This window comes from Adiantum capillus-veneris, chromosome 25 (assembly GCF_014529385.1).
Source record: "Adiantum capillus-veneris isolate H3 chromosome 25, ASM1452938v2, whole genome shotgun sequence".
Classification (NCBI taxonomy): Eukaryota; Viridiplantae; Streptophyta; class Polypodiopsida; order Polypodiales; family Pteridaceae; genus Adiantum; species Adiantum capillus-veneris.
The window spans coordinates 85541085-85662980 of NC_140955.1; the positions used below are offsets into that span (position 1 = coordinate 85541085).

The 121896-nt window shown below is 43.6% G+C and overlaps 1 protein-coding gene across 1 annotated transcript; it reads left to right on the forward strand.

Moving 5' to 3' along the window:
* Positions 1 to 51042: 51042 nt before the first annotated feature.
* Positions 51043 to 119923, forward strand: LOC147425204 (Transducin/WD40 repeat-like superfamily protein). Its single transcript, XM_086500531.1, has 10 exons — positions 51043 to 51334; positions 72597 to 72702; positions 72809 to 72869; positions 115882 to 116177; positions 116438 to 116577; positions 116670 to 116744; positions 118184 to 118274; positions 118918 to 119121; positions 119292 to 119336; positions 119416 to 119923. The coding sequence occupies exons 1-10, from the start codon at positions 51140 to 51142 to the stop codon at positions 119487 to 119489; spliced, it is 1287 nt and encodes a 428-aa protein (XP_086356657.1). The 5' UTR covers positions 51043 to 51139; the 3' UTR covers positions 119490 to 119923.
* The last annotated feature ends 1973 nt before the right edge of the window (positions 119924 to 121896 follow it).

Sequence of the window (121896 nt, forward strand, 5' to 3'; positions counted from 1 at the left end):
TCCATTTGTGATAGAGTAGGCTGTTGAGCCTTACTCGTATCCAAAAATCTCATGGGGCCAGTTGAGAGTATATTTACCCCTCGGTTTTGCCTTTCTGATTGAATAATGCCATGGATAACATTACAGATCATTTTCTGTTGATCTTCGATGCTCGTGGCACTAGAGGTGGATTGTACAATCTCTATCCATCCTACATGGTAGGCGTGGCCAGAGTGTAGATCCGTCAACACCTCAGTGTGGAGGTCGTATGTCCAATGATCATTAATGAACAATCCTTCTAGAGTCGACGTGTTAACGGTTTCTTGTGAGGTAGAAGCAATGTGGCTCCCCGTGGTTTTACTTGTCACCTACGGTACTCTAGAGGGAACTTCTGAAGGAGGCAGCTCAACAGGGCCTTCTTGGTAAGAAGTTGGTAGGATATCCACATGGACACTCTTTGGGGGTGTGGGGTCCACGTGCGATGTGAAAGGAGATTCCACTTCCCCACCCCCTTCGTGTGCTTCATTTGCATCAGGTTCCGAGCGAGTAGCTCTACCTAATGTTTCCATGAAACGGCTAAACATACTAGTACTAGGCTGTGGAGCTTCGGGAGGTGCATGGCCTTCTCTCTCAGTGTTTTGGGTAGGGTATGCTTCCATGATTTCTGAGTCGGAGGAGGAATCACTAGCGGCTATTTTAGGGTCTTGGGTGGTGCTACCTTGTGTCCCCGCTGAGGGTCTAGAGCTTATCGTGGATGGGTAATGGGTGTCCGTATGAACAGAGGCACCCTCAATATGCTCGTGTTCTAGCACCCGCCCAGAGCGTAAGTGCATGTGCTTTTGATACCCTAAGGTGTCAAAAAGCTGCTCTAGGAGGCCTTATGACTAGTTTTTAGCGTGTTTTTTGTTTGTTTTTTTGCCAGATTTTTTAGAGCGTGTCGTGGAATGGGCCGTGTGATAGCTCGAAACGAGCGTATCGGTCAGAGGGTCGTGCCGTGCTTTACAGCCCTCCGTTTGGTCACTCTATGCCCTCGGAATCCCTAAAACTGTCAATTTCCAGTAGGGAACTAGGCCCAAACTAGAAAGTCTAAGGGTGCAAGTGGGAAGAGAAAGGAGGAGAGTGGAGGACTTGTCCCACATGCTCTCATTCTCTCTTGAGGGAGTAGGGTATATATATAAGAGTGAGTCTAGTATATATCATAAGACTGAGGACTGAGGCCTGGGCTTGGGCCTGGGAAAACGATCCCGACCTATCTTTTATGCAAACCAACCCGTCTGTTTTAAGAGTCACGTTTTTTATTTTTGAAAAATTTAGCCGCCCGCTCGCTCGCGTTTTTTATTTCCGATTTATTTTTTATTTTTTATTTTTTTCAGAAGAAAAAAAAAATTGGGATAAAAATTAAAATTATTTTAAAATTTTTTTTTTTTTTGGGTGCAGAAAATACAGAAATTGAAAACGCAGATATGCAGAAATTTCAGAAAACGCAGATATGTAGAAATTTCAGAAAACGCAGAAATTGAAAAAAAAAACGCAAGAAATGCAGAAATTGCAGAAATTGAAAAAACGCAGACAATAGCAGAAATTGAAACTTGACAGCAAATGCAGAAAACGCAAAAAACAGAAATCTCCACACACTCCTTCCCTGCCTTTCCCATGATAGAAATTGCACCACAAGGAAGCGTAAAGTGCTAACCGAGCTTAGTGTAGGGCATATCCCTGGCAACGGCGCCAAAAAATGTGCGCTCCTTGCCGCACTGTCGAAGCAAGGGACTTGCCAATACACCGTGTGCGAGCCACAAACGGCTCCAAGCACACAACAAGCCTAAACTAGCAAGCTCAAGAAAACAAAGGGTGTGTCACTCACCGCTCTACGCTCGCCTTTGTGGTGGATTCCTCGCCGCGATGAAGAAGAAGCTGCAGTCGTGCCGCGCTCAACCGCTTCGCCGCCGTCGTGCCTTCGTAATGCTCGATTGCACACACACTCTCCCTCTCTCTCTCTCTCTCTCTCTCTCTCACACACACACACACAAGGAGGTGAAGAAGAAGAAGATGGAGATGGAGATGGAGCAAGAGCACTCTTCAATTGCACAAATGAGAGAATGAGTAAAAATTAGGTTTAGTTGGCTTTTATAGGAGCTCACCCCATTCACACTTGGGCGCCCATGCTTAGCCAACTAATCCCTTGAATGTTCCAGTTAAAGTGCGCCTCTCATCGACGATCACTCTACCTTTCCCTATTGGACCGACAAGCCCGGTACCTGACTCTAAATAATACAACGTTTATAGATCATAGGGTGTCCGTGTGCCGTGAGGGTTAACAAATATTAAGAAATTATATAAGGAAAAAAATCATCAAAAAACCTTGTAAAAATAAAAAGACTTCATTTTTCTACAATATATATTTTATTTTATTTTATTTTTAATTATTATTATCTTTGCGTTTATTTGTTTGTTTTTATTTGTGTTTTTTTACCAAAATAAAAAACTAAAAAAAAAACTATATTTCTCTCTCCCGATTCTTTTCCTTGTTTCACACACACATCACACACCTCGTATACACCCGCTCACGCGTATTTACACATGAATATGCACATGTAGACTAGATATGCCCAAAGAGTTCAATTTTGCCAGATTACGCCCAACGTGACCAAATTTGATACAAACGCCTAGGCTGCCAGACTGCATGACGAGTCAGACAAATTACTTGCATAGCACACTCGACATTGTCAGATCACCTTCTTGATGGTTTTGGTACATCATATAGACACATGACAGAGGATAGTTTAGAGACTATTACGTTAGCCGTTCCTGAGGATTATACAAACACCCATGAGCTGCCACAAACTGTATCTTTGCACCTGTTTGGACATTGGACCTTTGTATGCTAATGAGGATCAAAGAATGTACATGAGAGAGATAACCAGACCTAGAGAGTATCCTTCCTATGACATAGTCAATGCTATCCCACCAGGTTTCTTACAATGTACTTATAGAAGCATTCATGATGAGGCTACCTATACGTTGTTGTATGAACTAGGGATGTTGAGGCTATGACCATACCATCTACACAGCCAACGCGACTTCAATCACCTCCAGGATGCACATCATCTAGACCATCTAGGAGACAAACCTTCATTGACATCATAGTAGAGACGAGGGTTGATGAGTGGTTGATATGGAGCGCACGAGCCAAAGCTTAGAGAAGTAGTTATTTAAGACCAACAAAAATGTCAATCCAAGAGACTGTAACCTAGCTAGGGCTGGGAGACAAGAGTGTCATGAGATGCATATAATAAGAGGATTCAAGGGATTACTATAACATCATAGAAAGAATCCATGGAATGTGCTTCCACTAATCAAGGTCGCAAATATACTTATCAACATTCATTGTAGACATTAAGTTAACCTCTACCTTAATCCCCCTGTCACTACTCTCAATCCTACACACACAAGCAATGCGATTAACATGCCTACTTCACATTGTTGTTGGCACGCTAGTCCAACCACTCAATGCTAATTGCATGCACATACACTAATGCACACACTTTGTGGAAAGAGAGAGAGTAGGATAGAATAGCCCTCACACATCATGGCCAATGATAAGGCTAGGAAAGATTATTTTAAGAGATATTAGAGATCTAGAGTAAAACTAATATAATTTCACTTGCACATAATCAAAACAATGTAAATTAATAAGAAAGAAAGAGAATTTTATTGAGAGAATCAAAAGTTACAAGGGCATACTCCAAGTCTCTTTAAAATACATTCAAATTAAGCCATTAGCCTATAATGTAGTACAAATTGGAACTCAAGACCCTATACAGTAAACATAGAAAATGTCGTGCACATCGTGAACACATCCCTTGCTTAGTGTATAATTGGTGTAGGTGTTAGTCACTGCTAACAAAAACCAAAAGTTAAAATCTACCGAGATGACTTTTAAAAACCACACAAACTAGAATTAAATATATAACTTTGATGAGTACGCCACTAGGTCAAGCAAAGATAAGTTGCTTGAGCAACAACCTGTCGACTATTGGCTTTCCAAAATTGTGAAAGTATAGTGGGATGAACTGATTGATACAAATTGATAGGTGCTTCTCAACATTGTCAAAAGTAGATGCGAGAGCAGTTTTTCTAGTGCAAATTTTGATAGATCCCAATAGTGTGGCAACTTGAGGCTGAGGCTTGCCATGTTGCTAGCACAAGATGCCAAATTGATATTTTAGAAAACTTGTATGTGAAGGTTTCAAAATTGCTGACATATTTGCAAGTGTTGTGTTTTGCACTTTGGTATTTCATCTCTATTTCATTGAGTTTGCTATTCTCCAAAGGGTAGCATGCCTAGTCAATTTGGATGTACATCAAAGGTTATGACTCATGTTTCAAAAACAAATGTAGTAAAAGCTGACATGGGGCTCATCATGCCGTGATTGGAGCCGTATGAGGCTCTAACACTACCTTGGGGAGGGTTGAATTCCACAGGCTTGAGTTTATTGCTCGACCATTCAAGATACAAGGGGTGCTAGCCAAGAAGGCATTGCCACAAAGGAATTTTTGTGGTTGTTGCCAAACTTTCTTATTACAAAAAAATGAAAAACAAAGTGTGTTATTGACCGTTGAAAGCACTCATAGAGTCAAGTCCTTAATTGAAAGGTCTTAATGTTACCTATGATTACACACAAAACGCAATGAGTAAAAGCAATCAATGACGATCCTTTTCCAAAAAGTGTGCACAAGTGAATGAATAAGGTTATTAATGCTTCATTCGCACAATTAAGGGCCCTGTGAAATGGGTCTCAATTTGACTAGGTGTAGGCTTAATTGAAAGCCTTTGGAAAGAATTTCTTTCACACGTACACAAAACCTTGCAATGATAAAATGGGGAGATGTAATTAGATTAGAAATTAGTGCAAAATTGGAAATTCAAACACACAAAATCAATAGAGCTCCCACATGACCACGATCAAGTGCTCTTGTGAAAAGCAACACACACACACACACACACTTGTAACTGTTGTAGTGGCTTACTCCAGATCAATGTCCCCAACTATTCATATATATAACACACACACACACACACACTTTGTCACTTCAATCTGGCTAGAATTACCTCATCTAAGCTTATGCTGTTGATGTACATGTCAGTTGCCTTAGCCTCAATTGCTTCATCCTGGACTCACACACACTTTTCTGACTCACCCTGTTTAACTATGATTCACTTATAGGTTAATACTTAAATCTATACATGGCTTAACCCAAGGCTTGCCTATACCATGTTGTTAATATTACTATCTTGTGGGTGATTGCCTTGCAGTAGTTCCCCAGATGGAATGAACTTATGTTGTTGCTAACTTGATATCCATGAATATCCATTAAGACCCATGAATATCCTATTTTCTTGTGGGTAATATCAATTAATCTGAACCTGATACTTTCCTCAATAGGAAAATATAGCTTTTCATGGGTATAATGAGAGTATTAGTTTTTTATCCTCATTTTGAGAATTTGTACCTTTCCTCTCTTCTCTCTGCCCTGATATAATGGAACTGATATCTAGTGTCGGGTTGCTACTTGTTCTAATCATGTGCCTTGATGGTTGGAACTCGCCTTATTTAGAATTTTGGCTGGTTGACTAGATAAATTCCTTTTCTTGGGCTCATTTGTCTGGTTACCATGGGTCCTCTAATTTCTACACTTCCCTTGAAGTGGAAATCCTGATGTTTGCTATGGATTAATGAGCTGATGAAAATTATGTGTGGTGGAGTGCCTTTTTCTCTCCTCTATACCATGATATGATCAGAGATTCTTTGGTTTGGGTGTCATGTGGGATGGAGTGCCTGGTTCTCCTCTCTATACCATGATCTCATATCTTTTAACTGACTGTGCTAATTATGTGGGAATCTCCCCCATGGGGTATGAATTGGTTGCTTGGAAAATAAGTATTTGCTCTAAATCCTCCCCCAATGCCGGGTTTGTCCTTACTACCACTTGAGTCATGTTTGCCCTATTCACTCTTTATTGGGTTACCAAGATGTTTCCCCCCTCTCTCTGATCTTTCGATGCACTCGACTCGGACCTAGCATGTGATTTTTCCTCTCGCCATCTCATGGTGTAAATGGAAGCCCTATATGCTTCTCAGATGTATGTACCTGCCCCTCGGATAGGCCGACTAGCTGCCTCTCGGGTAACTACAAATCATGTGACTCCCTCACTTATCTACTCTCCTCTCCTCTTTCTCCCTTTCTCCCTATGCCAACCTAGTGCTTGCTACCTTTTGAAGTTTGTACAACTCTGCTCTTTTAAGGCCTCCAAGGTGGCTGGATTCATGGATATGGACCATTTTCCAAGGAGTGCCCTATCTCCCAACTGGATTCCATCAAGATGAAGCTCCCATTTAAATAGGTGAGGGTTTTACAATCGCTCACTTAGCCTTGATTTACGATTGCTATAGAGAGAGAGCGTCGAATCTGTGTATGTGTCTTGACTACTTCAATATGGAGCTTACTAAGCTAAATACTGTCTCTCAGGTGTGTACCAAACCGTCTTTTGAGGAGGCTTGATTTGTTGTCTTTTAATTGATTTTGCACTTGCATGCTTAGCCCTGAGCTTAATTAAACCCTTTTGTGCTGCATGGCTTTCTCTTTATAATAGATGTACATTGTAATGTTTGGCATATTTAGAATGCAACAAGGATGGATAAGGGTTGTTTACGTGGCTTAAAATTAGACCCCAAACATATATAAGACTTTCCCATTAATGATATTACCTAACCTTTCTAGTTAAAAATTTGGTTTTTTGATAATTATGCTACTCAATGCATTATTTATATGGCCTTGAAACCACTAGAAGTTTGATTTCTGTGATATTTGCATATTTTGCCATTGCAGGGATTTGCCTAATAATGTTTACCTACATAAGTTGTAACTCTCTAAGGAACTCTACGTGTTATTGGATGATGCATCTACTTAAAGTTTTATTGAATATCTCGCAGTAATCTCGTACATCATTGACTATTTGGTATAAAAGTGATGATATCTCATTGGGAATCTGTAACATGCATTAAGACTTCGGAATAAACTGAACTAGGGTTTTAATTTTTTTGTTGGCTGCCATGGTGGGCCCCTTGGTACGGTTTGTTTGTGGTTTTATGCTTTTGTATCTTTTACAAAAAACTATGCAGCACCTTCCATATTGGAGTGTACTGGCTTGAATTTAGATCTTAGACTTCCTTGAGAAGCTTGATAATTATGACCTAGTGATTATAGTTGCACTATCAAACCTAGTTGATACAATGACTTGGTGTGTGGCTGCCTGGCCTGAACTGATGCATATTGTTACTGAATGCCTACTGGCTACTAGCATACAATTTTACTGGCTTTAATGGGAAATTTCTGCCTCAGATATGGGTGTTGCTTTGCCTAAACTGCTGCCTAAACTTGTGTGTAGTGGTTGGCATACCATTTGGTTGATAGGGCTGAATTTTCTATACTTATCTAAAAAAATGAGACTTTCTTAAGACTATTAAAATACCTTGGTGTTGCATGAGGAGCCTAGCATTAATTTGAATCCCAATGATGGCCGGCTTTCTCTCTCTCTCTCTCTCTCTCTCTCTCTCTCTCTCTCTCTCTCTCTCTCTCTCTCTCTCTCTCTCTCTCTCTCTCTCTCTCTCTGTTGTTATCATTCGAACCGTTGTTGTCCGCATCCTAGCCGCTCAAAGCTAGGTGGTGCCCCCTGTTCACTCCCTGTGATGAGTTCTGCATGCACGGGCCTAGCATAGAGGCTACTGAGGTTCGTTTTGTGATTGTGCTTGTCATTTGATGCCCCCACGGAGAAGGGCTTCTCGAAATACTTCAGTTTACAATGCTGAAAATAATGCAGGTCGTCAACCATGGACGAGTGGTTGAGAATTCTCCCATTAAAGAACGGAGGAGGAAGAAATTGAAGAAGCACCAAAAGCCTTCATCAAAGTGCTGCTATCGGAATACATCGTCTTCAACATCCAAGAAGTAAGTTCTCCATCTTGCATCTCTCATTCTAATCGTGAATCAAGAGGCACCCGAGGGAGGGCAGCGGGCTGCTCTCATTGCCATCACCCACCACACTCTATCAATGAGTGCCATCAACGAAAGTAAAGGAGAAGCAAAATCCTCTACATTGACGTCCACCACCATTAAATCATCCATATTAAGGAAGGAAAGAGGTTAGTAAAGCCTCTCTTTCCTAAGGAATCTAAAAATAGAAGTGTAGCCTCTGCTCCTAAGTGGCTCAAAGGGGCTTCTCGTGCCAAGGGAAAAGGAGGGCTAGGCCAATCCTAAATCACATGACCCCCAACGAAGAAGAAACACATGGCCATGTGAGTGCTTTGAGTTCGGCTCTGGAAAGTAGAATCGTGCCTACGCTGCCAGAAAGAAGTCCATCCAAATTAAAGCGGCGAAAGATCTCCTATCGATTCGCGGCACAAATGCGAGTGCTGCCAATTCACTTCGACACCCCCCCGAAGGTGATAAGGAGGTTCCCATGCCCTAGAGAGCAGTGGTTTTGGAAGGCGGGTAGAGGGCCTTCCTCCTCTCCCCGTACAACTCATCCTGAAGAAACTCTCCACCACAGGTGATGTTAGGAAATATGACGTAGCCAAATAGATAATTGAGTAGATTACTTAATGGAGAGAGACAAATTTACATATGCGAGATTATAGAGTAGAGAGAGAGAGAGAGAGAGAGAGAGAGAGTACACACGATATACGTGGTTCACCCAATGTGGGCTACGTTCACGGGAAAGCAGCCACTCAATGGCTTTAGTACTTCAAAACAAGAAGTAGTTTACAAAGGGATTATACCCTTTTGGAGCTCCCACCTTGCTTCACTCTCACCACCTCACACCCACCTTGTTGCATCTACTTCACACTTTGAAATGTGTTGAGGCGGTCCGGGGCGGGCAACAAGAGAGGCGACCTCTAAACACCCCTCAAGGCTCCCGTGCTGCTCAATTGGGGCTGGGGCAAGCACAAGCACAACACAACAACAAACCCACAGCCAAACCCAAACAAGATAGGGGCACCACCTAGTTATGGTATGCGAACTAGGACGCAAGAGAGATTTTGTCACAACCAAGAAGATACACCACAAAAAACACACACAAGCGACCTCACACCAAGACACACAGAATGGACTAGAGAGAGCTAGAGCAAAGGGAAGAGAGAGAGAAATGGATATTGCATGATACCTTATTTGTGACTTGCAAATGGAGATGGTTCGTTATGTTGCTATCATAGAGCTTGTACAAAAACTCACTCAATGCTTAGTGAATGCTAAACATTGTCAACACACACACACTGTCTTAGGGTGTGGGAGACCTCTCACCACAATACCCTCTTACAATGGACACAAAATTGGCGATGAAAACACACTAAAACACTTTCTAAAGCAAGATCAAACGATAGAACTCAAAATACACAAGTCACGTTGAATTCACTAAACCGTATCGCACAAGTGGAAGGACGAAGATTTGAACGTTGAAGCACGCCTTTGATGCACCAAACCTCAATTTATTGATGATGGAGGAACATATACAATAGTGGTTTTGAGATTTTGAACTCACGCTCTCTCACTTGCAATGTGTAGCTTGAAAGCTTCTCTCACACCAAGAGGGAAGCTCACAAAGTGGTTGCTACACCTAAGTCTCTCCTCACGCATAGAGTGTTGGAGTGCTATGTGAGATATTGGAGGTTGTTTTACAAGAAGGAGAGGGGCCTATTTATAGGTTGGAGACCCATCATTAAGATTATTTGGAAATCCTAATTTACAAGCTAACAAGTCAGGATTATGATTTTTCTGAATATCAAAACATTGCGGGCCTTCTTTGTCTGCTTGAGTCATGGATGTGGGCTCAAAAAGAGCATTATTGATGGTAGATAAGGTGAAAGTAGAGTTTTAAGGAAGGGGAGAGAGAGAGAGAGAGAGAGAGAGAGTTATTATGCACATGTCTTGAGGTGAGGTGTCTTTTATGGTTAGGTCAATGACTATTTTGTGTTAATATGTTAGTGGTTAGTGTTAGTAATCTCTAGAAAGTTAATGATGAATTTACAATGGGTAGAATGAGGTGGATGGTTGAAGTAAGATGGTTGAATGAAGTGAGGAAATCCTTGTGATGGTGAAGCTTGAAGAAGTTTTTGACTTACTTGTGTAGGTTCTCAAAATGACTATCGATCTTCTTCTTCGTCTTCTCTTCTTTATGCCACCGCCGCCAAGGTTGATTATCGGGATGAAAATGGTAATTCCATTGATGAGATCTCTTGATTTGAAGAGGTTAAGCATGGTACACATGCTGAATTTATGTATATATATAAGGGGTAAGATGGAATTGTACTTTGGAGATAATAGAGAGAGGCATAGAGATGGTGTATGTACATGGAGAGCTCATATGAGAGTTATGGGAGTAAGTGGGGAGGTTAATGGTGAAGAAGGTGAGAGAAACCATTGAAGGTGCAGGTTTGAGTGAGGGATTGAGAGGAATGTGTGTTTGTGTGTGTGTGTGTGTGTGTAGAAGTGTGGAAAGAGGTGAGAGAAGACTATGGGCTACTTGTGAGAAAAGTGGACAGACTGGGATCCACTCAAAAAATCATAGCTCACCGGTGGTTGCTCCAAAAATCACCAAAATTTTTGAGGTGATTATTCAGCTTTTGTTCCACATTTTCTCTTTTGACCACCGCTCCAAATTTGGAGTGGAGATGGGTGCCAAAATTCTCACCAAAAAGCATGTTTTTTATGCCTGCTAAAGTCTTTTAGTGGCCCCCTCCTTTGTTGAATTTGTACAATGCATCCAAGAGTGAGCCCCTCCTTTGTCATATCATAATACAAAGCATCCAAGTTACCCTTGACACATGCATGGAGAAGGAATATTGGTGAATAAAGCAATATATACATGGTGGGACTAGTGTATGGACTATTCATGGATTTTAGCTCAATGAGCACATGGTGTTAGAATAATGAGTAAAAATAATAATAAAAATATGGAGGAATTATGGATATGGAAAGATATTGGAATCATATGATATGATTCAAATGGTATGAACTCCGTTGCTTCCCTATTATATGTGGTTCGATATGCCCACAAGGCACCATCCAAGAAGTCATCCCATAATTTTGTCTTGTTTTGCACCATCTTTCTAATGATTCCTGCAATGACACCATTAGCCTTCTCCACCAAACCATTTGACTGTGGGTAGTATGGTGTGCTATGACGATGTAGAATGTGAAGCTCTTCACAAACATCTGTGAGTAAACCCTTCTTGAACCCCGGACCATTATCCGAAACAATCTCTAGAGGTGTGCCAAATCTACAACAAATATTAGTGTAGACAAACCTGCTCACTGTTTTCCCATTTACCCTTGCCACACTTTGAGCCTCTACCTACCTAGTCATGTAGTCCACAGCCACTAGAATGTAGAGTTTACCATTTTCTGTCCTAGGCAGAGGACCCATAGCATCAATGCCCCATTTTTCTAAGGGTCCATTTGCAAGCACTATTTGCCTCGGGCCATGCACTGAGGCGGTCTGGGGCGGGCAACAAGAAGAGTGGCCTCCAAGCACTCTTCTAGGCTCCCATGCTGCTCAATTGGGTTGGGGTTGGAAAAAACAACAAACACACACACAAACCCGCAACCTAACCCTACACAAATTTGGGGCACCACCTAGTTTTGGATGCGAACTAGGACGCGTAGAGAGAGAGAGAGAGAGAGATAGTGCTCGGGCTGCTTTGAAACGTATCGGCAATGATCAAGCAAACACAACTATATATTTAAGAAAGAGAGAGAAAGGGGGAGGGGGTGCTTGTTGCATTAATACCTCCTTACAAATCTGTCATGACAAATCAAAGTGAGATTAGTATTTGTTCAACATAGCTTGCGTAAATTTCACCACAACACATCACAAGAAAAGCCACCCCAATCACTGTCTTAAGGCCAGGGGAGTCCTCTCCACCCTGTCGCCCTCTTACAGTATGTGGGATTTATGGCTAGATTGATGACAACACCAGAGACAAGCTATCAAGAACTTAACAAAAAACACAAAGACACTTACGCATCATTGTTTTCCATTACTTCACGTTGGAAGGGAGACAAAGTATCCAAGCTTAGTCCAAATCCACTCTCCTTGATTCAGCAAATGTTGGGCTTACACTAGTAAGAGAAATGATAGATTTCGTACTCTCAATTGAATGATCACTCTCTCTCTTACAATGGCATAGAGTTCCCTTGCTAATCCCCTATTACAACACATGCACATGCATAAGACAATGAGCTTCCACTCAAGAGCTCCTTCTAGAGAGGTTGAGCTTGGCTTCTCAAGCTATAGCATAGTGCTCTTGCTTATGGCTCCCCCTTTTGTGCTAGCTACACCCTCCTTTTATAGCAATTTTGAAGGCTAGGGTTACTCCTCTAACCATGGTTGGGTTAGATTTTCAGCAATTTATCTAATTTCTTTTTCTTGGAATTATCAAGAAGTTGGTGGGGAAAGAGAGAGGAGAGAAATGGAGGTGATAGGACTTTTCATAGTGGGTTTGTGTTAGTAGAGTTAGTATTAATTTACAAATGGAATTGGATATTTACAATGGGAGTATCCATGTAGGATACAAATAAGGAAGAAAAACTCTTAGGAGGTAAGAAAAGGTGGATTTCTTACAAGGTTGATGCTCCAAGTGTCTTGAGTAGGGCCAATTTTGACGCTTATTGACGGTCCACTAGCTTTGACGGTACATTTTTTCTCCACTCTTGACCTTCCTTGAGAGACAAGGTAATTGAAGCTGAGTAATCAACCACCATGATGCTGTCTTTTAAGAGAAGAGGCTGAATTTTGTGGTTTTTTTTATAGATATGGGTAAATTGGAGGAGGAAAAATGAGACTAGGTGGTCAATTTTGGAATGGAATTGTGTGTGGGAGGTATGAGTTCACCATGGTTTCTCTTATTCTTCAAGGTTGAGGAGAAGGTGAGTAGGGTGCAGAGAGGAGTGGTGAGAGAGGTGGGGATGATGAGTGGAGAAGTGTGTGTGAAAGAGGAAAATGATGAAGTGGAAGAGAGAGTGTGGCTGCATAGCATGGGAAAACTGGGGTCCACTAATAAAATCATAGCTCACAGCTCATAGCTCAAAAAAATATGAAAAAATTTGAGGCAAAATTTCAGCCCACGAGCTACAACTTTTGTTTGTATCACCTTTTCAAATTCGGAGAGTAAGTGAACTTTAAAAATTCAGCAAAACTGACCGTTTTTTTCCACTGCACAAGGTCCTTGTGGGGTCCTTCTTTGGATGATTCTTTTGAATACCTCCAAGAGTGAGCCCTCCATAGTGCATGTATACATGCCACCTACCCTTGACCTTATTTGGTAGGTCTATAATTGAAGATATTGTTGAGATTATGATATAAGTGAATAGTACAACTAAGAAAATCAAATATTGAGGGGTCTAAAAAATATGTACATGTCAAATATAAATAATATAAGTGAAAAAAATATAAAGGGGTCAAAAGAAATCTCTCATTATGAGGCTACCATAAAAAGATAAATATTTTTGGTGTTCTAATTTTTTAGAAAAAAAAAACAAAATAGATGTAGGAAGGGAAAAATCACAATAGTGAAAAAATATACACATAAATAAAACTAGTTTTTTTGGATTTTTGTTGGGGTGGAGTTACACCAAATATAAGAGAAGCTTACATGAAAATATTTCTATATGGAATAAAGAATATGAAAAATGGTAAGAAAAATTGTGGTAATGGTGAGGCAATGTACAGAGCATAAATAACACACACCTAGGTAGAAATATTTAAATAAATACCAAAATAATTATGAAAAAATCTTTTATTTAGGCCCTATATACAAAAAAATATTTACATACGCATGGGCCATAATATACTTATATTTTTTTTTATTTTTTATTTTTTTGCTCAACTAGCCCAATGACTAGCTAATTGAGGGTTTTTTAAGAAGATATGGGAAAAGTCCCGTGACTCACGCACGCCTATGTACAGTGAAATGGTAGGGATAGACACAGTGTTTGGGTGATTTTGGTAGGGTGAGGTAACTCACTATGGCAATTACAAAGAGCCGAAAAACGGCTATCATTAGCCCTCCCCCTAGATGATGGTATATTCATGTACCATCATAGAGCATCTTTTTCGAAGAGAGTGCTTCAGAGTCCTTGACGAGGTCTTTATTGTTTGGCCCCTCAGAATTTTGGCTAGAGTTACACTCATGCCTCTTGTAACAATACTTACATGAGACAGTGGCCTTTTGACAGATGTTTGGTAGATCCTTTGGTAGAAGGCGACTCAAATAGGGCTTCAAGCGATACCCGTTTACTTTCCTGGAGTGCGCTTTACCATTCAAGTCCATAAGCTGATAGTAACTTGAATTGAAAGCCTTCTTGACTATGTATGGCCCTTGCCATCTAGTTTCAAACTTGGCATCAAAACGATTATCGAGTCGATTGTCATACCTTAGCACCAGATCTCCTTCATTGATGCCTTTGTCCTTTAGTTTCTTGTCAAGCTTCTCCTTCGCCTGAGTAGCTTTCCTCTTGTAGCACTCGTATGCTGCTTCTCTTTTCCACCCAAGCTCAGCTAAGGTAAGAAGTCGATCCATCCATGCTTCTTGATCATCTTGTGCTGCTTTGTCATGAAGTCGCATTGTTGGAATGTTGAGCTCAATTGGTTGTAAAGCCTCTTGACCATAGACCAAGTGAAATGGTGTAAACTCCGTGGCTTTCCTATATGTGGTTCGATACGCCCACAAGGCACCATCCAAGAAGTCATCCCACAACTTTGTCTTGTTTATCACCATCTTTCTAATGATGCCTGCAATGACACCATTAGCTTTTTCTACCAAACCATTTGATTGGGGATAGTAGGGTGTACTGTGACGATGTAGAATGTGAAGTTCTTCACAGACTTCTGTGAGCAATCCCTTTCTAAACCCTGGACCATTATCAGAAACAATCTCCAAAGGTGTGCCAAATCTACAACAAATGTGAGTGTAGACGAATTTGCTCACTGTCCTCTCATTTACCTTTGCCACACTTTGTGCTTCCACCCACCTAGTCATATAGTCTACAGCCACTAGAATGTAGAGTTTACCATTTTTTGTCCTAGGCAGAGGACCCATAGCATCAATGCCCCACTTTTCAAAGGGTCCATTTGCAAGCACGATTTGCCTTGGACCATAAATCAATCTTCTATTCCCATTTACCTGACAATTGTGACAACTTTTACACCAATGTTGGACATCCACATGCAGACTTGGCCAAATATACCCCGCAAGCAAAATCTTCTTCACAGTTAATTCTTGGGAAAAATGACCACCACATGCCTCTTCATGCAACCCTTTTAGAATGGCTGGAATTTCCGCGATAGTTGGTACTCTTCTGCACACTTTATCTTTCCCTCTTTGATAGAGGGAGCCTTCTAGGAAGAGATATGCGCTTGCCTTCTTCATGAGTCTCCTCTTCTGAGCCTTCGTGAAGTCTTGTGGAAACTCACCCTCCAAAATGTAGCTAATAATGGGAGTCGATGACTCCAATCCCTGGTATCTCGGTTGCTTGACAGTTGCTGCCACCATGATGACCTGCACTTCTTTCTCAACACATGTAACTACTTGCTGTGCAAGTATATCGGCATCTTCATTCTGTTTCCTAGGAATATGATATAGTTGCACTTCTTCAAATTGATTAAACAATCTACGAATGGCATGAACTTTTGTCCGTAAGCTTTCATTCTTGCATGCCCAAATGCCTAAAATCTGTTTAACAATGAGAAGTGCATCTCCCTTTACCATGAGGCGTTGTATCCCTTGGCCAATGCACATCTTCAAACCATGAAGTAGTGTGTCGTATTCTGCTTCATTGTTGCTAGTTGAACCTGGTAGATTGACCTTCTCTTTCATGACCACCTCTCCACTTGGGTTGAGCAACACTAGCCCTCCCCCTGCTTTCCCTGTGGCTCATCGAAAAGCTCCATCAAAGAACAAGGAAAAAGCACTGGGAATACTTTTTGGTGGTGGCAATGGTAGGTTCTTTACTTGAGGCACCTTAATTTCCTTCTCATGTACCCTATAAGTGAGAATCCCTGCCAATTGTGCACGCACACTATCTTCTACCTTGAAAGAGTATTGAAACTCTTGCAACTCCATAATCCACTTTGAGATCCTAGTACTAAGATTCATTTGAGATGACACCCAAGGGAACAAATTCTCTGCGGTGAGGATTACAAAAGGTTTTGGGAGCAAGTAGGATCTAAACTTTCTCACCGCAAACATGAGAGAAAGCATCATGAGTTCTGCTTCTGTGTAGTCTCTCTCAAAAGCATTCATGACCCTACTAGCAAAGTAGATGGGTCGCATCCTTGTACTGTGGGGATCTTGTTGTAGCAACACGGCACCAATTGTTTCCCTTCCAACACTAGAGCTAACAAAGAATGTGTACTCCCAACAAGGAGGCATGAGTGTTGGTAGCTCTGACAAAATGACTTTAATGTTACAAAAATACTCTTCAAGCTCATCAGACCATGCAAATTCTACTTGTTGTGTCAACTTTTGCAAAGGATGAAGCAACTCCGAGGCTAAGTGAATGAAGCGTGACATATACTTCACCTTCTAAATGAAAGAGATGACCTCCTTAAGACTCTTCGGTGATGGGAGCTCAATAAGAGCCTTTGCCTTTGAAGGATCCACCTCAATGCCTTTATAGGAAACCTTGTGACCGAGCAATATCACTTCATCCTCACCTATGTGGCACTTGTCGGGGTTGAGTTGACCTCCCATGTCGTAGAGCTTCTTTAAACCTTCTTCTACCCTTTGTAGATGCAATGATTTTGAGCTATAAATGCAGAAATCATCAATGAACACCCTAATTGACTTTCCAAAGAATGCTTGAAACACCATGTTCATGAAACGTTGGAATGTTGCAGGAGCATTTGTCAGTCCAAATGGCATGACTCTAAAAGCATAACAACCCCAAGGAGTGATAAAGGTTGTTTTCAATTGATCTTCCAATGCAATACCTATTTGAAAGTAGCCTTAGTATCCATCACACACATTGTACTTCTCATGACCAGCTACCTCATTTAGTATCTCATCCTGAAATGGGAGGGGAAAGTGATCTCTTTTTGTTGCCTCATTGAGTGGACGGTAATCCACACACACCCTCCACTTTCCGTTTTTCTTAGGAGTGACAACAACGGGAGAGACCCACTCTGAATTCTCCACTGGATAAATGAAACCTGCTGCTAGAAGCTTTCTTACCTCCTTGAGTAAAGCCTGCTCCTTGATGACTCCTAGCCTTCGTAGCTTCTGAGCCTTAGGTGTGGCCTCTGGCTTCAACTCAATTTTGTGTTGAACAGCATCTACTCCACGCACATCGGTGTAGTCTTTAGCAAAAATCCTAGGAAATTTCCTTAGCACACATTTGAACTCCTCTCTTTCATCCTTTGTAAGTGTTGTTGATAGCATACCTTCCAGCATCCCTTCATCTTGAACACCTTCGTTCTCTTGAGGACCTACCTCCTCCAAGCCTTGACAAGAGGTCTCTTGGTTGCTTGGCTTAAACCTTACCCCCATGACTTCGATGGAAGACTCCTCTTCAGTAATGCTGCCGCTACTTTCTTCTTCTGAAGTGCTATCGGTCCAACCTTCTTCCGTCTCACTTTGAGATGATTCTTCATGGAGCTCCTCTTGGCGTTGCTCCTTCATGTCAAAGACAACCTTCTTATGATTGTCATTCCTGCAAATTAATTTCCCACTCTCCCAATCCTGCAAAGCTCGCATTTTCATTAGCCATGGTCTTCCTAGGATAAATGGATAACCACTTCCCTTGGTCGACATAACATAAAAATCCACCCTTTCTTAATGCCAAAGGCCTCTACAAAGACATTTTTACAAATGCCTACACACCTAGCCTTGCTATTGTTTGCCATCTTGACTTTGATTTCAGGTGTCTCATGGATGTGCATGCCTAGTCTTTGCATGAGTCCCTCTGTCATGATGCAAATTTGTGCACCCCCATCCACTAGACCTTTCCTAACCAATCTTCCTTTGATGTAACAGTCTAGCACCGGTGTAATGTCCTCATTCATTTCAGCTTGTGCAATTTTTACAACAGGCACACTCTCTTTTACCTTTCTCCTAGTGCTAACTGCCCTTGTTAAATCCCTCCTAACTTGTGGACATAATGCAAGAAATTGAGGCCATGAGATATCAGGACCCTTACCTCTCATGTCTTCCAACAGGTTGTATGGAGCCATACCATGTCCAAGAGGGAAGTCTTGGAGGTTGATACGACGTCGAGTCCTCTTGGTTTCCTTGGTCTCCTTTGCCTTCTTGCCTTGTCCATGGTCACTCTGTGATGTGACTCCTTCTTTCTCTTTACCTTTCCCTCGGCCACGCTTAATGCCATTGGCTTCCATGTCAACCTCATTTGAATTTGTCACCTCTACCACATGCACATTTGGATCTGGCAAAGGTGGAACTCCTTCTACCCCTTGTGGAGGTGGTCTTGGTCCATTTGGCCTTTGTAGAAGCCTTGGTTGTTGACCAGCTCCTTCTCCTGCATTCATCACTGGGTAATTCAAGTTAGGTCTCCCTGGCTCTCCACGGGGCCAAGGACAATTATACATCCCATGTCCAGACTCTCCGCAATTCCAACATTGCAAGACTCTCCTAGTTCGTGGCTCTCTCTCTTCTGACTTCTTTGCTTGTCCCTTTGGACCTACAGCTTGTGCAAGGTGAATTGACAGGCTGCTTAAAGATTCATTTAACTTCTCAATCACTTCAGCCGTTACCTCAGGAAGCTCCCTAGATGTTGATGCTTGTGACTTACCTTTGGGTCTAAGACTTCTATTGGAACCTCTCCCCTTAAGCACTTGAGTTTCCTATACTTCTCAGCAGCCCTAGTTTCAGCTGCATCAAAAGTAGCAGGTGCACCCGCCTCAACTTTTACCTTAAGGTCAGGAAAGAGTCCGGCTATGAACCTCTCCTTCTTTAAAAATTCTGCACCATCACCAGGGTTAGCAACATTTCGTATCCATAGAGCCCAAAGACGTAGAAACTCTTGCTTGTACAAGTAGTAGTCATTTAAGTCTTTTTGCTTATGAGAAACAATGTCTTGCCATAGTTTTTGAGTGTTTTGGGGATCAAAGAAGTATCTCTTAAAACGATTCAAAACTTCTGTGTAATTCCCCTTAACTTTCTCAGGCAAAGAGTCAAACCAAGTACTAGCATCTTTCCTAAGGACCACCTCAAACATTTCTACACGTTCTTGATCGGTTACTATCCTCTTGATACGGCAAGACATCTTGAAATTTGCTAAAAATAATTCTGCATCCTCTCCAGGCTCTCCAAAGAAAAGAGGGTATCCAGACATTTGGCGTTGGCTCTCCATTATTATGAAAGATTACAACACACGTTACAATAAGGGATACAATAGAGATTTAGAACCACTCGCCTGCAAATGAAGAAGTAAGAAAATACCACTCTAGGTTTTCTTCTTCAGCTATCCAAGCTTCAATGAGGTCTCGATTTGTTTGATCAAAACAAAAAGGTAGACTATTGATGAGCTCTAAGAAGGGTTGAAATTCTTCAAAGCTAAGGCGATGAACTTCATTTTCTGGATCCAAAAGAGCAACCACGTCCCAAGTGATAAATTGCACTTGCTCTACAATTCCCAACGTGCAAGCGGTTTGTATAAAAACTAGATCTTCATGCTCGTCGAACGCCGTGAGAAAGTAGCAATTGACTAGGAGCTCCTTTCCTTCGAGTTCCACACAGTCGGAGTGAGGCAACCTTCTCACAATTTCATAAAGAACATCCTCATCAAGTCCAATCAAGTTTGCAAGATTTAAAGACTCCACTTGTGCTACAAAATTCCTGGACAAAAACTCCTTAGGATTATGGTTAAATCATTCAAAAGCATAAAGAGATTTACAATGTCTCTATGAACAAAGTGTCATAGAAAGTAGAGAAGGATGAGAATTTATACAAATTTGCAATCTTCTCTATGCTCTCTTTATTAAGACAAGCTCTGAATAGCTCCCTATCTCCTTTGTTGAAAGCGAAAGGAAGACTATTAATAAGACGCAAATGAGGGAAAAATTCACCAAATGTGAGTCTATGAAGCATGAACTCTGGCCGCAAGTTTCCTGAAGAGTCTTCCTCAATGGTGAAATGCACTCGCCAAACGCCAAATTTCACTCTATTTACCAATCTTAGGGCACACACTAGTTGGATGAATGCGCGGTCTTCCTTAGTGCCCAACAACAAGAGGAAAATGGAATCCACGCGTAGGACCTTCCGTCTTAACTTCACCACCCTCTTGTTATGAGGGAGACGCCTTACTACTTGCTCCTGCAACTCAATTGGTAATAGAGCTAGATCTCTAAGGATTGAACTTTCACTGCACACACATTCCCAGTTAGAACAAATGATCGTTTTTTTGTTTCTTGTAACAACTTGGACAAAGAAAAAACAAACATACACACTATTTTGCCGGGCTGCACTTCATTTTAAAATAAAATGAACACATGTACATCAAAAGAAGTGTGGTAGTTGATGAGAGGTAGAATGACAGGGTTTGGTGATGCAAGAATTTCTCCTACTCTTTGGGCACCAAACATGAACACCATTCGTTGTTGAAAATGGATCTTTCTACTAATTGCAACGTTTATTCTAATGTGTGGAGTAAAATGAAAGGGAAAAAACTCTATTCCTGGGCCATTATCCATGGCCTATGCATGTCCTAATGCTTAAAATAACACAAAAATATAGACGTCCAAGCTAATATCGTACCTAATGAGAGGCAAAATAAAAGGATTTACTGAAGTGTTTATCTCTGCTAACCTAAGAGGACCTAAAATTCTACGAATTACACGCTGAAATTGCAACTTAGTACTAACAATTATGTGTACCTTTTGCCTTGCAATGGGAATGAAGGGATCATACAAATCTCGTGATTCATGCAAGCTACTTGATTATGCTAAAGGTTGAGCCTTCACAAAAATACACAAGCCTGTCCTCCGTGGGGGCACCAATTTGAGGCGGTCCGGGGCGGGCAACAAGAAGAGTGGCCTCCAAGCACCTTCAAGGCTCCCATGCTGCTCAATTGGGTTGGGGTTGGAAACAAACAACAAACACACACACAAACCCGCAACCTAACCCTACACAAATTTGGGGCAACCACCTAGTTTTGGATGCGAACTAGGAGCGTAGAGAGAGAGAGAGAGATAGTGCTCGGGCTGCTTTGAAACGTATCGGCAATGATCAAGCAAACACAACTATATATTTAAGAAAGAGAGAGAAAGGGGGAGGGGGTGCTTGTTGCATTAATACCTTCTTACAAATCTGTCATGACAAATCAAAGTGAGATTAGTATTTGTTCAACATAGCTTGCGTAAATTTCACCACAACACATCACAAGAAAAGCCACCCCAATCACTGTCTTAAGGCCATGGGAGTCCTCTCCACCCTGTCGCCCTCTTACAGTATGTGGGATTTATGGCTAGATTGATGACAACACCAGAGACAAGCTATCAAGAACTTAACAAAAAACACCAAGACACTTACGCATCATTGTTTTCCATTACTTCACGTTGGAAGGGAGACAAAGTATCCAAGATTAGTCCAAATCCACCCTCCTTGATTCAGCAAATGTTGGGCTTACACTAGTAAGAGAAATGATAGATTTCGTACTCTCAATTGAATGATCACTCTCTCTCTTACAATGGCATAGAGTTTCCTTGCTAATCCCCTATTACAACACATGCACATGCATAAGACAATGAGCTTCCACTCAAGAGCTCCTTCTAGAGAGGTTGAGCTTGGCTTCTCAAGATATAGCATAGTGCTCTTGCTTATGGCTCCCCCTTTTGTGCTAGCTACACCCTCCTTTTATAGCAATTTTGAAGGCTAGGGTTACTCCTCTAACCATGGTTGGGTTAGATTTTTAGCAATTTATCTAATTTCTTTTGCTTGGAATTATCAAGAAGTTGGTGGGGAAAGAGAGAGGAGAGAAATGGAGGTGATAGGACTTTTCATAGTGGGTTTGTGTTAGTAGAGTTAGTATTAATTTACAAATGGAATTGGATATTTACAATGGGAGTATCCATGTAGGATACAAATAAGGAAGAAAAACTCTTAGGAGGTAAGAAAAGGTGGATTTCTTACAAGGTTGATGCTCCAAGTGTCTTGAGTAGGGCCAATTTTGACGCTTATTGACGGTCCACTAGCTTTGACGGTACATTTTTTCTCCACTCTTGACCTTCCTTGAGAGACAAGGTAATTGAAGCTGAGTAATCAACCACCATGATGCTGTCTTTTAAGAGAAGAGGCTGAATTTTGTGGTTTTTTTGATAGATATGGGTAAATTGGAGGAGGAAAAATGAGACTAGGTGGTCAATTTTGGAATGGAATTGTGTGTGGGAGGTATGAGTTCACCATGGTTTCTCTTATTCTTCAAGGTTGAGGAGAAGGTGAGTAGGGTGCAGAGAGGAGTGGTGATAGAGGTGGGGATGATGAGTGGAGAAGTGTGTGTGAAAGAGGAAAATGATAAAGTGGAAGAGAGAGTGTGGCTGCATAGCATGGGAAAACTGGGGTCCACTAATAAAATCATAGCTCACAGCTCGTAGCTCAAAAAAATATGAAAAAATTTGAGGCAAAATTTCAGCCCACGAGCTACAACTTTTGTTTGTATCACCTTTTCAAATTCAGAGAGCAAGTGAACTTTAAAAATTCAACAAAACTGGCCGTTTTTTTCCACTACACAAGGTCCTTGTGGGGTCCTTCTTTGGATGATTCTTTTGAATACCTCCAAGAGTGAGCCCTCCATAGTGCATGTATGCATGCCACCTACCCTTGACCTTATTTGGTAGGTCTATAATTGAAGATATTGTTGAGATTATGATATAAGTGAATAGTACAACTAAGAAAATCAAATATTGAGGGGTCTAAAAAATATGTACATGTCAAATATAAATAATATCAGTGAAAAAAATATAAAGGGGTCAAAAGAAATATCTCTCATTATGAGGCTACCATAAAAAGATAAATATTTTTGGTGTTCTAATTTTTTAGAAAAAAAAAACAAAATAGATGTAGGAAGGGAAAAATCACAATAGTGAAAAAATATACACATAAATAAAACTAGTTTTTTTGGATTTTTGTTGGGGTGGAGTTACACCAAATATAAGAGAAGCTTACATGAAAATATTTCTATATGGAATAAAGAATATGAAAAATGGTAAGAAAAATTGTGGTAATGGTGAGACAATGTACAGAGCATAAATAACACACACCTAGGTAGAAATATTTAAATAAATACCAAAATAATTATGAAAAAATCTTTTATTTAGGCCTTATATACAAAAAAATATTTACATACGCATGGGCCATAATATACTTATATTTTTTATTTTTTTTTATTTTTTTGGCTCAACTAGCCCAATGACTAGCTAATTGAGGGTTTTTTAAGAAGATATGGGAAAAGTCCCGTGACTCCGCACGCCTATGTACAGTGAAATGGTAGGGATAGCCACAGTGTTTGGGTGATTTGGGTAGGGTGAGGTAACTCACTGTGGCAATTACAAAGAGCCGAAAAACGGCTATCAGCACCAACCTTCTATTTCCATTTATCTGACAATTTTGACAGCTTTTACACCAATGTTGAATATCCACATGCAAACTTGGCAAAACATACCCCGCAAGCAAAATCTTCTTCACAGTTAATTCTTGGGCAAAATGACCACCACATGCCTCTTCATGCAAACCTTTTAGAATGGATGGAATTTCCTCGATAGTTGGAACTTTTCTGCACACTTGATCCTTACCTCTTTGATAGAGCGAGCCTTCTAGGAAGAGATAGAAACTTGCCTTCTTCATTAGTCTCATTTTTTGAGTTTTAGTGAAGTTCTGTGGAAACTCGCCCTCCAAAATGTAGCCAATAATGGGAGCCAATGACTCCAATCCCTGGTATCTCGGTTGCTTGACAGCTGCTGCCACCATGATGACCTGCACTTCTTTCTCAACACATGTAACTGCTTGTTGTGCAAGTAAATCGACATCTTCATTTTGTTTCCTAGGAATATGATATAGTTGCACTTCTTCAAACTCATTAAACATCCTATGAATGGCATGAACTTTTGTCCTTAAGCTTTCATTCTTGCATGCCCAAATGCCCAAGATTTGCTTCACAATGAGAAGTGCATCCCCCTTTACCATAAGACGTTGTATACCTTGGCCAAGGCATATCTTTAAACCATGAAGTAGTGTGTCGTATTCTGCTATATTGTTGCTAGTTGAACCTGGTAGATTGACCTACTCTTTCATGACCACCTCTCCACTAGGGTTGAACAATACTAGCCCTCCCCGTGCATTTCCTGTGACTCGTCGAAAAGCTACATCAAAGAACAAGGTAAAAGCATTAGGAATACTTTTAGGTGGTGGCAATGGTAGGGTTTTTACTTCAGGCACCTTAATGTCCTTCTCATGTACCCTATAAGTGAGAATCCCTGTCAATTTTGCACGCACACTATCTTCTACCTTGAAAGAGTATTGGAACTCTTGCAACTCCATAATCCACTTAGAGATCCTAGTACTAAGATTCATTTGAGATGACACCCAAGGGAACAAATTTTCTGCAGTGATAATTACAAAAGGTTTTGGTAGCAAGTAGGATCTAAACTTTCTCACCGCAAACATGAGAGAAAGCATCATGAATTCTGCCTCCGTGTAGCCTCTCTCTAAAGCATTCATGACCCTACTAGCAAAGTAGATGGGTTGCATCCTGGTACTGTGGGGATCTTGTTGTAATAAAACTGCACCAATCGTTTCCTTTCCAACACTAGAGCTAACAAAGAATGTGTACTCCCAACAAGGAGGCATGAGTGTTGGTAGCTTTGACAAAATGACTTTAATATTACAAAAATACTCTTCAAGATCATCAGACCATGCAAAATCTACTTGTTGTGTCAACTTTTGCAAAGGGTGAAGTAACTCAGAAGCTAAGTGAATAAAGCGTGACATATACTTCACCTTTTGGATGAATGAGATGACCTCTTTGAGATTCTTGGGTGATGGGAGCTCAATAAGAGCCTTTGCCTTTGAAGGAGTCACATCAATGCCTTTATAGGAAACCTTGTGACCAAGCAAGATCACTTCATCCTCACCTATGTGACACTTGTCGGGGTTGAGTTGACCTCCCATGTCGTAGAGCTTCTTTAAACCTTCTTCTACCCTTTGTAGATGCAATGATTTTGAGCTATAAATGCAAAAATCATCAATAAAAACCCTAATGGACTTTCCAAAGAATGCTTGAAACACCATGTTCATGAAGCATTGGAAAGTTGCAAGAGCATTTGTCAGACCAAATGGCATGACTCTAAAAGCATAACAACCCCAAGGAGTGATAAAGGTTGTTTTCAATTAATCTTCCAATGCGATACCTATTTGAAAGTAACCTGAGTAGCCATCACACACAGTGTACTTCTCATGACCAGCTACCTCATTTAGTATTTCATCCTGAAATGGGAGGGGAAAGTGATCTCTTTTTGTTGCCTCATTGAGTGGACGGTAATCCACACACACCCTCCACTTGCCGTTCTTCTTGGGAGTGACAGCAACGGGAGAGACCCACTATGAATTCTCCACTGAATAAATGAAACCTGCTGCTAGAAGCTTTCTTACCTCCTTGAGTAAAGCCTGCTCCTTGATGACTCCTAGCCTTCTTAGCTTCTGAGCCTTAGGTGTGGCCGTTGGCTTCAACTCAATTTTGTGTTGAACAACATCTACTCCATGCACATCGGTGTAGTCTTTAGCAAAAAGCCTAGGAAATTTCCTTAGCACACATTTGAACTCCTCTCTTTCATCCTTTGTAAGTGTTGTAGACAACATACCTTCTAACATTCCTTCATCTTGCACATTTTGGTTCTCTTGGGAACCTACTTCTTCCAAACCTGGGCAAGAGGTCTCTTGGTTGTTTGGCTTAAACCTTACCCCCATGACTTCGATGGAAGACTCCTCTTCAGTAATGTTGCCGCTACTTTCTCCTTCTGAAGTGCTATCGGTCCCGCCTTCCTGCGTCTCACTTTGAGATGATTCTTCATGGAGCTCCTCTTGGCGTTGCTCCTTCATGTCAAAGACAACCTTCTTATGATTGTCATTCCTGCAAATTAGCTTTCCACTCTCCCAATCCTGCAAAGCTCGCATTTTCATTAGCCATGGTCTCCCTAGGATAAATGGGTAACCATTTCCTTTGGTAGACATGACATAGAAATCCACTACCTTCTTAATGCAAAAGGCCTCCACAAAAACATTTTTACAAATGCCTACGCACCTAGCCTTGCTATTGTTTGCCATCTTGACTTTAATTTCAGGTGTCTCATGGATGTGCATGCCTAGTCTTTGCATGAGTCCCTCCGTCATGATGCAAATTTGTGCACCCCCATCCACTAGACCTTTCCTAACCAATCTCCCTTTTATGTAACAATCTAGCACAGGTGTAATGTCCTCATTCATTTCAGCATGTGCAATTTTTACAATAGGAACACTCTCTTTTATCTTTGTCCTAGTGCTAACTGCCTTCGTTAAATCCCTCCTAACTTGTGGACATAATGCAAGAAATTAAGGCCATGAGATATCAGGACCCTTACCTCTCATGTCTTCCAATAGGTTGTATGGAGCCATACCATGTCCAAGAGGGAAGTCTTGGAGGTTGATACGACGTCGAGTCCTCTTAGCTTCCTTGGTCTCCTTTGCCTTCTTTTCTCGTCCATGGTCACTTTGTGATGTAACCCCTTCTTTCTCCTTACCTTTTCCTCGGCCACGCTTAATGCCATTTGCTTCCATGTCAACCTCTCTTGAATTTGTCAGCTCTACCACATGCACATTTGGGTCTGGCAAAGGTGGAACTCCTCCTACCCCTTGTGGAGGCGGTATGACCTAATGCGTAAAACCTACTGACCTATGCATGACCTAATGCTACCCCTTGTCTATGCATGACCTAATGCTTACATCAAAACACAAATATAGACATCCAAACTAAGGTCGTATGTAATGAGAGGCAAAATAAAAGGATTTACTGAAGCGTTTATCTCGGCCAACCTAAGAGGGTCCAAAATTCTACGAATTACTCACTGAAATTGCAACTTAGTACTAAAAATTATGTGTACCTTTTGCCTTGCAATAGGAATGAAAGGATCATACAAATTTTCGTGATTCATGCAAACTACTTGACTATGCTAAAGGTTGATCCTACACAAAAATACACAAGCCCTCCTCAGTGGGGGCACCAAAATTGAGGCGGTCCGGGGCGGGCAACAAGAGAGGCGACCTCTAAACACCCCTCAAGGCTCCCGTGCTGCTCAATTAGGGCTGAGGCAACCACAAGCACAACACAACAACAAACCCACAACCAAACCCAAACAAGATAGGTGCACCACCTAGTTATGGTATGCGAACTAGGACGCAAGAGAGATTTTGTCACAACCAAGAAGATACACCACAAAAAACACACACAAGCAACCTGACACCAAGACACACAAAATGGACTAGAGAGAGCTAGAGCAAAGGGAAGAGAGAGAGGAATGGATCTTGCATGATACCTTATTTGTGACTTGCAAATGGAGATGGTTCGTTATGTTGCTATCTTAGAGCTTGTACAAAAACTCACTCAATGCTTAGTGAATGCTAAACATTGCCAACACACACACACACACACACACTGTCTTAGGGTGTGGGAGACCTCTCACCACAATACCCTCTTACAATGGACACAAAATTGGCGATGAAAACACACTAAAACACTTTCTAACGCAAGATCAAACGATAGAACTCAAAATACACAAATCATCTTGAATTCACTAAACCGTATCACACAAGTGGAAGGACGAAGATTTGAACGTTGAAGCACGCCTTTGATGCACCAAACCTCAATTTATTGATGATGGAGGAACATATACAATAGTGGTTTTGAGATTTTGAACTCACGCTCTCTCACTTGCAATGTGTAGCTTGAAAGCTTCTCTCACACCAAGAGTGTAGCTCACAAAGTGGTTGCTACACCTAAGTCTCTCCTCACGCATAGAGTGTTGGAGTGCTATGTGAGATATTGGAGGTTGTTTTACAAGAAGGAGAGGGGCTTATTTATAGGTTGGAGATCCATCATTAAGATTATTTGGAAATCCTAATTTACAAGCTAACAAGTCAGGATTATGATTTTTCTGAATATCAAAACATTGCGGGCCTTCTTTGTCTGCTTGAGTCATGGATGTGGGCTCAAAAAGAGCATTATTGATGGTAGATAAGGTGAAAGTAGAGTTTTAAGGAAGGGGAGAGAGAGAGAGAGAGAGAGAGAGAGAGAGAGAGAGAGAGAGAGAGTTATTATGCACATGTCTTGAGGTGAGGTGTCTTTTATGGTTAGGTCAATGACTATTTTGTGTTAGTATGTTAATGGTTAATGTTAGTAATCACTAGAAAGTTAATGATGAATTTACAATGGGTAGAATGAGGTGGATGGTTGAAGTAAGATGGTTGAATGAAGTGAGGAAATCCTTGTGATGGTGAAGCTTGAAAAAGTTTTTGACTTACTTGTGTAGGTTCTCAAAATGACTATCGATCTTCTTCTTCGTCTTCTCTTCTTTACGCCACCGCCACCAAGGTTGATTATCGCGATGAAAATGGTAATTCCGTGGAAGAGATCTCTTGATTTGCAGAGGTTAAGCATGGTACACATGCTGAATTTATGTATATATAAGAGGTAAGATGGAATTGTACTTTGGAGATAATAGAGAGAGGCATAGAGATGGTGTATGTACATGGAGAGCTCATATGCGAGCTATGGGAGTAAGTGGGGAGGTTAATGGTGAAGAAGGTGAGAGAAACCATTGAAGGGGCAGGTTTGAGTGAGGGATTGAGAGGAATGTGTGTTTGTGTGTGTGTGTGTGTGTGTGTGTGTGTGTGTGTGTGTGTGTGTGTGTAGAAGTGTGGAAAGAGGTGAGAGAAGACTATGGGCTACTTGTGAGAAAAGTGGGCAGACTGGGGTCCATTCAAAAAATCATATCTCACCGGTGGTTGCTCCAAAAATCACCAAAATTTTTGAGGTGATTATTCAGCTTTTGTTCCACATTTTCTCTTTTGACCACCACTCCAAATTTGGAGTGGAGATGGGTGCCAAAATTCTCACCAAAAAGCATGTTTTTTAGCCTGCTAAAGTCTTTTAGTGGCCCCCTCCTTTGTTGAATTTGTACAATGCATCCAAGAGTGAGCCCCTCCTTTGTCATATCATAATACAAAGCATCCAAGTTACCCTTGACACATGCATGGAGGAGGATTGTTGGTGAATAAAGCAATATATACATGGTGGGACTAGTGTATGGACTATTCATGAATTTTAGCTCAATGAGCACATGGTGTTAGAATAATGAGTAAAAATTATTAAAAAAATATGGAGGAATTATGGATATGGAAAAATATTGGAATCATCTGATATGGTCCCTCTTTGTATTATTTTGGGTGAAAGAGGAAATGGTATGCAAGTAAATGACAATAATATAATAAACATGACTAAGAAAGTAGAAATCAATTTTTTTGTTTTCACGAGGGTGAGGGTAAAAATGTGGGGGTGGTTTGTATAAAAGAAAAATATGAGGTTAGAGTATGTACACATTGGCAAAAAATACACTTATGGTGCAAGAGGATGAAAGAAGGCATACATAAGTTTAATAAAACACACACTTAGGTATAAATATTTAAATAAAATATCAAAATAATTATAAAAATCTCTATATTTAGGCCATATATACAATGCAATATTTACACACAAATGGGCCATAATATATTTTATTTATTTTATTTATTTTTTTGGCTCAACTAGCCCAGTGACTAGCTAGCTGAGGGTTTTAAGAAGATATGGGAAAAGCCCCCTAACTCGCACACACCTATGTACAGTGAAATGGTAGGGATAGCCATAGTGTTTGAGTGAATTTGGTAGTGTGAGGTAGCTCACTATGACAATTTTGAATAGCCGAAAAAAAACTATCAATGTGTAGAAATAGCCTCCTTTTATAGGCCAAAAGGGCTCCCTTCTCTTATGAGAGGCAGCCATGTGTAGCCACCCTTGTGTGAATAAGTCCAAATCGGACCCTCCAATCCGCCCATGTGTGGCTGCCCTTGTGTAGACAAATCCGCTTTTGAATTCGGCTACCGGCCATTGAATTCGACCACCGGCCATTGACTTCCGACCACCTACCACCGGCCAACCAACCGATCGTTGTCCGACCACTTTTTGGCCGCCGTCGGCCATAATATTCCGGCGAAAAGAAATATTCCGGTGAAGGAAAAAATGTGGCCTTGAAAATTTTGGTTTTCGGCGAGTGATTTTCCTTCACGCACAATGGCTTCTCTTCATAATGGGGGCCTTACAAATGTGCGCTTTTACCACAAAAAAATTACAAGGGGTAAATCAGGCTCCATACTTAACAGGTGAAACCCAGTGGGCCGAAGATGAGCTACAATTAAATGGTGTGGAATTCATGCAACGAGCTGATTACAATAACTACTTGCAACTGCTGCTAGCTACATCACCATCACTCCATACGTGCTGAGCAATGAAGGGAAGGTGGAGCCTATGAAGGGCGATGACCTCCTGTGGATGTGCCGACTTGTCAACACCAGCATGGTAAGGGTATAAGTGAGTACGCTACACTCTGTGCATCATGGATAACGAACCAATCGCTTTTTCGTTTAGGTTTCTGCAACACATGCACATACATATATATGTGAATAGGAAAATTTTCTATCTGTAGAAGATTGTGTTCTTGTTTGGTGTTGTGGTGCTAGGAGAGATCCTTAGCTCCCCAAATCCCATCATCCTCCCCGTGTTGGATTACCATCACTCCTTTAATGTTTCATTTTTCATCCTGTTTTGATCTATCCACCCAACCTTGTAAGAAGCCGCTAAGCTACTTGTGTTTAAGTTTTAAAAAAATCTTGTTTTGCAATGGCAAACGTTTCCTTCCCAACCTTCACAGGTAAGGTGGGGAAAGATGCTTCGGATTTCCTAGATAATCTTGAAATAGCATGTCTCGTCTCTGGAAGGGATGACGATGCTTCACGTCTGCGTATTTTTTCCACTGTTAATGAAAATGGAAGCAAGATTATGGTACAATGCCTTGGTGCAAGCCACCAAGGAGAGGCAGGACCTGCTAAGAGTAGCATTTCTATAGCGCTTTGAAGAAGGCACCACATCAGAAAAATTGTGTCAATTGCTGATGGGGTTGAAGCAAGGAAGTATGGTTGAATATGCACCATACAAATCAAAGTTCGTGGATCTATGGGTACGATGGGTTACATCATTGAGGAAGGGCGAAGGGGCACCCAATTTCCTAAAGAAAGACTGGTTTGTGGTTGGTTTATGGCCAATTCTTAAAGAGAAGGTGAAGGAAAGGTTTCCTGCTATGTATGAGGTAGTAGTTGAAGTAGCCTGCCTTAAAGATAAGAAATTGTGTCTACAAGCCATAACTACCAAGGAAGAGGAATCGGGTAGATCCCCGACCACACCTAGCCACACCTGTAGCAGCAGTCCAGAGGAATCAGCTAGGAATCGGCTGAAGATCAACAAGACCTACTCAACCGAATCACCAACCAGTTAGAGAATCTTTCAGTACATTTGGTGCAGCAAGTGCATGCACCTGCCAAAAATCTAGAGTAAGGAAGAGGGTGGCAAAGACAGAATCAGGACTACCATTGTTACAAATGTGGAGAGGACGGCCATGGCATGTACTATTGTCCTCATCCAAGAAGGCAGAACTTCAACAGAGGAGTAAGGTAGAATCAGATTTCTCCACCAAGGGTGAGGCCACCACTACCCAGGCAACCAGAGCTAATTCCACTGGTCCAAATCCTTCGACAGCCCGTACAACCACCACCACCACCACAACCTCTAATTCCACCTCTACCCCCACCACCTGCTGGAAACCAAGCAGTGAGTGTCATCAGTCTTGAAGCTAAGGGAAAGGCAAAGGTAGAAGAGTGTGTCAAAGAGAAGGACAAAGGAAAAGGAAAAATAGAAGAAGTAGATGCCATGGGAGTGAAGCATGCTAGGCACAAAGAGGCTTCTCAAAGGGAGGAAAAGATGAAAGGAAAAGGAGAGTCTAGCAAGCATGCGTCTAAGCCTTGGTGGAAGATCGACATCGTGGATTTTTTGTTGGGCGAGTATGCTAAACCATGTGACCTAGTTCAAGATGTTTTGATGCAGGGTCCGAAAAGAACCTGGCCCCATTTACTCCATCTTGCACCAAGGATGAGGAAACAATGGACGAAGATGGTAAGTACCAGAAATCAAGACCAAGGATAGCTAGGGCTATCTCTAGGAGGAATCTAGATGACATCCTAGCTATCATGGATGCCCACATCAAGGGTCAACGTATCTCAAACATCTACATAGATGGTGGCGCATAGATATGCATCATGAGTGAGAAAATGTTGCACCATCTAGGCCTAGAGGTAAGTAGGCCGGCACCCGACCGAGATAAAATGGCAAATAACGTCAAGTGAAGTGCGTAGGCATTGTGAATGCAGTCAAGGTGAAGGCATTGAACACAGAAGTGGAGGTAGACTTTTTTTCATGCCACAAAGGGGAGGGCTACCCTATCATTCTCGAAAGACCATGGCTCATGGCTATGGAGGCTAAGTAGGACTGGAGTACCGGAATGATCCAGATGAAGGATGCTAAGGGAAAGCCCATATTCTATGACATGAAGAGTGGTAAACAATGCAACATGATCTTGGAGGCATCGGAAGATGAATTTACCAATGAGTCTTCGACCACCTCGGGAGAAGAGACGACAACAATTGAAGAGAGCGACAATAGCATTGAAGTGATGGGAGTCATCCTCAGAGATCCAAAGAGATTGACAAAGTCTGAAGCACCACCAGGGAACCAAGAAGGACCATCAGGTACGCAACCCTTGGTGGATACAAGTAGGTTACATTGGAGGCTCTTTAATGAGCTAGCTAGTGAAGAGAAAGAAGAGTACATCTCTATGCTGGGTAACTTCACCACACTTTTCATTGATGGTTATGACAAGATCACAAGCATTACAGTGGTGCAGCACCCCATAAGACTAAAGGAAGGAAGTAAGCCCCTGTAGTGCAAAAGCTCAGAAGGCTTGGGGTAGTTCAGCAAGAGGCATTTCTCAAAGAGGTAAGGAATTTGCTACAGGTAGGTTTCATTTACCCCGTCAAAGACTCAGAGTGGGTCTCTCCAGTAGTGGCCAAAGAAGAACGGTAAGTGGAGAGTTTGTGTAGACTACAAACCTCTCAATGCAGCAACAAAGAGGGATCATTTTTCCCTCCCATTCCAAGATGAGATTCTCAACGAGGTAGCAGGTCATGAGCGCTACACAGTATGTGATGGCTACTCAAGCTACTTCCAGATCAGCATTGCAGAAGAAGACCAAAAAAAATACAATCTTCATAACGCCATGGGGATGTTTTGCTTACAAAGTGATGCCTTTTGGCCTAACCAATGCTTGGCCACATTCCAATGCTATGTAACTTTTGTCTTCCAACCATACTTTGGTAAGTCAATAGGGGTTTTCATAGATGATTTCTGCATCTACAGCTCTCACTCCCTCCATTTGAGCAAGGTCTATTTTGGCCTGGCTAGGCTGCAAACATTTGGGTGGCCAACTTAACATAGATCAGTGTCACATTGGTGAAAGCAAGGTCACTCTTCTCGGCCATGTAATTTCAGCCAAAGGAATTGAGGCTGACCCAAGCAAGGTTCAAGCTTTAGTATCTTTGTCATCACCCACAACAGCTAAGCAATTGGTCTCTTTCCTTTAGAAGGTAAGGTATTTGAGCAGGTTCATTCACTTGCTCTCTCAAGTTGTTCTCCCTTTACAACAAGTCACCCATAGAGATGTCTTCCTATGGAGTGAAGAAAATGAGCAACAGTTTGGCGAAGTGAAACAGATCCTGGCTTCACTTCCCACCATTGCACCCCCTAGATGGGACAAGCCATTTTATGTTAACCCCAGTGTAGGAAGTGATACACTTGGGGCCGTACTAATGTCGAAGGACGCCCAAACCTCTTTCATGCATCCTATCTACTTCTCTAGTCGTGTCATGACCCCATCAGAAAAAGGATTCACCACGGTAGAGCACATGGTGCTGGCATTAATGTTTGCCAGTACAAAGTTCCGCTCTTATCTATTGCCTAGACCCTTTGTAATTCTAACAATGAAAGAAGTCTTTCCGTATGTGATGCAACACATGGATGTCTCATCTAGAATATAGTGGCTCGTTAGATTACAAGAGTTCGATTACACTATGCAAGTGGAGAACTCTACCAGTCTAGCAGGCATTCTTACTTATCGTCACTATGAGAAGAAGCTAAAGGTCAACACAGAAGGCAAAAGAGTGACACCAATGGTAGAAGTTCCTAAGCTAGAAGGAGCTCGCTCTCTTTTCTTTAATGGAGCTTACAGAAGGACAGTAGACCAGGCTGCTGGCATCGTCATTTTCAATGAGCAAAAGGAAAAGGTCTTCTCTATTGGGCAGTTACTACACTCCCACTCCAAAAATGAAGCAAAGTATGCGGCCCTAATTCTTGGATTAGAACAATGTGTTTTACAAGGGGTTCAGTGCCTAAATGTGTTTGGCGATGCCATCGTCTTAATAAAGCAGATAAATGGCACTTGGGTTTGTAAAAATCAGGTTTTTCTTGGCCAACTACGCCAAGTTAAGGATCTTTTAAGAAAGTTTGAAGCAGTGCAGCTATTTCATATCCCTAGGACAGAAAATCAAGAAGCAGATGCTCTAGCCAAGGAAAGAATACAAGACGTTCCCATAGGAGCAATCAAATTGAAGCTGCCCCTCTTTCAGGGTAGTGATGCTATGCCGGATATCATCAACTTCTTAGATACAGGAGAATTTCTTGAAGGGTATACCAAGGGTCAGAAACAATGGCCTGTCCGACAGGCAACAAGATACCGACTTATAAACAGCACCTTGTACTGTAAGGGCAAAGACCAGATTCTCAGACGAGTACCAATCTCCAATGAAATCCCGAAGGTGATCTCAAGTTGCCATGATGGTGTTTGCGGCGGCCACTTTGCTCTAGATTTTACTAGTAGGAAGATTCTACAGGCAGGATTCTCTTGGCCTAGTCTAAACAGGGATGTGCATCATTGGTGTAAAAACATGCAGAGCTTGTCAAGTATCCAATGATCGAACACTAACCTATGAGCCACAGACTCCTATCATCTCATATGGCCCGTTTGAGAATTCGAGAATAGATGCAATTGGTCCTTTACCAAGGGCCCAGTCGGGTAAACTGTACATTCTAGTTGGTGTAGACTACATGACCCGATGGGTGGAAGCAGCCAGCCACCACATGCAATACAGCCCAAGAAGTGGTGAAGTTCATATTTGAGCACATATGTTGCCGCTTTGGCACACCTCTGGAGATAATATCTGATAGAGGGCCAGGTTATAGAGGCGATTTGGTGGGATAACTGATGAAAAAGCTAGGCATCACACGCTAACACTAAACTCCGTACTATCCACATTGCAATGGTCTAGTGGAAAAGGTAAACTGCATGATCTGTAAGATTATCACAAAGCAAGTGAATAACCACACAAGTGATTGGGATAAGCATCTCGTGGCCACTGTTTGGGCCTACCGCACGACATTCCAAACATCACTAGGTTTCACCCCTTTCCATCTGGTATACGAAAAAGAGGCCATTCTACCCATCGAGGTGCAGATAGCCAGCTTGTGAGTCATGTCTAGCCAGTTACAATGCCCAATTGTCCATCTTCGCAACCACATCTTGGATCTAGAAAGGCTTCAACTAGACAAGGAAGATGCGATCAACTACTATATGACGCAAGCAGAACGATGCCTACTCACATTCAATCAAGGGCTTAAGGAAAAGGATATGAAGAAAGGCATGTTAATATTGAGATACGACAACAGATTCGACACTAGGAAAGATAAGAAGTTTCAGCCCAGATTGGGAGGGTCATTCATCATCAAAAGGCGATACGCCAATGGTAGCTACAAACTAATGGAGACAGATGGTCAAATTCACAAGACCAGAGTCAATGGATGGAGGCTCAAAAGGTACTTCTTAAGGTTTGATCCAGAGTTTATGATAGATATTCCAGAGGAGGGAGAACCCTCCAACTCCGCCACGAGAAAATCAGAAGCACAGCTAGAGGCATTCTCCCTCCAACTCCACCACTAGAAAATCAGAAGCAGAGCTAGAGGCATGAATGCCTCTAGCCAGAAGGGGAGGGCTAATGATGGTCGGCTTTTGAAAATCTTGGCCGTGGGAACTAACCCTAAGAGGGGAGCTTAATATGAATTTTTTTAAAATGTTTTTTTCATGTTGTAGGCCCCCCCCCCCCCCCCCCCCCCCCCCCTTGTCCTTGCACTCACAGAGGGGCCGCCACCCTTGGCACCACCCTCTCCCTCTCCTTGAAGCTTGGCACCACCCTCTCTCTCTCTCTCTCTCTCTCTCTCTCTCTCTCTCTCTCTCTCTCTCTCACCCACCCATTATCATAAACACCAACTCTCTCTCTATCTATGTGTGTGTGTGTGTGTGTGTGTGTGTGCGCGCACGCGCGCGTGTGTGTGTGTGTGGGCAGCAAGCAAGGCGAAATTCAGCCCTCTCTCTCTCTCTCTCTTTCCATACACTCACACTCACGATCTCTAGCTCTCTCTCCATCTGTGTGTGTGTGTGTGTGTGTCAAAGAAGGCGAAATTCAGCCCTCTCTCTCTCTTTCCATACACACACACACACACACACACCTCTCTCACCATCTCTAGCTCTCTCTCCATTTCTCTCTCTCGTTCATCTCTCATCTCTCTCTCTCTCTCTCTCTCTCTCTCTCTCTCTCTCTCTCTCTCTCTCTCTCTCTCTCTCTCTCTCTCTCTCTCCATACACACACATACACACTCACATACATACCCTACACGCATAAGCACACACACACAATCACATACACACCAACAACACGCACACACGGCACACACAAGAAGGAAAAGAAGCAACGAAAATGGACATCGACGCATCGACAAACGACACCAAAAATCCGCAATGGCGATAACAATTCAAAGAAAGACGCCGAAGGCATGCCTGAGACAGCATCGAAATTAATGAGCACGCTACACCAATGCGCCAGTAAAGCATGCAATTCGTCGGCATCTCATCCACGGCGCATTTCCTCAGTAAACATCCGTAGGGTAATTCATTTTCCGTTTTCCAAAACCAACCTTTGTAAAAAAACCATTTGTATATTCCACCTCTCTCTAGGTGATGGTCACCAAGGCCCCCCTAGGAGAATATTATTTTCTTATTTCTCCCAAAACAAAGCACCAGTCAACCATCCGGGACCCGGCTGCCTGCTTTGTCTCTCCGACTTAGGGCCCTAAACCTAATTAGTTTGTACTAAACAAGCAAACTGCACCTATAAAAGAGCACTGAGAGGTCACTATTGGGGGAGTCAGCACTTGAAGGAGAAGCATGCACATGCACTGACTCCAAGGGTCACTATGAACAAGAGTAGGTGTTACCATATACATGTGGTAGTGATGTGTGTGAACACACTACGACCGTCGGGGCATTTTTTCCCTCTTTAGGAGGTTTTTTCCCTCGAGCATTGTATATACGCCCATCACTCTAGGGCTATCTATCTTTCCATTTCACACTAACACACTCTCTATTGTGTGCCTTGAGCTTCCTTCATCTTCTCCAAGCTGTGTGCGTTTCTTTGCAACCCTAATTCCAACAATTGGTATCAGAGCAGGTTACGTCCTCCCGGGCTTAGTCGCAAGCTCCTCCAGCACATGCCTGCTCACTTTCTCCGATTATAGTGAGGTTTGGCGAGCATTCGCAGGTCGACAAATATTTTGGATAAGCTCGTAGAGCTTTGTCTGCTCAGATTTTTAATTCGGGCTCATTTCGGCCTCCGTTTCCACTACAGGCAGTACTGCACATACTATTTCGTCATTTTGTGCAAAACATTTGTCAGTGCCGTTTTCTGCATAACAGGTGCTTACAGTCTTCTACGGTTTGTGCTATATAGCACGTGTTGTTCCCTCTTTGTTTCTCCTCTTTTTGGACAGTTTTCACATTAGGTGCAGCATTTACGATGGCTGACAACAACACAGATGTGTTCAAGATGTTTGCTACTGAGGACAGGTTGGATGGGGACAATTACCATATGTGGGCTTACATGATGCAACATGTTCTTGTGTCAAAGGGCGTCTAGAATATTGTGCAGGGCATTGATGTACGTCCTGGTTCTGAGGATGCAGGCGATGTTGAGGATGTTGCAGGTCTTGCTGCAAGGATTGCTGCTATTAGAGTTGTTTTGCCTACGGCAGAACAATCTTGTTGGGATGTAAAGGATGCGCAGGCTCATGCATTGATTGCGTTATCTGTGAAGCACACCATTGTTCCTCACATTCGTTCATCAAAATCTGCAAAACAGGCTTGGGATATATTGGCTGTCTTTATGCAAGTCGTAATGAGGCTAAAATTGCTTTGCTGCGTAAAGAGCTGGAGTCGAAGATTATGCATGAGGAAGATGATATGGACACTTTCCTTGCTGGTGTCAAGGATATCAATGAGCAACTTATTTCTGCAGGTGAAGTCATTTCAGACAGTTCCCTTGTGCAGACTGTTCTTGATGCCTTACCAGATTCCTACCAGACTTTTGCTAGTACTTGGAGATTGATGACCCAAGGAAATCCTGAAGTTTTCAAGTTTGATGCATTATGAACATTTCTGTTGCAAGAGTCACTTTCCAGAAAAAACAGGACTAGACAGCGTGCAGTTGAACAGGCTTTTATTGCTTCTCAAAGAAAGGGTTGTAATAGCAATGTAGCCACTTCTTATGGTTCTGCTGCGAGTGGCAACACTTCGGTTTCCAATGCTTTTGCTGGCAGCAATTCGTCTAGCAATTCCGGTGATAAGGGCAAAAAGAAGATGCGTTGCCATTATTGTAAAGCTAATGATCACTTGATCAAGCAGTGTCCTAAGTTGAAGGCAAAAGAGGCTAAACGAAACAGGGTGGTTCCACTGCAAATGCTGGTTCCACTACAAATGCAGCCATTGTTGAGTCTTCTGTGAAAGGAGACTGTGTTGTTGATGTTGATGCAGAATGGGCTTTTAGTGTAGAGTGCACTTACAATCCTGTTGTCCATGATGTATGCTTGTCATTTGTTGCAGATTCATGTGTGTATTTTGACAGTGGTGCTACAAAGCACATTACCTCACATCACCTCTCTTGAGTCTGTCCCTCATGGGAATTCAGTCACTTGTGCCAACAATGCCTCTTATTCGGTTCAGGGAGTTGGAAAGATTGTGCTTACTGCTGCAAATGGCAGTTCTTTCACACTTGTTGATGCACTTTATGTACCTGGGATCAAGAGGAATCTTTTGTCTATATCTGCACTTGCTAGACTTAGACTTGTAGTCAAATTTGTGGATGATAGATGTATAGTTCATGATCTCAGTTTTGGTGATGAAATTGTTGCATATGGGCTTTTGTGCTGTGGGTTGTATAAGCTCACTTTGTATGACAAGTGTGGACAAAATTTTGCAAATGATGTTGCAGATTCAAGGGCTATTTCAAATGCAAAACTTTGGCATGCACGCTTTGGTCATTTGAATTTTGCCAGTTTGTTGCGTTTGCAAAAATTTGATATGGTTGCTTCTTTGCCGCCTCTTGAAGCACCTGTCAAACATGTTTGTGAAGGCTGTATTTTGGGTAAGATGCAGCGTTCTAAGTTTCCAAAGGATGGTTCAGTTCGGGCCACATGCAGGTTGCAGCTTGTGCATAGTGATGTTTGTGGGCCCATGCAAACTCCGTCCTTGGGCAATTACCTTTACTTCGTGACTTTCATTGATGATTACTCCAGGCATGCATGGGTATTTCCGCTTAAAGCGAAGTCCGAAGTTTTTATGTGCTTCAAACAATTTCTGGCTATGGCTGAAAATGTCTCGAAATGTACTATGGGCACTCTCCATTCCGATCGAGGGGGGGAGTATATGTCTCATGAATTCAATGCATTTCTGGCTAGTCGTGGGATAAAACACCAATCTAGAGTGCCTTATACACCTCAACAAAATGGTATTGCTGAGAGAAAAAACGGGTCAGTTACGGAAATGGCACGATGTATGGTCAAAATTCAAGCTTTGCCGCATTCTTTTTGGCTTGAGGCCATCATGTGTGCCACTTATGTACTAAACATGTGTCCTACAAAAGATTTGCAGTCTATTACTCCATATGAAGCATGGCATGATAGAAAGCCTTCTATTGAGCACATGCGTGTTTTTGGCTGTTTGGCATATGCTTTGGTGCCACAAACACAACGCAGAAAATTGGATGATAAGGCTGTCAAATGTATTTTTGTTGGTTATAGTGCTGAAAGCAAAGGTTACAGGTTATATCATCCGCAAACAAAACGTATTCTGGTTTCACGAGATGTAGTGTTTGTGGAAGATTCTGTTCAGCCCTTGCTCTCATGTACTAGAGACAGTAATGTAAGCTCACATGACATATATGACACTTTGTTGCCTCTTTTCGGTGGTGGAAATACGAATGTAAGTTCCAATGAGGCAAATGTACAGCCTATGGGGGTTTCTGAAAATGTTACAGATCAGCCTATTACTGATGCAGATGTACATGATGTACTTGATGAGGAAAGGGCTGAAAATGAGTAGGCTAGAGGTATGCCAAAATGGCTGGTGTACACTTTGCGTTACAGTAAATTGGATGCACCTTTGTCTAGTCGTACTCGTTCAGGCTCTTGCCATGCACCTTATGCATTAGATTGTTATGCTTTGGCTGTGTCTAGCTTACATGATTTTGAGGAGCCTTTGTCTTTTGATGAAGCACAGAATTCAAAAAATTGGATGGCTGCCATGCAATCAGAATATGATGCACTTATAGAAAATGACACATGGACTTTATGTGATTTGCCTCCTGGCAAAAGGGTCATTGGTACGAAGTGGGTTTACAAGTTGAAACGGAAGCCGGATGGTGAGATCGATTGCCATAAGGCTCGACTTGTTGCAAAGGGTTATGCACAGCAAAAAGGCATAGATTATGAAGAGACTTTTGCTCTCACTTGTCGAATGACTACTGTGCATTTTCTATGTGCATTGGCAGCTCATTTTGGTTGGGATGTACATCAATCAGACATTGATACAGCTTTCTTGAATGGTGACATATTTGAGGTAGTTTATGTAACGCAGCCTCACGGTTTTGTCATAAAAGGACAAGAGGACAAAGTGTGCGGATGTAAGAAGGCTTTTTATGGGTTGAAGCAATCTCCTTGTGCTTGGTATAGCTGACACTCATTTGGTCAAACGAGGCTTTTGTAACAGTCCAACAGAAAGCACATTGTATGTAAAGCGTGAGGGTGATGTACTTCTCATTGTGGTTCTTTATGTCGATGATTTGCTGATCACTGGACCAAATGAGAGACATATTGCTGAATTTAAGGCTGATTTGAATGCTACTTTCAAGATGAAAGATTTGGAGCTGTTGCATCATTACTTGGGTATACACTTTAAGCAGTGTGATGGTGGTATTGTCTTGTGTCAGAGAAATTACATAGAGACATTGCTATGTAAGTTTGGACTTGAGGATTGCAAACCTATTGCCACTCCCATGGAAACACGTTTAAAGTTGAGTCTACATGATGCTGGCGATCCTGCTAATGTCACTCTTTATCAAACTGTTGCGGGCTGCCTCATTTATGTATGTGACACGAGGCCGGATATTCAGTTTGCAGTCTCATAGGTCAACGCATTTATGCATAGCCCAGGGTCTAAGCATTGGCAAGCTGTCAAGAGGATTTTCCGCTACCTTAGTGTCGCTTTACATCTTGGCTTGTTTTATCCCAAGGGGGGATCATTGCCGCCAGACTTACATGCTTTTTCGGACTCATATTGGGTCGGTTGTTTTGACACATGAGTGTCCACAAGTGGTTTTGGTTTCATGCTTGGTAGTTCATGTATATCATGGTTGAGCAAGAGCAACCTACTGTGGCCACTTCGAGTTGTGAGGCTGAGTACAGGACAGTCTTCATCACAGATACGATTGAGTGTGTATGGCTCAGACGCCTTATGGCTGATTTGGGTGTTGGACAGGACACTGCCAACACTATCTACACTGACAGTCAGAGCGCATTGGCAGTTGCGAGGAACCCAATTTTTCATGCTCGCACAAAGCACATTGAGGTGCATTACCACTATGTTAGGGGGAGGTTCTCAGCAGGAGAGATCAGCTTGGCTTATGTGCCAACACAGGACAACCTTGCAGATCTTTTCACAAAGGCATTGTCTCGTGAGAAGCTTGAAGCTTTCCACAAAGCTTTGGGCTTACTCCCCTTTGTGGATTGATCATGTCCTCAGGGCATGGCACTTCCCTTTACTCATGTGCCAGCTCTCGTTCACCGCATCACTCCAGGGGGGATTTGTTACCATATACATGTGGTAGTGATGTGTGTGAACACACTAGGACCACTGGGGCATTTTTTCCCTCTTTAGGAGGTTTTTTCCCCTGACCATTGGATATACGCCCATCACTCTAGGGCTATCTATCTTTCCATTGCACACTAAGTAACACACTCTCTATTGTGTGCCTTGAGCTTGAAGTCGCGGAGCGGAGCGTGGGTCGACTCTCACACACACACACACACAGTGAGCTTACACAGTACAGTACGCAGAGAACTGTTAGAAGGGTTATCTCCCAATAATCTTAGTATTCACAAAGTATAAGTTAGTATATACAAAGAGTTAGAGGGACGTGAGTTAGGCGGGCGGCCAGCCATATCCGCATAAGAGGCCACTTGGGCTTTAATCCCAACAACCTCCCACTTAAAGTCCAATGTGGCACTTTAAGTAACTGTAAATCTATGAACATAAATGTACAAAGATTTACATGGCTGCCATCTATCCAATTCCCAATAACTCACGACAATGCACAAAGCCCTCTCCTGGAAGTCCCTTTGTGAGTAGATCAGCAGGATTGTCCTTGGTGTGGATCTTCAGCAGTTGTATCTGCTTGTCTTCAAGTACTTCCCTAATGAAGTGATATTTGACATCAATATGCTTAGTCTTCGAATGGAACACTGGATTCTTTGCCAATTGTATAGCACTTTGACTATCACAATATAACTCTGGCATATCTACTTTGATTCCCAAGTCTGCAACCAATCTACCAAGCCAAATAGCTTCTTTGCATGCCTCATTTGCTGCAACATACTCAGCTTCTGTAGTAGACTGCGTACCACAATCTTGTAATCGAGATCGCCATGATATGGCACCTCCAGCCAATGTAAAGACATAGCCTGATGTAGATCTCCTCTTATCCAAGTCTCCTGCATAATCTGAGTCAGTGTATCCTTTGACACTCAAATCCTGACTACCATAGCATATGCGCATACTCTTTGTATGTTTTAAGTATTTCATGATACCTTTCACTGCCTCCCAATGTTTCTTGCCGGGATTTGACATATATCTGCTAACCACTCCCACTGCAAATGCAATATCCGGACGTGTAGCAATCATTGCATACATCAAACTACCCACTGCAGACGCATATGGAATCTTATCCATTTCAGCCTTTTCTTCCTCAGACACAGGACAATCTTGTTTGCTAAGTTTCACATATGGTGGCAATGGAACACTCAATGCCTTTCCCTTCTCCATATTGAAACGTTGCAAAACCTTGTCAATATACTCTGTTTGAGATAACCAAATCAACTTCTTTGATCTGTCTCTCTCAATGCGCATACCAAGTATATGACTTGCCTCAGCCATGTCTTTCATGTCAAACGATTTTGCCATCTTTGACTTCAAAGCTGAAATTTCTTCCAAGTGTTTGCGAGCAATCAACATGTCATCCACATACAAAATAAGGATCAGCCAACTGCCATCCTTAGCCTTCTTTGTATATAGACAGTGATCGAACTCACTACGTTTGTAGCCTTGAGAAAGCATAAACTGGTGGAACTTATGGTACCATGCCCTCGGTGATTGTTTTAAGCCATAAAGACTCTTTAACAACTGGCATACCAAATGTTCCATGCCTTTCTCAACAAACCCTTCTGGCTACTGCATGTAAATTTCCACATCTAAATCACCATGCAAGAACGCTGTCTTGACATCCATTTGGTGCAACACCAAATCCAATATAGCAACCAATGCAAGAAAGCATCTCAATGTAGTCATCTTGACCACTGGAGAGAAGACTTCATCAAAGTCAATGCCTTGTTCTTGCTTAAAGCCCTTGGCAACAAGCCTTGCTTTGTACTTTGGCTGACTATCATGAGCGGTGATCTTATACCTGTAAACCCATTTACAAGGTAGAGCCTTTTTGCCCTGTGGTAATTTAACCAACTTCCATGTCTGGTTTTTATGCAGAGCTGTCATCTCTGACTGCATGGCCAACTGCCATTTTTTCGAGTCAACCACTTGTAATGCTTCCTTGTAACAAGATGGTTCTCCGCAATCTGTGAGCATGACATAATTTAGAGATTGCACATAACGATCAAGTGGTTTGGAGACACGCTCAGAACGTCTCACCACAACTGATTCTGCCTCTCTAGCCACTATAGGCTGTTCCTGAGCCTGACCATGCTGTCTTGATGTGCTAGCACTAGGTCCATCTTCCCTGAAGACAACTCTTCTGATCTCCTCTGTCTTCTCTGGCTTAGCGTGAAACTTGGCTTCATTGAAATGCACATCATTGCTACGAATAAGCTTTCTGGACTCAGGATCCCAAAGCCGGTAACCCATCTCGCCCGATTCTCCGTAGCCAAGAAATATACACTTCTTGCTCTTTGGTTCTAACTTATTTCTGAACTCCTTAGGAATATGGCTATAAGCTTCACAACCAAAGACTCTGAGATGCTTATACGAAGGTGCCTTGCCTGTCCATAGCATCTTGGCCACTGCACTCTTATCCAGAACCCTACTAGGAGACCTGTTGATCAAATGGACTGCTGTAGCCACTGCTTCCGCCCAAAATCCATCAGGCAACTCAGCATTTGACAACATGCTTCTGACCTTCTCTTGTATGGTCCTATTCATACGTTCTGCAACCCCATTCTGTGAAGGATTATATGGTGCACTAAGTTCCCGCTTAATCCCTTTTGCTTCACAAAAGTCTTGAAAAGCTTTGGAAACGTACTCTCCACCATTGTCAGTTCTCAAGCACTTCAGCTTCTGACCACTCTGATTCTCCACCAGCTGCAAGAATGTCTTAAAGACCTTGAGCACCTCATCCTTGTGCTTCAAGAAGTAAACCCATACTTTGCGAGAATAGTCATCTATGAATGTACAAAAGTACGCTGCTCCCCCTAGTGACAAACTAGGCATTGGTCCGCATAGATCACTGTGTACAAGAGCTAACCGTTCGTCCCTACAATTCCTCTTTGATCTGTGCGGTTCCTGTGTTTGCTTACCATAAACACAATGCTCACAAAACTCGAAATCTTGAAATGAAAAGCCAGGCAAATAACCATAATGAGAAAGTATTTCCATTCCTCTTTTTGACATATGTCCCAACCTACGATGCCACAGTGACACACTTGGCTGCTCAATCACATTAATTACATGGTTTTTAACCTCTGAAACATGTAAAGTGTACAGAGTTCCTGACTTGCTGCCATGTGCTACAGTCATCGAAACTTTGGAGATCTTCCAAGCGCTGTTCCCAAAAACTGTCACATAACCCGCATCATCCAACTTCCCTGTACTAATCAAGCTCTTTCGGATCGCTGGAACATGTCTGACATTCTTGAGCCATAAAGAAGAGCCATTCTGAAACTTCAACTGCACATCTCCCACTCCAAGTATGTCACAAACCTGCTCATTGCCAAGTCTGACATAATCTTTAGTAGCCACATATGATGTAAACCACTCTTTGTGCAGAGAAACATGTAAAGATGCCCCTGAGTCGATAATCCAATCACTCATAGCATGTCCATCCTCTGCAGTCAAGAAAACAGAATCAAGATTGCTTGTAAGGAAGATGTCACCAGCTGCTATACCAGAATCACTGTCTGAACCAGATCCTGTGACATTCACCTCTTCAATCTTCACTGAACTCTTCTTTTCATCTTGCTCAGAACTCTTTGTTTTTCCTTTTTCTTGTTTCCACTTCGTACAGTCTCGCTTCATGTGACCCTTCTTGCCACAATGGTAGCATTCTATGTCATCCTTTGACTTCGAATCACGAGACTTACTTCGGTTTTGTGCCTTCTTACCCTTCTTCTCTTTAAACTGTTGTCTCCCTCGAACGACCAAAGCACTATTGTCTTTGCCTTTGTCAATGTTCTTCCTGTTCACTTCCTCTGTGAGCAAGCTGCCTTCTACATTGGCACTTGTAAGACCTTCTGGCGCGACAGAATTACTTAACGCTGTATGAAAAGTATCCCAATTGTCTGGCAAAGTGATTAAGAGAAACATAGCCTTCACTGAATCTGGAAAGACTATCTCCTGTGCTGTTAACTGGCTGAAAATTGTGTGAAATTCATTCAGATGATTTGACATGGCTGTCCCTTCCTTCATCTTCAAATCCACCAATTTCTTGAGCCAGTAAATCTGAGAAGCAGCACTTTGTTTCTCGTACATACCACATAGCTTTTGCCATACGCCATACGCTGTAGTCTCTTCTGCTACGTTGAAGTAAACATTTTCTGCCAGTGTCAGCATGATTGTGGAACAAGCTAACTCGTCAAGCTCTTCCCACTCATCTTCAGCCATACCTTCTGGTCTCTCCCCTTTGAGCTTCAGTGGCTTCACTTGTTTTTTCTGCACCAAAACCTGCCAAATTTGCTTCTTCCAGAATGGAAAGTTTGTGCCATCCAGCTTCTTTATGTTGTAAAGAGTCTCACTTTGAGAAGATGCCATATGTGCCAAACTGTTTACACCTGAGAAAAATCCGGCAGAGTTTCCCCTGTAAACTGGCCTCTATACACAGTAAACAAGCTGTAATCAACAAGCTGAACACCTCTCCTCAGGAACTGTCAGTATTTTGAAATTTTTTGACAGAGTCTCCCTTGTAAACTGAGCTCTGGGAACCAAAAGATAGCTCAAAAAACAATCATAAATAGCTGACCAGTGACAAATCTAACAAATCTCTGTAATATGCTGTCCTGTAAGCATACACTGTCTCCTCTCTGGGCGATGACAGAACCTGTATCTGTCTCAAGACTGAACCCTGAACAATGCCTCAACGGCCTGACGCATAAGATGCAATCCAGTGTCTACACAAAGTCATACATCCTAAGGGATAAAAGTCACCGAAGAGGATGCGTGTAGAGGGGAACTCCAGCAACCTAATCCACCTCACACTGGGTAACCCAGCCCCCAGTGCTTGGCTTAAAAAAACCTCACACACGACCCTCTCAGATGGCTCAGCAAACTGCCCAGAACTAGCATACATCCTATAATAGACCAATCACTGTCCTATGACCGCTGCGGCGGTCTGTCTGCTAGCGTGACTCACAACTAGCAGACCCACAATCACAGTACATCAATCTGCAATACATGCCAGTGGTGTCAAGCCGTCGTATGGCCACACCTCCCCTGGAACCTGGCAAGCACAAGAAGTAACAATGCAGACTGCAATATATATATCTGATGATATATATGTGTACCTGGTCTATAGATGATGCTCTGAAGACTAATAAGTGATGTATGTCGATGCCGATATTGATGTCGACCACCTCCTGCTTGCCAATCTACACAAGATGGATTTCTTTGCGGCTGAAATCTATCTTCTACTGTAGTGCTCAGAACGAAATTCTGAGGGCATAAACGGCTTCGAAAGGGGGGTCAAACCGCAAGTCGCCTGCTGGAAACGCTCCCGGAACGTCGAGTGTGAATTTTCGAAGTCCGGATCCAGAATCTGCCGGAAAAGTGCGCGCGCGCGATTGCGCAAAACCGCACTGAACCAAGGCTCTGATACCAATTGAAGTCGCGGAGCGGAGCGTGGGTCGACTCTCTCTCACACACACACATAGTGAGCTTACACAGTACAGTACGCAGAGAACTGTTAGAAGGGTTATCTCCCAATAATCTTAGTATTCACAAAGTATAAGTTAGTATATACAAAGAGTTAGAGGGAAGTGAGTTAGGCGGGCGGCCAGCCATATCCGCATAAGAGGCCACTTGGGCTTTAATCCCAACAGAGCTTCCTTCGTCTTCTCCAAGCTGTGTGCTTTTCTCTGCAACCCTAATTCCAATAGTAGGATCTCTGTACACATGAAATTTCCCTAGAGAACGCTCTATAGTCTCTCTCTCTCTCTCTCTCTCTCTCTCTCTCTCTCTCTCTCTCTCTCTCTCTCTCACCATGGTCTCCATCTCGCCGAAATGAGGGGTTTTGTAAATACCATCTTGAATCAAGTTTGCCCGCACATTCCGAAGGGTCTTCATCTCCTCCGTCTACGTCTTCATCTCTTTCTGTGTTTCTCTCTCTCTCTCTCTCTCTCTCTCTCTCTCTCTCTCTCTCTCTCTCTCTCTCTCTCTCTCTCTCTCTCTCTCTCTCTCTCTCTCTCCGGTGCGCTGTGTTGTTGTCATTCGAATCGCTGCCGTCTGCATCCTAGCCGCTCAAAGCTAGGTGGTGCCCCCTGTTCACTCCCCATGATGAGTTCTGCGTGCACGGGCATGGCGGAGGCCGCTAGGGTCCGTTTTGCGCTTGCGCTTGTCACCGACTTGAAAATAGTTAGAGTGCACAAGCACTTACATCCAGCTTTATGCTTAGTACAATATGGTGTAGTACTAATACTGATTCTAGCTACCTGATTTAATATATGGTTTGCATAAAGTAATTGACTTTATAAGGTAGATCACATTTGTGTTGGTTATGGTCTAGAAATGTGAAATGTTGCCGATTCCTACTGTCCTTTCGAAGTCTTTTTACTGGGAGCCTTTCTTATGGATAGAGACCATATTTGGGAAAATCTGCTGTTATTTGTTGATAATGGCTACTAATAGTTTCTTTGTACTATTATGTTCCAAGCGTAGGAACTCCCAAATAGTAGGTTGCTGATTTACAAAAATAGTCTACAAAACTGGTAGATTTGAATAAAATGCATCTCAATTTGAGTGGGTTTAGGCTTAATTGAAAGACTTTGGAAAGAATTTCTTGCACACAGAAACAAAACCTTGCGATGATAAAATGGGGAGATGTAATTATTGTAGAAAGTAGTGCAAAATCGGCCAAAATCAATAGATCTCACACATGACCGTGATCAAGTGCTCTTGTAAAAAGCAACACACACACACACACACACACACACACACACACACACACACAAAAGCAAGTATGCCACAAGTAATTAACCATACAATAAAAGGAAATGAAGGGACTAAATCTAATTAACCATACAATAAAAGGAAATGCTCAATTAGAGAGCTTATTAGAGAAGACATACAGAAATCAATTTCATTTTAGAAAGTAGTGGCTTAGGGCAGAAGCGCATGAACATATCTCACACAAATCGAGTGATTGTACAAGCAATAAGTATGTAGATTAGGGCAATGTAGAGAGGAGTGATTAGGATCTAGTGGGTGATTAGAAAATGCTAATCATGCTTACAAGTCTGATACCAATTGATATGGGTTAAGATGAATAAGCCAATCGATATGTGCTAAGGTGAATAAGCCAATGATGCATTCATGGCTAATATATGTAATTATAGAGCTTAGACAGGTAGTTAATTAAGACTCATATCAATAGAGTGTGGATGCAAAATAGCTTGATTGATGTGGATAAAAGTTGTACCGCACAAGCTCGTTTATATAGTTGTCCCACATGCAAACACTATAGGTGACTTATTCTATGCCTTTCATGTCATAGTTGACTAGACTTTCCAACTCACCTTCCACATAGAATGAATCACATGGCTTTTATTGACTAGGCATTATATGTGGGCACGTGGGATGGAGAGGGCATATACACTAGATGCAACAAAACTCGCATCCAACAGTCTTATATGAGAAAGGAGAAAATTATTACTATGTGTCATGCAATCTCATTCTCTCCCTCATAACTCTCTCACCTCTCTCTCTCTCTCTCTCTCTCTCTCTCTCTCTCTTAGTCCATCCTTCTCTTATTGTTCCAATCCCACTAAAGAGAGACACAAGTCAATAGGTGTCCTTGAGTCAACAAAGCTCCTAGTAATGTAGCCACACTGATGTGGGCATCGAAATCCTTTCCCTTGCAGTCATTGTTTTAAAGAGCATGTCTAGTTCTAAATGAAAGAGGGACAAAAAGTTACAGTATTATCAATTGCGAAGGTCCTCAAGAAGGAGATCTCTCAAAAGGGTTGGATGGCTAGATGACCATCAAGACTTACTTGTTAACTTTTCACAAAGTATTGATATACAAATGAATTGAACTTCTCAAAGATTTTGCGCTAATCAGTGGGAGAAATCAATGCTAAGGTGTGAAGTATGGTCACAAGGAGAAACTCCTTGTAGCTGATAACGAAATATAAAGATCTCCCCTCATGCTCACCTTGTGCATCATGTTAGTTGCTTACATGCCAACATGGTGCACGTAGGTGTGCTTGTAACTACACACGTTTGAGACTTTGGTTACTGATCATATGGGGGGAGAGAGAGAGAGAGAGAGAGAGAGAGAGAGAGAGAGAGAGAGAGAGAGAGAGAGAGAGAGAGAGAGAGAGAGAGAATCCAATGATAATGCGAGCCACCAATTGAGCCAAAAGAATGGAGCAATGGTGTGAAATGTTTAGCAGAGACTTAGCCCATTGGTAGAGATACGTTCTCCAATCCCAACATGCGTTTTTTGTTAACACTTGTTGTTCTTCATTGTACAACAATGCCTATCATTGGTAATCCTATGCTTAAAACTACATCAAAACATTAAGCTCTCTCAATTTACATCGGGGTTTTACCAAAACCGGATCATAAGTGAGCAAAACACCCCCCCCCCCCCCCCCCCCCCCCCCCCCCCCCCCCCCCCCTTCACCCCACGGAAGAAAAGGGAGGCCTCAAAGATCTAGCCGACGAGTTTTGAACACAGGACAAACAGACACAGAGAGAGAGAGAGAGAGAGAGAGAGAACGCAATGGAGAACTCTCTTGCATTCGGCATTTTGGTTGCCGCATTTGCTGGCCTGGTTATCGCGTGGCTCTTCACAGCAAGGCGCAAAGCGCACTCCCAGCAACTGCCTCATGACACTCCTGTTGTTGCTGGCAAGCTCCAACAAACTCCTTCAAAAAAGCCATCTTCTCACTCTAATAAACCGCGTGCTGCTGACAAGGTAACATGGGCAGATCTGAAATTTTCTTTTGTCTTCTTCCTCTTCACCCATCAATCGTAAGCATAGTTTTTCTTTAGTTTAAGGACTTCATCTTGCAGTGTAATTCTCTATGGAAAGAGCTATCCAATTTTGATTGAATTCAGCACATGCTCAACTGACGGTCTTGACAGTGGAGATGGATTTTTTCTTGGTTTCAATAACGGGACATAGGATTTTTTTTCTTGAACATTTTGAATTTTTATTTTTGTTTGAATGGTGAGGAAAGATTATGACATTGTGGATTTAAAGACAAATCATGCCTACCCCTTCCTAGAAAATTATATTTTGTAAAAAATATCACGTATTATACATGAAGTCGTTTTAGTATACATATTATATATCTGCCGTACTTGACGTACCGAATCATACTTGGCTGCTATGGTAACAACCATAAATAATGTAGAACAAATAAGTTTCATGCATCTGTAGCATCTGCCATACAATATCCTTGGACAACTTAAAATTTGGATGCACAGGACGAGATGTTGGAGCCATTTTTTGTATAAAAATTGTGCAACAAACCAAGATCGACCATAGCATAAGTAGACATTAATTGAGTTTTTAGTAAACCAACAAGCTTCTCATTTGAGCATTTGTAACAATGCTATCATGCCCAGGTTAAAGATGCAAAATTTTACCATTTTTGAGAAGGAAAGAGAGTTTAGTAGATGCTTTCTTCACATGATAATCACAAGCATCCATGATAAAAATCAACAAGTAGGCGTGATCCTCACAATCATCCATGACAAACTGGGGGTTCTTCCACATACACTGCCGCCTCTAAATCTCCATTCAAGAAAGAAGACTTGACATCTATCATTGCTCTATATGTCATGTGGACACGCTACTACTATGTCTTTGGAGCCAAGGTTTGTTTATTGAGCCTAACGGATTTTGTATTGACAACTTTGTGAGTGCAGTGAGCCTGTTTCGAGGACTTGCATGTCCGAACAAGTCCACTATATAAGTTTTGGCGGCCAAAACCCTCTTGCAAAAATGATTTGCACATGTGTCTTGTCGGTTTTGTTATTTGGGGGGACATCCCGCAACACAAATGTGTAGCTTAGGATAAAGCATTTATTGGCTCTTGACACACACGGTTCAGGACAGACAGATGCTTTTGATATGCATGCGATATGTGATGGACATGAGGATGGATTCCAGGGATCGGAGTTGAGGTGTCGGGATGATTGCCATGAGTGGAGTTCTGAGCCAGTTTTGATTGAGATGGTTAGATTGGCAGTGATTGCCAGGATTGCATCAACATTCGAGAGTCTCATGTATGAGATATTGATCTCGAGATCCGAGATTGCATTTGTGGTAGGTGCATTTGCAGTGGGAGCAATGAGCCATGCAGTCGTTGATATTGGCTTTGAGCATAGAGGCATTTTGTAGCGTGAGAAACCTGCGGGATGTGTGCAGCTTTGCTGAGGAGTATGTGGTCGATTGCTCTATACTTCCTCTACAGTTAGGCCAGGCGATCAAGCCTCATCCACTTCACTTATTCTTTCATATACATAATAGAATAAGCTCACATATACAAGGTGAGTTTTTGCCCTTGCAAACACAGGTCTCCTCTTCTTCATTGCTGCGCGTACGCACACACACACATGCTCTCGCTCGCGGACTTGAAGTACCATGTATTGGTGCCCTTCTTGTCACCATTCAAGGGTACCACGGCAAGGCAGACTTGCACATCTTGAAGTTAGGGCACTGTGATGCTCTTTTAGGCATGCCTTGGCACAACAAAAGCGATGCTACCATTCAGACCCATAACAAAACCATCACCTTGATTCAGGATGGCAAGCTGATGGTCTTTCGAGTTCAATTGATAGATACCAACCGTGAACGATTTTAGTTTTGCTTTGTATTTAAATACTTTTTGGAACACATGTTTGAAATTGTTTGGAATAGATTTTATCTGTTTTAAACTTGTTTTGGTGCCGATTGAATTTGGGTTTCAATGTCCTTTTATCACCTTTGGGTGACGCGGAATGCAATCTGGGGAGCGTTTAGGACCTCTAATCGACTCAAACTATGGTGTGGGGAGCGTTTAGTTGTAGATGGAAACCTCTGAACGACGTAGACTTCGGTCTAGGGAGTGTTTAGTTGTACCTAGAACTCTTTATGTTAAGTGTTTGCACATGTAAATTATGTGTCATCTGTAGAGCATTTTGGAAGCATATGAATCTGGTGCATCAATAGCTTCAACTTGGATGAGATTGTGTGGGTATGTGATCTAAGTTCATCGAGACACCCCTTTGAAAGGATTAGGGTGTAATGGCTAATATCGCTACGCCGGACATCAAGACCTCCAATGCAAATGTGTCACGTGACACATCCAACCCTATGTGTCCGTGGACAAGCTACAGCATGACTAGGGTTCAGTTCAATCAAGTCAGTCTAGAATAGGAAGTGATCTGGCACTTCTGTGAGTCTGTTCGCAGACTGTGCATGACCAGACACGTAGAGTAGATGCATATCCTCCGGTTGCACAGAGCATGATCATTAGCATTCTCATCAGAATCCATCAAGGGAATTTTCCAGTGCATTAAACCTATTTTCCCTATTTTTGACATTTTTCACTTATTTATTAAGTGACTTTTGTTGGGAAATAGGTAGGGCAATTTTGCTAATGAAATATATAAGCAAACGAGCTAGCACTTTCTGGCAGAAGAGGAAGGAGAGCAACAGGCACCCAATGCAGCAGGCCCTTGGAGAACCTTCTCAAGCAAGAACCACCCCTTCAACCTGACGTTTTTCAGCATTGGTGCATCAACGTTTTCAGCCTTGGACAACGCCATTGTAGCTCCTGTACCAACGTTATCAAGCAGGCCAATTCAACGATTCCAAAGACCAGCAACTTCAGCGATTTTGAACCAGCAACTTCATCGTTTTTGAACCAGCAACTTCAGCGTTTTTTAACCAGCAACTTCAGCGTTTTGGACCATTAGAGATAGCGTTTCTGGAGTTAGCAAAGATAGCATATTGTGGACAGCCATTCAGCATTTATGACAATGAGAGGGACAGCGTTTTCAGCATACGAGGTCACATCAGCAGATAGCGTCGTCGTCATCTTCACCGTCGTCCTCGCAGCATACAGTTTTCAGCCAAAGCATCATTTAGACTTGCATCAGCACTTGTACGAGATTGTGCAATCAATAGTAGACCACTCTCACCATCGAGAGTGGGGCCCTTGGAGGAGGGTTTGACAACATCTCTGGTGTCGTATTCTCTTCTCTTTCTATCTCTCAGTCTCAGCACCTTCACTCACAATGTCCATTCACTTTGTTTGTGTCCATTGCACTCTCTCATGAAAGAACGGAAGGCTCTCCCTTCCCTAAGTAAAAGGAACCTTGAGCACAGTTCGGAGCACTCATCTTGAGCAAAGTTCAACTTTCACTTCCGCTGCACCTTACAAAATGAGATGACTGGATGATTATTTGATTGTGAAATTGTAGTGTGTAATGCATGCTAGAGAATGTGCTATCTGGCAATGATTAGCATTGGCATGTATGCATAAAGGCAGTGTTTGCTAAAGAATTGGATTGAGTTTTGCAAGTCCAATCACAGACGATTACTTTTCTTTCAAGAGGGGGGTATGTGGAAACAACCTGCAAATCATGGAAAGCCATGCTGACGTGGTATTGATGATTGTGCAGACCTCCATCACAAAACGCGGAAGCATCTGTGGGTGCTAGCTTTTGAGCCTGATAGTATAGCTTTTCATAGCAGTAGCTTTTTGGGCCAAGGGCCTTCATATATGAGCCTTGGAGGCTCACTCTGGCATTCACTTGTGTGCGGAAGCAAAGACCGAATCCCCACAACAATTGTACCTTTGTGAAGCAATAGAAAAGAAATACTGAAAGGGGTGCCATGCTTTTGGGGCAGTGCTCTGGGAGTGGAACTCCGCCACTCCGTGTCCATCGTGTGGATCTTCTCTGTGTCTCTTTCTCTATTCAGTTGTTTTGAAGTGCTAAAAGTCCGTTCTAGTCTGTTCTTTTGCAGTTAGCACGTGGTGCCCTTCCTGTTATAGTACTTTGTCTCATTAGGTTGCTTGTGACCAACGGATCTCTAGTTGGACTCTACCCATATAAAAGAAGCCGCTTCGGCCTTGCCCATTCTCTTGCTAAGATTTGCAAGAGCAAAAGCTAGCGGTTTTGCTACCCATTTTCGGCGTCATATGGCAGCCCATTGCCCTCCACATTGAACTCACACAATGGAGGTGCATCCTTTGTTGTAGATTCAGCCCATTGTCGTGTTAGTTTGGCATCTCTCGAGATTTGTCTAGTTGGTCCCAATATCTCCTAGGGACAAGTGATATAGGGAGTGGGGGCTGTTTTGTGGCTGTCCTCGGCCTGAGAGATTTTTCTCATGTTGAGATTTGTTCTAGCCAGGTATATCCTTGGGTTTTGGCTCTCTTTGGCCATTCATGCTCTTGCAGGCTGGTAGTATTTTTCCCCAGCCGTAGAGATTTTTTTCTAGGCCCCTAGGCCTCTGGTGCCTCAGTTTCCTTTATTTCTCCCCACTTTACCCTATTTATCCATGTCGTGGGCTGGCTATGTGGGTCGGGCAGCTCTTGGTGGGAGTATATTGTGGGGGGGGGGGGGGGGGGGGGGCGGGGCGCTCTTAAGCATATAGTGAGACCCAGCTGGTGGGCGCCCTCTGGGCACCCCTTCAAGGAGCCAGCAGGCGGTGGGCAGCTTTATCTGTGTTCTAGTTCATTCCCTTGTCGTTTTCTTGCTGGTCAATAGAGGCAGTTGCGTGGTCCTCTCTTCGGTGCAATTTCCTCCTCAGGTTAGTCTTTCATAGGCTTTGTGATCATGCAGCGGTAGAGCTTCTCATCCAAGATGTGGGCTATGAAGTGGAGCGATCCATTGACATCTAGAGGGCACCCTCATTCTGTGAGCATCACCAAGGAGTTGCTTCGTAAGCTCGGTGGGGGAGAGCGAGTAATGGATATTCTTGATGAGTCACAAGATGGGTGATGGGAGCATCGGTTAGGGAATATTCCATGGTTTTGAGGAGGAAATCTGAACTGAGTGTGAGTTACACGTAAGATGCAAGCACATAATGAAGGTGGGTTCTAAGAAGCTTTGAGGAAATGTAGATGCTTTCTAAAAGCAGGCTGCTTTTTGAGTTCTTTCGCGTAAAGAGGTCTCCGTTTGCATGGCATCTGTGCTTGAGACTACATCCAAGGACGCCTCGAGTGTATTTGTGTAAGCATTGTTTTCAGCTCATAAGTTTTTATTGAGTTTTGAATAGGTTCATACCTTTTTTTCAAGAGTGGTAAGCCGTCCACTTAATAAGTGGGCAGCAATTCGGTTAAAAAAAGAGCCAAAATCAGGGCTCCTCTTCTTCTAGCTATTTATGGCAGCAGGCGACCACTCTCTCCTCTCTTTTGGCGTGGGCAGCAAGCCAGGCGATCCTCCCTCTCTTTAGTGCCCTTGCTTTTCCCTAGTGCTGGCGGACCAAGCTCCTCTATTCCCGTAGGTCTCTTGTGCCTATAAAAATAACTCATGGCGTCCCAGTTTGAGAGATCTGGCTGTACATGTATAAGGCGCCCCTACTGTGAGAAGAGACCGAGGAGGATGATTCTACCGCGACGACAGGCAAGTTCACACGACAAGTTTGTGTTTTGCAAGTACTCTATGTCACGAGGACATGGCAACTGCTAACCTTAGTTGTTGGTTTCTTTCCAATGATTTTGTTTAATTTTTGAGACCCTCTTTTTGAAGTTGCAAATGGTCACACACTGTATGGCCAATGTGAACGGTAGTTTCGTCCGTAGCCGGGAAGTTGGTCGGCACTGGAACTCGTATAGTAAAAGGATGTCTAGGCTCAATTCAAGATCATGTAGGTTCCCCCGTCGCACTTAGCAAGTTGGTGGATACTAGGAAGTGAACTCAATAAAGGCACAATGCTAAGGTGGGGCTACCAAAGGAAAGTACCCAACAACTGGGCTACATTGCATTTTTGAATGCGGTCCGAGTGGGGATCGATGGTCAGATGACCAGTGGGAGTCCAACGAAAGCATCCCCTAAAATTTAGGGGACTGCTATTTTGGACCATAAAATCTTTTCGCGTCATTACCTTTGGAATGACAAGGGGAACATTTTAGAAGTCTGCTGCAAAGTCAACAGGGCAACCAATTGGGAGATTTTTAAGCGGCAAGCCCGAAATGGGAAATTGTGTAAATGTGCCAAGTGGCACATTTTGGTGCACTTTCCTCTTGCAGCAAAAGGGGCGCTCGATTTCTAGCTAGGAGAGCCTCATTTGCAAGCTTGTCACAAGTTAAGAGCTATTGACTGCAAGCTTTCCCTCTCATGTACAGTGTAGTGCAAGAAGTCATGTCCTTCACACCTTACACTGCTCTCTCTCTCTCTCTCTCTCTCTCTCTCTCTCTCTCCCCTACGCGCAGTAATGTGATTCCCCACAAGAGGGCTCTTCATTTGACTCATGTATAGTCGTGTGGTCATATGCGTTTTTGTTGAGGCAAGAGCCTCTTTGAGCAGGAACAGGAGTAGCTAATTGCTGCTCCAAAAGCAGGCACCGGTGAGGGAGATAACTTCACCGTACAGGTGCGTTTTCAGCGCTGGTTATGCGATGAATTTGGACTGTTTTTCAGCCATACGGATGCCAGAACCATGGGGAAGCGCCCCACTGCTAGAGGACAGTTCGGGGACTGTTTAGGGCTGTTTTCTGCCCAAAAACCAGTAAATACAGCGTGCTGAATTTACTGTTTTTGGGCAGAAAACAGAGGATTTATGTCAGTGGAAGTGAGTTCCAGCTCGGGAATTGGTTTCGGGCAAGTTTTGGGGCTGTTATGCAGCTGAAATTTTGCCAGAACAGGTGGTATCTAGCTAGATACAGGTAAAGAATTTTCGGGACTCTTCTTTGTAATTTACCCTGTTAAAGAATAAAGAAATTCCGAAAGGGGCGCCAATTTTGGGGCCTATAGGTTGTCGGTGTCTGCTCGGAGCATTCTAGCTTCCGAGCCGTGTGTGTGCTTTAAGTGTTAATTCCCGTCGCAGGTTACCTTTGCAAAGTTCTCTCTGTGTGTGAAAATCTAAAGTAAAGAATTTCGGGTGAAAGCCAAAGTCTACCGCCCTACGGGCCGGTTTCACTCTACCTCCGAGAAGTGAAAGAGGAGGCTTCGGCCTATGCTTAAGGTATTCTAGAAATTATTCCGAGACGCTTTGCAGAGCCATGGTGCTTTGAGAGCAAATTGGAGGAACATTGAGCAAAGAGCTTGTCTTTCAAGCTGCCAAATGAAAGGAAACTACCATCGAGTCTAAGATCTAGAATGGAGGGGTTTTCTCTGGTTCTTGTGCTAGTAAAAGATTCTCCCTGTTAATAAAGATTCCCATTAAGGGGGGGACCAGCCCATCTTCTGGTCCCTAATATTTTGTCGTTCTTCTCCCTTTCTCTCTGTCAAATTCTACTTATTTTTTGAGCTTATTAATTGTTTGTGTGGGCTCCCATTTGTGACAGAAAGAACAATGAAAATAATGTTGAATGTGTCAAAGTTGACGATGCAGAAGCATAGAGACCAAGAAGAGAGAGAGAGAGAGAGAGAGAGAGAGAGAGAGAGAGAGAGAGAAAAGCAATTAACCTTGGCAATGAATAACTGAGTTGTATAATACATTGGAGGCAACGGGTTGTATATATAGCAACCTCAGTAAATTGCCCTACCCAAACTTTGACAAATAGTAAAATAAATACGTGAAAGCCAAAATAAATAATGGGATCACATTGGGTAGCTCACTTGAGATGCCAAAACTCTTAACACCCTCTCTTTAGCTCATAGTGGACATCAGTAGTGAGACCAACTCGATGAAGAAGCTACTAGTAGAAGGCCTTGGACTACTAGATACACCTCGGTTTTGCTACCCTCAACTTTGTACCTTAGAAGAATGCCATCTTGAGCATCGGTTGCCTTTTTAGAAAATTTGAATTGTAGACCACACTAAGTCCAAGAATCCCCATTCGTGAACTTTGAACACATCACGTCCAAAATATAATACTCCAAGATAATGAACTGTGGAACAAATCCTGTCCATGATCCGACCAACGACAATGGATTGATGCACTCATCTATAGTGTTTTAGATACGTGTGATTGGCTCCTTGCGAGATGCATGTGTCTTGAACTCCGACCTACGGGTTTAAACAGCGATAACTTGAACTCCAACACAAGGGTCCAAATTAATTATTCGGAGCACTTCTTGCCCCTCTTTGCCACTCAAGCCTCTTTCTGGCTGAAGTTGGTGGCGGCATCAATTTCCATGTGACTAGAAGGCGGGAGTCCGTGCCAGTGTAGTCACGACCACACAAGCAGCCTCTTTGCTGTTCACTTAGTCACTATCACTGCTTTTCTCCTAAGTCCGTGCCAGTGTAGTCAAGACCACACAACAACCTCTTTGCTGTTCACTTAGTCACGATCAGTGCTTTCCTCCCGATGCTTGCTTTTACCTTTGTCCTTTGTAGAATCTCTGTCTTTGCCTTCGGATCTACAATCCTTGGCGAAATGACCACGCTTTCCACAAGTGTAACAATGGTTCTTGGTTCTCTTTTTGGAATTTAAAGCAGCAAGTGCTTCCCACCTGTCTCAGAAATCTGAATCTGCCTTGAGTTATCAACACGGATTCCTCCTCAATGAGAAAAGAGCTGAGATCATCAAATTCCAGCTTTTCCTTCTGACTTGTAGCCGAAGTGTTCTAGCCACCGTTTCATATGCCTTGGGCAACTTCGTGAGAGCCAAAGCAGCTAACTGAGTACTCGTCAATGCACTTTTCATAGCCGATAGTTGATCATGAATAACTTTAGCCTTCATAAGAAATGATTGCATGGAACTTCCTCGTGGAAATTGGATGGCAAATAACTGTCCAAGAAGGGTGACTGCTCGCATCGTAGAATTCCGATCAGACATTCCAACGAGCTTGAACCGCATATCGTTGGCAGTCTTCAAAGTTTGAATGGCTGGAGAAAAAGGTCCTTTGTAAGAGATTCCGCAATGGCCGACATTGCCTTCCCATTAGCCGCATCCCAATCGACACACGATTAGAGATATTCGTCATCTTGAAGGTAGGTGTACTTGTTCTTGGGATCCCTCGTGGGACGGGGCTCCGACACGTGACAATATCCCATAAGCCTTTTCGTGAGAACCAGAGTCGTAGGATCAAATTCCAATGAGCATAGTTATTGTCGTTCAATTTGTCGTTGGCGCTCAAGCAAGGGGGGGCCATGTTGAAGTTGTAAGATTTGGTAATCTGGGAAGCCTTCTTGCACTCCAAGGGATCCCAAGCCGCAAAAATGTCCAAGCCGTTCCACTCCTCTGCTACTTCCAAACGGATTTGGAAAATCTACTGTCCCTCTCTTCATCTTCAATCTTCTTGCCTCTAAATCTCCACTTGAAGCGCGTGAACCCTTGACACTTCTCCCAAAGCAAAAAAAAGGCTTTCTCCAATGCCCTTAGCTTGGGCGAACTACACCCTCAACAAGCAGTTAAATTGTTGAGAACGCAGCACGAAAAAAAGGGGGGGGGGGGGGTTAATGCCATGGGCAGAGAGTGGACTCTGTCGTTGGCGGCCGCCAGCACGTGAGCGTTTTGAAACGTTGGGGACAACACACCTCGACGCCGCACAACGCTGCCCAGGCAGCTTTCTGAAACGCCCGGCGTTGGAGAGCAAGATGGCGTCGCCAATGGGCTGCGTTCTGGAACGTACGCAGGAGCAGTGTGAAAGGATGTCCGATAGACAACGTTCTGAAACGCTATCGCAAGGGGAGAGTGGGGCAGCGGCAGGAGAGGGTAGAGCCCGAACAATGCCGGCAAAGGGTAGCGTTTTAGAACGCTAGGGGCAAAGATTCACCGGCAAGGAGGGCCTTCTCTTCTCTACGGTGCAGCTCCACCTCACCAAGGTTCTTCACGAGCACAGCCCTGATACCATGTCAAAGTCGACGATGCAAAAGTGTAGAGACCAAGGAGAGAGAGAGAGAGAGAGAGAGAGAGAGAGAGAGAGAGAGAGAGAGAGAGAGAGAGAGAGAGAGAGAGAGAGAGAGAGAGAGAGAGAGAGAGAGAGAGAGAGAAGAAGAAGAAGAAGAAGAAGAAGAGAGTTTTAACGTCGTAGGAAACTATCCCAAGAGACCTTAAAGATCTAGCCGATGAGGAGTTGAACTCAAGACCTGTTATTCAAGAGGGAAATGGCATAACCAATCTACCACACTTGGGTGATAGGAAGGTTATACCATTTTCCTCTTTTTATTGGAGCACACACATACACATACACCCACACACACACACACCCGAGAAGAAGAGAGTTTTAACGTCGTAGGAAACTATCCCAAGAGACCTTAAAGATCTAGCCGACGAGGAGTTGAACTCAAGACCTGTTATTCAAGAGGGAAATGGCATAACCAATCTACCACACTTGGGTGATAGAAAGGTTATACCATTTTCCTCTTTTTATTGGAGCACACACACACACACACCCACACACACACACACACCCGAGAAGAAGAGAGTTTTAACGTCGTAGGAAACTATCCCAAGAGACCTTAAAGATCTAGCCGACGAGGAGTTGAACTCAAGACCTGTTATTCAAGAGGGAAATGGCATAACCAATCTACCACACTTGGGTGATAGAAAGGTTATACCATTTTCCTCTTTTTATTGGAGCACACACCCACACCCACACACACACACACCCCCGAGAAGAAGAGAGTTTTAGCGTCGTAGGAAACTATCCCAAGAGACCTTAAAGATCTAGCAGATGAGGAGTTGAACTCATGGAAGCACTATTTATTGGGGACTCCTTTCATTCTGCGAACGGATCACCAAAGTCTTAAGTACTTCATGACGTAGACCAAGCTCTCCGACAAACAAATGAGGTGGGCAAATTTCCTTTCGCAATTTCATTTTCATATTGCTCACATTGCTGGCAAGCATAATCAAGTAGCTAATGTACTCTCAAGACGGCCGAGAGTGAATGCGGTTTCCATAGCAACTCACAGTGATCTATCTTCAATGATAGATGAGTATGCTATTGATCCCGATTTTAGAGATGTGATATCAGCCCTTGCATTAGGGAAGAAAGAAGAACCATTTATTTTACAAGATGGTTATCTTCTCTACGGCAATAGACTATGTGTTACTAACTCACTACGTGAGAAAGTAATGTATGAATCTCATGCTCCACCTTATGCGGGGCATAGAGGGATTCAATCTACCTTAAAGGGAATTGAAACATATTTCTATTGGCCTACCATGAAAGCGAACATACAAGAGTATGTTCCTAAGTGTGTGGTATGCCAAAAGACAAAATTTGATAGAGGGAAGCAACTTGGATTGCTTCAACCCTTGCCAATCTCTAATTCACCATGGGAGAGCATATCCATGGATTTTATCTTTGGATTGCCTAAGTCTATCCATGGGAATTCGGGAATATGGACGATAGTAGACAGGTTCAGTAAACAAGCTCATTTTATACCTGTCAAAAAGACTATCAAAGCCCATCAAATGGCAACCCTCTTCATTTCACAAATTTTCAAGTACCATGGCTTGCCAATGTCCATAGTGTCGGATAGAGATCCTAGAATGACCAGTAATTTCTGGAAGGGTCTCTTTGAGAATTTAGGGACAAGGCTAAACTTCTCTTCGGCCTATCATCCACAAACGGATGGCCAAAGTGAAATAGCTAACCTAACAATTCTCAATCTACTAAAAGCCTATGTAACGGAAGTAGATCAAAGATCCCAATGGGAGAAGTACTTACCCTTAGTGGAGTATGCTTACAATAACACTGTACATACTTCCACGGGAAAAGCACCTTTCGAGGTAATTGAGGGAAGATAAAAAAGTCCCTTGCTACTTAAGGTACATGGAAAGATGTTTGCTGCAGATGAGTATAGCCGAGACCTACAAGAATCTTTTCAAAAGATTAAGGATGCTATCTCTATCTCACAACAAAGGCAAAAGGTTGCTGCTGACAAGCACAGAAGAGCCCAAGCCTTTAAAGAAAATGATTGGGTGATTAAGGCACACGACGGGCAAGAATCCTACGGGACACCAAAAGTACTATGCCAAACTAGCAAAAAGGTACTATGGTCCCTCCCAGATTCTTAGGCCAATCAATGAGATGGCCTATCAACTCAAGTTGCCCAATCATTGGCTCATACACAATGCTTTCCATGTGAGCCTATTAAAGCCTTACAAAGGAGAGCCACCTCAAGAACGAGCTACTAAAGACCTACCGGAGATCGAGGACCAAGAGGAGGTGCTGTAGCCCGAGTCCATTCTCCGACATGAAGACAAGGTACTAAGAGGCGGTAAGAGTATCCGACGATATTTTATTAAGTTTAAGAATTATCCTTTTGAAGATGCTAGATGGATGCAAGGCATACAATTAAAGGATAACCTAAACCTTGTCAATGCTTACAATGCTTCCCAAGAGTAAGCAAATGTACAAAATGTTAAAAATGAACAAAGTTTTTGTCTTATAAGACTCTCTTTTTCTTTATTGTGCACAAAAATGAAGTAGTATGCATGCTTAGATCAAGTTTGCGGAGACGACGTCTCCCAAACACCAAGTAGAGCTTGCCACTCTACCATGGAAGATTGATAGGACTAATGTGCAAACATGCTTGCGGCAGCCTCAGGCTCTCAAGCGCCAAATGGACTAGTCATCCATTGTGGAATGATGTCGTAGGGTAACATAGGGATCCTCTACCCGCTAAGAACAGGACTCATGAATATGCTTTATCTTCTCTACACCATAGTCGAGGACGACTATGATTTCAAGAGAGAGGTAATGTCATAATAATCAATATCGAATTCTCCTAAATGATTTTCTTATGTTAAACTGATCATTTAATATGGGGAAGTGCCAGGGGAGAAAAAGCTAGAATATTGGTTAAGCTAGCAGACCGGCCACAGTAGGGATCCAAAGGAGGGAAAATAGGGAGGGGGGGCCATCTGCAAAAGAGCCATGTGCAACAATGGGCTAAAAAGACCCTAAGGTTCAGCCCATTAAGACTTCCAAAATGCTAAGGTTCCAAAATTCAAAGGTTGTGTCCAAAGGTCAACCATGGGGGAATTGGATGCTTTGTGTGTGTCAAAAAAGTCTTTACAAATCCCTACTTAGGAGGGGGCGAGCCTTGCTAGTAGGGGATGAGAGAGAGAGAGTCACACACACACACACACACAAGCTCCCTTTACACAAAGGGAATGAGGGACACATGTTAGCTCCCTAGCCCAGATGCCCACAAGGTGTACCAATGGGCTTGGAGGTGGACCAATGAGAATTAGGCTAGAGTAAATCTAGTTTAATTAATTTAAAAACACTTACTAAAAGAACCAATGAGAATTAAGCCCTCTAGAAGACTATTGGACAGTTTCCCAAGGGGTCCAATGAGCATTCAACAGCCCAATGGCTTGCCTAATTCCTATTGGCCAAGAGGCAAAGGGGTCCAATGAGAGTTTAGTTGAATTATTAAATTACCTAAAGCTCTCACAAAAGGGGAAGGGGGACACATGTCAGAAGGCTATCACTTATGTTGCTTAATTGTCATACCCAGGGAGGTGGACCAATGAGAATTAGGCTAGAGTAAATCTAGTTTAATTAATTTAAAAACACTTACTAAAAGAACCAATGAGAATTAAGCCCTCTAGAAGACTATTGGACAGTTTCCCAAGGGGTCCAATGAGCATTCAGCAGCCCAATGGCTTGCCTAATTCCTATTGGCCAGGAGGCAAAGGGGTCCAATGAGAGTTTAGTTGAATTATTAAATTACCTAAAGCTCTCACAAAAGGGGAAGGGGGACACATGTCAGAAGGCTATCACTTATGTTGCTGAATTGTCATACCCAGGGAGGTCCAATGAGAGGGTAGCATGAGCAAATAGCAAGAGGGGTCGACCAAGAGAGAGAGGGGGCTGATTTTTGCAAGGCATTATCACACACACACTCACATAATCTCATGTGTGAAGTAAAAAAGACTCTCTCTCCTTCTCAAGCTTTAATGGAAAGCTTATCACGTACTCCAAGCTTGTGAGAAGGGAGGCCTACACCAACAACTCTTGGCTTTGTGATGCAAATCCAACCAAGAGCCAAGCTTCAATGCATGCTCATCTCCTCTACCATGCTAATTACTAAGCTAAGCTGTGCTAATATGAGTGATTATGTGAGGAGATGTACATCTTTCTTAGGATTCCCTACTTGCAGACTGTTTTGGGCAGAGTTCTGCGTCGTTATGTTGCCCAAATTCCTCCAAACAGGATAGAAACTGCGGGATACAGGTTTAGTGCTATAAGCACTCTTTGTACTTCCTCTTAACTGTAAAAGAATAAAGAAATACCGAAAGGGGCGCCTATTCAGGGGCCAATCTAGTGTCTGACTCGCATACAGATGCATTCTAGCATCTGTACCCATTCCCCTCTCTTGTGTCATTATAGCACAGGTAGAATAGACGACTAATAATGGGTGAAAGCTAAATCCACGTTTGAAGTAAAGTCTACTGTCCTTTTTGAAGTTAACAGGCCGGTTTCATGGTTCCATCGATTGGATTAAATCACTTTTTCCTCAAAAAGTGAGCCTTGGTTAGTTTGGGTTAAAGACACAGAGAGAGTTTGGGATGACCTTGAAAACACAGAGTTTGAAAGTAGATCGAGTGGATTTACAGGTGAGAGGCTACAAGAGTCTTTCTTTGGATATAGGTGAGAAAGGCTACGACTCTTTCTTTGGATACAGGATGGATGGCAACAAGGAAGAGGGTTCCTCTTCAGAGGATAGATAGCCTATTCCAACTGCACATGAAATTGGCGAGAGTTCACGCCAAGCAGAGAAAGCTTTGCAGGTTGTTACTGCTGTGGCCATGTTCAAGCAATTGATGGAGAATCCAAGATTTATGGAGTTCATACAATCTTCATCAATAGCACATCAAGTGCAAGGCAGTTTTGGCATGCCAGGAACAATGTTTAGGGGTATGCAAGGCATGGTGCCCAACCCCATGTATGCAAACATTGGTTTGCACCGAGGATTTCAGGGCACACAAGGTCAGTTTGGGGTGTCACAAGGCAACTTGGGTATGGCTGGTTTTTCAATCCCATCAGTGAATATGACACCTGGACATCAACATGTTACTGTCCAGGGAGTACAGATGGCTCCCACAGGAGTACCCATTATGCAAACTGTCTCTTTTGACAATTTGGAGTCAATGGATAAGCTAAAGCCATACAAAGAAGATGATCAGTGAGTCCATTGACACATTCAATGGCTTTGATGAGAGGACAAAGGTTTTCTCTTTCCTCGAACAGTTTGACAAAGCATTTGTTGGAAGGAGCATTTAAAGTCAAGAAAGTTGCCACTTTTCTATAAAAAAAAAATGCAAGTCAGTGGTGGAATACACTGTTGTTACAAAGACAGACTCCTTCCACTTGGAATGATTTCATACAGGTACCGAATTAGCTAAAGGTTAATTCAAAACAGGTGTAGGATGATTTAACAAGATTTCTTGCGAGAAATCTCATGTAAATCAAAGGGCAAGTAGTCCTATTGATGCAGAAGATCAAAGGCTACGAATTGGTGCGATTGGCACGCAAAACAGAGCCCGAAAGAAGAAAATACAGCTTGCTGTATTTTTTTTGCAGATTTAGGGTTTGACCCTATTTGATGCCTTTTTGTCCCAAGAGCTTCGGGGAAGTGTCACAAAACGGGAGCGTACACACGAGCACTTAGAAAATCTGAAAATTATAATTCTTTGAAAACATGAGAGAAGGGAGAAGATCGACACAGTATTCGGGACCAGAAGATGGGCTGGTCCCCCCCCCCCCCCCCCCCCCGTTAAGAGTATTCTTTTATTCAGGGAGAATTCTTATACAAGCACGAGAACCCGAGGAAACCCCTCCGTTCTGTAGTCTTAGACCCGAAGATCGTGCTTTCTCGTAAAGGTCTTGGGCACAAGGCCGTTCCTTCCCGTGAGGGACTTAGGCGCGAAGCCGTACTTTCCCGTAGATTCAGAGCTACATGGATTGTCAGTGTGACAATGGCTTCTGAAAGAAATGATGTACATGTTACTTACAGTGAGCTCAAATGAAGTGCATGTTACATGAATGTTAGAGCTGTACAGATTGTCAGTTTGGCAATTGCTCTTATGGAATGTCCAAAAGTTTGTTTAGTGCTATAGAAGTGAGTATTTCTTGTCAGTTTGTCAAGGGTACAACAATTATTTCTATTGAAGAGTACATGTGTAACTGCATTCTTAAACTGTCGGTTTGGGTATGCTCGAAAGGTTACTGGATCCAACGTGTACTAAAAGATAGCGGCAAAATGTGACGCTTCCATTTTGTCATTGGAAAGTTATGGACTCAAAGCAATGGCAGAGTGTGACGCTTCCACTATGTCATTGGGACAGGGTTCACAAGCAGGCAATACATGTGTCAACGAGGTGTTGACTGTGAGCATGTATGTGTCGTACATGTGTCAACATGGTGTCCGGACACCCGAGTGTTGACTGTAAGCATGTACGACATAGGTGCAAACGAGGACGTTTGAGATTTCAAGAGGGGGTATGTCACCAGCCAGTGGCAATTCCATTTTTGTTTATTTTCTCTTTCTTTGGGGAATTTGGTTTGTTTTACCTTTTGGAAACACCCCTTTGGAAATCTAACTGCCCTGCATTGCATAGCCAGTGTGGAACTGTTCAGAGAGAGTCCAGGCGTGAGGGTTAAAGAGCACTAAGGTTGGACAAGGACTATGGTTAGCCAAAGTGGGGTCATTGGCAAGCCAAAGCGGAACCCTTTGCTACATAGGCTACATTTCAATTCTGGGTGTGGCTGTAGTGTACCAAGAGGGTCAGATGACCTAGAAGAATGTAATGGCAGAAACTCCTAAATTTTAGGGACTGCTATTTTTGGACGGCAAAATGTCTTCGCGTCATTACGTGCAGTTTGACATGGGGATCATTTTGTTACTCTGTGGCCAAGTCAACAGAGGCTGCAGGTGAGATATTTTTAGACCCGAGGGTCTAAAGCGGGAAAATGCACAAATGAGTGACACTTGGCACTCTTAGGCCAATTTACTACTTAAAGAGAAGGCAAAAACGTGATTTTCAGCTGTGAGCTTGTTTTTGAGTGCTGTCACAGGTGGGAGAGCTTCAATGGAGTGCTGGCTTACCCTCTTTGTACAGTGACGTGCAGGATGTCATGACCTGCACACCTCTCAGTGCTCTCTCTCTCCCCTATTCTTTATGGTTATGCCCCTCTAGTGGGCTCATCAGATTGACCATGTACAATTGTGTGGGTTCATGCGCGATTGCCGAGGCTAGAGCCTCTTGCACAGGTACTGGATTAGCTAGCGGCTAATCCCCCACAGGTACAGGTGATTCGGAGAGGTTTCACGTGCGAAATCTCGCCCAATTCAAAGGGCAAGTAGCCCTACAGGTGCGGAAGCTCGAGGACTTGCTACGGATGCGACCGGCACGCGAAACGGAGCCCGAAACAGTGAATTAGAGCCTGCTGTGTATTTTTGCAGGTTTAGGGTTTTGGCCCTAAACGACCGTAATACCCCTAGGAGGTTCGGGGATGCAAGGGGACCGCTGTACAGGTGATCTGGCGCATTTTCGGGGCAGAAAACAGAGAATTCAGCGTGCTGCAGATTCTTGCCAGGTTTTGCAAAGTGTCCGTATGCGTCGGGAAAGTCATCCAATGGGTGGGAATACTGACTGTGAGGGGTCCTAGTATAGTTATGCTGCTGAAATCAGGCCAGAATAGTCGAAATTCAGCCAAGATTGTGCGGGGCAGCTTGTAGGGAACCACAACTTTTATTCCCTCTGTTAAAGAATAAAGAAATACTGAAAGGGGCGCCTAATTTAGGGGCCAGTCTGGTGTCGGTCTTCTCATACAGGTGCAATCTAGCATCTGTATCGCATTCCCTTCTCTTGTGTCATTATAGCAGAGGTAGAATAGACGACTAATAATGGGTGAAAGCTAAATCAAGGTTTGAAGTAAAGTCTACCGCCCTTTTTGAAGTTAACAAGATGTCGGGGATAATGTGTTCGAAACGTGAGCCGGGCAGGCGCCGGGCCTCTGGCTGTGGGAGGTCCGAGAGACTAGATGCCAAACACAAAGCGAAAGAGTCTGAAAACACCTTAAATGCTTAAAATTTGACAACCGGAATGTTTTAAGGTGCTAATGATCAGCCGAAGTGAAATTCGATTACAAAAGTTTGCCCTTAACGACACTGATGGTGTTAGGAGAGTTTAATGCTCTCAAATTAGATCACGACTATAAATATCGCACTTATGCCTACCATTAGAGCCATTTGAAGCTGATTAGGACGTACATAACCGGTAAAATTCCTTGCTTAATGTCCTTGTAATTCCCAATTATGGTAGAGCGATGTTTTCCTCTCTCCTGGTTACCTTACCGCTCCCTTATCTTGCTACTTAACCCCAGACTCCCTGAATGCTTGTCGAGCTCCGTCCTTGCTCTTGTCGAATTTCCTTTCCGTTATTAAGCTAAGTCAAGGTCGAGGATGAGAGACACTTCGTTCTTGCTTCCTGTAATCCTCACAACCCTTCTTACTGGTCTCCCTTGAGCCTTCTTGTTTGTTTCAGCTCCTTGGTTCCCAAGCTTCAAGATCCTTCTTTTCGACCTTGCTTGACTGCCTTGACACCCTCCTTCTCAAGCTAGCTTCCTCGCCTCCCTTAGCAACGACTCGAGCTTCTCTTCTTACTTCGTCTCAAGCTTCCTCTTGCCTTGACCAAGCTTTCCCTCCTTGCTTGTAAACTCTCAAGCTTCCTCTCGCCTTGACCAAACTCCTTCTCAATCTAGCTTCCTTGCCTCCACAAGCGAAAGAAGCTCGTAATCCCCGCCTTCCGTTAGCCGAGGACAAGGGAGAGGATAGCGAGCTTTTCCTTTCCTTGCTTCTCCGAGCCGAGGACGAGAGAGATTTCCTTTGATTCTCCCCACTCTTCCTTCGTTGATGGCTCGCTATATTTGCCTAAGCCCATCCTGAGCATATGCACCAATAAGTTCATTCCATGTGACAGCATTCCTTGCTGGGAGCTCATCAAACAGTTTTCTGGCTTTTGTGAGTGCACCACATTTTGCACACATGGTAAGTAATGCATTTCCAAGTGAAATTTCCTCATGTCGCTTCATCTGCTTCGATTGCCCCGTGAATTTCGCAGGCTTCAATTTAGTTCACTGCCTCGTTCATCAATGCTTTGGACCGGCTTAATTGCCATTCTCTAGTTGTAACTTCCTTCTGCTTCTCACCTTGCTTTGTTTACCGTGCATGCCTTCTCCTGCTTTCTTCTCTTGCTTTGGTTCAAGGCCAAGAGTGCTTCTTCTGCTTCGATCGAGCTCCTTCTCAAGCTTCGACCAAGCTCCTCCTGTGAATCTCCTTTATCCCCTTTGCCAAGCTTGCTCTTGCTTACTTCAAGCTTTCCGTTTGCTTGTAAATCTCCTTCTCGCCTTGGCTTGCTCAAGCCTCGACCTTGATCTGCCTTTCTTGCCTTGGCTTGCTCAAGCCTCGCTTGGAATCCCCTTCAAAGTACCTTCCTCGCATGCAATTGCCTTGACCAAGCTCTGAGCCTTGGCTTCTTCTTTAGCTCAAGAACGAGAGAGAGGTTCCCTTGTCCGAGAGAGAGAGAGAGAGAGAGAGAGAGAGAGAGAGAGAGAGAGAGAGAGAGAGAGAGAGAGAGAGAGAGAGAGAGAGGCATCGAAGTCCTTGGTTGGCAAGGAGGAACGGGTTTTCTCTGGCTCGCAGAGACAAGGAAAAAGCACTCTCTCTCGTCCTCCGGGAGCATAGAAGCAAGGGCTCTTCCTCTCGCTCTTGGCTCATCGTCGACTACTACAAGGCAAGCAAGGCGAGGAGCTTGAACAAGAGCAAAAGAGAGAGAGAGAGAGAGAGAGAGAGAGAGAGAGAGAGAGAGAGAGAGAGAGTCTCCTGAACCAATCAACCTTGGCAATGAATAACTAAGGGGTTGCATATATAGCAACTTCAGTAAATTGCCCTACCCAGACTTTGACAAATAAGTAAAAGAAATACCTAAAAGCCAAAATAAATAATGGGATCACATTGTGAGTTCACTTGAGATGCCAAAACTCAGAATGGACTGATTTGGAATGTCTGTTCACGAGTTGATGCAGATGACCTCTGTGAAAATTACCCTAGTAGAGGAGTTGCCACTAAATGGAGAGGCTGAATCTACTAATTTTACTGCATGAACATCGCCAACGTCATGAATCACATCTCCTACTTTGTTCACAATTGATTTGTAGTTTCACGAACATTATATTGTTTACAATCCATTTGTAGTTTTGAACCACATTGTTGAAACTTTACATTTTGGTTGCACCCATAGTAGTTGCTATCTCATCAACGTGATAAATGGTAAGAAACCTTTCTTTAAAGTTTAAGTTGTTTATATGATTTTGCGACGCTGATTCATGCATTTGTGTTGGTTTTCTTGATTGTATACGAGTTTTCTTTAAAGAACTCTTTGTAATTGTTGCTTTAATTTGTAAACCCAAACTTCAGACTTATCTGGTTTTAAACAGAAACAGCTAATTTGTAGTAACAAGTCTAATACAGAGCACTCTGAACAGTTTTCTTAATGTTTTAGATACATTTTTATAATTTGAAGACGACCTAAAACAAATTTGTGTTTGATCTCTTTGTGATGCCCCGTTTAATTGAGACTCCCTCAGCCATTAGGCTTTTTTTAGAGTGTTATTCGTTGAGCATCAGTGTACACAACATGTCTATTGCCAAATTTGCATCAGTTGTCACTTGATATTACACTAATTTACCTTAGTTGAGGGGATCATGCACTTGGGACATTAACGTGATGTTGAGTAGAGTCACCAAAGTGGAAGTGATGAGAAATGACGCCTTACAAACAGTGCTTGTCATGACGAGGAGTTTGCTAGATGATCTTTGCAGGGTATTAGTCAGTTCCAGGGTGAAAGTGATGAGAACTTTTGTATGCACGATGTAGTTGATGATTCGATGATTGACTTTTCTCTGCTGCAAACCTGATTAGCTGAACTGTTTTCCTGTAAAAGTCCGTGACTTGCTTGGGTTCGTAGAGGAATAGTAACTATCGAACATAACCCTCCTTATTTTGTTAATTACGAGAGTTGCCTTCGATATCCACTTACGTCCTTTTGTTGACTTAGTGACAACTGCCTGATCTCAATCTACTCTTGAATTTGCTACAGGGACATTCGCTGCAACACCATCGGCTTCTGCTAAACACTTTGAAGGGCCACACTGATGCAATCAATGGATTTTGTTTCACATCAAATGGTCGAGGCTTAGCAACAGGCATGCCACTTGAAAATTAGGAATTACAAGCAAACCATGCTGGATTCTAAAAGAAACTGTTTGATGCTCTAATTGAAAAGTGTTGACCTAGTTGTGTATGTTATAGCAAGTGGAGATGGTGTAGCCCGGGTTTTTAAACTAGAGGATGCAACCAGTAAAAACATCAAGTAAGTACTTTTTTCTTTCCTCTCCCGTTTGAAATTTGTTTCATGGGTAAGCATTATTCTAGTCTTCACATATATAGGGATAGAGAAGTTCCACGTAAGAAGGGTAAGTAAGTTCGGGTAAAAGGGAAAATCGCATGGTGAAGCTCTCTTTGGTTGGGGCCAAAACACATCTTGAAACTGGTTGGCACTCCAAAAAACAACTGGTGGATAAGTAGACATACTTGGAACACAACCAAAGGGTACAAAAGAGCACCTGCAGGGACAAGGGAGAGGCAAAGTTCCTTTTGGAGATGCATTGGAAGGTGGGCGCCCCTAGCGGTATTTCTTGTATTTTATTGATGTCCAGCGAACACAGTTTAACTGCTCTCTACCCATTAATCCTTGACCACATGAAAAGGACCATAATACATGGTCGCAAGCTTAGGATACATTACTTTTTTTTTTTTGCAAGAAAGAGATCCTTTCATTAGTTAAGAAAAAATGCCCAATGGGCTACAACCTTCCCCTGCTTGAGAGGGCTGCATTAAAATGTGGGGAGACTCTCCCAATGAGAAGGTAGGATATGTACAGTTTTGGCTAAATCAGGATATGGGAGGAGGAAACAAGCGCACTGGTGGACTGTGCTGCCATCTAGGCGCGCCATGAAGCACGGTGAAGAAGGGCCCCAGGTGCCATGGTCGCAAGAAGGCCTCGCGGCGCTCCGACCCTGAAGTCTCTCAAACTGGCCCTTGAGTGTATGGATCAGCTCCAACCAAATGTCATGATAGTGTCTCTGCTGGTGGGACGGGTCGAGCCTCGAATATGCAAAAGCAGTAGGCTGTCACAAACTGTTGACGTGTCAGAGCCCTAAAGAATGTAGCCAACTTATAGATGCGGGCCGAGGGGCCTAAACCCTAAGAAGAACAAGTAACAAAAGAAAAGTCCTACCAACTTATGGGGACCCCGTCCGATGGGGCCTCAAGTGACATAAAGGATTAGAATAAAGCAGGACCCACACACACACAAATCCGGAAATTGCGCTGACATGATGACGTGGCAGAATTGTACGGATTTCCACGTTTCATGCTGACAATGTTGACGTGGCAGTTGTACGGAATTCCGTGATTTACGCTGGCAGCTTTTTGGCATTGCTTTTGGACCACTAGCTTTTGAGTTTGAAGGCTTTTCATGTAAACTGCCTTTCAGGACCTTTAAATATGTGCTAAGGGCTCATTCTTTGGCATGCTTCTTGAAGAAGGTGCAGAGTGTGGAGTACCGGCTTGTATTGTGTTGCTGAAATATAAAGAAATACCGAAAGGGGTGCGAAGGTTTGGGGCCAATACTCTCTGGGGTGGAATTCCATCACTCCGTGTCGTGTGTCGTCTCTCTTTTAGTTCAGTTGTTATTGAAGTGCTAAAAGTCTGTTTAGTCTGTTCTTTTCTATTGGCACGTGGTGCTCGTCTTGTGACAATGGTATCAGAGTATCAAACGTGTGCTTTTTTGAAAGCATACCTGTCCTACCAAAGAGCAGACAGAGCAAGATCGCACTTCCAAAGTTCATTGGAAATTTTAGCTTTGTGCTCCGACTCCGGACTTATTAGCCACTCCCACTCTTACTTCATCGCGCATCGGGCGCGCTCCCGTCTTCATCGCTCATGTCTTACAGGGCATAAGCCATAAAGATCACTTGCAAGAGAAGGATCCAAGATTTGTTTCGAGTCACTGTTTTTCTCAAAAGTAGTGCCATGCAGATGTTGATGTCTATAGCTACCAAGCCGCACACTTCCAAGGACTTGGCAAGCTTTCAAGAAAATTTTTGCCCGAAGTTACATGGTTTCTGACATCTTCCTTCGGAGTGCAACTTTTGGCAGAGTGGGGTATCCTGAAATGCTTGCCATGGAAACCCTAGCAGATTACAACTTGAAGTTTATCATTATCATGATTCATCATGCTTATCATCATGCAAATCCTGTGCGTCATGCTTGGGAGAAGAAGAGACTGAAAGAGTCTCCTTTTCCCGAATCTCTTGCATCTGTGCCTATACTTGAGAGAAAAGAGTCGCAACATCTCTTTCATGTGTCGGTCGTTCATTGATTTTCTTGCTTTGGTCTCTTGATCAAATTCTGCTTTTCTTTCTTCGGCTTCCAAGCGCGCTTGCTCGTGCTCACGCTCTATGGCTGGCATTCTTTCTTTGTGTTCTGCCTTTCTTTCTGCTTTTCGTGCTTCGCGTTCTAACTTCATGTCCATCACCATCTTGTCAAAAGCCTCCATAGGAGTTAGTGCAATCCTTGTCGTAGATGGGGAAGGGTCGGAAAAACCTCCTGGTGAGGAAAATTCTTCTTTGCCACTCCCATGCTCACCACCTCCAAGCGAAGTATCCATTCTGCTTCGAGTGATAACCAGGGGGTCTTGAGGTTCTTGGGGTTCTTGAGTGCTTGAGGTTCTTGTGGGTCTTGAGGTTCTTCTTTCGCTTGCAATCTGTGTTAGAGAAGGATCTTCTCTACACCTGATATTTGCTCTTTTCCGCGGGCGCACCCCTTGGCGGCCTTGCGCTCACACCAAGGTTGCTTTTTCCCACCTCATGTCGAGTGGCCGGCCGCTAAGTGCACGGTCCGCTCTTAATGAGTGAAAAGAGGCTCAAGGGGAGGCTGGACAAGCCCTTCTTTCTTGGGTTTCCTGTCACTCTTCAAAAACACGATTAGGAATCGACACGCCCAAGTGAACTTGGGTTTGTGCGACCTCAACAAGCAAAAAAATTTATGTGGTTCTTGTGGTTCTTTCCTTGAGTGATACAGAACACTGCCAAAGCTCTGATATCAATGTCGAGTGCAACAGAAGTGAATGTTGAACTTTGCTCAAGATGAGTGCTCCGAACTGTGCTCAAGGATCCTTTTATTTACGGAAGGGAGAGCCTTCCGTTCCTTTAGTGAGAGAGTGCAATGGACACAAACAAAGTGGTGAACACTGTGAATGAAGGTGTTGAGACTGAGAGATAGAGAGAGAGAAATACGACACCAGAATTTTGCCAAACCCTCCTTCGAAGGCCCCACTCTCTATGGCGAGAGCGGTCTACTTATGATTGCACAAATATCTACAATGCTTGGACTTGCCGACGACTTCGACGACGATGAGGACGACGACGAGACGGTCTAAAATCTGAGAATGTTAAGGGCTGAAATCTGCAAATCTTTATTTGCTCAATTCCGACCCTATGTCGGTGACGAGGTCGATGACGACGGTACGACGACGACGCGCTGAAAATGCAGATGCTGAAATCTGCGTTTTCTGGGCTGAAACTGTAAACCTTGATGAATCTCACCATGCGGCGAGGATCTGCTGAAAACTGAAAACGCTGGTGCTTGTGGAAATTCCGTCGTGAAGATCTGCAAAAACGCTGAAAGGCCTTGCAGATGCAAAAACGCTAGGGCTGAAAATCCTCCTACTGTTGCCGGATGTCTTGCAAATGCAAAATGCTAGGCTTCTTGTTCTGTCTTGCTGTTGTCGGGGCTGATCTGCTGTGCAAAAAACGCCAGGCTGCCTGTGGATGAAAACACTAGGTCCTTGCAGATGCAAAAACGCTAGCCCTGCTGATATGGGGGGTCTTGTTGAGAAGGTGCCTGTTGAACACACTGGTTCCTGCTGCCTCTTCTACCAGAAAGTGCTAGCGCTAGGTTTGCTTATATACAAACTTAGCAAAATTGCCCTACCTACTTTCTAACAAAAGTCACTTAAAAACAATAAGTGAAAAATGTCAAAAATAGGGAAAATAGGTCTATGCGCTGTAAAAATGCTACTAATGAGATCTGACTAGAATCTGATGGTCATGCTCTGTGCAACCAAAGGATATGCATTTAATTTAAGTGTCTGGACATGCACGGTCTGCGAACAGACTCACAAAAGTGCCAGATCACTTCCTATTCTAGACTGATTTGACTGAACTGAACCCTTGTCATGCTGTAGCTTGTCCACGGACACAGAGGGTTGGATGTCTCACGTGACAATGACGGGGATGAAGTTATGTGTGATGATGAGTATGCTTATGATGATGAGAAGGGGTTTGGCATATATGAGTCCAACGACAAGGAACTCAGAGATATGGATGCCTATGCTAGGGATATGTGTGCCTTGGGGATACTTTTGTGCTTTGGATGTCAACAACTTTACCTTCACACAATGCTTTTAGCTACTTGGGTGCATGATTTGCATGTTGTTGCTATGGCTGGTGAAGCCAAGATGCCAGGTGATGAGTCACTTGAGTTGTCTCAATCAATTGGGTTGAATGTGGTATGCAATATTTATACTTTTGGAGCTCCAGACAGGGTGGATGTGTTAGTTGGATATGCCTATGGTGCATTTTGGTTGATTGGTGACAAATATATGTGTCGTGCTATGATGCTTCTTGTGATTCATGCGATATGCCTTTGGCCTTTTGATCCAGGTGGAATGAGCATCTACTAGTGTTGCTGCTGAGCATGAATGCTCTAGCAGGCTAGGGGATGGGAAAATTATGTTAGGAGTTTTTTGGAAGAAGTGATTGCGCATATGTACATACACATGCATGGTGCATCGAATAAAGAATTGCCCATTTTTCAGAGCCAGGTGGTTACGTGGGGCCCACATGTTTCAGGTAGGACAGCGTGTACATAGTACATCGATTTTCATCGTCACCAGTATCAGTGTGCTTTTCTATAATAATGAGGAGTTGGTAGAGCGTAAAACTTCTCGAGGAAGCTATCAGCGGGCGCACGCCATGAGGTAAGCCGGTGCGTCAGATGATATCCAGTGGCATCAGGAGTCGAATGGGATCAAGACTTGCATGTGGATAAGTGAGGACACAACGGGAGTGTTTTCTTGTGATCAATTATGCAAAAAGGTCATCATGAGAACTATATTTGGGGGCCACTTCACGTGATTGTGGGATGCATTATTGGGAAAAGTTGAGTGTCAGGTGTGCGGATGGATGTAGAAGGGTAGCAAAAATGCACTGCGTGGCCATTTTTTGGCCCGTTCGGGGTCTGTTTGAGATCAATCAAAAGGCCAAAGGTGCGCAAGGGATAAAGTGAAGTGTGGACATTGAAAAACCAGAGAAAAAAGTGGAGAGAAGAGGAGGAACAGCCGCAACTCAATTTTTGCTATTTTTGGAGCCTGTTTTGGCCATAAACTGCTCATCCGAGCTCAGATTTGAGCACTTGTATATTGTAGACTAGGGTTTTTGGCCGTTCCGGACGCAATGGCGCAATTCATTTTGCCAAATTCCTCACTGTTTTCTACTGTTTTGGCTGTGTAAGTTTCTCTTGTGAGTGAAGCCTCTGCTTAAATTCGTGAATGTGTCTGGCATATTTTATCCATATGGTGTGAGCTATTTGCCCCATTGGTGTTGGCCCAAGCTCAATTGTATCTAAGCATCAGAAATCTTCCTCATTTAAGCTACTTTGTGTGTGTGTGTGTGTTGAGTGGGCAAATGAGTAGTCTCTCTCCTCTCACTCCATCGGTGTGTTCCCTGTCTCGGCCAGGTGGATTGTGTAAGCTGAGTGGTGCCCAATAGTGTGTGTGTGTATTATCCCAAGAGTGTGTGTTGGGTGATTATAGAGGCGTGTGTGTTTCCATCCTGCTCACACCGGTATTAAAACCAGAGTAAAACAAGTCAAATCGGCATCAAGACAGATTTAGAATAGATTCAATCCATTTCAAAACACTTTCAAACAGTACTTTCTCAGACAAAATTGAAAATCATTTAAATACAAAACAACTAGAAAATTCCTTCAGGTGTTTGTTTGGACAGTCGAACTTCGAGGATGACTAGCTTATCCTTCTGCATCAGGGTAATGGTACGGAGAGGGTCGCGACATTCTTGTCGTGCCAAGGCATGCCCAAGGGAACGTCGCAATTGCCTAACTTCATGATGTGGAAATTGACTTTTCCATGGTACCCTTGTACGTTCAGCCGTTGAGTTTGCCATACACTCTGTACAATTCATTTGAACCCTCCAGATTTTATGCTATAAATATGAGGTACTAGTACAATAACAGGTCTTAGCCGGAGGTGGCCCTAGGGAGCTTTCTGTTGTTGGAGCAGAAGGTTGCTCTGAAGAAGTCGAGGCTCTTTAAGTACATGAATTGAACCTTTGTTGCAGGAAACGTTTCCTCTTAAGGAAACGTCATGTCACGTGACATATTCCAACCCTATGTGTCCGTGGACAAGCTACACCACAACAAGGTTCAATCAGTCCCGTCAAGTTAGATTAGCAGTGATCTGGCACTTTTGTGAGTCTATTCGTAGACCGTGCATGCACAGTCACTTAGCATAGATGCATATCCTCCGGTTGCACACAGCATGATCATCGGAATTTCCATCAGAATCCATTAGCATCAGTTAGGGGAATTTTCCAGTGCATTTAGCCTATTTTCCTATTTATTGGTATTTTCACTTATTATTTTTAAGTGACTTTCCAACAAAAGTAGGTAGGGCAATTTTGCTAAGTTAATATATAAGCAAACCCAAGTTAGCACTTTCTGGCAGAAGAGGCAGCAAGAGCACCTTGCTCAACAGGCAACTTCTCAGCAAGACCAACCCCCGCGACTACTCTGGCGTTTTCTCCACAGAAGACCTAGCGTTTTTGCATCAGATCAGCCTTGGCGATTTGTGCACAGCAGATCAGCCCCGGTGTCATCACGACACAGCAGATCAGCCTAGCGTTTTTGCATTTGCAGAACCCCGGCGACAGAAGGACCAATTTCAGCCCCTGGCGTTTTTGGATTTCAGCAGCAAATTAAGACCGGCATCATTCACCTAAAGTGTAGCAGATTCAGCCCGTAAAGACCATCAGTTTTCAGCCCTAAGAAACCTCATTTTTCAGCCAAGAAAACGCAGTCAAAACAATCATTTGCAGCCACCGAAACAGTCCCGAAATTCAGCGATTAGAAGATCTCAGATTTCAGCCATCGTCGTCGTCGTGTCGTCATCGGCATAGACCAAGTTGCATAGTCCATTGCATACGCATTGTACACCTTTGTGCAATCAAAGAATAGACCACTCTCGCCGATGAGAGTGGGGCCTTCGGAGGAGGGTTTTACAACCTCTCGGTGTCGTATCTCTTCTCTCTCCTTCTCTGAGTCTCATTCACTTGCACGTACAATATCCACTCACTTTGTTCGTGATCATAGCACTCTCCATAAGACGGAAAGCTCTCTCTTTCCCTAAGAACTAAAAGGAACCTTGAGCAAATAAAGATCACTAATCTTGAGAAAAAACAACATTCATTCCGCTGCACCTTACATTGGTATCAGAGCTTTGGCAGTGTTCTGCATTACCCAAGGAAAGAACCACAAGAACCACAAGTTTTTTTTTGCTTGTTGCGATCGCACGAACCCAAGTTTTCTTGGGCGTGGCGATTCCTAATCGTGTTTTGTTGAAGAGTGACAGGAATCCCAAGAAAGAAGGGCTTGTCCAGCCTCCCCTTGTGTCTCTTTTCACTCATTGAGAGCGGACCGTGCGGCCAATCGACGTGAAGTGGGAAGAAGCAACCTTGGTGTGAGCGCAAGGCCGCGAAGGGGTGCGCCCGTAGAAAGGAGTAGAACTCGGGTGAAGAGAAGATTCTTCTCCAACGCGATTTGCAAGCGAAAGAACACCTCAAGAATCCGAAGTTCCTCGTGAACTTCAGAACCCAAGACCCTTAAGAACCCAAGTTCCTCGTGAACTTAAGAACCCAAGACCCCCAAGAACCCACAAGAACCACGATTGCAGAATGATCATCACTCGAAGCGGAATGGATACTTCTCTTGGAAGTGATGAGCATGAGAGAGGTGAAGAAGAATTTTCCCCACCAGGAGGTTTTTCCGACCCTCCCCCTTTCTCATCTACGACAAAGATTGCACTAACTCCTATGGAGGCTTTGCAGCAATTTTTTTTGAAATGGAAGTTAGAACGAGAAGCAAGAAATGCAGAAAGAAAGCGTGACCACGAAGAAAGAATGGCAGCCATAAAGCATGAGTACAAAGAAAGGAAAGCCGCCTTGTTGCAACTCTTTTCTCAAGTGCCGGCACCGATGCACGAAATTCGGGAAAAGGAGACTCTCTCCGTTTCTTCTTCTCCAAAGCATGACACAGGATTTGCATGATTGTGTGAAGCATGATGATGATGATTTGATTGATAATGATTTGCATGATGATGAGAAGCATGATGAATTGAATGACAATGATTTGCATGATGATTTGAATGACAAGCATGATGATTTGGATGACAAAGATAAGCATGATGATTTGAAGCACAATGATAAGCATGATGATTTGGATGCCAATGATTTGCATAATGATTTGGATGACAATGACAAGCATGATTATTTGCATGATCAAGATGTGATTTCTCACAAGCATGATGATTTGTATGATCAAGATGTGATTTCTCACAAGCATGATGAGTTGCATGAAGACGATGTGATTGTTCACAAGGATGATGTGTTAGTGGATGCTTTTCCTAGCGAAACTAACCTCGTTGTAGATTCGATCAATCACGAAGATCCGATCTTGGCTTTCGAGTCGAGGTCTAATGAACTCCCACAGGATGATTCGATCATTCAGGAAGAATTGATCTTGGCTTTCGTGTCAAGGTCCACAGATCCCCCACAAGAAGATTCGATAGATCCCGAAGAAGCGATCTTGGCTCTCGAGCCTTGGTCCAAAGAACCCTCACAGGAAGTATTGTGTGTTCGCATGATTGATACGCACGCATTGTTCGAGTGTTTCATTCGTGAAGGTTTCCTATATTTTAGTCAGCATCGTTATGTGATCCCTTTTCCTAGGCATGACATATTGTATGTTGAGCACGTTTCTCTCATGGATGAGCACGAATGTATGCGGATTGTTCATGAAAAGTTGACAAGTTTGTATGTCAGGAAGTCACATTCCATGTCTCTTCCTTGGCATGACACAATTCCCGAAAGAGCACATGATTGTATGAGCACCAAGCATGGGCATTTCCATTGTGATTTGCCACAGTTGATTGGTTTCGATCAAACAGAAAAGATTCGACCTCATTGTTTGCATGTGTTTGATGAACGGATTGTCACTCCGTCTATTTGTTCATCTACATTGCATACACAGTCTTTAGAGAAGACAAGATTTTTTTCCTTCACTATACATGGAATGGGTATGTTCATGGTTTTGTGTTGGAGATGGTTTCAGGAATTTTCAGCCATGGAGATTCTTGAAGACGAAAGAAGCACGACTCTAGACGAAGTTGAAGCAAGAAAGGAGCTTCTGAAGACTTTGAGTCGCTTTCGGCGCGGCCCTAAGAAGCAAGCATTGCAGACCTTAACAAGCAAAATGCACACGCACATGCTTGCTGTAATTTTCTGCACATAACCTGAAATTCTTACCTATGCACACCCCTACGCCGAAACAGAGGTCTTCTTCGCGTTGGAATCACGCCAAACTTGATGTAGACTTAGGATAAGGAGAGAGAAGAGAATTTCTATGGCTGATCTGCTGAAAACAGCCCTAATCGAGGTGATTAGGGGCTGAAAACAGAGAATTTCAGCAGCCGCACTCTGCTAAGAGAGCATCTACGGCAGCTTCTCGCGATGAAACTTCACCAGAAGGTGTCTATGACTGTGAGATCCCTTGTTCTTGACAATGGGAGCACAAGGCTACCACATATGTCGCAAGGGGCTGCTCTCAAGCTTGAATGGAGGGCTCCACCGCGTAGAGCACGCTCACATTAGGGGGGGTAGGTGCACTGCCAGCCCTGAAAATGGGGGAGGGGGGCTCCTAAATAGCCATCAGGGAGAGGGGGCGCTAGGAAGAGAGAGAGGGTGAGAGTGAGAGTGAGAGAGAGTTAGTTTGCATTGGTAAGTGTGCCACTTGACACACTTACTTTAAAAACTTAAAAACCATTCAACTTTTGACTTTAAAAACTTCTAACTCATTAATTAAAAAAATGTGCAACTAACTAACAACTGCTACCAATGATTCTTTTATGAGAACACCAAAGGTCTGTCGGCGCAATGCCGCACGGGCACTGCACCGCCTTTACCTGTTCACACTTGTCCAGCCGCCCGCCCGGGCATGGACCGTTAAATTTAATTTAACGAAACTTACCCTAAGGCTTTATTAGCTTTATTGGCCTTAGGGTCACTGTTCTAAGGACCCCATCTCATTCATGTGCTTGTACTGACGCGCGTATTTTTCCTGAGCCTAAAATCTGAGGCTATTGCTTACCCCTTTCTGAAGACCCGATTTTCCAATCACTAGGGCTTCAGGGTAATTTCTGCTAAGGTCCCTCTGAGGTGTTCTAGCCCGCATTTAGGCTCACTTGAGGCCTTAGAACTGCTAGGTCTATTCTGGTGTGCACACAACTAATTAGATAATTCTTTTCTCGTAAATAAATTAATTATTTACAAAGTCTGACTTAGTTACATCCCTCTTGGTTCTAAATAGTTGACCTCAACTGTAGAGCGTCAACATAACTGTGCAAGATGTCAGGGTAGTCCTTGAGATCGGACTCAGTCATCCACTTTGCATCTAAAGGAGTGTAATTCTTGAACTTGACTAAATACTTTCGATGTAGACTCCCCGACGTGAGTTGTCTCTCCGAGTGGTGTATTATCTGTTCAGGTTGAAGGATTTCCTCAGTCTCTTCGACTTCTGGAGGATCTTCTTGTACGGGCGCCACTGGAGGAGGTCCAACATAGGGTCGGAGGAGACTGACATGAAAAGCATTATGGATTCGCCAATTATAAGGTAAATCCAATTTGAAAGTCACATCATTGACTTTATCTGTAATTTTGAAAGGGCCGTAGAATCTATGGGAAAGTTTGACAACTTTCCCTTTGCCGACCCGCTTTTTCAATCTAGCTTTCTCAAACCGAAGCAGGACATATTGTCCTTTTTCAAGATTGAGATTCCTTCCGTGCTTGTCTGCTTTTCTCTTCTGTTGCTCTTGAGTACGAAGAATCGCTTGCTTTACTTGTTGATGGGCAATATCAATATTGCGCACAAATTCATCTGCGGCGAAGATGTTTTCTTTGGTCACCATAATAGGAAGTAAGAGTGGCTTCCCATAAATAATTTCGAAGGGGGCTTTACCAGTTGAGGAATGTATGGTATTATTATACGCAAACTCAACTATTGGTAAGTACTGTTCCCATTCGGATTGTCGTTCCGAAACATAGCACTTGAGGAGATCTAAAACAGTGGCATTAGCGATTTCGCTTTGACCATCTGTTTGAGGGTGATAAGCTGATGAAAAATCAAGCTTAGTTCCCAAGTTTTCAAACAATGCCTGCCAAAATAGACTAGTCATGCGGGGATCTCTATCGCTGACAATAGTCTTTGGCAATCCATGGTGTTTAAAAATCTGAGCTAGAAATATTCTAGCCATGTGATCAGCTTTGATCGTCTTTTTTACTGGAAGAAAATGTGCTTGCTTACTGAACCTGTCTACTATAGTCCAGATTGCATCATTTCCATTCTTGGATCTAGGATCTTTCTTGGATCTAGGAAGATCCGTAATAAAATCCATGGCAATACTTTCCCATGGCGTGTTAGGCAGAGGGAGCGGCTGAAGCTTGCCATAAACTTTATGTCTGTCATATTTCACTTTTTGGCATACTAAACACTCACGTACATGTTTTTCAATGTCCGCACGGAGTGTTGGCCAAAAGAAATACCTTTCGAGGGCACTAGTGGTGGAAGCAATTCCCCGATGCCCAGCATAAGGAGAATTATGTGCTTCATGCATCACCTTTTGTCGTAAGGGCTGAGCTATGCATATTGCTTGTTGACGATAGAGTGTATTATCCCTGATAGAATAAGGTGGCTTTGAGTGACCAGCTTGAAGATCTGCCCAAATTGTGGCGAAGTCTGGATCTTGAGGATACATCTCGCTGAGAGATTCTAGTTCCTCATGATAAATTGTTGTTAGTGCATTGATCTTTGGACGCCTGGAGAGAGCATCTGCAACTGCATTCTTTGTTCCAGAAGTGTGTAAAATCTGAAAATGAAACATTGAAAGAAAGTTGGCCCATCTCATCTGCTTTTCTGATAACTTTCTCTGTGTGAGAAAGTAGCGAAGACTTTGATGATCTGTCTTGATAATAAAATCAGCTCCTAATAGATAGTGTTTCCAAATGGAAAGAGCATGAATTACCGCCATTAGCTCTTTTTCGTATATGGAGACATGCAACTCGGCATCTTTAAGGCGCCGACTTTCATAGGCTATCGCGTGACCCTCTTGGTTCAAAACTGCTCCTACACAATCTCCAGATGCATCGCAGTATACCTCGAAAGGTTTGCGAAGATCAGGGACGGTGAGAACAGGTCCGTGACTGAGTAGATACTTAAGCTTTTCGAAAGCTTGTTTTTGTCCAGACCCCCAATGGAATGGAATCCGCTTCTTTGTCAGGTCATGGAGGGGACCTGCTATCGCGGCAAAAGCTCGAATGAAACGTCGATAATAAGAACAGAGGCCAAGGAAACTTCGTACATCATGTACTGTAGTTGGCGTAGGCCATTCTACAACTGCTTGAATCTTATCAGAGTCCATTCTCACTTGGTTGTGAGATACTATATGGCCCAAATAGTGGATTTCTTTTAGAAAGAACTCACTCTTCTTAGCATTCACAAATAATTTGTGTTTGCGTAATTCTTCAAACACTAAGGCGAGATGCTTATAGTGTTCGTCTTCCGTCTCTGAGAAGATTAAGACGTCATCAAAGAAAACGCCTGTAAAGCTTCTGTATGAGTGGAAGATTCTATCCATCATTCTGTTGAATGTAGCTGGTGCATTAGTGAGCCCATAAGGCATCACTAGAAATTCATACAACCCGAAGGTTGTTCTAAATGAAGTCTTATGCACATCCTGAGGAGCTATGCGGATTTGATGATAACCGCTCTTCAAGTCTATACGACTAAAGACACTGGCTCCTTGTAACTTATCAAGAATGTCATCAATCCGAGGAATTGGAAATCGATTCTTGATTGTGATCTTGTTTAGAGATCTATAGTCTATGCACATGCGGAATGTGCCATCCTTTTTCTGTACTAGCAAGACAGGTGAACAATATGGAGAAGTACTAGGCCTTATTAAGCCCTTCTCCAAAAGTTCGTTAACCTGCTTGAGAATTTCCTCTTGTTGCATTAGACTAACTCGATAAGGGGGCTGATTTGGAGGAGAACTTCCTGGGATCAAATCAATGGTATGATCCTCAAGTCGCGAAGGTGGGAGTTCATTTGGAAGTTCATCTGCAAAACAATCTTTATATCTTTCTATTAACTTAAGTCTTTTTTGCTCTAAAGAGGAAGAAAGTTGTGAAACAGACACATCTCTCTCTCTTGCAAAAATCAAGTACGCTGAAACACACTTGTTCATTTCTTTCTTGATGGCAATGTGGTTGGCGATAGGAATACGCCAATCACCTGCATCTGCAAGTACAAGATACTCCTTTCCTTTATGAGCAAAAGATAAGGTTTTCTGAACATAGTCAGGAATGGGATGCATCTTGTAGTGCCAAGGCATTCCCAAGATAACATCGCATCCTTCAAGTGAAGCTAGTAAGAAAGACTCTTGATCCTTGTAGTCGTCGACCTTTAGATTCAACTTCCCTATGATTGGAGTAGAGTTTGAGTTCTGCCCTTTGAAAGCAGATTGCGCTTGAATAGAGACTCCAAAACGATTGGGCTGCAAGTTCAGGTCGTCAGCTAGCTTGGTAGAGATGAAGTTGTCTGTACTACCAGGGTCAAACAAAATAAGAGCCCGCTGGTTGTTGATACTACCCCATGCTTTGAGAAGAGCTCTTTCTTTTCTATCCTTGGTTGTATTTCCCTGTACATCTGGGACTGCATTGGAAGAGGGTGGTTGTGGAGGTTTGGTTGGACAGTCACCCTTCATATGACCAACTTGTCCGCACTTAAAGCATCTTCCTTCACTAATGTAGGTTCGCAACTTAGCAGGAGAGAGATATCTCCCTTTCTTGGGCTGATTTGGCTTTGCTTCTGCTTCGGAGGCGGTTCTTTTCTTCTTTTGAGAAGAAGTAGAAGAAGTAGGCTGCTCATGGAGAGCCTTCTGCTTGGCATGGTAAGTGCTTTGCTCCATCTTCCTGGGAGTACCCTTGTCATGTATTCCATCAGCTATGCGGGCTGATTCCATAAGTATCTGCAAGTTACCTCGAGGGTAAAGCTTCATAGCCTTTTGCAAGGCTTCATGCAAACCTGCTTCAAACTTGCGCATCTTCTCCGAATCGTCAATCTTCTTGAATGGAGTGACTTTCAAGAGAACGTCCCAAAACCTATCCACATAGCGTGGAACAGTTTCGTTCTCTGACTGTGAAAGTCGATCCCATTCTTTCTTTACCTCTTCCTCATAGTCTGGAGAAAGGAACTGTGCGTAGAACTCCTTCTTGAAAGCGGTCCAATCTTGGGGTTTGCGATCTTCCAGGATAAGGGTTAACCACCAATTGCTGGCGGTGCCTTTCAGGTACAAACTAACATGGCGAAGCTTGGATCTTTCTTTAAAATTCCCTTCTGCAAATGCAACTTCAAATTGGCGGATGAAAGCCAAAGCTTTGTCATTATCACGCCGTCCATTGTAGGTGTCAAATTTCACATCTTTATCTCCCGACTTGAATGTTTTCTGCCTGTGGTGCTTCTTATGGTGCTCCTTCTTTCGATGCTTAGACTCCTTGGGGACAGGAGTCCTTTCCCTTGAATGTACTTCTTGCTGCGACGGATCGTCGAGAAACATGTCTTCCGGAGAAACTATGTCATCCAGATCCTTCATGAAAGAGAACTGAGGGGAATCAGGGGGATCGTGCTCTTGAACTTTTGGATTAAACCGCACATGACGTTCTGGAGATTTCTTCTGCCTCTCGTGCATGCGGGAAGTTCCAATCAAAGGATCTTTTCTTGGTTGTGGCGCCTTTGGGTTCTGCGGAATTTCTCCCGACCCCATCGGCATTTTCTCCTTCCCTTTTTCAAGATTATGGAGAATCTTTTGGACTTTTGGATGGGAGAGAGCTTTCTGCAACTCTTCCACCTGCTGTTGAAGGAGAGAGAACTCTATCTTGCGTCCTCCCATTTCTGCAGTCTGCCAAGAGTCGTCAATCCCTTCAGGAAGAGAGAGAGGACCTTGCTCTGATACCACTGTCACAAAAATACGGAAGCGTAAACTGACGTTTAATTGCACTTCAAATACTCAAGAGAATTAGAGGGAGCGAGAAAACTTGACACTTCATTGGGGACCAGAAGATCGGCTGGTCCCCCCCCATAAAGAGAATATCTTTATTACTAAGGGAGAATCTTTACAAGCACAGGAACGGGGCATACGCCCGTCCTCTATTCTTTCTTCTGTTCTGTTCAGACTACTGACTGAGAAAGTGTTTCCACTTTCTTACTGCTTAGGGGATTTCCCCTCTTCTGCGAGACTGGTTGGAAGCTCTGGAAAAGAGAGTCTATCTTCCGAAACAGCTCATCGGAAGCTCTCACAGAGGAGAGTCCATCTTCCATTATGTGTTTCCTTCATGCTCATTCATTCATGCATCGAACACAAAAGAGAAACAAGCAAAATGCACACGCACATGCTTGCTGTAATTTTCTGCACATAACCTGAAATTCTTACCTGTGCACACCCCTACGCCGAAACAGAGGTCTTCTTCGCGATGGAATCGCGCCAAACTTGATGTAGACTTAGGATAAGGAGAGAGAAGAGAATTTCTATGGCTGATCTGCTGAAAACAGCCCTAATCGAGGTGATTAGGGGCTGAAAACAGAGAATTACAGCAGCCGCACTCTGCTAAGAGAGCGTCTACGGCAGCTTCTCGCGATGAAACTTCACCAGAAGGTGTCTATGACTGTGAGATCCCTTGTTCTTGACAATGGGAGCACAAGGCTACCACATATGTCGCAAGGGGCTGCTCTCAAGCTTGAATGGAGGGCTCCACCGCGTAGAGCACGCTCACATTAGGGGGGGTAGGTGCACTGCCAGCCCTGAAAATGGGGGAGCGGGGCTCTTAAATAGCCATCAGGGAGAGCGGGCGCTAGGAAGAGAGAGAGGGTGAGAGTGAAAGTGAGAGAGTTAGTTTGCATTGGTAAGTGTGCCAAGTGGCACACTTACTTTAAAAACTTAAAAACCATTCAACTTTTGACTTTAAAAACTTCTAGCTCATTAATTAAAAAAATGTGCAACTAACTAATAACTGCTACCAATGATTCTTTTATGAGAACACCAAAGGTCTGCCGGCGCAATGCCGCACGGACACTGCACCGCCTTTACCTGTTCACACTTGTCCAGCCGTCCGCCCGGGCACGGACCGTTAAATTTAATTTAACGAAACTTATCCTAAGGCTTTATTAGCTTTATTGGCCTTAGGGTCACTGTTCTAAGGACCCCAACTCATTCATGTGCTTGTACTGACGCGCGTATTTTTCCTAAGCCTAAAATCTGAGGCTACTGCTTACCCCTTTCTGAAGACCCGATTTCCCAATCACTAGGGCTTTAGGGTAATTTCTGCTAAGGTCTCTCTGAGGTGTTCTAGCCCGCATTTAGGCTCACCTGAGGGCTTAGAACTGCTAGGTCTATTCTGGTGTGCACACAACTAATTAGATAATTCTTTTCTCGTAAATAAATTAATTATTTACAAAGTCTGACTTAGTTACACCTATATGAAGTTCAAGTACCGCACGACCCACACATCAGAGTGGGCCGACGAAGAGTCCCTTCTAGGATTCCCGATGTTGTTGGCGATCTCCCTCGATGCCATACAGTTCGGTACCAGTACCTCACTTTGAAAAGGAGGGGATGTCACGTGACACATCCCAACCCTATGTGTCCGTGGACAAGCTACACCACAGCAAGGTTCAGTCAGTCCCGTCAAGTTAGATTAGCAGTGATCTGGCACTTTTGTGAGTCTATTCGTAGACCGTGCATGCACAGTCACTTAGCATAGATGCATATCCTCCGGTTGCACATAGCATGATCATCGGAATTCCCATCAGAATCCATTAGCATCAGTTAGGGGAATTTTCCAGTGCATTTAGCCTATTTTCCTATTTATTGGTATTTTCACTTATTATTTTAAAGTGACTTTCCAACAAAAGTAGGTAGGGCAATTTTGCTAAGTTAATATATAAGCAAACCCAAGTTAGCACTAAATGGCAGAAGAGGGAGCAGGAGCACCTTGCTCAACAGTCAACTTCTCAGCAAGACCAACCCCCGCGACTACTCTGGCGTTTTCTCCACGGAAGACCTAGCGTTTTTGCATCAGATCAGCCTTGGCGATTTGTGCACAGCAGATCAGCCCCGGTGTCATCACGACACAGCAGATCAGCCTAGCGTTTTTGCATTTGCAGAATCCCGGCGACAGAAGGACCAATTTCAGCCCTTGGCGTTTTTGGATTTCAGCAGCAAATTAAGACCGGCATCATTCACCTAAAGTGTAGCAGATTCAGCCCGTAAAGACCATCAGTTTTCAGCCCTAAGAAACCTCATTTTTTAGCCAAGAAAACGCAGCCAAAACGGTCATTTTCAGCCACCGAAACAGTCCCGAAATTCAGTGATTAGAAGATCTCAGATTTCAGCCATCGTCGTCGTCGTGTCGTCATCGGCATAGACCAAGTTGCATAGTCCATTGCATACGCATTGTACACCTTTGTGCAATCAAAGAATAGACCACTCTCGCCGACGAGAGTGGGGCCTTCGGAGGAGGGTTTTACAACCTCTCGGTGTCGTATCTCTTCTCTCTCCTTCTCTCAGTCTCATTCACTTGCACGTACAATATCCACTCACTTTGTTCGTGATCATAGCACTCTCCATAAGACGGAAAGCTCTCTCTTTCCCTAAGAACTAAAAGGAACCTTGAGCAAATAAAGATCACTAATCTTGAGAAAAAACAACATTCATTCCGCTGCACCTAACACGTCAATAGTTAGAAACATGAGGAAACGGCTACACCAAATCCAAGGAAACATTGGGGTTAGAATGAGTTTCTATTAATGCATATTTTCTAACTGAAATGTAAATTATTCAGATCACTTAAATAACTTACTAATTTTTTGAATGAATATGACAAATTGGACTATTTGAAGACCAGCATGGTTGAGGTTTTGAACAAATAGAAAGCAACAACACCCAACCTTTACAGGCTAGTAGGACGAAGTGTACACTTGTGTCTCTGGGCAGGCTCTCTCTCTCTCTCTCTCTCTCTCTCTCTCTCTCTCTCTCTCTCTCTCTCTCTCCAATTCTTGACGCTCAGCCCGTATGTGGTGTCGCCAAGGCCACGCACGTAGATTCAGCCCGCTTGTGATATCAAGGGAGCCACGCATGTAGAGGTTGTCCAGCCAGGAACATGTCCTGGCCACGCTAACAACTCGCAGCTTAATTTGACCCATGTTAAAGCCACGTGGCTTAAAAAAATTGCCTTGAAATTGGAGGCCGTTTCCTGAGCGTTTCCTAAGGTGGGAAACGTTCGAATTGCAAGGAAACGTGGAAACGGCGTTTCCTCTTCCTCTTCTCACGTTTCTTGCAACACAAAATTGAACGTATGCGAAGTTTGAAAGCCGCTCTTGAGGTCTATGGAGCTGAAAATTCGTGCCTCCTGTAGCTTATTCAAAATATCACCAATTTTAGGAATTTTGAAATCTGTTCTTGATCGTAATCTTGTTTAGAGAACGATAATCGATGCACATTCAAAACGTGCCGTCTTTCTTTTGAACAAGCAAAATTGGTGAACAGTATGGAGAAGTACTAGGTCGAACAAGGCCCTTTTCCAAAAGTTCATTCTTGTTTAAGAGGTTTTTCCTATTGAAATAAACTAACTCTAATAGGTGGTTGATTTGGAGGTGAGTTGCCTCGATATGATGTTCTTCCGGTCTTTTAGGACGTAATTCATTGGGGAGTGGAGTAAGTTTGGTACTGACTAAGAAAAGTTAAACGATCTTTATCTAAATTCACAAGACATTTTCACCACTCATTTCTCTCTCTTGGCAAAAATCAAGTGAGCAAAAAGACTTCTTTATTTCTCTCTAAACAGTTATGTTACTGACCATGGGTATGGGCCAATCACTTACACTAGCATCTACCAATCATACTGCTGCCAAGGCATTCCTAAAATAACATCACATCGATTAGAGTACTTGCCGCTCTTCAAATTTAGATGTCCTTGAACAGGAGTAGAGTTCGTGGTCAACCCCTCAAAGTCTGAGCCAGAGCTAATCAGGGTTCCCAACCTCTCTGGAGTAAGACCAAGAGATTCTGAAGTGTCCAACAAAAAAAAGTTGTCTGGTGAGCTTGGATCAAATAAAATCAAGACTCTCTGCCCATTCAAGCTGCCGCATCCCTTTAAGAGCTGTCGGTTACCTTTCTCCTTCCTAGTGTTGGCTTGCACAACTCGGACCGAATTTGAGGTAGGAGGCGGAGAGTCTTTCTTGAGACGTGGGCAGTCTAGTTGCCTGTGGCTGTAACAAACTGCTGACGTGTCAAAGCCTAAAGAATGGAGCCAACTTACAGATGTGGCCGAGGGGCCTCAACCCTAAGAAGAACAAGTCCTACCAACTTATGGGGACCCCGTTCGATGGGGCCCCAAGTGACATAAAGGAAGAAAATAAAGCAAGATCCGGACACACGCAAAAAAACTGATGACGTGGTAGATTTCCGAAAATTGCGCTGGTATGATGACGTGGCAGGCTGTACGGATTTCCTCGTTTTGCGCTGGCTGATATGTGGCAGGCTGTACGGATTTTCGTAAATTACGTTGGCAGCTTTTGGCATTGCTTTTTGGACCAGAAGCTTTTGAGTTTTAAAGGCTTTTTACTGTAACTGCTTTTCAAGTGAAGGGCCTTTAAATATGAGGCTAGGGCTCATTCCTGGCATGCTTTCAGGTGCAGAGAGTACCGGCTTGTACTGTGTTGATGCAATATAAAGAAATACCGAAAGGGGCGTCAAGGTTTGGGGCCAATACTCTCTAGGGTGGAATTCCGCCACTCCATGTCGCGTGTCGTCTCTCTCTCTCTCTCTCTCTCTCTCTCTCTCTCAATTCAGTTGTTATTGAAGTGCTAAAAGTCTGCTCAAGTCTGTTCTTTTCTATTGGCACGTGGTGCCCGTCTTGTGACAGTGGTATCAGAGCATCAGGCGTGTGCTTTTCTGAAAGCATACCGGTCCTACAAAAGAGCAGTCAGAGCTATTGAAATTTTATTTGAGGTATTTTTGCCCTCCAACCTGGACTTATTAGCCACTCCCACCCTTACTTCATCGCGCATCGGGCGCGCTCCCGTCTTCACCGCTCATGTGTTACAGGGCATAAGCCAATTAAGATCACTTGCACGAGAAGGATCGAGATTTGTTTCAAGTCACTGTTTTTCTCAGAAGCAGTGCCATGCAGATATTGATGTCTACAGCTACCAAGCAGCATACTCCAAGTACTTGGCAAGCTTTCAAGAAAAAAAATAAATTTGCCTGAAGTTATATGGTTTCTGACATCTTCCTTCGCAATGTAACTTCGGGCAGAGTGGGATATCCTGAAATGCTTGCCATGGAAACCCTAGCAGATTATAGCTTGAAATTTCTCGATATCTCCCAGTAGATGTCTCTTCACGAGCATGAGATCCAGTGTGATTGCTATCTTGGAACTACCATCGCCGCCAAAGGAACACTGTTTGTCCAAGAGCTGATGGACCATGCTGTGCTCGGCTACGACCTCATGGAAGGAACCTAACCCTAATTTTTGGTGCAAGTTTCCAGATGGAAAGTCAGTCGACTTTTCAAGCTTGATTGATGTCGAGATTGCTTTTTAAGTTTGAGTTCTATTTGATCTTGTTTGGTGATCCTGTTTGGAATTTGTTTGAAATGGATGAAATCTGTTTTGAACCTGTTTTGGTGCCGATTTGAATTGTTTGACTCTAGTTTGATACTGGTTTCAATGATTGGTGATTTTACTCCCGGGTGGAGAAGTGAGAAATACTGTTTTGGTATTGTTTGAACCTCGGAACGACGCAGGCCGATGCCTGGGGAGCGTTTCGTTGTATGCTTGAAAACCTCGGAACGATGCAGGCCGATGCCTGGGGAGCGTTTGGTTGTATGCTTGAACCTCCAAGCGATGTAGACTGCGGTCTGGGGAGCGTTTGGTTGTACAGTCTTTTGAGCTCATGACCCGGACCTTTTTAGGTTATTTACGGGAGGAGTGACGAGGTAGTCGTTGAGTAGCTTCATACCGCAGACCGTTTGTATCAGGGGAGTGCTCAGCGGCGTTGTTTGTTGTGTCTTGTAACATGCATATGTAAGCATGTGTGTTGCATTGTGATGTGCCAATTACTGAATATTTCTAATTGGATGAGATTTCCTGGGTATGTAATTTTTTTTAGTGCATCAAGACTCGCGAGGATGATGAGTACGGTCTGGGTGTGATGGCTAATTTTACTACGCCGGAATATCAAGAGTTCCAATCTGGACGAAAGGAGAAGCTAACTCCTTGATCAAAAGAGCAGAAAGGAGAAGCTAACTCCTTGATCAAAACAGCGGAAAGGAGAAGCTAACTCCTTAATAAAAAGAGCAAATTGATTGTCCCTCGAAATGACCCTCGGAAATTTTTGAGCTAACTTGAGTTGTTTTGCAGATATGCTGTAATCGCGGACGATTACTCTCTTTCAAGAAGGGGAGATGTAACAAACTGCTGACGTGTCAAAGCCTAAAGAATGGAGCCAACTTACAGATGTGGCCGAGGGGCCTAAACCCTAAGAAGAACAAGTAACAGAAGAAGTCCTACCAACTTATGGGGACCCCGTTCGATGGGGCCCCAAGTGACATAAAGGAAGAAAATAAAGCAGGATCCGGACACACGCAAAAAAACTGATGACGTGGCAGATTTCCGAAAATTGCGTTGGCATGATGACGTGGCAGGCTGTACGGATTTTTGTAAATTACGCTGGCAGCTTTTGTCATTGCTTTTTGAACCAGAAGCTTTTGAGTTTTAAAGGCTTTTTACTGTAACAGCTTTTCAGGCCAAGGGCCTTTAAATATGAGGCTAGGGCTCTTTCTCTGGCATGCGTCTTGGAGAAGGTGCAGAGTCTGGAGTATCGGCCTGTATGGTGTTGATGCAATATAAAGAAATACCGAAAGGGGCGCTAAGGTTTGGAGCCAATACTCTCTGGGGTGGAATTCCGGCACTCCATGTCGCATGTCATCTCTCTCTCTCTCTCTCAGTTCAGTTGTTATTGAAGTGCTAAAAGTTTGTTCAAGTCTGTTCTTTTCTATTGGCATGTGGTGCCCGTCTTGTGACAGTGGCCTTTTTTACCACAAAAAAGCATTTGTTCTCTTCCATGTAAGCCTTTAGCTGAGATGGAGTAAGGTATTTCCTTTTCTTAGCTCGCTGTGGCTTCTTGTCTTCACCTTTGGGCTGATCTAAAGACCGCGTTCAAGAGGAGGTATCTGTCTCAGTAGAGAGAGTCTGCTACTTTGCATGAAAGATGCTAAACTCCTGATTGCAAGGAGTTCCTTTCGAATGCAAGTTCCCAGCAACCAAAGCAGATTGCTTCATAACATGAAGGGTGTTTTGAGGATAAGTTCATGCTTTTCTGGAGTGTCGGCTGGAATCCAGCTTCAAACTTATGCATCTTCTCTTTGTCTGAGACGTTCATGAATGGAGTGACCTTAAGAAGTGTCTCCTAGAACTTTTCGATGTAGTCGGAAATTGCTTCATGCTCTTTTTGGGAGAGCAAATCTCACTCTTTCTAGAAAATGCGAATGCAGAAGAGGGTTAGGGATCCTTTCTCCAACTCCTTCCATATCCGCATAGGAGGCAAAACGATCTTGGTACTCAAGATCTGGATTTTCGTGTATCCAATGTTGATCTTCGTTCAAAGACATAGCGATAAAGACGGGAGTGTGCCCTATGTGCGATGGACTAAGTGGCTAATCAGTCAGGGATCGGGACACGAAGATTCTTTGAGGAAAAAAGTTGGGAGAGGTTCTGTCACCAGCGTGTGACTACTATCTATCCTTTTTGTTGATTTCTTTCTTATTATCTATTTACTTTCACTTTTTGGAAACACCCCTCGGGAAATCTAACTGCCCTGCATTGCATAGCTAGTGTGGAACTGTCCAGAGGGAGTCCAGGCCTGAGGGCAAGAGAGCACTAAGGTTGGACAAGGACTATGGTTAGCCAAGTGGGGTCATTGACTAGCCAAAGTGGAATCCTTTGCTATAGAGGCTACATTTCAGTTCTGGATGTGGCCGCAGTGTACAAAGAGGGTCGGATGACCTAGAAAGATACAATGGCAGCATCTCCTAAAATTTAGGGAACTGCTATTTTGGGACCTGAAAATGTCTTCGCGTCATTACGTGCAGTTTGACATGGGGATCATTTTGTTACTCTGTGGCCAAGTCAACAGAGGCTGCAGGTGAGATATTTTTAGACCCGAGGGTCTAAAGCGGGAAAATGCACAAATGAGTGACACTTGGCACTCTGAGGCCAGTTTACTACTTATAGAGAAGGCAAAAACGTGATTTATAGCTGGGAGGCTCATTTTGCAAGTCTGTCACAGGTTAAGAGCTATGGAGTGCTTGCTTTCCCTCTTATGCACAGTGCGGTGCCAGGAGTGATGCCCTGCACGCTACGCACTGCCCTCTCTCTCCCCTTTGGCAGTATGTTATGCCCCTCTAGTGGGCTCTTCATTTGACCAATGTACAGTTGTGTGGGTTCATGCGCGATTGCCGAGGCAAGAGCCTCTTGCACAGGTATTGGATTAGCTAGCGGCTAATCCCCCCGCAGGTACAGGTGAATTCGGAGAGGTTTCACGCCAGAAATCTCGTCCGATTCAAAGGGCAAGTAGCCCTACAGGTGCGGGAGCTCGAGGACTTGCTAAGGATGCGACCGGCACGCGAAACGGAGCCCGAAACAGTAAATTACAGCCTGCTGTGTATTTTTGCAGGTTTAGGGTTTTGGCCCTAAACGGACCCTAATACCCCCAGGAGGTTCGGGGACGCAAGGGGACCGCTGTACAGGTGATCTGGCGCATTTTCAGGGCTGAAAACAGAGAATTCAGCGTGCTGCAGATTCTCGCCAAGTTTTGCAAAGTGCCCGTATGCGTCGGGAAAGTCGATCAATGCGTGGGAATATTGATTGTGAAGGGTTCTAGTACAGTTATGCTACCGAAATCGAGCTGGAACAGTGGAAATTCAGCCGAGTTTGTGCGGGGCAGCTTGTAGGAACCACAGCGTTTATTCCCTCTTTTGAACAATAAAGAAATACCGAAAGGGGCGCCTAAGTTAGGGGCCAATCTGGTGTCCGTCTACTCATACAGGTTCAATCTAGCAGCCTGTATCCCTCTCCCCTTTGTTGTGTCTTGAAAGTACAGGTAAAATAGACGACTAATAATGGGTGAAAGCTAAATCAAGGTTTAAAGTAAAGTCTACCGCCCTTTTTGGATTGAACAGGCCGGTTTCATGGTTCCATCAACGGGATTAAATCACTTTTTCCCATAGAAGTGAGCCTTGGTCAGTTTTGGGCTTGAAGACACAGGGGATCATAGACCAGACACAGGGAATTGCAATTATGGCTGACAGACCAGATGATGTGACTGAAGAGGTTTCCTCTTCACAGGGTCAACAGACACATGAAGTGGGTGAGTCCTCAAGACCACCACAGACGGATGATGATATATTCAGGACCCAGTTGGCTACTGCTGTGGCTATGTTCACACAAGTAATGCAGAACCCGAGGTTTTTAGCCTTTCTACAACCTCCTGTTCCGTCTCAGCAAGTTGGGTCACTGGATCATATTCAAAAGCCTGTTAAGGCTCGAGTACAAGTGATTCATACCGCACAGTCAATGGAAACACCTGTACACTTGACGGAGAACATGCAGTCTCCACAACCTATGCCTAAAGTGCAAGAACAAGTGGCTGAGATGCCAGTTTTTCAAGCTGTACCAATTCAGCCCGCCACCTTTCAGCAGCCTATAGCTGGTTCTAATGGGCAGGGAAGCAACCTACAGGCTATGCAACAGGTCTTCCCACCATCTTCAGTACACCCTGGCTATTTTGGAGGTGGATCGGTATTCCAGAGCATGGCTGGTCATGCACCTGGAAATCAGTTTTATACGCCAGGAACAGTGTTTGGGGGTGCTCAAACGATGATGCCTAACCCCATGTACAGTGTCATGGGTATGCAACCAGGGTTTCAGAGCACTCAGGGCCAATTTGGGATGCCACAAGCAAATTTTGGTATGGCTGGAATTACAAATCAGCAGCCAAATATGGCATTTCCAGGTCAAGTTAATAGCGGCCAAGGAACACAGATGAACCCTAATAGTGTTCCCATGTTTCAGTCACTTCCATATGACAATCTAACGCCGCTGGAGAGGCCAACTCCGTACAAAGAAGGTGGCAAAGGTGTGACTTTCACGACCTTTACAGGGTTTGATGACAGGAAGAAGGCTCTCTCTTCCTCGAGCAGTTTGACAAGGCCTATGCAGGGGGAAACTTTACAGAGGCTTCAAAGGTCTGCAAGGCAGCCACTTTCTTGACAGGGAATGCGGGACAATGGTGGACAACTTTATTGCTTCAAGGGCAAGCTTCGTCCACATGGATTTACTTCAAACAGATTTTTGCAGCAGCATGGTTATCTGATGATTTCGAAGCAGATGTCATGACAAAATGGCACCAGCTAAATGCTGCCACTTGCAGAAATCTGGATGATTACAATCGGAAGTTTTGGAAAGCTCTACTTCCAGTAACTTCCTATAGGTTTGTGCCATTGACAGAACAGATTGAAAAATACTGTTGTGGCCTACCCAAAGGATTGAGAAAATACTGCACGAAGACAAAAGTCACTACTTTGACGCAGCTCATCGAGGTAGCAAACACTGGCAATGGTTTGCTCAAGGGAGAAGATTGTGAATTTAACACTGGCGTCAAGGTAGGATCAGGCAAGAAAAATTCAGCCAAGAAGCACGTTCCCAATGAGGCTCCTAAAGGGACTCAGGAGTCGGCCAACGCAGGGAAAGACAAAGCTACAACTAAATCAGAAAAAGGACCAGCAAAGAAATGGAAAAGACGTTTTCCTCGCAAGTCAGAAGAGCAAAAGAAGGTCCTGAGGACAGAGAACAAATGCTTTATATGTGAGCAGCCTGGCCACATTGCTTACAATTGTCCTACAAAGAAAAGGCCAACTGATTCTGATGACAAGGAAGACAAGAAAGGAAAGAAGCCCATGGCTGGTCTAGTGCCAGATATGGTGGGCGACAAGCCAAATTCAGATGCAAGTGAGCTTTGCAGAGCATGGGGAAAGGTCAGGGATCAAACAGTGCTTATCTTCTTTGATCCAGGTGCCAAAGCCAACTTCATTTCCCCAGAATTGGCTTCAAAGTTGGGAATCAGACCTGAAGAGATGGGGTATACAGCAGAGGCAGGTTTGGCATGTCCTGGCCATACAGAGGCTGTGACACCCATCATTGGAAAGTTGCGTCTACATATCCAGTCCTATGTAGATGCTGAAGAATTTTACATCATGCCACTGGACGGATGTGATGTGTTGTTAGGTATTCCTTGGTTGTTTCGTGTACAGGGAATCATGGATGCCTACAACAAAAAGATCACTGTACAGAGCAGGGGAAAGACTCATATTCTGGATGTAAAGCTTAAAGGGGAGTCTATTCCTACTGTATCAGCTTCTGCTATTACTTCTGTAATGAAAAAGCATCTTTCTGCGTACTTGGTTTTTGCACGTGAAGTGTCAGATTGTGATGAATCAAATTTATCTGTGCTAGATAAAGAAAGGTCAATGTTTTTACAACAGTATAGTGACTGCTTTTCCGATTCATTACCGTCTCAATTACCGCCAGAGAGACCTGAGGACCATGCGATAGATTTGGTGCCAGGCAGTAGCCCACCAAATAAGCCTCTGAAACCGGCCTGTTCAATCCAAAAAGGGCGGTAGACTTTACTTTAAACCTTGATTTAGCTTTCACCCATTATTAGTCGTCTATTTTACCTGTACTTTCAAGACACATCAAAGGGGAGAGGGATACAGGCTGCTAGATTGCACCTGTATGAGTAGACGGACACCAGATTGGCCCCTAACTTAGGCGCCCCTTTCGGTATTTCTTTATTGTTCAAAAGAGGGAATAAACGCTGTGGTTCCTACAAGCTGCCCCGCACAAACTCGGCTGAATTTCCACTGTTCCAGCCCGATTTCGGCAGCATAACTGTACTAGAACCCTTCACGGTCAGTATTCCCACGCATTGACTGACTTTCCCGACGCATACGGGCACTTTACAAAACCTGGCGAGAATCTGCAGCACGCTGGATTCTCTGTTTTCAGCCCTGAAAATGCGCCAGATCGCCTGTACAGCGGTCCCCTTGCGTCCCCGAACCTCCTGGGGGTATTAGGGTCCGTTTAGGGCCAAAACCCTAAACCTGCAAAAATACACAGCAGGCTGTAATTCACTGTTTCGGGCTCCGTTTCGCGTGCCGGTCGCATCCCTAGCAAGTCCTCGAGCTCCCGCACCTGTAGGGCTACTTGCCCTTTGAATCGGACGAGATTTCTGGCGGGAAACCTCTCCGAATTCACCTGTACCTGCGGGGGGATTAGCCGCTAGCTAATCCAGTACCTGTGCAAGAGGCTCTTGCCTCGGCAATCGCGCATGAACCCACACAACTGTACATTGGTCAAATGAAGAGCCCACTAGAGGGGCATAACATACTGCCAAAGGGGAGAGAGAGGGCAGTGCGTAGCGTGCAGGGCATCACTCCTGGCACCGCACTGTGCATAAGAGGGAAAGCAAGCACTCCATAGCTCTCAACCTGTGACAGAGACTTGCAAAATGAGCCTCCCAGCTATAAATCACGTTTTTGCCTTCTCTATAAGTAGTAAACTGGCCTCAGAGTGCCAAGTGTCACTCATTTGTGCATTTTCCCGCTTTAGACCCTCGGGTCTAAAAATATCTCACCTGCAGCCTCTGTTGACTTGGCCACAGAGTAACAAAATGATCCCCATGTCAAACTGCACGTAATGACGCGAAGACATTTTCAGGTCCCAAAATAGCAGTTCCCTAAATTTTAGGAGATGCTGCCATTATATCTTTCTAGGTCATCCGACCCTCTTTGTACACTGTGGCCACATCCAAAACTGAAATGTAGCCTCTGTAGCAAAGGATTCCACTTTGGCTAGTCAATGACCCCACTTGGCTAACCATAGTCCTTGTCCAACCTTAGTGCTCTCTTGCCCTCAGGCCTGGACTCCCTCTGGACAGTTCCACACTAGCTATGCAATGCAGGGCAGTTAGATTTCCCGAGGGGTGTTTCCAAAAAGTGAAAGTAAATAGATAATAAGAAAGAAATCAACAAAAAGGATAGATAGTAGTCACACGCTGGTGACATACCCCCCTCCTGAAATCTCAAACGTCCTCGTTTGCATCTATGTCGTACATGCTTACTGTCAACACTGATGTATTCAACACCTGTCGACACATATACGACACATACATGCTCATTGTCAACCCTGGTGTATTCAACACCTCGTCGACTCATGTATTGCCTGCGTGTGAACCCTGTCCCAATGACATAGTGGTAGCTTCGCACTCTGCCATTGCTTTGAGTCACTAACTTTCCAATGACAAAATGGTAGCTGCACATTTTGCCACTGTCTTATAGTACACGTTGGATCCCGTAACACTTTCGAGCATACCCAAACCGACAGTTTAAGAATGCAGTTACACATGTACTCTTCAATAGAAGCAATCACTGTATCCTTGACAAACTGACAAGAAATACTCACTTCTATAGCACTAACCAAACTTTTGGACATTCCATAAGAGCAATTGCCAAACTGACAATCTGTACAGCTCTAACATTCATGTAACAGGTATTTGATTTGAGCTCACTTTAAATACCATGTACATCATTTGTTTCAGAAGCCATTGTCACACTGACAATCCATTTAGCTTTGAAACTCAAGGGGTCAAGGTAGGTTGCAAATCGAAGGCTTCCAGGTAGAGTGATAACACAGTTGGTGACTCTGCAAGTTCACCTTCTTCCATCCACTTAGCATCCATTGGTGGATAGTTTTTAAACTTTACCAAGTAACGCCTAGCAACCTTGCCTTTCACTTTCCTTTCTTTGTGTGCCAAAATCTGTTCAGGGAGCAAGATCTCGTCAAGTTCCTCGACTTCCGGCTGATCTTCAGCTGGCATATCTTCTGGCACATCACCCACATAGGGTCTGAGAAGACTCACATGAAACGCATTGTGAATCTTCCAACTGTCAGGCAATTTCAGCCTATATGCAACATCACTGATTATGTCGCACACTTGAAAAGGCCCATAGTAACGCATGCTGAGCTTTGGAAACACTCTTTCCTTGCCCTTCATCTTCTTTAACCTTGCCTTTTCAAAGCGTAGAAGCACCCAATCACCAAGTGAATATACCACTTCACGACGGTGACGATCAGCTGCTTTCTTTTGCTTTGCCTGAGTCCTTTCTAAGGCCACTTTGACCTTCTTGTACATTTCATCCATGTCCTGAACATACTTATCTGCTTCAAATATCTTGTCCTTTGTATGCAGTATGGGAGGAACTTTCTTGCCACCTTCAACTATCTCAAAAGGTGCCTTGCCAGTTGATGAATGCACTGTATTATTGTATGCATACTCCACCAATGGCAAATACTGCTCCCACTTTCCTTTATGCTCTGACACATAGCACTTCAGCAGATCTAGGACAGTAGAATTTGCCTCTTCTGACTGCCCATCTGTTTGAGGATGAAATGACGAAGAGAATTTGAGCGTGGTGCCCATATTCTCAAACAAGCCTCTCTAGAACAAACTTGTCATGCGTGGATCACGGTCGCTAACAATCGACTGTGGCATGCCATGATACTTGAAAATATTGCTCATAAACAAGCGTGCCATCTGATCTGGCTTTATCTTCTTCCTGACAGGAATAAAATGAGCCTGTTTGCTGAATCTGCAAATAATGGTCCAAATACCATCATTTCTTGTCTGCGTTCTTGGAAGATCAAAGATAAAATCCATAGCAATACTTTCCCATGGTTTATCTGGAATAGGTAGTGGTTGCAATAACCCTGGTGCCTTTTGCCTGTCAAACTTGACCTTTTGGCATATTAGGCATTCTCGCACAAAGGCATCCACATCCCTTCTCAATGTAGGCCAATAGAAGAATGTCTCTACCGCTTTAACTGTAGCATCAATACCACGATGCCCTGCATACGGTGGGACATGACTCTCTTCCATAACTTTGCGTCGCAATGGCTTTGTGACACACAATCTGCCATGCATCATCATGAACCCGTCTTTAAGAAGATAGTGTTCATGACGTTGTCCTTGCATTAGCTGCTCGAAGACCCTTGCAAAATCTTCATCATTTTCATACTGTTCTCTCATATCATCAAGTTCATGATGATAAGGAATCGACACAGCTGAAATTTGTGGCTTCCTTGACAAGGCATCAGCCACAACGTTCTTCTTGCCTTCCACATGCACAATCTGAAAATGGAACATGGACAAGATATTTGCCCATCGCATATGCTTCTCAGATAACTTTGTCTGTGTCAAGAAGTATCGCAAGGTCTGATGGTCCGTTTGGACAACAAAGTCTGCACCTAGCAGGTAGTGTTTCCAACTTAAGAGCGCATGAATCACAGCCAGTAACTCTTTCTCATAGACCTGCATGGTCATCTCTGGCCCTTGCAAAATTCTGCTCTCATAGGCTACTACCCTGCCATCTTGCATTAGCACAGCACCAATGCTACTACCGCAGGCATCACACTGGACCACAAATGACTTCCTAAGATCTGGCAACACAATGACTGGATCCGAAGTCATCTTTTCCTTTAAGAGATTAAAAGCTGAAATCTCTTTTTGTGTCCATCTAAAGGTGACTGCCTTCTTTTGAAGAGCATGTAAAGGTGAAGCAATCTCAGCGAAATTTCGAATAAACCTTCTGTAATAGGAGCATAGTCCCAAAAAGCTTCGGACATCATGCACCGTCTTCAAATTTGGCCATGACTTGATCGCTTCAACTTTTGCAGGATCCATTCTGACACCGTCCTTTGAGACAATGTGTCCCAGAAAGTGAATCTCTTCCAGAAAAAACTCACTTTTCTTTGCATTGATGAGCAACCTATGACTGCGTAGCTCTTTGAACACAATGGCCAAGTGATGCCTATGCTCCTCTTCATTCTTTGAATAGACTATCATGTCATCAAAGAACGTACCAACAAACTGCTGGTGTGGACGGAAAATTCTGTCCATCATCCTATTGAACGTAGCAGGAGCATTTGTGAGACCAAAGGGCATCACTAAAAATTCGTAAAGGCCAAACGTCGTTCTAAAAGCAGTCTTGTGCACATCCTCTGATCTAATGCGGATCTGATGGTACCCACTCTTTAGATCTATCCTGCTAAACATAGCTGCTCCTTCTAATTTGTCCATAATATCATCAATTCTAGGTATAGGGAACCTATTCTTGATGGTATTCTTGTTCAGTGCACGGTAGTCGATGCACATACGCCATGAGCCATCTTTTTTCTGCACCAACAATACTGGAGAACAGAATGGAGATGAACTGGGCTGAATCAGCCCTTTTTCTAACAGCTCCTGTACTTGGCCCATTATCTCTTTCTGCTGAGCCGCACTAACCCTGTACGGAGGCTTATTTGGTGGGCTACAGCCTGGCACCAAATCTATCGCATGGTCCTCGGGTCTCTCTGGCGGTAATTGAGACGGTAATGAATCGGAAAAACAGTCACTATACTGTTGTAAAAACATTGACCTTTCTTTATCTAGCACAGATAAATTTGATTCATCACAATCTGACACTTCACGTGCAAAAACCAAGTACGCAAAAAGATGCTTTTTCATTACAGAAGTAATAGCAGAAGCTGATACAGTAGGAATAGACTCCCCTTTAAGCTTTACATCCAGAATATGAGTCTTTCCCCTGCTCTGTACAGTGATCTTTTTGTTGTAGGCATCCAGGATTCCCTGTACACGAAACAACCAAGGAATACCTAACAACACATCACATCCGTCCAGTGGCATGATGTAAAATTCTTCAGCATCTACATAGGACTGGATATGTAGACGCAACTTTCCAATGATGGGTGTCACAGCCTCTGTATGGCCAGGACATGCCAAACCTGCCTCTGCTGTATACCCCATCTCTTCAGGTCTGATTCCCAACTTTGAAGCCAATTCTGGGGAAATAAAGTTGGCTTTGGCACCTGGATCAAAGAAGATAAGCACTGTTTGATCCCTAACCTTTCCCCATGCTCTGCAAAGCTCACTTGCATCTGAATTTGGCTTGTCGCCCACCATATCTGGCACTAGACCAGCCATGGGCTTCTTTCCTTTCTTGTCTTCCTTGTCTTCAGAATCAGCTGGCCTTTTCTTTGTAGGACAGTTGTAAGCAATGTGGCCAGGCTGCTCACATATAAAGCATTTGTTCTCTGTCCTCAGGACCTTCTTTTGCTCTTCTGACTTGCGAGGAAAACGTCTTTTCCATTTCTTTGCTGGTCCTTTTTCTGATTCAGCCGTAGCTTTGTCTTTCCCTGCGTTGGCTGACTCCTGAGTCCCTTTAGGAGCCTCATTGGGAACGTGCTTCTTGGCTGAATTTTTCTTGCCTGATCCTGCCTTGACGCCAGTGTTAAATTCACAATCTTCTCCCTTGAGCAAACCATTGCCAGTGTTTGCTACCTCGATGAGCTGCGTCAAAGTAGTGACTTTGGTCTTTGTGCAGTATTTTCTCAATCCTTTGGGTAGGCCACAACAGTATTTTTCAATCTGTTCTGTCAATGGCACAAACCTATAGGAAGTTACTGGAAGTAGAGCTTTCCAAAACTTCCGATTGTAATCATCCAGATTTCTGCAAGTGGCAGCATTAAGCTGGTGCCATTCTGTCATGACATCTGCTTCGAAATCATCAGATAACCATGCTGCTGCAAAAATCTGCTTGAAGTAAATCCATGTGGACGGAGCTTGCCCTTGAAGCAATAAAGTTGTCCACCATTGTCCCGCATTCCCTGTCAAGAAAGTGGCTGCCTTGCGGACCTTTGAAGCCTCTGTAAAGTTTCCCCCTGCATAGGCCTTGTCAAACTGTTGGAGGAATGAAAGAGCCTTCTTCCTGTCATCAAACCCTGTAAAGGTCGTGAATGACACTCCTTTGCCACCTTCTTTGTACGGAGTTGGCCTCTCCAGCGGCGTTAAATTGTCATATGGAAGTGACTGAAACATGGGAACACTAATAGGGTTCATCTGTGTTCCTTGGCCGCTATTAACTTGACCTGGAAATGCCATATTTGGCTGCTGATTTGTAATTCCAGCCATACCAAAATTTGCTTGTGGCATCCCAAATTGTCCCTGAGTGCTTTGAAACCCTGGTTGCATACCCATGACACTGTACATGGGGTTAGGCATCATCGTTTGAGCACCCGCAAACACTGTTCCTGGCGTGTAAAACCGATTTCCAGGTGCATGACCAGCCATGCTTTGGAATACGGATCCACCTCCAAAATAGCCAGGGTGTACTGAAGGTGGTGGGAAGACCTGTTGCATAGCCTGTAAGTTGCTTCCCTGCCCATTAGAACCAGCTATAGGCTGCTGAAAGGTGGCGGGCTGAACTGGTACAGCTTGAAAAACTGGCATCTCAGCCACCTGTTCTTGCACCTTAGGGATAGGTTGTGGAGACTGCATGTTCTCCGTCAAGTGTACAGGTGTTTCCATTGACTGTGCGGTATGAATCACCTGTGCTCGAGCCTTAACAGGCTTTTGAATATGATCCAGTGACCCAACTTGCTGAGACGGAACAGGAGGTTGCAGAAAGGCTAAAAACCTCGGATTCTGCATTACTTGTGTGAACATAGCCACAGCAGTAACCAACTGGGTCCTGAATATATCATCATCAGTCTGTGGTGGTCTTGAGGACTCACCCACTTCATGTGTCTGTTGACCCTGTGAAGAGGAAACCTCTTCAGTCACATCATCTGGTCTGTCAGCCATAATTACAATTCCCTGTGTCTCGTCTATGATCCCCTGTGTCTTCAAGCCCAAAACTGCCCAAGGCTCACTTCTATGGAAAAAAGTGATTTAATCCCGTCGATGGAACCATGAAACCGGCCTGTTCGATCCAAAAAGGGCGGTAGACTTTACTTTAAACCTTGATTTAGCTTTCACCCATTATTAGTCGTCTATTTTACCTGTACTTTCAAGACACATCAAAGGGGAGAGGGATACAGGCTGCTAGATTGCACCTGTATGAGTAGACGGACACCAGATTGGCCCCTAACTTAGGCGCCCCTTTCGGTATTTCTTTATTGTTCAAAAGAGGGAATAAACGCTGTGGTTCCTACAAGCTGCCCCGCACAAACTCGGCTGAATTTCCACTGTTCCAGCCCGATTTCGGCAGCATAACTGTACTAGAACCCTTCACGGTCAGTATTCCCACGCATTGACTGACTTTCCCGACGCATACGGGCACTTTACAAAACCTGGCGAGAATCTGCAGCACGCTGGATTCTCTGTTTTCAGCCCTGAAAATGCGCCAGATCGCCTGTACAGCGGTCCCCTTGCGTCCCCGAACCTCCTGGGGGTATTAGGGTCCGTTTAGGGCCAAAACCCTAAACCTGCAAAAATACACAGCAGGCTGTAATTCACTGTTTCGGGCTCCGTTTCGCGTGCCGGTCGCATCCCTAGCAAGTCCTCGAGCTCCCGCACCTGTAGGGCTACTTGCCCTTTGAATCGGACGAGATTTCTGGCGGGAAACCTCTCCGAATTCACCTGTACCTGCGGGGGGATTAGCCGCTAGCTAATCCAGTACCTGTGCAAGAGGCTCTTGCCTCGGCAATCGCGCATGAACCCACACAACTGTACATTGGTCAAATGAAGAGCCCACTAGAGGGGCATAACATACTGCCAAAGGGGAGAGAGAGGGCAGTGCGTAGCGTGCAGGGCATCACTCCTGGCACCGCACTGTGCATAAGAGGGAAAGCAAGCACTCCATAGCTCTCAACCTGTGACAGAGACTTGCAAAATGAGCCTCCCAGCTATAAATCACGTTTTTGCCTTCTCTATAAGTAGTAAACTGGCCTCAGAGTGCCAAGTGTCACTCATTTGTGCATTTTCCCGCTTTAGACCCTCGGGTCTAAAAATATCTCACCTGCAGCCTCTGTTGACTTGGCCACAGAGTAACAAAATGATCCCATGTCAAACTGCACGTAATGACGCGAAGACATTTTCAGGTCCCAAAATAGCAGTTCCCTAAATTTTAGGAGATGCTGCCATTATATCTTTCTAGGTCATCCGACCCTCTTTGTACACTGTGGCCACATCCAAAACTGAAATGTAGCCTCTGTAGCAAAGGATTCCACTTTGGCTAGTCAATGACCCCACTTGGCTAACCATAGTCCTTGTCCAACCTTAGTGCTCTCTTGCCCTCAGGCCTGGACTCCCTCTGGACAGTTCCACACTAGCTATGCAATGCAGGGCAGTTAGATTTCCCGAGGGGTGTTTCCAAAAAGTGAAAGTAAATAGATAATAAGAAAGAAATCAACAAAAAGGATAGATAGTAGTCACACGCTGGTGACAGCCTCCGTACAGGGTTAGTGCGGCTCAGCAGAAAGAGATAATGGGCCAAGTACAGGAGTTGTTAGAAAAGGGGCTGATTCAGCCCAGTTCATCTCCATTCTGTTCTCCAGTGTTGCTGGTGCAAAAAAAGGATGGCTCATGGCGTATGTGCATCGACTACCGTGCACTGAACAAGAATACCATCAAGAATAGGTTCCCTATACCTAGAATTGATGATATTATGGACAAATTAGAAGGAGCAGCTCTGTTTAGCAGGATAGATCTAAAGAGTGGGTACCATCAGATCCGCATTAGATCAGAGGATGTGCACAAGACTGCTTTTAGAACGACGTTTGGCCTTTACGAATTTTTAGTGATGCCCTTTGGTCTCACAAATGCTCCTGCTACGTTCAATAGGATGATGGACAGAATTTTCCGTCCACACCAGCAGTTTGTTGGTACATTCTTTGATGACATGATAGTCTACTCAAAGAATGAAGAGGAGCATAGGCATCACTTGGCCATTGTGTTCAAAGAGCTACGCAGTCATAGGTTGCTCATCAATGCAAAGAAAAGTAAGTTTTTTCTGGAAGAGATTCACTTTCTGGGACACATTGTCTCAAAGGATGGTGTCAGAATGGATCCTGCAAAAGTTGAAGCGATCAAGTCATGGCCAAATTTGAAGACGGTGCATGATATCCGAAGCTTTTTGGGACTATGCTCCTATTACAGAAGGTTTATCCGAAATTTCGCTGAGATTGCTTCACCTTTACATGCTCTTCAAAAGAAGGCAGTCACCTTTAGATGGACACAGAAAGAGATTTCAGCTTTTAATCTCTTAAAGGAAAAGATGACTTCAGATCCAGTCATTGTGTTGCCAGATCTTAGGAAGTCATTTGTGGTCCAGTGTGACGCCTGCGGTAGTAGCATTGGTGCAGTGCTAATGCAAGATAGCAGGGTAGTAGCCTATGAGAGCAGAATTTTGCAAGGGCCAGAGATGACCATGCAGGTCTATGAGAAAGAGTTACTGGCTGTGATTCATGCGCTCTTAAGTTGGAAACACTACCTGCTAGGTGCAGATTTTGTTGTCCAAACGGACCATCAGACCTTGCGATACTTCTTGACACAGACAAAGTTATCTGAGAAGCATATGCGATGGGCAAATATCTTGTCCATGTTTCATTTTCAGATTGTGCATGTGGAAGGCAAGAAGAACGTTGTGGCTGATGCCTTGTCAAGGAAGCCACAAATTTCAGCTGTGTCGATTCCTTATGATCATGAACTTGATGATATGAGAGAACAGTATGCAAATGATGAAGATTTTGCAAAGGTCTTCGAGCAGCTAATGGATGGACAACGTCATGAACACTATCTTCTCAAAGAGGGGTTCATGATGATGCATGGCAGATTGTGTGTCACAAAGCCATTGCGACGCAAAGTTATGGAAGAGAGTCATGTCCCACCGTATGCAGGGCATCGTGGTATCGATGCTACAGTTAAAGCGGTTGAGACATTCTTCTACTGGCCTACATTGAGAAGAGATGTGGATGCCTTTGTGCGAGAATGCCTAATATGCCAAAAGGTCAAGTTTGACAGGCAAAAGGCACCAGGGTTATTGCAACCACTACCTATTCCAGATAAACCATGGGAAAGTATTGCTATGGATTTTATCTTTGATCTTCCGAGAACGCAGACAGGAAACGATGGTATTTGGACCATTATTTGCAGATTCAGCAAACAGGCTCATTTTATTCCTGTCAGGAAGAAGATAAAGCCAGATCAGATGGCACGCTTGTTTATGAGCAATATTTTCAAGTATCATGGCATGCCACAGTCGATTGTTAGCGACCGTGATCCACGCATGACAAGTTTGTTCTGGAGAGGCTTGTTTGAGAATATGGGCACCACGCTCAAATTCTCTTCGTCATTTCATCCTCAAACAGATGGGCAGTCAGAAGAGGCAAATTCTACTGTCCTAGATCTGCTGAAGTGTTATGTGTCAGAGCATAAAGGAAAGTGGGAGCAGTATTTGCCATTGGTGGAGTATGCATACAATAATACAGTGCATTCATCGACTGGCAAGGCACCCTTTGAGATAGTTGAAGGTGGCAAGAAAGTTCCTCCCATACTGCATACAAAGGACAAGATATTTGAAGCAGATAAGTATGTTCAGGACATGGATGAAATGTACAAGAAGGTCAAAGTGGCCTTAGAAAGGACTCAGGCAAAGCAAAAGAAAGCAGCTGATCGTCACCGTCGTGAAGTGGTATATTCACTTGGTGATTGGGTGCTTTTACGCTTTGAAAAGGCAAGGTTAAAGAAGATGAAGGGCAAGGAAAGACTATTTCCAAAGCTCAGCATGCGTTACTATGGGCCTTTTCAAGTGTGCGACATAATCAGTGATGTTGCATATAGGCTGAAATTGCCTGACAGTTGGAAGATTCACAATGCGTTTCATGTGAGTCTTCTCAGACCCTATGTGGGTGATGTGCCAGAAGATATGCCAGCTGAAGATCAGCCGGAAGTCGAGGAACTTGACGAGATCTTGGTCCCGGAACAAATTTTGGCACACAAAGAAAGGAAAGTGAAAGGCAAGGTTGCTAGGCGTTACTTGGTAAAGTTCAGAAACTATCCACCAATCGATGCGAAGTGGATGGAAGAAGGTGCACTTGCAGAGTCACCAACTGTGTTATCACTTTACCTGGAAGCCTTCGGTTTGCAACCTACCTTGACCCCTTGAGTTTCAAAGCTAAATGGATTGTCAGTGTGACAATGGCTTCTGAAACAAATGATGTACATGGTATTTAAAGTGAGCTCAAATCAAATACCTGTTACATGAATGTTAGAGCTGTACAGATTGTCAGTTTGGCAATTGCTCTTATGGAATGTCCAAAAGTTTGGTTAGTGCTATAGAAGTGAGTATTTCTTGTCAATTTGTCAAGGATACAGTGATTGCTTCTATTAAAGAGTACATGTGTAACTGCATTCTTAAACTGTCGGTTTGGGTATGCTCGAAAGTGTTACGGGATCCAACGTGTACTATAAGACAATGGCAACATGTGCAGCTACCATTTTGTCATTGGAACGTTAGTGACTCAAAGCAATGGCAGAGTGCGAAGCTACCACTATGTCATTGGGACAGGGTTCACACGCAAGCAATACATGAGTCGACGAGGTGTTGAATACACCAGGGTTGACAATGAGCATGTATGTGTCGTATATGTGTTGACAGGTGTTGAATACATCAGTGTTGACAGTAAGCATGTACGACATAGATGCAAACGAGGACGTTTGAGATTTCAAGAGGGGAGTATGTCACCAGCGTGTGACTACTATCTATCCTTTTTGTTGATTTCTTTCTTATTATCTATTTACTTTCACTTTTTGGAAACACCCTCGGGAAATCTAACTGCCCTGCATTGCATAGCTAGTGTGGAACTATCCAGAGGGAGTCCAGGCCTGAGGGCAAGAGAGCACTAAGGTTGGACAAGGACTATGGTTAGCCAAGTGGGGTCATTGACTAGCCAAAGTGGAATCCTTTGCTACAGAGGCTACATTTCAGTTCTGGATGTGGCCGCAGTGTACAAAGAGGGTCGGATGACCTAGAAAGATACAATGGCAGCATCTCCTAAAATTTAGGGAACTGCTATTTTGGGACCTGAAAATGTCTTCGCGTCATTACGTACAGTTTGACATGGGGATCATTTTGCTACTCTGTGGCCAAGTCAACAGAGGCTGCAGGTGAGATATTTTTAGACCCGAGGGTTTAAAGCGGGAAAATGCACAAATGAGTGACACTTGGCACTCTGAGGCCAGTTTACTACTTATAGAGAAGGCAAAAACGTGATTTATAGCTGGGAGGCTCATTTTGCAAGTCTTTGTCACAAGTTAAGAGCTATGGAGTGCTTGCTTTCCCTCTTATGCACAGTGCGGTGCCAGGAGTGATGCCCTGCACGCTACGCACTGCCCTCTCTCTCCCCTTTGGCAGTATGTTATGCCCCTCTAGTGGGCTCTTCATTTGACCAATGTACAGTTGTGTGGGTTCATGCGCGATTGCCGAGGCAAGAGCCTCTTGCACAGGTATTGGATTAGCTAGCGGCTAATCCCCCCGCAGGTACAGGTGAATTCGGAGAGGTTTCACGCCAGAAATCTCGTCCGATTCAAAGGGCAAGTAGCCCTACAGGTGCGGGAGCTCGAGGACTTGCTAAGGATGCGACCGGCACGCGAAACGGAGCCCGAAACAGTAAATTACAGCCTGCTGTGTATTTTTGCAGGTTTAGGGTTTTGGCCCTAAACGGACCCTAATACCCCCAGGAGGTTCGGGGACACAAGGGGACCGCTGTACAAGTGATCTGGCGCATTTTCAGGGCTGAAAACAGAGAATTCAGCGTGCTGCAGATTCTCGCCAGGTTTTGCAAAGTGCCCGTATGCGTCGGGAAAGTCGATCAATGCGTGGGAATACTGATTGTGAAGGGTTCTAGTACAGTTATGCTGCCGAAATCGAGCTGGAAGAGTGGAAATTCAGCCGAGTTTGTGCGGGGCAGCTTGTAGGAACCACAGCGTTTATACCCTCTTTTGAACAATAAAGAAATACCGAAAGGGGCGCCTAAGTTAGGGGCCAATCTGGTGTCCGTCTACTCATACAGGTGCAATCTAGCAGCCTGTATCCCTCTCCCCTTTGTTGTGTCTTGAAAGTACAGGTAAAATAGACGACTAATAATGGGTGAAAGCTAAATCAAGGTTTAAAGTAAAGTCTACCGCCCTTTTTGGATTGAACAGGCCGGTTTCAGGTTCTTTGGGTTCTTGGTTCCTCTTGGGTTCTTAATGGTTCTTGGGTACTTGGGTACTTGGTTCTTCCCTTGAGTTCGCGAAGCAGAAGAACGCACAGAGATCTGATACCAATGTCAGGTGTAGCGGAAATGTTTTACCAAAAATGAGGGTTAGATTCCTTCCATAAGGTCATAGCCGACCACAGCATGGTCCATAAGCTCTTGGACAGACAGCGTTCCTCTGGCGGCGATGGTAGTCCCAAGACATAGCAATCACACCAGACCTCCAAGGTTATCAGCTCAAGAAGAGACACCTACTGACAGATGTCGAGAAATTTCAAGTTGTAATCTGCTACGGTTTCCATGGCAAGCATTTTAGGATACCCCATTCTGCCAGAAGTGCACTTCGAAGAAAGGTATCAGAAACGATATAACTTTGGGCAAAAAAATTCTTGAAAGCTTGCTAAGTCCTTGGAGCATGCGGCTTGGTAGCTATAGACTTCCACCACTGCATGGCAGTGCATCTGAGAAAAACAACAGCTCGAAACAAATCTTGGATCCTTCTCTCGCAAGTGATCTTTATGGCTTATGCCCTGTAAGACAAAGCGATGAAGACGGGAGTGCGCCCGATGCGCGATGAAGTAAGGGTGGGAGTGGCTAATAAGCTTGAGGTCGGAGCACGAAGATTCTTCAAATTCAATTCCAGTAGACTTTGGAAGCACCGGTTTGCTCTGTCTGCTCTTTGGTGGGACCGGTATGCTTTCCGAAAAGCACACGCCTGAAGCCCTGATACTATTGTCACGAGACGGGCACCACGTGCCAACGGAAAAGAATAGAGTGAACAGACTTTTAGCACTTGAAATAACAACTGAACTGAAAAAGAGAGAGCACACGCGACACGGAGTGGCGGGATTCCACCCCAGAGAGTATTGGCCCCAAACCCTGGCGCCCCTTTCGGTATTACTTTATATTACTTGAACTCAGTACAATACCGGTACTCCACCCTCTGCACCTTCGTACTGAAGCATGCCAGAGAATGAGCCCTTGGCTCATATTAAAAGGCCCTTGGCTATAAAAAGCAGTTACATAAAAATCTTTCAAACTCAAAAGCAATTGGCCCAAAAAGCTAATGTAAAAAGCTACCAGCACAAATTACGCAAATCCGTACAGTGCCACAACAGCACATGCCAACGCAAAACGTGGAAATCCGTACACTGTCACGTTAGCACCTATCAACGCGAAATCCGGGCGTCCGTACAGTTGCCACGTCAGCACGTCAGCGTAAAATGCGGGATTTCGTACAGCTCTACCACGTCATCAGTCTTTACGCAATTCTTCTTCTGTTGCTTCTGCTTCCTCTAGATCTATCCGGTGAGAGTTGACTCAATACTTGTTATTCAAGAGGGAAATGGCATAACCAATCTACCACACTTGGGAATGTGTGGGTGTGGGTGTGGGTGTGGGCGTGTGAATGAAAAGAGGAAAATGGTATAACCTTTCTATCACCAAGTGTGGTAGATTGGTTATGCCATTTCCCTCTTGACTAACGAGTCTCGAGTTCAACTCTCGTCAGATAGATCTTTGAGGTCTCTTGGGATAGTTTCCCACGACGTTAAAAATTCTCTTCTTCTCGGGGGTGTGTGAGTGTGTTAATAAAAAGAGGAAAATGGTATAACCTTGCTATCACCCAAGTGTGGTAGATTGGTTATGCCATTTCCCTCTTGAATAACAAGTCTTGAGTTCAAATCTCGTCGGATAGATCTTTGATTTCTCTTGGGATAGTTTCCCATGACATTAAAAATTCTCTTCTTGGGGGTGTGTGATTGTGTTAATAAAAAGAGGATAATGTTATAACCTTTCTATCACCAAGAGGATAATGTTATAACCTTTCTATCACCCAAGTGGTGTAGATTGGTTATGCCATTTCCCGCTTGAATAACAAGTCGGATAGATCTTTGAGGTCTCGTCGGATAGATCTTTGAGGTCTCTTGGGATAGTTTCCCACGACGTTAAAAATTCTCTTCTTCTTGGGTGGGTGTGTGATGTGTTAATAAAAAGAGGAAAATGGTATAACCTTTCTATCACCCAAGTGTGGTAGATTGGTTATGCCATCTCCCTCTTGAATAACGAGTCTTGAGTTCAACTCTCGTCGGATAGATCTTTGAGGTCTCTTGGGATAGTTTCCCACGACGTTAAAAATTCTCTTCTTCTTCTCTTCTAGGGTTTAGGCCCCTCGGCTGGGATCTGCAGGTTGGCTCCGTTCGGCAGTGGCTTGACACGTCAGCAGTTTGTGACAGCTCCTGCTTCAGCCTCAGCACTTACTTCAGGGAGGCCTCCAGACCCCATAAATGCTACGTTAAGGAGCCTCCAATTCCTTCAAAGTAACATTCTTTGTTGTTATGGTCTGCGAGGATGGCGTGTCGATTCACCAGAGGTTTCGATAATCTTTGAGCAAGTGTTCAATGTTGTATAAGTGAAGTTTGTTCTACTCTGTGTGCCCCTTATGTAACAACGCTGCAGTGAAGAGATAAATTGATTCTAGAGTAAGTTGAAGGTGCTTTTCAGATTCATTGCTGAGCCATGCTGATAGACTTGTGTCCTTTGTCAATATCGTAATCCAAGTCTGGCTTGACCATAGCTAGGTTTCAGTTTGATTTACTGTTTTTATAAACATAAAGTCTTTGTTTTCGGGGTTTTGAATTGCAGGTTCTTACACTTGAATTTACCTAGTGGCAATACTCCTACGGCGGTTGCATTTGGAGAAGGTGCATCTCAACTTGTCATTGCAACAGAAAACATATCTGGAGCCTCACTGTTCATGTACGCTGCTGCTGGAGGAAAGGCAGCAGCTGATGCAAAGGGACAAGGCAAGCTTCCACCTCCTGATATTAAATGGGAGAAACATCAAGTGCATGACCGCAAAAACATTATCAGTCTTGCGGCTGCCTCTGCAAGCTATGGTAGTGGTGATGGAAGCATCGTAATTGCTTCCTGCTCTGAAGGTAATGAATCCACGTGCCCTCTCTATGCTAATCTTAGGGATTAACTGAAAAAGTATTACAATCCCTGTAGTAAGCCTTCTTCCTTCGGTAGTAGTGGATGCGAGTAGAGAATATCTGCTGATGATTGCATTCATGCATAATGCAATTTTGATCACAGGTAGCTCTAAAAATGAACAGTGGCAATTTTACTGGCATTTGTAATTTAGAATACATCTTACTAGTTTACAAGTTACATATTAAATGTATGCACTTTCTTGCAGGTACGGACATAAAACTCTGGCTAGCAGCAGATGGGAAGTGTGTTGGAACAGCTGATACGAACCAGCTGAAGAACAATATGGCGACACTCTCTCCAGATGGGCGTTTTCTTGCTGCAGCTGCTTTCACTGCTGATGTCAAAGTATCACTTCTTTGTGAGCTATCTCGGTTGGATTTTTTTTGCTTCTTTTTCAAAATTTAACATCATCCGGTTGCCTTGAACTTGATGACCAGATCTGGGAGCTGGTTTATGGGAAAGATGGATCTATACGTGAGGTTCGCAAGGTCATGCAGCTTAAAGGGCACAAGGTATTTCTTTTCCTGTTATGAATGTTTTTAAATGGCCCTTTTGTCAGCATATCAAGGAGACGAACTCCTTGAAACACTATGATGTGGTGATGTCTTAAGCAGGGCATGTTCTAAGAACTCTGTCGCCCCCCCTTCACCCAGTCAGTCTTGAGTGGTGCTAATCTGCTAGAGATTCTGGCAACAGCCTGCAATCACATGTTACTTTGGCTAGATTCTTCCTCTCTTCCCTTATCATGAGCAGGTCTATAACAGGTGTGTTTGTAAGGCAAAGTCAAATTGAATGTCCAGACAAAGCCATGCACTGAGTGCTGCAGGCTGGTACATTCCTGAAGGTTGAGCTTCTCTTTAGACATTTTCAGGCGGCTATTTTTTTATTTTCTATTTTTGTGTTGGGGCTGGAGCAAGAAGGAGAAGAGAAGAAGAGGAAAAAGAAAAGGGGGCATTTACATTGATATTGCCGAAAGGTTGAAGGCCTATCAGACTAAATAATAACCACAGCCTGTCAGGTGAGTGGTGTTCGCTTAGTTAGTGGTAGTGAATTACTGCAAAAAATTGTGTTTTCACGGACCAAGTTTTGGGAACCTAGAAAATACTTGTGCTTGTTTGTGAACTCTCCCATTTTGTTACCGGAGCAGAGCATCAGCCTTCTTGGTAAATGCGGCAGGTGAATGCAATTTGTCTAATCAAGCATTATAAAGGGCTTGAGAGTAGCCTCAGTAATTAGTGGGTGCAGTGGACATTTGAGCATATGCAGGGTTAGCGGGAAAACAAGAAAATTGTGTTGTGCAGTCTTTGCCTGGCCGCGGGGGTGGTGGGGGGTTGTCCTTTAGAAAAAGGAGTTGTCTGGGCTCTCAAAATTTAAGACATCGTTGGTCCTTAAGGCTCACTACGTAACCAAAGAGCCAATGACCTCTCTGAATGTACGATGGTCCCCACTTTTTCCTTAGTACTTGGGGAAACTACGTCTATGTGCTCATCTTTCCTTCACTCCAAAAGGGCTGCTTTGCAAAGAGGTGTTAAACTCACTGGCTCTGTGTGCGATGCCACTCTTGAGAGTCTAGGTAAGTGTAGGAAAGCCTAGGGACGTGCCGGTATAAGATCTCTCGGGCTTTCCTTGACTAGCTGTATAATATTCTAGGCCCTCCCTGGAACCATCTAGGTATATATATAGAATTTGTGTGTGTGTGTGTGTGTGTTTTTTTTGGGGGGGGGGGATTTGCACTGCAGCCTTTTAAATGGCATTATGATGTGTGGTTACTCTTATCTGTTGTCATAGGAAGAGAGCCATACTAGCTATGTTCTGGAGGCAGTTGTTAACTATCATAACTGGTCAATTTTTTTTAATGACTGTATAGAGAGGCTTGCAGCTTTGATTTTGAAATTTAGGCTTGGCTAACTATTCAACATTGTAACTGAGAAAACTATTACTTAATTGACAGAGTGCTGTTACTTGGCTAAATTTCACATGGGATTCTTCTGGAGTCATCACTGCATCAAAGGATGGCACAATAAGAGTTTGGAATATAAATGGTATGATTTTCTTTGTAGCTTTAAACCGTATGTGCATCCTCTTTGGAACGTCTGGATGTTTCATTTATATCCTCGTTATGTCATTTAGTTTGGTAGGTAGCATGCTTTTATCAGTATGTGGCGGTGGACAGCATGGGTCACTGATGTGGGTCTTCCCACCTCCCTTTGTATGATATGGTCCTCTGAACTCATTGTTGTATCTCACTGTTGGAGTATAAGGGAGTCGCATAGTATACTCCCTTGTTGGTTGTTTTATTAGCTAATGGAAGGAAAATGTTAACATGAGCAAAGTCTGAAGTAGTCACTTTTCTGGGAAGGGTTGCTAGGCTTCATGAGCTGTCCTGTGAAACACGTTTAACGGAGTTTTCGATTTGTTGCACATTGATGAAGTGTTTCAACTCAACCTACCATGGGTAGTTTTTTCTAATTGGAGTTTTTTATGGAAAAAACCAGCTTAATGTATTATGGTAAACTGCCTGCTTTTTGGCTTTCTAAAACAAGCCTTAGTGAAAGAGTGCTTTCATTTAAGAGCCTCATGTGGGTGAATTTCATTAGATTGTTGTTGAATGTCTGAGTGACCCTTCACCTAAACCCTTTTGTTTTCAGGACTCTTACTTGTAACTCTTTCCCTGCTTTATTGCAGTCAGATATCACCTAGATGAGGACCCCAAGTGTTTAAAAGTGCTCACCATACCATTGCAAAATTCGAAGGGAGTTGCTCTGCATTATGATAGGCTTGCCGTTTCTCCTGATAACAAGACTCTAGCAGTGACACATGGCTCAATTCTGCAATGGCTTGATCTGGATTCAGGCGAAGTGAATGAATCAATTGACAATGCACATGACGGTGAGCTGAAATTTATAATGCATTGTTAGAAGTTTAGATGTATTTTAGAATACGCATGCATGTTTCATGCGTTTGTTGCATCGCATTCAATCGGTGATAATAGCAACTATTGATTAGTGTGCACTTTATGAGCTATGTTTTTAAATGCTATATCTGCAATTCAAATGTAGGCTTTATCACTGGCATTGCGTGGTCACCACAACCACTTCCTACAGGTAAGGCAGGTGCCACGGTTCATTACGCTTCCTTTTCATACTGCAACTGACTCTAACATTGGGCGCATGAATGTGGCAGAAAAAGGGCGGACCATCATTCTTGCAACTGCAGGTGTAGATAAAAAGATCAAGCTTTGGTTCCCTCCTTGTTGAAGTTTTATGTTGAAATCTTTAAAGAGAGCAACCATCCAACAGAGCTATATAGTGGAAGAGACCAGTTTTTAGGACTGGTAATCACACAAGGGAGTCTCAATCCAAATGTGCGATTGTGAGACCATGCCAAGTTGCTGCTATTCAAAATTTTCAGCTTTGGCATCAAGAAAAGGAAGCATCCAGGCCATCGGCACATTGCGCATCTTCCACAAGGATGATCAGACCAAGGAACCACAGGTGGAGGTGCTTAACAAGAAAGCCAGTGTGCCTTGCTACAAAGAAAGGAAGTTCCTTCGTCTTTAGATTTCCAACAAATTTTGTGCAGATCTATATATGCATCCTCAATTGCAACTAGGGGGGCTGTTGTTGACAATTTTTGTATAGCATGTCAAGTTTCCATTAATTGTGTCAGAGAAGTGAACTTCACTTCAATATGACTGATTATCTTTTTTGATGTTTTTTTGTTTCTTTTTTTTTTTGGGGGGGGGGGGGGGAGATGAAATGAAATGTTATATTAAACGTCTTCAAGAGGCCAAAATGACCTATGAGACCAAACTGATACAATCTTGGTGGATCTAATACAATGTCTGGGTACAAAAGTACAATGAAGTAAAGTGAAAACTAAATCTTAACTGCTAGGTGTGAACTAAGCAGCTAGGTGCGGTGAAAGTAGTGACTGGGGGACTAATACAATTCAATGTGGGTGTGCGTGTGGGAATATAATGGGTGAGCTGATACAAGGTGAGTACTATGTACAATCCTCAAAAGAGTTAAATCACATGAGATCCATCGTCGGTCGTTGGCGGATCTCATCAATCTCCTCCATGGTAAGTAGTCTGATAGGGCGTTGTGCATGTCGGGCCAAAGTGCTCCAAATCCTCTGATGTAGTTTCCATTGATGTTGTGTAGTCCTTCGCAGTCATGGGCGTCTGGATCTCCCTAGTTCGGTTGCTCGATCGATCAACGTGCCTCTGGTGTGAGGAGAATGTGAGCTCTGCTCCTTCGACTGCCTAGTGTCTGCTCTAAAGAAGTCTCTGATCCGACTCTCATTAGGCTCTCTCCGTGTCTGCGGAGCTCCAACAAAAACAGACCCAGACATCTCTGGTCCTCATACCCCATGACTCTAGAGAGTGGTCCAAAGCCCTCTTTGAATAGGCAATGAAAGCAGCCTCGTAACTCATAGCAAATTGGGCAATGGCTTGTGTAGTGCAACTCTATCTCAGGCTCCATGTGACATAGGGGACATGTCCTAGCCTTTGCTGGTACTCCGGTGTATCTACCAGTCTCGATCTAAAGCTGATGTGAAGATGTGCGTATCTGGCAATAGCACATCGTATCCCATGAGATAAGTGGGTGTCCATGTATCTGGGCTTCGTCACAAAACCATCCTCAATAAGTTGGAGAAGATGCTCTCTATAGAAATCCATGTTTGTGTCCAACTCCTGTGCCGGCTGTATCCAAGTCCTCCTAGTATCTATCTGAGTCTGTGCTTCGAGGATGAGCTTGGTGATCGCGGATTGTGTAAGAGTCAGAGAGGGTGCATTCAAAAGGGGGGCAATCTATCCATGCGGAACTGATGTACCTAAAATCATGATGTCATCTCCTCACAGCAGCATGTTGTATCTCCTTTCATAGCTAACTGTCGAGGGGACTCAATTGCTAGACATGCATATCTGTCTCTGGGGAGGTCCCACAACGGTGTATAAAGGAGACTTGATTTGGTAAGCAATGTCATGTGGTACTGAAGCCTTGGCTCTAATAAGCCGCTAGATGCTTCTTCATGTCTCTCCATCCATTAGTGCGACCCAACCTTCCGTGATGGTCCAATGAAGGCCCCCATATCTGAACTCCATAGAGCAATGCAGAAGCCACCAAAGTCTTAAAAAGCTAGAGTGTTGTCCGAGGCCCCTGAAATTGAATTCTTCTCCAATCCACCCAATGCTACATGTGCTCTGGTCAGTCTTGTGTCTGTTGCTCTCCTCAACGAAAATGATGGTCCAGTAAAGACCACCCCAAGATAAGTGTAAGCATGTGTATACTCCATTGTCTCATGGTTGTATGTGAATGCGGGTGCTGATCCACTGTGGGGTGGCTAAACACCATAACCTTGGTTTTGCCAAGGTTGACAGACAAACCATTGTCGTAGGCAAACCTATGCAAAGCATCCAAGTGATGTTGCATCCCCTCCACAAAGTTGGAGGTCAACACAATATCATCAACATATAACAATAGTGGAATTCATGTCCCTGCTAGTTGTGAACCTCTATCACCCTCTCTCTCTCTCTCTCTCTCTCTCTCTCTCTATAATTAGAAACCTCATCCACATACACACCAAATAGAGTAGGAGAGAGCGGGCAATCTTGCTTCATCGTGATAGTGGAGTGAACTAATGTAGATAACCCCCCTG

Bases quoted from the DNA above. Each gene is read 5' to 3' on its own strand.
- LOC147425204 (XM_086500531.1), top strand. From the start codon at position 51,140: ATGGAGAACTCTCTTGCATTCGGCATTTTGGTTGCCGCATTTGCTGGC. The intron at 116,178-116,437 runs GTAATGAATCCA...ACTTTCTTGCAG, and splicing joins AATTGCTTCCTGCTCTGAAG to GTACGGACATAAAACTCTGG. The intron at 116,578-116,669 runs GTATCACTTCTT...CTTGATGACCAG, and splicing joins CTTTCACTGCTGATGTCAAA to ATCTGGGAGCTGGTTTATGG.